At 43.3% G+C, this 124,518-nt stretch overlaps 1 protein-coding gene across 1 annotated transcript; it reads right to left on the reverse strand.

The window, feature by feature from the left end:
• Window positions 1-42,435: 42,435 nt before the first annotated feature.
• On the reverse strand, window positions 42,436-107,963 carry EHF (ETS homologous factor). The gene is made up of 9 exons (XM_043972440.1): window positions 107,834-107,963; window positions 73,323-73,457; window positions 65,956-66,201; window positions 60,890-60,952; window positions 58,139-58,207; window positions 57,970-58,038; window positions 47,203-47,262; window positions 43,529-43,724; window positions 42,436-42,798 (listed from the first exon to the last, which is right to left on the reverse strand). The coding sequence occupies exons 2-9, from the start codon at window positions 73,417-73,419 to the stop codon at window positions 42,699-42,701; spliced, it is 900 nt and encodes a 299-aa protein (XP_043828375.1). The 5' UTR covers window positions 73,420-73,457; window positions 107,834-107,963; the 3' UTR covers window positions 42,436-42,698.
• Window positions 107,964-124,518: the final 16,555 nt, after the last annotated feature.

Consider the following 124,518-nt stretch of genomic DNA (forward strand, 5'->3'; position numbering starts at 1 on the left):
TGTTCTTTCTTGAAAGCTTCAACAACTACTTCCTATTTCTGTCACTCAGCCAGATTCCTCCTTCCATAGCTAACCAGCCCTCTTTCTAAACATGAAAACAACTGTCAGGATGCCCCACTGATCACTCATTGGTCTCCTTATTCTGGAAGGGATAAACCAGTTAAATAAATCTGAACAATATAATAATCCCTGCATATGTGGCTGAGTGCAAATAAGGTTGGCCTCTCAGATCAGGTTTTTCAGATTCTGGTCTGGTCTCAACAACAAGTCTCTTTTCTGTCTGGGAAAGGAATGGGAATATCCACTTCAAAATTGACAAACTTCTCTTTATCTTAAACTTCTTCATTCCCCACTCCTTGCATCATCTAGTCCTCACTGAAACCTGGCTCCCTCTTAATGACTCTTTATCAGGAGACCTCATCCAGTTCTATGTGAGCTTTCACACCCACCGCTGGTGGTAAGAGAGAGTTGGAATATTCCTTTTTCTCATTGCTACTTCCAGACTCTCTCTCTGCCATCATCACTCAGTTAAGTAACCTCTTCTCCAGACCTTTGATATCTATCAACTCTAGCACATTTTCCTTCCTTCCTCAATGAGTACAGTACCTGACTCACTGTCTTTCTCTCCTCCCTCTTTCCTGAACTCTTTTTTTTTTTTTGATGGGGGCATTGAGGGTTAAGTGACTTGCCCAGGGTCACACAGCTAGTAAGTGTCAAGTGTCTGAGGCCAGATTTGAACTCAGGTCCTCCTGAATCCAGGGCTGGTGCTTTTATCCACTGCGCCACCTCGATGCCCCCTTTCCTGAACTCTTACTGCAAAACAATTCCTACCCTAAGGAGCTGACATCCTAATTTCATTCATTATGTCCAACTCCTCATGACACCATTTGGAGTTTTCTTGGCAAAGATACCAGAATGGTATCCTTCTCCAGCTCATTTTAGAGATGAAGAAACTGAGGCAAACAGGGTTAAGTGACTTGCTCAGGACCAACAGCTCGTATCTGAAGCCAGATTTGAACTTACATCATAACAGGGGAAGAAAAAACAAAGAGGAGCCAGAAATTGGGAGAGAGAGGGAAAGGAGGTCTACAGGGGGAGTAATTCAGGGTTGGAGTTTGGACAGGGTATGATCAGCAATAGAAAAAGGGGACAAAGGAATGGAGTCTGGTGAAGCCTATGAATCCTTTCTGAGAGTAATGTTTTTAAATGCATAAAATAAAATACCCAGGATTACAAAAGAAACCAATTATATTGAAATGTAGCTACAAAAATATCAGGTTTCCTGCTTCTGAGGGTTTCTCTCCCTAGCCTCTAGGCTATGCGGCTTTTCTTTTATAAGAGACATTCAAAATGAATACAAGGTATTGGTGACCAGGAGACAAGAACAGCTGGGGGAGTTAGGGGAATCAGGGAAGGCTTCATGTAAGAGTTGTCACTTGAGCTGAGCTATGAAGGAAAATACGGATTCTAAGAGGCAAAGTAGGGTAATATGTGCCTTTCAGGGATGGAAGAGAGCCCATACAAAGGCAAAGATGAGAAATGGAGTGCCTTGAATGTGGAGCACCACAAAGGTCAATTGGGCTGGACTCTAGAATGCATGAAGGCGAACAATGTATAATATTAGGCTCAGAATGTAGGTTGAAACCAAATTGTCAAGGACTTTAAATTACAGAGGATTATATTTGACACTATAGAGATCATAGGGAGCCAGTAGAGTATATTGAGCATAATAGTGACTCAACTTGTTGCATCCTCCATTAGGATTTAAGCTTCTGGAAAGGAGGAACTATTTTATTCAGTCATTCATTCATTTCTGTATTCCCAGGACTTCCTTCCTTCCTTCCTTCCTTCCTTCCTTCCTTCCTTCCTTCCTTCCTTCCTTCCTTCCTTCCTTCCTTTCTTTTTCTGGGGGACAATGAGGGTTAAGTGATCTACCCTGGGTCACACAGCCAGGAAGTGTCAAGTGTCTGAGGTCAGATTTAAACTCAGGTCCTCCTGAATTCAGGGCCGGTGCTTTATTCACTGTGTCACTTAGCTACCCCCTTCCAAGTACTTTCTACAGGGCCTTGGATATGGTCCCTACCTGTGATTTCATTGTGTAAGGAACTACTGGGAAGGAAATTTGTTACCATATATTCCTAGAGATGTTAAACCATCATTAAATTAGATAAATTAAGTGACTTGCTCAGGGTTGCACAGCCATCAGATGTCAGAAGCAGAACTTGAATCCAAGTTTTATTAGCTTTAAAGCCAATCGCTCCCACTCCCCAAAAAGTAAAACTCACCTGTGCGAATTCTCCAAAACAGAATATATGTGACAAACCATCCAGTCCCCAGATTTCAGAGCAGTAGCTCTGGGAAAAATCCCAGAGAAAAGGATTACCTGGAATCACTCAACAGGATCCACAGCCTATCATTTTCATCTTAATTTGGCATGTTTGTAGCTTGTGAAAACATTCACCCTACCATTTCCTTAGCCATCCCTGAAAATTAATTTAAAAGCAAAATAGCTGATGACACATTAGCAAATCTAATGGGGTAAAGCTGAGAGACCTCCCAGAGGTGTGAGGGCTGGGGTGCTGGAGATGGTGATGATGAGAAATGAGTCAGGGTTGGCAAAGGCAATGGCAGCTCCACCACGGCTAAAGAAGTATTCGACTCTCAGTTTTCTTCTGGTTTATCCACATTAGGGACTATCCTGGGTCAATGGTGTTTATCCTAACTGCCTTTATCCATTCCTTGGGAGACTGTACTCCTCCTCCTACTAGGCGCTACTCCACCCCCACCTCCTCCCTCATTTCTCTATCAAACAATCAACAAGTATTTGTTAAATGCCTTACTGTGTGTCAGAGAGGGCAGTGTGCCGGATCAAATCTAGCCCTCTAGACCCACACTTGCTGTGTGACCCTGGCTAGTCACGTAACCACTAGACTTCTAGGGAATTCTCTAAAGACTATAAGTTGCAGAGAAGTGTTTCCACCTCTGGAAATTCTTTATAGCAATAAAATCACAGGTCAATCTCCAGTCCTAGGCCTAGGCTGGGCACTAAATTAGGCCCTGGAGTTGCAAAGGCAAAAATGTCTCAGTCCAGATGTTGTTCTGTTGAAGGAGACAACTTGTATACACACACACACACACACACACACACACACACACACACATATACAAATACAAACACAAATACACATATATTTTAAGTCTCAACAAGTACTTATCAAGCATCTATGATGAGACAGGGACAGTGCTAATCATATGTATGTGTGATATATACCTGATAAGATTGTGTGATGTGATATAATATAATGTAATGCACTGCTGTAATAAAAATATAATACAATGATAAAATACAAAGATATAATAGGATATATGCATATTTAAAGCATACACACACACACACACATACACAAAATATGTAAGAACCAAATCTAAATTAATTTTATCCGGGGACGGCCTTAGTTGCTAGGAATCAGGAAAAGACCCCTCCGTCTCTGGTTGGTATATTGAGTACCAGCTCTTTCTTAATATCAATGTGGACAGAACATGATTAAGAAGGGAAATGTGACCCCCCCCACCCCCGCCCGCCAAAAAGGCAGATCGTACCTCCCAAAGCCAGATACAAATGATTTTGGATTCCCCACAGCAGTGGCGTCACTGCCCCTCCCTGGTCCCTTATTAGCGTAGCAGATAATTGAGAGTTGACTTAAAGCAAAAGCAATGCCACTTTTATGGACAGGCAGCTGTTTTATTGGGTGCTATTTATTTGTCTTCCCCCCTCTCTTCAGGGCTTACCCCATAGAAAACTCGTGGCCCGTCTACCTCATGGATGCATACTATGTCATGATGAGTCAGGAAATTTGGCACAAGGCATCAAGCCTGTCCAATAGAGGACATCAAAACATAGAAACTCAGACCTGGATGGGACCTGAGAGATCACTTAGTAAAAAACCTTCAGTTTAGTAGTGGTGGTGGTGGTGTTGCTCCTGCTGGTGCTAATAGTAGTAGTAGCAGCAGTAGCAGCAACAGCAGTATTTGGAAGGTCAAATACTGACAATGAAGCTTAAATACTTTGGACATAAAATAAGAAGACAGGGCTCATTGGAAAAGACCCTGATGTTGGGAAAGATTGAAGGCAAAAGGAAAAGGAGACAGCTGAGGATGAGATGGATAGATAGTGTCATGTAAGTGACAAACATGAACTTGGATAGACCTCTGAGAGATAGTCAAAAATAAAAGAAATTGGTGTTCTGTGGTCCATAGGGTCATGAAGAGTTGGACAGGACGGAATGACTGAACAACAATGAAAACAAGTAGTGGTGTTAGAAGAATAGCTAGGGAGCAAATTCTTTTTCCTTTTTTTCCTCCTTTATGGAATACCACAGTCATCACTGATTCAACAAACTGTATTTGTATTTCTGTACTTTGTTCCAATATTATATATTGGAACATATATATTCTAATATAATCTATAGGGGTGGATATAATTTGAATCTAAAACATTGACTGCACTGGTTAGACCCACTTAGGTCCAAGAATCAGAAAGGACATTATCCCTAAAGGAAGATAAAGTAAAGAAGGGAGAGAGATGTCTTACTAAAAATTTTTGGGAAAAACAGTTCAGTTTTCATTTAATTTTCTGTCCCCTAATTACTTGCTTCTAAAATATAATCAATGTAATATAAGAAAGCATTAGTGGGGGCAGCTAGGTGGCGCAGTGGATAGAGCACCGGCCCTGGAGTCAGGAGTACCTGAGTTCAAATTCGGCCTCGGACATTTAACACTTACTAGCTGTGTGACCCTGGGCAAGTCACTTAACCCCAATTGCCTCACTAAAAAAAAAAAAAAGCACATTAGTAATGTATTTTTAATAACACAATCTTCCCCCTAACATAGCCCCACTCCTTATTGAATTCAACTTTGCAAGAAGGAAAAACAAAGAAAACCATAAAAATGACATCTGCTAGTACCTGCAAACTTCTGTTCATGTACTTTCCCCCCACCCCCACACAACCTCTCTCTCTAAAGAAGGGAAGTATGTTCCATCACATTTCTATGAGACCAATATTAGTCAATAAATCTAAGTTCAACTGCTTTTGAGTGTTGTTTTCATTTACAGTCATTGTGAAGTCATCATTTAGCTTTTTCTCAAGATTCTGCTCACTTCCCTATGCATTGTTTCATACAAATGTTCCATGTTTCTCTGAATTCCTCATATATTTTTGTTTGTTTCTAACAGTATAATAGTCTTCCATTGCATCTGTTTGTATTCTCCTTGATACCACACTTTATGAAATTATTTTGTATCCACTTTGGATTTACTTATATGTGTTTATATTGTAATATGGTTTTATCTTTGTTTCCTAACACCCTTCACAGCACACAGAGGACTCTGTACCTAGGTGTATCATAATTACTTTGAATTCAGTTGAATTGGATTGGATCAGACTAGAGATGGGCAAGTCATGTAGTGATAGCATGGGCTGACCAAGGGACAGACAGAGTAAGTGATGCCCCTATTCATTAAAGGCTGATAGACCTAGAGGAGGGCCTCTAGAATGTGGGAAAGATCCTTTCTGAGATGTTAAGGGAAGGCAGTGTTGCTGCCTGAATGGTTGAAAGACTTGTGTTAAGGGGAAAGAGGGTGGGGGCCCATAACACTTGAGCGAGAATCACAGGAGAAGTGGTTGGTGGGATGTGGTCTGTAAGCTCTTTGAGGGCAAAGACCTTTTGGATTTTGTGCTTGGATCTCTTGTGCTTGGCACACAGATGTTGTTCGATCGCACTGGTGGTGCCCTCTTGAAATACCAAAGTATTTTTACCCAGCTGGGCTCTGAGAGAACAAGGAAAGGATGTGATTGGCATGTTCTGATGGGAGGGAGAGAGTTAGGGTGAAGGCTCTGTGTCTCCCTGGCCTGGAGAACAGAACTGGGCAGGATACCCAGATAGGTCCTAGACATCAAAGGGAGGTAGGTAACCTGAGGGACTGGACCCCTGGAAAGGGAGGATGCTGGGAACAGAGAGAAGGGACCAAAAGGCTGCAGTCCTTCATTACTGCCTTTCTGCTTGGCCTTAGGCAAGTTACCCACACCTCTGCGTGACTCAGGTTTTCCAAAGGTGACCATGGTGACCTAGTGCTCTGGGGCAAAAAGATGATGAATAAATAAATGACTATAAAACAGCTTGAAAACACCATGCCTCATAAAAATGCAAAACATTCTTATTAACTCATTATCAAGGCAGCTAATTACCATTGCCAAGGTCGTTGACCTGAGGGGGACAATGACCCAAGGACATAGCCTGGGATAAAGAAGGCTGGGTGACCACAAAGGAGACCACTCCTGCCCATTTGGAGATCAACTCCCCACGGGAAGTAGCTCAGACCCATTTGCTCACGTAAGTTCAGACTGAATGCAGACAATACAACAACCACTTATTAAGCACCTACTTTGTGCAACATACCACCCACCCTGAGGTAGATCACAAAGGTCTCTAATCCATCTTCTACATAGTTGCCAAAATAATTTTCCTAAGGCACAGACCTAACGACATCATCCCCTACTCAAAAGACTTCAATGGTTCCCAAGTGGAAACTACTTGGTGGGTCATTTAAGATCCTGAACCATCAGCCACTCATCTACCTTTCCATCCTTATTTCCTACTACTCCCCTTCACAATTTCTGCTTTTCCAGACAAATCGGATTCTAAACTATTCCCTAAATTTGATACTTTTTATCCTTCCTTCTTGCATTTACTCTAGTCTCACCTCCACCAAATGCTCATCTTCCTCAAGGCTCAGCTCACCTCCACCTACAGGAGCTTTCCCCACTGTTAGTTCTCTCTGCTACCTCAGTTTTCCTCCTTCTATTCTTATTTCTGATTTTTGTTGCACAGTTGCCAGCAGACTTCCTTCTAACCCCTAGTAGAATGTAAGCTGTTTAGGAGCCAAAACTGCTTGACCCTCTATAGGTATGAATTTTGGCTTAGGGGCAGTGTGGGGTAGTGGATAGAGAATTGTACCTGGAGTCTGGAAGACCTAGATTCAAATTCTTCTCTTAGACACTTAGTAGCTGTGTGACCTTGGGCTAATCACTTAACTGCCTTGTGCCTCCATTTCCCCACCTGTAAAATGAAAGGGTTAGACTAGAGGGCCTCTAAATTTTGTAAATCATCTTGGATTCTTGTCCTGCCTCTAAGCCTTTCTTCTCTCTTTTCATGTTGCTCCTTGTCTGCAGCCCAATGGTAGGGGAGGGGATTGTTATGGGGTGGTCTTCTCTACAGTATAGGGCCTAAGGAGAACAAAGGGTGTCTCTGCCCAATCCCAGGGCCAATTGTTTCAAAGTTCTGGCTCTATCAACCTCCCATATGACTTTAGGCAAGTCATAACCTTGTTGGACCTCACCAGCTCATCTGTAAATTGAAAGAGTAAGATCATATGAGTAGTTGTCAACCTTTTTGGTCTCTGTACCCCTTTACCCTCTTAAAAATTGGGAGTTCCGGGGCAGCTAGGTGGCACAGTGGATAGAGCACCGGCCCTGGAGTCAGGAGTACCTGAGTTCGAATCCAGCCTCAGACACTTAACTAGCTGTGTGACCCTGGGCAAGTCACTTAACCCTCATTGCCCTACAAAAATAAAAAATAAAAATAAATGTATGATGAGTCTTCCTGACTCAGGCCTGGCACTCTATCCATCATGACAGCTAGTTGCAACCCCCTCCCCAGATTTCTATTGCTTCTCCCTAAAAATGAAAGTGCATACTGCTCATGTTGGCATTTTTGTATTTATAAAGTAACTTACTGTATTAAAAGACTAGAAATTCATGTTCTTTAGGCACCACCAAAGTTGAATTAATCAAATATAGTCAAAGCAAAACCTTGGCAACTTTTTTAACCCTTAAAAACATGGGAGATTCACTAGAATTTCCCCCCAATCAAGATATCTTAAATTAGGTGCATGATATTGATGGAACAAACAGAGGCAAGGCACTCTCCATCAATAAAAGAGTATACCAGTTCTCCATGCTCACCAAACACTTCTCTGCATCTTGGATGAGTCATCCTGCCACTATAAATCAATCTTCTTGCTTTGGGCCCCAGGCAGCTCCAAACCTGGTCAATTACCTGGTCATCCTATGCTGTTATACCTGACTCTGGTGAACAAAGGAATCTTTGAAGACACACAGCTAGTATCAAAGACTGATTTTCTGATTATAGTCAATACATGGAGTGACTACTCTGTTTTGAGGAACAGGTGAGAGAAAAGCAGAAGCAAGGCTCTTCACATGTTCAGTGAGAGAGATCAAAGATTCAAGGTGCCACACACATGTTCAATGTGAACATCCCTTGCACCAGCAGCTATAAAAGAGTCTGTTTACTGGGTAAACCTGGAGAGTTCTTATGAAGCTCAGAAAGTCACTCTCCCTTCCCCTCCCACTTCCATATCAAAAGTACAAGTTGACTGGACTTTGTACATGATGAGGAGAGCTGGGGCAACATCTTCTTGCTCCGGACCCGTGGGACATAGTAAAAGGTAAGGCCATCTTAGAGTATTCTGGAAAATATATGTGATTCAAGGGGCAGCTAGGTGGCACAGTGGATAAAGCATTGGCCCCGGATTCAGGAGGACCTGAGTTCAAATCCGACCTCAGACACTTGACACTAGCTGTGTGACCCTGGGCAAGTCACTTAACCCTCATTGCCCCGCAAAAAAAGAAAAGAAAAGAAAAGAAAAGAAAAGAAAAGAAAAGAAAAGAAAAGAAAAGAAAAGAAAAGAAAAAGAAAATATATGTGATTCAGCTGAGTAAAAAGTGCTTGTGCCCTAAGCTTGCACACATTAATTCCCCACTCTCCATCCATACAAAAATGTGGTCCTGGGAACTAGGGCCATCCTATCACCTCCAGCTCTATCCCTGCATTCTGAGGAATGTGAATGCTAAGAGAAACCAGATGATACCCATCCACATTGAGATGCTGATGCTGAGACCTACAGGAAACAAAGGGAAAAGGAGGGGCCCTTTGACAAAAAGACAATCCTAGGGGCTGGAAGAGAAAGGGGCCTTAGTACATAGAATGTGCAAGCTATACAGAGAACATGCAGTGTTGAAGTTGGAAGGAGATTTGAAATATAGAATATTGGAAGGGACCTTAGAACATGAAAGATGCAGACTAGAAGGGACCTTTGAGATTTTCTAGTTCAAAGCTTCTTTGTTTTTGAAGGGCAATGAGGGTTAAGTGACTTGTCCAAGGTCACACGGCTAGTAAGTGTCAAGTGTCTGAGGGGCTGAATTTGAACTCAGGTTCTCTTGAATCCAGGGCCGGTGCTTTATGCACTGCACCACCTAGCTGCCCCTAGTACAAAGCTTCTTAAACTGTGGGTCTCAGCTCCTCGTGGGTCCAAAATTGGCAGTAAATATTTGATTTGTATACCTGTGAGAAAATGGGTAGTTGCCTCCTTTCAATGTGGATACAACAGTCAATCATACCCTTCCTGACCTGCTCATAGGACAAAGGTCTCCGATCCCCTCCTCCCCCTCAGGCTAAGTCACATGGTTCAAAGAGCCCTGTTTCTCTACAAGGTCCTCTGGAGTTGTTATCCATATAAGGAAAATAAGGTCCATTGCTGAGTCATGCCTATATAAGGAAGAGGGATGGGAATACTGTGTTCCGATTAGTGTGTAGATTGTAACCCTTGAGTAATCGGACCAATGATGAAAAAGGGGAGGGCCCATTTGCGCTAGGGTCTAGGGTATAAAACAGGGCCTGTGAGCCCCTTTTCTTTGCACCCATTTGGCTGCACACTAGGGTGCCTCTTCGAGAGAAGGAAATAAAAGAGTTTTTGTCACCTTGCTGCTGAGTTCCTGAGAATTATTGAGAAGAAGATGAATTTTTCCCTCACAATACCTATTTTCTATACATAAAAATTTCTCAGCCAAAAAGAGGTCATGAGTAGAAAAAGTTTAAAAAGCCCTGATCTGGTCCAATCAAGTCATTTTACAGGTGAGGAAACTGAGGATTAGAGATGTGAAATTCCTTAGTCAAGGTCACAAAGGTACTAAGTGGCAGAGCTGAGATTCCAGCCCTAGGTATCCGCTGTTCTCTCCATCACACCACACCACGCTGCCTCTCCAGAAATGTGTCTGGATTTCTGAAAGTGTTAGGGAGAAGGTAGGTGCTGTGCTTGGCAGGTTGGTACAGTACAAAAAAGTGGATCTGGAGTCCATTTAAATCCCAGCTCTCCCACTGAGTATCTGTGGGGTCTTGCCCAAGTGAGTGACTTTTGGCTTTAAGGTCTCATTTTTCTCATCTGAATGATTTCTGAAATTCCTTCCAGCTTTAAATTTAGTCATTTCCCCCCCCTTGGGGGGTACCTCAGCCTCTAGGCAAGGGGCTCAAGTCTGGTCATAACATTGGTCAGGAAGAACTGGGGAAAAATGGGTTTTGGGTATTTCAGTCCCAAGGGTAGGCCCAGTGGGGATGGTTACCTTGGGGCCCCACCCTTTGTGACCATTGGGAGACCAGAAAGAGCCCTAATTAGCAATTTGTCACCCAGGGCAATTCAAAGTAGTGGTGAGGTATGGAGAGAGGTGGAGACAGATACCCTCAGGGACACCATGAGGATGCCTTTGACATGGTCAGGCGACCACCTGGCAGATAACCATAGCCAGTTCCTTCCCAGAGGGATCTCCCTGGTATAGCTTTTTATTTTAACTAGTTATCCTTGATAACTAGGTGCTAAGCTCAGCTATTCTAACCTGCAGAAATGTGAGTGCTGACAGGGCCCCCTAATATCAGCACCTTGAGGCCATGCCCCAGTCACCCCAGCCTATTACAGCTCTGAGGTCTGGCTTGAAAGCTGCAGGCACAATAACCAAGAGCATCAGGGGAAAGGAGAAAGAAGAGAAACAATAGGAAGAAAGGGCTACTGAAAACTGGAGCTCAGAAAAACCTGGGTTACTCATACACAAGCAACCCCTTGCAACATTCCTACCAACTTGTTCTTTCCAAAGATTTATGTTCTCAGGTCCATGGATCAAGGGTTGCCTTTGATGTTCTTTTAAAACCGTTTTCAGCTAAGAGGCTTGCTGAGGGGGTGACACTCCATTTCCTCCCCCAAAATGGTGGTAGCTCCCTCTCCTGAGCCCAGACTCCCACTGTGACTCAGGCATGAACCCCGTGCTCTGTCCTGCCTCCCTCTTCTCATCCAGTCTCACCCATTCCAGAATCCCATCTCCCCAGGCCCTGCTCTCTACTAATCTGATAAAGTAATTTGGGCTAATGGCATGATAATAGTTTTTGATAACTTACAACCTCCCAGAGGACATTTGCATTTCCTATAAATCCCTTTGACTTTCAGGAGTGACTAATGGAAGAATTCCCGGACTGTGGCAGCTCAGCCTGGCAGGCATTTTTAGTCTAACAGACCTTCTTGGTCATTCCCTGAAATCAAAGATGGGCCTACCTCACTTACTCCCTTTTTCCTGGGCTAGACCTTGCCCGACTTCTTGTCAGAATCTAACATGAGGATTTAAGTCTGGAAACCCCCAAAGCATCTGCTCAACAGGGAGGAAAGGCAAGGATTAAGAGGCTGCAGGCAAGAGGGCATTCCGGGGTCCCCAGCTACTGTAGAAAATACCATGGTGGCATTATTGTATCTCAGTGTTAGGGGGGGGGGCCTCAGATTAGTCTGGGGCAGCTACAGGGCACAGTGGATAGAGCTACAGGTCTGGGAGTCAGGAAGACAGCCTCCTGAGTTCAAATCCTGCTTCAGACACTTATTGGCTATGTGACCCTGGCAAGTCACTTCACCCTGTTTGTCTTAGTTTCCTAATTTGTAAAATGAGCTGGAGAAGGAAATGGCCAACCACTGTAGTATCTTTCCTAAGAAGACCACCAACGTCAAGAAGGTTGGATACAACTGAAACGGCTCAACAACAACAGGTCCTCTCTCCTTCTAGCTATTACACAGTCATAGAGTTAACACCAGAAGGAACCTCAGAGTTCATCTAGTCCACCCTCGCAATTTACAGAAGAGGAAACTGAGACCCAAGGCTACATGGCTAGTGAGTATCCCAGATGGGATCTGAGCCCAGGACTTCTGACTTGAGGATCACTGTACTTCCCACTAAACCACCCTGCCTTTTATGTGTTTTGGTGTATTTTAAAAATTTACTTATTGGCAACTAGATGACGCAGTGGATAGAGCACCAGCCCTGGAGTCAGGAGTACCTGAGTTCAAATCCAACCTCAGACACTTAACACTTACTAGCTGTGTGACTCTGGGCAAGTCACTTAACCCCAATTACTTCACACACAAAAAAAATTACTTATTGCCATCTTTTCTTCTCCCTTCCTCCCTCCATCCCAAGTAGAATATAAGATCCTTGAGGTCATTTAGGGAGGGAGGGGGAGGTCTTCATATGCCCAGCTCCTAACATAGTGCCTGAATAGAACTGGAGCTTATGCATACTCATTGGATTAAATGGGATGGAATGCAGTGGAATCTACTTATGATGCTTCCTATGTTGAAATGGATGGGCCTGAATGTCCAGTAACTTACCAAATCCAATTGTTTGCATTGAGGTTTAAAGTTGAGTTTCCAACATTTAATTTAAATTAAAAAAAAAAAAAGAACAGAACTCGTGGTATGGAGTGTTTATAACAATAGCTCACATTTCTGTAGTGCTTTAAGATTGCGGGTGGTGAATACCTATAAGTCCTCCTGAGACTGATGGCGCTCTTCAGTTAGGGAGGGTCTGAGCTGCAGTTAGGGCAACACCAGTTGGGTGTCTATACTGGGGTATTTATTGGTGAACACGGGGCTCCAAGGTTGCTTAGGAAGAAACAAACTGGTATGGTAAAAAAAATCGAGGTCAAAGTTCCCAAGTCAATCCAAGTGGGCCCAGAGTAGGCCTCATACCGTTAGCCTGACAAGAGGGAAAAGATTGTTGTTATGGTTCAATCATCTATATCGACTCTTTGTGACCCCATTTGGGGCTTTCTTGGCAAGGATGTTGAGATGGCTTGGTTATCTCCTCTCCAGCTCATTTTAACAGATGAAAAACTGAGGCACAGCAGCTTAAGTGGACTTGCTCATGGTCATTGACCTAGTAAGTATCTGAGGCCAGATTTGAAATCAGGGGATGTCTCCCTTACTTCAGACAATTTATTTACTTGCCACCTAGCTGCCCCATGATCAGGGAGACCTAGTCTTTAAAAAAAAATGCAAACTATATACTTTTCAACAGTAGGGAGTCTAAGGTTTTCATCACCTTTTTACACTGGAAGAAACTGAAGCTCAAAGAGAGATAAAATATTTTACCTTTGGTCAAAGTCAAATACTTGCTTTGCTACTTAGTGTGAGTATGACTTTAATGCAAGTCACTTTCCCTTTTTGAGATTCAGGTTGGGGCAGCTAGGTGGCGCAGTGGATAGAGCACTGGCCCTGGAGTCAGGAGTACCTGAGTTCAAATCTAGCCTCAGACACTTAACACTTAACTAGCTGTGTGACCCTGAGCAAGTCACTTAACCCCAATTGCCTCACTTAAAAAAAAAGAAAAGAGTAGGAAGAGATCCAGGTCCTCTTCTCCAGATTAAATGATGGGAATTGAACTAGATGAGACTTCTCAGGTTCCTTCTAGCTCAAAATCACCTAAGCACAAAATCTCAAAGTTGAAATGGACCTTCAAAGTCATTTAATTCACTCCACTCCTGAAACAACATAAGCAACAAGTCTTTACTTGAAGACCTCTAGAGCAAGGAGGAACCAGGGCTTGGTCTAATACCTTCTAATGGAGCATTTCCACTGTGGGATGGTTCTAATTGTTAGAAGTCTTTCCAATGTCGTGACTCAGTTTGACTCTTTGCAACCTCTTACCTTACCCGGTTCATTGCTCCTAATTCTTTCCTCTGGGGCCAAACAGACAAGTCCTAATATTCTAATATCAGACAACAGTCCTTCAAATATTTTAACTCAGGCCATCATCGCCCCCCCTCCCCTCAGTCTTCTCTTATCCACATTAATAAATACCCCTGATTTGTTTAAACCAAATCTTCACAATGTCCTGATATGGGCCTGAAATCATTCACCAACCTGTTGCCCTCCTTGAATGCTTACATCAAGTAGAGGCCACATGTTGTGTATATCGTAGAGGGAATTGTCCAGGTGCAGGGGGTTAGTCCAGTATGGTCCCCAAGATCTTTTCAAATTTGTGATTCTGTGGATATAAGAAAGCCACAAGCAAGAATCAAATGGACAAGGTACAGATGGATTGTAATCTGCACCAGTGAAGATTACTCCCTGTGAGGAAAATGACTCCCACAATAATTTTCTGGAACTCAGTGGTGCTGTTATGTCAAAGGCTCATTTATTGTCACTCTTTTTTTTTTTTTTTAGTGAGGCAATTGGTGTTAAGTGACTTGCCTAGGGTCACACAGCTAGTAAGTGTTAAGTGTCTGAGGCTGGATTTGAACTCAGGTACTCCTGAATCCAGGGCTAGTGCTTCATCCACTGTGCTGTCTAGCTGCCCCATTTATTGTCATTCTTGAGAGAATGGGCCACCCCATGTGCAGCTGGTGGGTGATCACAAATGGAAGCTCAAAGGCCCCCTTTATCTCCTAGTCCCTAACTCGAATGGCCCCTCCCCTTTTTCATTATTGGTCTAATTACTCAAGGGTTACGATCTACTTGCAAAAACTATCTAATTAGAATGCAGTATTTCTTAGCCAATGGGGGAGGTGATACAGGGACAATTCTTCAATTCCTACCTTATATGGACACAGCTCAGGAGCAGACCTAACTGAGACCAGCTCAAGGTTTCTCTGAACCATGTGATTTTGTTTGCCAGAGGGGGAGGGGAGAAGGAGACCTTTTTCCTCAAACAGGTCCAGATGAGTGTAATTTGAATGGTGACTATTATATTCTTTTTTTTTTTAATTTTTTTTTCGGGCAATGAGGGTTAAGTGACTTGCCCAGGGTCACACAGCTAGTAAGTGTCAAGGGTACGAGGCCAGATTTGCACTCAGGTCCTCCTGAATCCAGGGCTGCGCTTTATCCACTGTGCCACCTAGGTGCCCCGACTATTATATTCTTATTGAGAGGAGACCAATCCCCATTTCCTCACACTCCCACACCCACCAGACCATAAAGTCGTTAATCATAGTCTACCGTGTACTGTAATTTTATTGCTTTGTGTATTTGTGCTTTAGATCCTCTTAGCCTGATTGAAAATAACACTAGGATTTAATAATAATCTCCATGTTTATTTCAATCAATAAGCATTTCTTAAGCACCTATGATGTGCCAGGTGTTGAAGATGCAGAGACAAAATTAAATAATTTGTGTCTTTGAGGTGCTTGCTTATAATTGATTGGAGGAGACAACCCATATATTCTTCAAGTCAGTCAGCAAATATTTTTCAGTACTTCTGATGTTCCAAGCACTATGCTGAGCACTGAGAACTCAAAGAAAGGCAAAACCGGTCTGCCCTCAAGGAGCCCCCCCCCAATCTAATAGGGGAGATGCCATGCTAATAACTATGTATATTCAAGGTGTGTGCGAAGGAGATTATGATTGTCTCAGAGGGAAAGCATAGACACATACAAATCCAATAGAAAAACAATAAATCCAAGGTAGTTTGGGACAGAGGGTACCAGCAGTTCAGAGGATTAGGAAAAGCTCCTTTAGAAGGCTAACCTTTTAGGTTCCTTGAAGAAAGAGAGGGATTCTTAGAGGCAGAGGTGAGGAAGATATGCATTCCAGGAATGGTAGGGGGAAGACTAAGGGGGGGGGGGGAAGGGGGGAGGCGTCTTACAAAAGCCCAGAAGCAAAGGTATGCTAGTAAATATTTAGCCATTGGCTTGGGGGTTCTATGAATGTGTAACATCTCGATTTAATCTTTATTATTAACACATTCTCAGTCACTTTCTTAACTGTAGTTAATGGATAAAACAATAATCAAGCCCTGATATGTAATATTTGCTACTCCCAATTTCCAAGATATAAATGGTGGTGACGATGACAATGTTGACAACAACGGTGGTGGTGGTGGTGGTGGTGGTGGTGGTGGTGCTGTTGTTATCCTGATTTTACAGTTGAGAAAACTGAGGGAAACAGAAATTAAATGGACTTGCCCAGGGTAATACAGCTAATAAGTGTCTGAAGTTGGATTTGAATTCAGGTCTTCTTGACTCCAGAGCCAGCTCTCTATCTAAATACCCACACTGAAAATTCAACAAATGGCTCTTGCAAGCTGGTTCAAGCTGACTCCAGCACACCCCTGCACAGAGGTCAGAAAAGACAGCCAGCTGGACTAGATCTCAGAATGTGGGAAGAGGGGTAATATACTATGAGTCAGGAGAAGTATGTTAGAGCTACATTGTGAAGGATTATAAATGCCCAACAGAAGGAGTGAGAGTTTATCCTCAGAGCAGTAGTGAGCCATGGGAGGAGTAAATGAGTGACCTGGTCAGACCCTTGCTTTAAAGTTTACAAAAATCTTCCTTGCGACCAGCCTTATGGAATCGGTAATGGTGATCATTATTACCCTATTTAGATGAGTAAACAGAGGCTCAGAAAGGGTAGGTAAATTGTTCTTGCTCCCATTTCTTGCTCCAAGGCCAAAAAAAATGTCTGAGTTCTCAGGGATTCAAGTCCAAAGCTCTTTCCCATAAGACCAGCCCATCCTCTCATAATAGTCCCCTTTATGGTAAACCTGTTAATGTTTACGAACTTTTTCCTTGCCCTTTGTGTTACATGATGCCAGAATTATTATCCCCATATCATAGATGCAGAAACTGAGACTCAGGGAAGTTCTCTGACTGCCGAAGTTGCATGACTTATAAACATCAAACCTGGATTTGGACTGGAAGAAACTTAAGGACAACTTGATCCATTCCCCATGCATTGGTGATAAGGAGCACATTGATTTGCAGAGAGGTTAAATAACTTCTGTAGCAGTTGCTGGCATGTTGCTTAAACTCTGCCTCAGTTTCCTCAACTGTAAAATGGGGGTAATAATAGCACCTACCTTTCAGGGTTGTTGTGAGGATCAAATGGGATCACATTTGCAAAGTGCCTAGCACAGTGCCTGGAACATAGTAAAGAGTTGCCATGTAAATGGCTTATTCACTTAGCTTCCATGGTAGATATATAAGGGATATAAATATGTTAGCTATGTATACACAAATATGTATAGGTAAGGATAGTTAGTACATAGCCAAGCCAGGACCATAACCCAAGGTCTCTGCTTTCAAACCCAGTGTCTCCCCTCAACAAGGGGCTTCATATCTTGTCTGCATCAACACATGGTGCTGCTCACCTATGGCATGCTCAGTAGCACCTGATTGAATGATTGTCTCTACCACCTTCTGGGTTAGACAGGCTCTCCAAGGGGAAGTCTATTCATAGAGTGATAGATCTAAGGGAGGAATTATCAGAGAATCATTCTGTCCAGACCCCTCATTTGAAAGTTGAGGAAAAACTGAGACCTAACTAGCAGTGACTTGCTCAAGTCACACAGTGGCAGAATTGGGATTTGAACCCAGTCTTATCAGGCAGGCCTTGGAGCTACCACTAGCTATTCCTCTTTAGTTCTGAGATAGGGAGAGGATGAATTAGAAGCCTGAAAAAGAAACAAGCTCCCCCGCACAGCACAGCGCAACTTCAGTCTCAATTTAGGAAGACTTAACAGATGTCCCCTTGGGTCCCGATGTTTCAATACACCTCGCGTTTTGGTCACCAGCTTAGATCCTTAGGGGGACAATTCAATCAGATAAATACTAATATGTTGTTTCCCTCCAGTAAAAAAGAAGCTCATTGAGGGCAGAGACTGTCTGCTTTTTGTCTTTATGTTGCCGGTGCACACTCTGTTCAAGGAAATCTAAGACAAAGCCTAAGGGTGGTAGTGTGTCATGGATTAGAGTTGGCCGGGATCTTAGAGCCCATCTTGTCCAACTGCCTCATTTTACAGAGGAGGAAACTGAGGCCTGGAACACTGGAAGACACTTGCCTTTCTCAAGGTCACACACAAAGTGAGAGGTGAGCTTGGATATGAATGCTGGCCCTTCGACTGCATCTCCAGTGCTTTCCCCTCCATTCTGGGCTACTTCCTCTACTGGCTCAGTCACTGACCAGGGATTCCCTCAGCTCTCTTGGTTTGCAGAGATGTGGACAGTCAGACCAGCCCAAAATGTGGTACTGGACAGTTTGCCTATAGCTCCCTCCATGCCTGTACTTTCTTTTCTTCTTTTTTTTTTTTTAGTGAGGCAATTGGGGTTAAGTGACTTTCCTAGGGTCACACAGCTAGTAAATGTTAAGTGTCTGAGGCCGGATTTGAACTCAGGTACTCCTGACTCCAGGCCGGTGCTCTATCACTGTGCCACCTAGCTGCCCCTCTGCCTGCACCTTTCAAACTAACCCCTACTTCTCCTCCCACCCCCATGAGCTCCTCTGTTCAGCCCCTGAAACCTCCCATCTCTCTCTGATTTCCTCCATTTGAATGTAAAACTGGAGAGCAAGGATTGTCTTACTTTTCTATTTGGATCTTCTGGGCTTAACTTCTCATCTGCCAAGCACTTAAATATTCATTTCATTCATTCATTCATTCATTCATTCATTCATTCATTCATACTTCCTTTCTTCTGTCCTCCCTCCTGGGTTATAGAACTGTGCATAACCTTTGATCCAGCAATACCACTGCTAGGTTTATATTCCAAAGACATCCCCAAAAGAGAAAAAGACCTATTTGTGCAAAAAATGTTTTTGGCAGCTCTTTTGTGCTGGCTAAGAATTGGAAAGCAAAGGAATGTCCTTCAATTGGGGATGGCTAAACAAGCTGTGGTATATGAGGCGATGGGATATTCTTGAGCTATAAAAATGAAAAGCAGGATGACTTCAGAAAGGCCTGAAAGACTTGTATGAACTGATATATAGTGAAGGGAGCAAGCAGAACCAAGCGAACATTGTGCACAAAGACAGCAATATTGTTTGATGAAGAACTGGGAACGACTTAACTATTCTCAGCAAGACGATGATCCAAGACAATCCCAAAGGACTAATGATGAAGCATACTATCCCCCTCCAAAGAAAGAACTGATATTGATTGAACACAGACTGAAGCATGCTTTTTTCCCACTTTATTTCTTTCATTTTTTTCTTTATTTGAGGTTTTTTGTACAAAATGACTAATATGAAATGTTTTGCATAATTACATACATATAACCTATATCTGATTGCTTACCTCCCTCAGGGAGAGGAGAGGGAAGGAAGGGAAGGAGAGATAGAATTTGGAGCTCAAAACTTTAAATAAAAATGTTTGTTATTAAAAAGAAATTAAAAAGATATCTCCCTGACCTGAGCCTTAGTTTCTTCAACTGTAGTAATAATAACAACATTGAGCTATTCCTTTAAGATTTACAAAGTGTGGGGCAGCTAGGTGGTGCAGTGGATAGAGCACTGGCCCTGGAGTCAGGAGTACCTGAGTTCAAATCCAGCCTCAGACACTTAACACTTACTAGCTGTGTGGCCCTGGGCAAGTCACATAACCCTAATTGCCTCACTAAAAAAAAAAAAAAAAGATTTATGAAGTGCTTTACATCTGTTATGCCATTGCGCTCTCACAACATCCCAGAGAAGTAGTTTACTATAATCAATCCCTTTTACAGGTAAGGAAACTGAGGCAGGTAGGGGTTAAGTGATGTGCCCAGAGTCACACAGCTAGTGCGTGTCCAAGACAGGGTTTGAACTCAGAGCTTTCTGATTTGAATCCTAGCACCCTATCGGATGCTATAGATCACCTCCAAATCAATGGCCCTGTGACCCAACATCTAACCTAATTAAGTTTAGAGAAGACTCATAATCAGAAGGCTGGACCACAGGTAATGAATCATCACCACCATGGTGGTGCCCTTACTAAGGCACAGAGAGGGTGCAATCTTCTGGGCAGAGAGCCTGCCCATAGCCTGGATCTTCAAGGGCTTGAAATATCCAGATAACCATCTCCAATCCCTATTTCCCACAACATGTGTAGACACAGCCTTACCCTCAGTGGTTTCCAGGATTTGGAAGTAAACTGGTTCTCTGCTCTTTCACCATGCCAACTGAATAAAGAGGAACTCTACTTTTGCCTCACTCCCCTGGGGACAAAACGATTGACAGCCTCCAATCCTTTATCTACAGAGAAGCCCTGCCCAGCTATACAATGAGATCTGAAACTGAACAGACCAGCAACTTTTCATGAAACTCTGAATCATCTCTATTGGTATGGTTAACTGAGATCCAGCAGCACCTCTTGGGAACAGAGCCTCCACAGTCCTCCACCCCATCAACTCTTCCCCACTTTCTGAGATGGTTGGCCCTGTCAACTGAGTCTGGGGACATGAACCATCAAAGAAATCATCAGCTCAAAGTTACTGAAGTTCTGTAAGAATGACATAGCCTAAAAAAAAAAAAATGACATAGCTTTGGTCTTCTACCATAACCTTCAGGAGAACAGAGAGGAAAACATTGGAGTCTTACCTTATCCGACAGTTGGAAGATTAGCAATAACGTCTTTAAGAAAGCGACTATTAGGGGCAGCTAGGTGGTACAGTAATAGAGCACGACCCTGGAGTCAGGAGGACCCGAGTTTAAAGGCCGGCCTCAGACACTTAACACTTGCTGGCTGTGTGGCCCTGGCAAGTCACTTAACCCCAATTGCCTCACCAAAAAAAAGGAAAAGAAAGAAAGAAAGAAAAGAAAGAAAGAAAGAAAGAAAGAAAGAAAGAAAGAAAGAAAGAAAGAAAGAAAGAAAGAAAGAACAGAAAGAATGAAAGGAAGGAAGGATGAAGGAAGGAAGGAAGGAAGGAAGGAAGGAAGGAAGGAAGAAGGAAGAAAGAAAGAAAGAAAGAAAGAAAGAAAGAAAGAAAGAAAGAAAGAAAGAAAGAAAGAAAGAAAGGAAGGAAGAAAGAAAGAAAGAAAGCACTATTAAACACAAAAGTGTGTATCTATATATACAGAACCATACTATACAAACTTCTATTTATTAATTCTTTCTCTGGATTGGGGTACCATCTTCTCTCATAGGTCCTTTGTGGCTGATTTGAGTATTTATGATACTCAAAATAACAAGTCATTCAAAGTTGCTCTTAGAACGATATTGCTGTTACTGTGTACAAACATCCTTGGTCTGCTCATTTCATTCTCACTATTTCATGTGTGTCTTTCCCTGTTTTTCTAAAAGCAGCCACCTCATCATTTCTTATAGTACAGTACATTCCATCACGATCAGATAGCACAATTGATTCAGCATCCCCTCAATTTCCAATTCTTTGGACCACATAGAGAGCTGCTATAAATATTTTAGAACATGTAAGTTCTTTCCCTTTCCCCCAATCACCTTGGGAAAGATACCTAATAATGGGATCGCCCTTTAGCCATAATTCCAGATTGCTCTCCAAAGTAGTTAGATCAGTTCACAGTTCCACAGTCAATTGGTGTCCCAATTTCCATATACCCTCCAATTTTTATTCTCCTATCACTTTAGCCTATCTTATAAGTGTAAGATGATATCTCAAAGATGCTTTAATTTGTAATTCTCTAATCAATAGACTTAGAGCATTTTTGCCCATCCAACTATATATAGTTTAGATTTTCTTCATCAAAAAACTGCCTGGAATGACTGTTATTTTTATAAATTTGACAAAGTTCTCTGTGTATATTTGAGTTATGAGACTTCCTCTGAGAAACTGCTTATAAACATTTTCTCCCATTTTCTATTTTCCTTCTGTTGTGGGCACAAAGTCCCCCAGAAGTTTTCTGGGGGCACATTGAAGAATCTTCTCCTTGAGAAACTAAACCAGAGGACAGATACCCCTAGAGAGATAAGCAGAACCAAATCAGACTGAGCTAGCTTCAGAATCTCCACCTTTCATTCTGATCTCCCTTACCCCAGGGGAGATAAATTTGGGTGTGGCTGCGGCCTTGTGTCCTGAAAAGAGATCTGTACCACCCCTCACCCATTTCCTCTAGTCACCACCAGTGGGAGGATGGTCCTCCCTCACTAAAGGAACTTCCACAGTCAAATGGTGACCCCCTCCCCCCATCAGTCTTCTATAAAAGTACCTACCAGTCTCCTGCTCGAGGAGATTGGTACCTCTGAGCCACGTACTTTGTGCCTATCTCCCCATGAGAAGTCCAAGGATTTTCTTTCATGTTTCCCTTCCCTTGCCCCCCTCCCTTCCCTTGCCCCTAAATAAACTACCACCTTATTCTAACTACTTTTGTGTGCAAGAGGGTATAATTCTTTAAAGAGGAATTCCTGAGAACCCCAACCCCTAACCCAAACCCATACCCCATTTCCCCATTACACTTCTAATCTTGGCTACACTGTATTTATTTGTACAAAAACTTCTAAGATATAATCAAAAATTATTCCACTTTGCAACCTCACAGTGCGCTCTCTCTCTCTCTCTCATTTTATTCATCAATTGTTGTCCAACCATAGATCTGATAGATAATGTTTCATGTTCTTCTTATTTTCTTATGTTATCTCCTTTGTATCTAGGTCATGTAGTCATTTTGACCTTATCTTACTTTCCAAACTTTCCCAGCAATTCTAACCAAAAAATGAATTCTTATCCCCAAAGCTTAAATCTTTACATTTGTCAAACACAAAGTTTCTATAATCATTTAATATGTGGTGTATTGTATATCTACTCTGTTCACTGATCTCGATTTCTTAGCCAGTACCAGATAGTTTTGATAATTACTACTTTATAGTATAATTTAAGATCTGGTCCTGAGGTAAGTGCTATTATTATCCCCATTTTACAAATGGAGAAACTAAGGCAAACAGGATAAGTGACCTGCCTCTATTTTATAGCTGCCAAGGGTGAGGTCCTGGAAGATTCAGTGGCTAATAGATTGGCACAGAAAGAGGCAACCTAACATAGTTTTATGGTAAAATTGGAAATTCCAGTTTTCAGAATTCCTTCCTTCCTTCCTTCCTTCCTTTCTTCCTTCCTCCCTCACTTCCTTTTTCCTCCCTCCTCCCTCCTTCCTTCCTCCCCTCACTGCCTCCCTCTCTCCTTCCTTCCTCCCTCCCATCCTCCTTCCCTTTCTTTTCCCTCCCTTCCTTTTCCATCCCTCCCTCCCCCCTTTCCTTCCTTCCTCCTTTTTTCTTTCCTTCCCTCCCTCCTCAGGGTTTTCTTGTAGGAGGATCAAATGTCATAATGCACTTCATAAACTTTAAATGCCATATAAATTTCAGCTATTATAGGTGATCTCTCAGGTCCTCTATAACTTTAGATCTATGATCCTCCAAGTTACTAGGGATGTGACCTTGGGGTACTCACCTGTATTCCTGAGCTCCAATTTCCTTCTCTGTAAAACAAGGGAGTCAGACTAGACCAAGGATTCCTACATTTGTTTGTGTCCTGGCCCCCTTGGGCAGTCGGTCTGATGAAGCCTTTAGCCCTTCCCAGGCTAATGCTTTAAAGGCACAAAATAAAATATACAGGATTACAAAGGAAACCAATTAAACCAAAATACAGGAATCAAAAGGTTATGTTTTGTTTTTAAGTTTACAGGCCCAGGTTAGGAACCACTGGACTAGAAGGGTCTCTAAGATTCTTTCCATGGGTAAAATCTGTGAACTTATACCAGGAAAACCACAAGGCCAAGCCTGTTATCCACACCATAACCCTCTTCCCCAGAAGAGGGGGTTGGCCTTTTCTTGGGAGAGGGTAAACTCCCTGATGATGCAGCAGGAAGTATGCTTTTGATTAGGCAATAGGCTAGAGAACTAATAGCCAACCAGTATGTACTACTTACTATACATCAGGCACTGGGCTAAGTGCTTTACCACTGTTATTTCATTTAATCCTCACAACAATCCTAGGAGGTACAAGCTATGTTTTAAAAATTTATTCATTTTGAACTTCGATACAAAAAGACAAAAAAAGAACATTTCCAGCACAGCATAAAAAGAAGATAAAACCATGAATTTCCATTTCACAGTTTACTTAAAAAAAACACACTATGTAATAAATATTACACATCGTTTTCAAAGCTACCCTGCTTTTCTGTGTTTCCTTCTGAGTTTTCTTTTGTTCTCTGCTCTGCACTTTAAATTTTTTCTCCCTCTCTCCCCATTCTACCCTAGAGAAGGCTACCATTAGACACAAATATGTTTATCTGCATGTATAAAACCATACTCTGCATACTTCTATTAGCAAATTCTTTCTCTGGATGTGGATAGCATCTTCCCTCATACGTCCTTTGTAGTTGATTTTGAGTATTTATGATACTCAAAATAATAAGTCCCAATATTGCTGTTACGTGTACAACATTCTTTTGCTTCTGCTCATTTCACTCTTCATTATTTCATGCAAGTCTTTCCATGTATTTCTTTGAGGTTCTTTTGGGGGAGGGGCTGGGCAGTGAGGGGTTAAGTGACTTGCCCACAGTCACACAGCTAGTGTCAAATGCCTGAGGTCAAATTTTAACTCAGTTCCTCCTGAACCCAGGGCCGGTGCTTTATCCACTGTGCCACCTAGCTGCCCCATTTTGGGGGGTTTTTTTTTAGATTCTTATTTTTTGTTTTGTTTTGTTTTGAGGTTCTTTTTTTCCTTTCCATGTATTTCTAAATCAACCAGCTCATGATTTCTCATAGTGCAGTAATAGTCTATCATGATTATATACTACAATTTGTTTAGCCATTCCCTAGTAGAAGGGCATCCCCAAAATTTCCAGTTCTTTGGTACCACAAAGAGAACTGCCATCAATATTTTAGAACTTGTAAGTTCTTTCCCTTTTTCCTTAATCATTTTAGGAAATAGACCTAATAGTAGGATTTCTGGATCAAAGGCTATCCACAGTTTTTATAACCCTTTAGGTATAATTTCAGATTGATCTCCAAAGTGGTTAGAACAGTTCACAGTTCTACAAACAATGAATTAGTGTCCTAATTTTTCTACATCCCCCCAACATTTATTGTTCTCTCCTATCGTTTTAGCCAATTTGATAAGTATAAGATGAGATCTCAAAGTTGTTTTAATTTGCATTTCTCTAATCAATAGAGATTAGAGCATTCCCCCCCCCCCCCCACCATATGACTATATATGGTTTTGATTTCTTCATCAAAAAAATTGCCTGTTTGGGGGCAGATCAGTGGCGCAGTGGATAAAGCACCGGCCCTGGATTCAGGAGTACCTGAGTTCAAATCCGACCTCAGACACTTGACACTTACTAGCTGTGTGACCCTGGGCAAGTCACTTAACCCCCATTGCCCGGCAAAAAAAAAAAAAATTGCCTGTTTATATCTTTTGATTTATCAATTGGGAATGACTGGTATTATAAGTTTGACAAAGTTCCTTCTATATTTGAGATATGAAACCTTTATCTGAGAAACTGTAAGATTTTTCTCCCCATTTTCTGTTTTCCTTCTAATCTTGGCTACACTGGTTTTATTTGTATAAAAACTTTAAATGTACTCTAATCAAAATTTTCCATCTCACAGTGCTCTCTATCTCTTCTTTATTCAGCAATTGTTGTATCCATAGGTCTGATAGATAATATATTTCACATTCTTCTTATTGTCTTATGTTATCTCCTTTGTATCTATTGTATTCATTTGTATCTAATATATTTATTTTGACCTTATCTTGGTAAATGGTAAAAGATATTGGTTTATGCCCAATTTCTGTCATACTGTTCCACTGATCTTGCTTTCTTAGCCAGTACCAGATAGTTTTGATAATTACTGCCTTATAGTATAATTTAAGATCTGGTCCTGAGGTAAGTGCTCTTATTATCCCCATTTTACAAATGGAAAAACTAAGGCAAACAGGAATAAGTGACCTGCCTCTATTTTATAGCTGCCAAGGTTGAGGTCCTGGAAGATTCAGTGGCTAATAGATTGGCACAGAAAGAGGCAGCTCCTGATCATGTGAGGGAAGCTTAGACATAGTTTTATGCAAAACTGGAAATTCAATTTTTCAAAATCACTTCCTTCCCTCCTTCCTTCCTTCCTTCCTTCCTTCCTTCCTTCCTTCCTTCCTTCCTTCCTTCCTTCCTTCCTTCCTTCCTTCCTTCCTTCCTTCCTTCCTTCCTTCCTTCCTTCCTTCCTTCCTTCCTTCCTCCCTCCCTCCCTCCCTCCTTCCTTCCTTCCCCCTCCCTTCCTTCCTTCTTTCCTTCCACCCATCCTACTGTGAGTTCATGAGAGTCAGGTCTGAGTTAGGCAACTCTTGAAGGAGGTTGTTTACCTTAGGAAACCAAGACCACTGAAAATAGCTGGCAGGTGAGTCACAAGGCTGAGTTTCCAAGCTTGTTGAAGGGAGGCCACGGCCAACCTTGCATTTGAACTCCAGGACTTGGAGAAGTGAAACATCTCTTTGAATCATCCAAATGGGTTATCTCAATTGCAAAACCCCCAGCTTCCTGTTTCTAAGAAATTGGGCCTGAGGAAAGGAAGACATTTCAAGAGGTTTGCTATGACCTTGGGGAGTTGGGAGGGAAGAGAAGGAGTAGACTTCCCATTCTGTAGTTCTGGAAGTCACATGGAAAGGAACTAGGCATTTGGGACACAGATTTGCATTAGTGGTGTGCCTTCCCCAAAGCTGGCCAGAACATTTCTGTCGAGTCAGGCTCCCAGACAGGGTGGACAAGGACCTAGGCTATATTTCCCAAACCCCTTCCCTTTCTCTCCTCTACCCCTCCAAAGGCCATTTCTTAATTAAGCCCTACAGAATACACAGGGCCCCTAGTCTACCACAAGCTCTGGACCTCATAGAAAAGCCAGAACAGCATTCAAAATGGCTTGAGATTTCACATCACACTGAGGTCTAAAAGGTGGGAAGGAAGGAAGGAAGGAAGGAAGGAAGGAAGGAAGGAAGGAAGGAAGGAAGGAAGGAAGGAAGGAAGGAAGGAAGGAAGGAAGGAAGGAAGGAAGGAAGGGAGGAAGGAAGGAGGGAAGGAAGGAAGGAAGGGGAGGAAACATTTATTAAGTGCTTATTGTGTACCAGACACTGAGCTAAGTGCTTTACAAATGTTATCTCATTTGATAACCACAACAACCTTGGGAGGGAGGTACTATTATTATCTCTATTTTATAGTTGAGGAAACTGAGGCAGGCAAAGATTAAGTGGTTTACCCATGGTCATACAATTAGTAAGTGCCTGAGGCTGTATTCGAGCTTAGGTCTATCTGATTCCAGGCCTAACACCGTATCCACCGTCCCACCAGCTGCCCTGATGATTTAAGTGACACCAATAGTGTAGTTACATAGATTCAGAGCACCTTAATGCTGGAAGGGACTTTAGAGATTAGTCCTCCCTTCTCCCCACCTCCCCACCTAACTCTCATCAGCTGTGGAAGCAGAGGTAAGTCCTTTCAACTGTCATCCTCAATTTCCTCATCTGAAAAGTGGGGTGATAAATATCCATATTCCTTCCTTCCTTCACAGAGTTGTAATGATTCATTCATTCATTCAGCCATTCAATGAGTATTTATCTCCTATGGGTCAACCACTTTGGATACAAAGACAAACATGAAAAAATTCCTTGCTCTTAAGGAACTAATCTTCAATTGAAGGGAAACAATGTGCACAAAGATAATTAAATATTAAGTACATTCAAAACAATGCAAAGTGAATTGGGGTGGGGTGAAGGGGAGTACTGGTGTCTGGAGAATCAGCAGGTGACACTTGAATGGAGCCTTGAAAGAAGGTAGGGAAACAAGTGATGTGGTTCCCCATTTGAGAAATGGTCAAAGGATATGAGCAAGCAGTTTTCATTTTTTAATTTAAAAAAAATTTTTTTAAAGCAGGGCAATGAGAGTTAAATGACTTGCCCAGGGTCACACAGCTAGTAAGTGTCAAGTGTATGAAGCCAGATTTGATCTCAGGTCCTCCTGAATCCAGGGCCCGTGCTTTATCCACTGCCACCTAGCTGCCCCCAAGCAATTTTCAGATGAAGAAATCAAAGCTATCTATTGCCATATGAAAAAAAATGCTCTAAATCACTAATGATTAGAAAAAAGCAAATTAAAACAACTCTGAGGTACCACCTCTCACCTATCAGATTGGTTAATATGTCAAAAGAGGAAAATGATAAACATTAGAGAAGCTGTGGAAAAAATGGAACATTAATACATTGTTGGTGGAGTTGTGAACTGATCCAACTATTCTAGAGAGCAATTTGGAACTATGCCCAAAGGGTTATGGGACTGTGCATACCCTTTGTCCCAGTAATACCATACTGAAGAGGTATCCCAAAGAGATCACAGAAAAAGGAAAAGGACCCACATATACAAAAATATTTATAACAACCCTTTTTGTGGTGGCAAAGAATTGGAAATCGAGGGAATTTCCATCAATTGGGGAATGCTGAATAAGTTGTGGTATATGAATATAATGGAATCATATTGTACTGTAAGAAATAATGAGCAGGGGGCAGCTAGGTGGCGCAGTGGGCAAAGCACTGGCCCTGGAGTCAGGAGAACCTGAGTTCAAATCTGGCCTCAGACACGTGACACTAGCTGTGTGACCCTGGGCAGGTCACTTAACCCCAATTGCCTCACAAAAAGAGAAAGAAAGAAAGAAAGAAAGAAAGAAAGAAAGAAAGAAAGAAAGAAAGAAAGAAAGAAAGAAAGAAAGAAAGAAAGAAAGAAAGAAAGAAAGAAAGAAAGAAAGAAAGAAAGAAAGAAAGAAAGAAAGAAAGAAAAGAAAAAGAAAAAGAAAAAACAATGAGCAGGCAGATTTCAGACAAACCTGGAAAGACTTAAGTGGACTGATGCTGAGTAAAGTGAGCAAAACCAGGAGAACATTGTATACAGTAACAGTAACAGTAACATTGTGTGATGATCAACTGTGATAGACTTGGCTCTTCTCGGTAGTGCATTGATCCAATTCCAAAGAACTAATGATAGAAAATGTTCTCCACATCCAGAAAAAAGAACTATGGATTCTGAATGCAGATTGAACCACACTGTTTCTACTTTTCTGTTGTCGTTTTTTCTTTTTGGGAGGTTTTTTCCCTTTTGTTCTGATTCTTCTTCTATAATACAACTTATGCAGAAATATGTTTAATGTGATTGTACATGTATAACCTATATCAGATTGCTTTCTGCCTTGGGGAGGGGGGAGAGAAGGGAGGAGAAAAATTTGGAACTAAAAATCTTATGAAAATAATGTTGAAACCTATTTTTACATGTAAATGGAAAATAATAAAATACTTTTATGATTAAAAAACCCCACAAGTGATGTGGGAGTACAAAGGTGTGGAGGTGGGAGATGGAACACCAAGTATGAGGAAGAGAGAAGAGGAAAGGAATGTATATGAAGATGGAGTCAGCTTGTGAACAACTTTGAACCAAGGAATTTGCATTTTATCATTGAGAGGACAGAGAAGCCTTGGGGATTCTAGAATAGGGGAGGGGCATGGTCAGACTTTGAGGGAAATTCATCCATTTGGCAGCAGTATGGAAGAAGAAATACAAGACAGGGAAACTGGAGTCAGGGAGACCAATTAGAAGTCTACTGTAGTAGTAGTGAGGAAGAAGACAAGCATTTACAAATTGTCTACTATGTGCTAGGTACCATAGAGAAGCACTTTAAAAATATTATCTCAGAGCAGCTAGGTGGTGCAGTGGATAAAGCACTGGCCCTGGATTCAGGAGGACCTGAGTTCAATTTGACCTCAGACACTTAATACTTACTAGCCTTGTGACCCTCAGCAAGTCACTTAACCCTCATTGCCCTGCCAAAAAAAAAACATCTCATTTGATCCTTTGATCCCTCGAGGTAGGTGCTATAATTATACCTATTTATTTATCCCCATTTCAACTTAACAATTGAAGAAACTGAGGCTGACCACCTTAAGTGACTTTCTTGGTCACACAACTTGTGTCTGAGGTTGGATTTGAAGTCTGTCTTCCTGACTCCAGCCTAGCACTCTATCCACTGCTGCATCTAGCTGTCCTTACACAGTACAAAGCATTTCATAAACTCTAATATGTTATATAAATGTCAGCAATGATAACAATTTAGTCACTGTGTCATTGGATTTAAATTTGGAAGGAACCTTAAAGGTCAATTATCTAGTCTGTTGTTGTTGTTCAGTTCTGTCCAGCTTTGGGGTTTTCTTGGCAAAGATACTGAAGAGGCTTGCCATTTCCTTCTCCAACCCATTTTACAGATGAGGAAACCGAGGCAAACAGAGTGAAGTGACTTGCCCAGGGTCACTCAGCTAGTAAGTGTCTGAGGTCAAATTTGAACTCAGGTCTTCCTGATTTAAGGTCTGGTGCTCTATCCACTGCAATATCTAGCTGCCCTAGCTGTCTGGTTTTGTGGTGTTGAACTTGAATAGAAATGGATCTCTGTGGCTGCATATTGCCTTAGAAAACCACAAACTAACATTATCTATGTTGGGTTGTGATTTTACTTATTTTGTGAAATATTTCAAAATCCTGTGTGTGTTTGACACCTTCACCCATTTTAATGTGTTTTAGCCATTTCATTCATTTTACAAATGAGGAAACTGAAGACAGGGAAGTATACTTATCTGAGTCCCAGTTCCTTCATTCTAGAGTAGAGGAAAGGAAATGCTAGAAAATTGAAGGGACTTGCCCAGGTCTACACATGGACATTGGCAGAGCTAGGACTAGAATGGAAATTCCCCTGATCCCCAGCAATGTTGCAGAAAGGATGCTGAACCTGGAGGCAGAAGAGATCCAAATTTCCATCCTGACTCTGATGCTTACTTGTGGTATGAACTTGGGCAAGTTTCTATTTCTCCATTTGTTCATCTGTAAAATGGGAATCACATGCCAGCACTACCTACCTCACTGCCCCTATTATCCTGGAAGAACATTTTGTAAACCTTAAGATATTCCAGAAATGTAAATTATTATTCCACTGGGCAACATGAATTTCTTATTGTTGAAAAAGAAATTATTCCTGTTCTTTCTCTCAAATGCATACTACCTCAGGGGATGGTTCAAGTTGTCTCTGAACTTTCTTCTCTCCTCAGTCAGTTAAGGGGTGGGGCTGAATCAAAGTAGAGCTGAAATTTTCATCAAGTTCATGACTTTTGGATGGGATCAACACATGCTACCTGTATGAATACATTGTTTATTTTTCTTTCTTCTTTCTTTTTAATATTTACAATCGGAAAGACTTTGCTTACTAAGTGACTTAACCAAATAGTAAAGGAGAGAACAGTTGTGTGTTATTTAACTTCCCTGTAAATGTCACCCGTCCTTTCCATCATTAGAGATTCCAAAGGTGACACCCCTGCTGGTAGGGGCCCCCAGCCTCGCCTTGACTCTGTCCTTCCATCCCCTGCAAATGCATGTTTTCTTTTGTTTTGTTTTGATGATAAGGCAAGGGAAAGGAGAGGAAGGAGACAAGGGATGGGGGGAAGGGCAGGAAAGAGAAGAAAAGAAAGAGAGAGAAGCAGGAATGAAAACAGAGGAAGGGAAGCAATTACTTGCTACACTTGAGGCACTGTGCTAGATTGTTGCTGTTTTTCAGTTGTTTTCCGTCCTTTTCGACTCTTTATGACCCACCCTACTGGAGTTTTTCTTGGTAGAGATAATGGAGTGCTTTGCCATTTCCTTCTCCAGCTCATTTTACGGATGAAAAAACTGAGGCAAACGGGGTGAAGTGACTTTCCCAGGGTCACACAGCTAGTAAGTGTCTGAGGCTGGATTTCTACGTGCCAGGGTACAAATAGCAAATGACAAACTGGCTCTGACCTCAGAATGCTCACATCTTACTGAGTCAGGGGGTAGATTAAAATATGCAAACAGATGTTTGTAAATGACAGTTTGAGAAGGGTCCACAACCAAGTGTACCAAGAAAGGTTTTCCAGAAGCGGCATGTGAGCTGAGCCTTGAAGGAAGGAAGAAAGGACCTGGGAGGATGTGGAGGGAGCACAGGGAATGCTGAGTTTGGGGATGAGCAATTAGGCCAGTAATCAAAAGCTGGATGGTGAAGAGCTTTGAACGCCCAACTGAGGCACTAGTTTTTGAGGTGAGAGGCGTGGGAGAGAAGGTGGTTAAGAAGAGAGAATGCCGAACATCTGGGTTTAACTTGTGCCGCAGATGCTTGCCAGATTTGTGACCCAGGGATACTCACTTAACTTCTTTGGGCCTCAGTTTTCTCATCTGTTAATTGGACTGAATGATCTCTAGGGTCCCCTCTGGCACTAAATCTATGACCTCTATGATGCTTTTCAGCTCAATATCGATGATTCTGTGCTGTTAACTCGGGCGATCAGAAGGACGGTGGTGTCCTGCACAAAAAATGGAGAGATTCTGAAGAGAGGACTTGAGGAAGATAACAAGCTCCCCTATGGGCATGGGAAGAGAATGAACAATGGATTTATTGGTCTTGTTATAGGTACTGACCTATCATCTACACCTCACACTGGCAGGAAGGGGAAGCACTACCTGCTACCATCATTTAGCCTATGATCCAGCTGATTCCCTTGATTTCTCAAGCAGCAATCTGGGATTCCCATCTAGCCTTGCACTCTAACGTCTCAATGGTGTGGGTGTCCGTTAGTAGTATTTCTTCCCAGATATCACTGGGACTAGAGCAGAGCAGACTGTTACTGAGAATCCTGGGAAGTAATATTCCATTGGACACATCACATAGCCTCCAACACAGTACCTATTCAATCGTAAGAGCCTGTGTTCTCTCTACCTCTGCAGAGTGGTGCAGTGGATAAGGAAAGCCGGGAGTCAGGAAGATGTGAATTTCACTTGTTGAGTATCTTGGCAGGAATTCCTGCTTCAATAAGAGTTATACAAGGTTCAACAGTTCTGAACTCTTCAGGGTCTCTTGGGTTTCTTCATGGATAAAATTAGAGACTTGCTTTAAATATTTCTTTAGCTTTAAAGCTCTCGGATGCTTCGGTTTACCATGAACAGTTATCAGTTCTGTAGAAACCCAGAGGATGAGGCAGAGATCAATGAGAAAGAAATGACCTCTAAATTCCCTTATGTTTCTAAATTCTTTGAACTTCTGAATAAGAACTGGAGGACTGGTGAAGGGAGGCTTGATAGAAGAGGGGCCTTTAAAAATGATCAGATTGAGATCAGTAGTGGGCTAAGAAGATGAGAATGAGTATTAAGCTTCTCCAACTCTGCCAGGCATTGTGCTAGGCACAGTACAGATTTTATCTCATTTGATCTACACAACCACCCTGAGAGGCAAGTGCTATTATCATATCCATTTAACAGTTGAAGACACTGAGGCAGAAGAGGTTAAGTGACTTGCACTAGGTCACATGGATAATAATTGTCTGAGGCTGAATTTGACCTCAGGTCTTCCTGACTCCAGGTCCAATGCCGTATCCACTGTGCAACCTAAGGCACAGAGGAAGGACTGACAATAGCAAGTTCATAGGATATGGAAGACTTCAGTCTGGAGAGAGTAGACAGTCAGGCAAGCAGTGTTGAGAGATAAAACTGGACAAGGGTGACAGGTCCAGAATATTGTTGTTTTGTCTCTTAGTCGTGCCCAACTCTTTGTGGTTCATTTGGGGTTTCCTTGGCAAAGATACTGGAGTGGTTTGCCATTTCCTTCTCCAGCTCCTTTTACAGATGAGGAAACTGAGGCAAACAGGGGTACATGATTTACCCAGGGTCACACAGCTAATAAGTCTGAGGCTGGATTGGAACTCAGGTCTTCTTAAATTCAGGCCCAGGACTCTATCCACTGCACCACCTAGCTGCCCTAGACCAGAATATGGCCCCTTGAAAGCCAGGCAGACAAGTTTAGATTGACATGGTAGGAGATGGAGAGCCCTTGAAGGTCTTTGAGTAGGGGAGTAGCATACTAAGAGCAGGTTTAAGGAAGATTAGTCTGACAATGATAACCCAAGAAAAAATTAGAAAAGGAATTGTGGAATCGCAGATTTCTGGAGCTGCAAGTGAGCTCAGGACCCTTCTGTCTTTAAACAAGAATCCTCTCTACAGTATCCCTTTACCATTGCTTATTAAGATTTTCCCTTAAGACTTCTAATGAGGAAGAGCCCACCACCTCCTGAGACCATCCATTTTACCTCAACTAGCTTATTCTTAGAAAGTTTTTCCTTTCACCAGGTCTAAATTTGCACTCTCTGTCTGTCTCTGTCTCTGTCTCTGTCTCTGAGTATGTGTGTCTGTGTTTGCAGCTTCTGTCCATAGTTCTGCTCTCTATGGTCAAATGAAGCAGTTCCCATCCCTCTTCCATTTGACAGTCAGTGGCAGGCACTTGAAGACAGCCATTGTGTCCCCTTCTCTCCCCTCCCCACCAACCTTCTCTTCTCCAGGTTAAATGTCCCATTCTTTCACCTGATCATCACTTGGCAAGGATCCAAGGCTCTTCACCATCCTGGTTGCCCTTCTCTAGACGTCCTGTGGACTATTCATGTCTCACTTTCTGACAGATGACCCTATGGTCCCAAGGGCCAAATCTCTCAGGATTTACAGTTGTTGTTTTTTCAGGGTTTGTTTGTTTGTTTGTTTTGCAGGACAATGAGGGTTAAGTGACTTGCCCAGGGTCACACAGCTAGTAAGTGTTAAGTGTCTGAGGTCAGATTTGAACTCAGGTACTCATGAATCCAGGGCCAGTGCTCTTTCTACTCTGCCACCTAGCTGTCCCCAAATTTAATTTTGATGTAAAAAATAAAACAAACAAACAAAAACTTCCTAAAATGCCTGAAGGTAAAATGGGTTGGTTGCTTTGGCCACTAAGTAGTAGGTCTTTAAGCAAAGACTGGATGGCTACTCATTGGGTATGTAGCAAAGAGGATTTTGGGTTTGGCATGATTCGGATGAGGTAGTCACTGAAACCCTTCTCTATGATTCTGTGGGTCCAGGAGAATATGGTCAAAAAAGAAATGGAGGTGGGGGCAGCTAGGTAGCATAGTGGATGAAGCATGGGCCCTGGATTCAGGAGGACCTGAGTTCAAATCCAGCCTCAGACACTTGACACTTACTAGCTGTGTGACCCTGGGCAAGTCACTTAACCCTCATTGCCCCGCAAAAAAAAAAAAAAAAAAGAAATGGAGGTAAGAAGGGTTGTTTCTTCCATTAGAAAACTTGGCTGGGAATGTAAAAAAAAAGAACTAGAACAATAGCAAGAGGGGGGTGGGGATCATGGTCAGATGATCAGTACAGAGAGAACAGAGATCAGTAGACAAGTGGTAGGGGAAGAGTAGGACTAGCTGTACTCATTCAAGGAAATTTCCTGGAAAGACATTTACAGCAGTGGCCAAGTCCATTTCCTCATCTGTCAAATGAAGGAGGTAGACTGGGTGACCTCTAATATCCCTTCTGACTCTCCATCCATGATCCCAAAAACCTAATTTCAAGGCATCCTGCTTTGTGGTAGACAATGGGGCAAAATAAAAGATTGTAGGCAGATTCATTCCCATTTGGGGGGAAATGGCCACATTTCCTCACCTCTCTGGCTCCACTGATTTCTGTCTTTGAGATCCAGAGTAAAGCGTTTGTGCACACTGAGGAAGGTTAGAAAATTGTGCTATGCTGTGTATGTCACTGACCATAGGTACCCTTGTTTTTGTTTTGTTTTGTTTTGTTTGTTTTTGCAGGGCAGTAAGGGTTAAGTGACTTGCCCAGGGTCACACAGCTAGTTAAGTGTCAAGTGTCTGAGGCTGGATTTGAATCCAAGGCCAGTGCCATAGGTACCCTTTTTAAGGCAAGGGAGTTAAGGTGAGGCCAAAGCAACCAGCCCATTTTACCTTCAGGCACACAAACAATTTGACTTCCCCAAATGAATACCCAGATGCCAAAGAGTGGAATTCTTAGTTATTTCAGATAAGCACTTTTAATGTCTTTATCTCTGCACCTTGTCCCTTCTGTGTCCAATGGGAGCTACCTGTCTACCCTACTCCTCTTTGCCCTGGCTCCAATCCCACTAGTACAACCACTCTGACCCAATCCTCCAATCAGATAGCCACAGACCTTTGAAATAGAACTAAAAGTAACCCAATTCTCCCATTTGAGAACCTCCCACCACAGATTCAGACTTGTTTGTGTTTGCAGATTCTGTCACTGTTCCAAGAAATACAGATCCATTTCCTTTGAATCCCGAAGGCCAAGGGGTGTTGATCTTTTGCTGTTCTTCTTCCAAGGTCACCTTTGATACCAACGTCTTGCTGATTTTTCTTTCACTATCAATTGTTGGGTTGTGGTTTTTTTTCCCCATTCCTCCTTTTCTTTCAACTCCTGTCTCTCTCCCTACACAACACACACACACACACACACACACACACACACACACACACACACTCACACTCACACACCAGTCAAACCAGATACTAGAGAATCAATGTTCAGGAACATTAAGGGAGACAGGTCAGTATAGTAGGGAAAGTTTTGGCTTTGGAGTCAGGACTTGGGTTTGAATCTTGTCTTTATCACTGACTACTTTGTAACCTTTGGCAATAAAAGGGAGTGGATTGTTAGGTTCTTGATGCTAAGAAAGCCATGTTTGTTGGTACCATTGAACCAGCCAGTAGATAAAGAGAACTTGAAGATGAGAGGGGAAAGGGAAAATGTGGCAGCAGTCTGCTGGGGAAGATGGAGATGGGAACAAGAGCACATGCAGAGTGTTAAAGATGGTTAAGGACTTCGGGACATGGAATATCAGGGCTGGGAAGGATCTGAAGACATGCATGGGATTGGAGAGATCACCTAAACAAGTCAAATCTGAGTGCCACACAGCTAATTAGCCCTGGAGCTGGGACCAAGACTCAGACCCTACCCTGCATAGCTTCTCAATTTATGAAAATTAGAAACAGGTTAAAGTCTTAGGGACAGAAGGGACTTTGGAGTTTATCTAGTATAATCTTCTAATTTTATAAATGGGTAAACCGAGACCCAGAGAAGTGACCCAACTCACCAAGGCCAAGTTGTAAGTTGGCAAAACCAGGACGAGAAGCTTATATGTGTATATAAACCCCAATTCTTTGGTGCATGGGTGGAAATGGGGGGGGTCCCACCTTGATTTTTGTCTTTGTATCTACCTGAGTGGAACACGGTGTCCAAGAACTGTTCAATTGAAATGCTTAATTTCTAGACCAATGGTCTCTCCATTAGACTACAAATTACATTCCAATAGACTATAAACTTGGGGTCCCAGTGCTACCGAATTTCTGTCTTCTTACCCCCAGCATCTAGCACTGGAGCTGGATCATAGTTGGTGCCTTATGAAGGTTTGCTTGTTTGACTGATTACTACTAATGATGCTACTGTCCCTTTGGCAGTGGGACTGAGGTTAGCTGACCCTGTGACTTTGACCTTAGCAACAGTTCAGCTAATCAGGCCTGGGAGCAAAGATGTGGAGGAAGGACAGTGAGAACCAGGATCCAAATACTGCCCTGGAACACTTTTTTTTCCCCCCAACTAAATATCAACTTACCAAGATGCAGTACAGAATAGTAGGGAGCTAACCTTTAAGTTAGGATGAATCTGAGTTCAAGACCTACATGGGACCCATAACAGCTACATCACCTTGGGCAAGTCAATCTCTCAGCGCCCTGAGGAAATTCTCTTGGACTGTACATTGTAAAGAAGATACCAATCTGCAGTGGTAAATGAAATTCCTCACCAGGAGCTCCCTACCCCATGAAATCTCAGTTCTCATTAAAAAAAAAAAAAAGATTTACTGCTCAGGAGAAGGAGAGGTCTCACCCAGCCCTCCCAGATAATGGATACTCAGCAGTGACAGCATCAGGCACCTGGATCCATTTCAATTCACTGAGTAAACTTCCTTCCTCCCTGTCCCTGCAAAGGTTCAAGCAAATTTCAAATTGTCTTTGCAAGAATCACACACATACACACATTTGTCAACCGCTTCCCATGTTTGTTTGTGTGTTTTTTTTAATTAAGACACTTATGGCAACTGTAAAAATGGAGACATCATACTGAGAAATACAGCTCTTTGATGATACAGATTTTTTTTAAAATTATTTTAACAGATTCCATTTAAAGAGCAAGATCCCTGATGAAACAGTGGCCATGGGGCTGTTCCCCCAACCCCTAACTGTCAACGCAGAAACCAGAGGGGAAGAAAAGCAAGGGTTGTCCAGTTTGCTAGAGAAAAACAAATCCCAGGTTCATTAAGCATGAAAAGGCTTGTACATTTCAGCAACCAAGGGGAGACCATCTGATTTAACTGCTCTAGTCCATGTCAAAAAAAAAAAGTGCTCTGGACAGCAAAGGTGAAAGATAGTTCTGTTCCAACATTGTCCATTCAACAAATATTTATTCAATGCCTACTATGTGCATAGGACAGGAAGCAGTAGATAGATTCTATGTGTGCTATGCACATAGTAAGTGCTTCAATAAATGCTTATTGATTTCAAGGATAATAGAACAACAGTATTTAGCACTTAGCATTTTACATGTCTTATACATTTGAAAGACCACATTCTTGCAAAACCAGTCTACACAACCATGCTAAAAGTTCCATTGCTAACCCTAAAAAAAATACTCAACATTAAAAAAAATACTAGAGCTTAGAAATGCTTTACATTTAAATAGCAATTTACATCATATAAACACATTCATCTCTTCATTGGTTAAAACTGGTCAAAGATTCATTGCTGCTTTGCACACCAGGTTAAGAATCACAGTTTTAAATAAGGTAGTAGAATTTGTGTCCAACATGCATCTTCCTCGTTGACAAGACGAATGTCTGGTTTCCTATAAGACCAAGTAAGAAATCAAACCTTGAAATCCCACAATGCCACACTCACAGGTCTATGGATTTTCTTTGGAGAAAAAAAATCATCCTTCTTGCCCCTGTCCCAAAGATGAAGCGATTTGGAACTTCCTGAATGACTCGTGGACCCTTCCAACTCAGCCCCTGAAGGTAATGTCTCTCAAGAGATGAGTCTGTTCACAAGAACACCATAATGCTACTTGTTTAAGCTACTCTTACAAGAAATCTGAGGCTCCCTATCTTAGAGAGAGAACCCTTTTTACATTTCCTTGGACTAAAGTACTTCCAGACTCAACCAATAATGTCTGTGAGCTGGCTAAAAGCATTCACTGCCTCAGGAAAACAAAACAAAACAAAAGGAAGTGTTTGAGAGGGCAATTCTCCCTCAGCTTCTGAGCCCTGTGCAGGGCATTGGCAGAAGTTTCAAGCAGAGGATTATGGGTGACTGAAGAAGGTAATAGGAACACAGGAATGAACCTTCCTCAGCCCCATTCAGTCCTGAGACCTCTAAGAGTGCTGGCCCTGGAGGCAGAGGTACTGGCTTCAAATCTCACCTGTGTGACCATCTGTCCTTCACCTACTTCAATGTCCTCATCTGCAAAATTAGGAGGTTGGTCCTCCAAGGTCCCTCCTACCTTTAAATCTAGGAGTCTAGGAAGATGTAAGTCAGAAGTCAACTCTCCAAGGACAGAGGGCTGATACAACCCTACCACACACCCCATCTCCCCTTTCGGCACTGTACTGAGAAGTACTTGGTTCTTATTCTCAGTAGTCAAAATGGCAGGGCTGCCTGCCTTGGGTTTTCCAAGTCTCGAACAGCCAGTTCAGATAAAATGTACAAGATCCAAATGGAGACAACTTGAGGGAGAAGCTGAAAACTGAATACCCCAACCTATTAAGATAAGGACCCAGGGCCAAGAAAGAGTGCTACCAACAAATGAGGAGCAATCTTCTTACTCAGGCATGGGCTGACGTTCTCCAACTCCACTTAACACTTAGAGAGATGCTTGTTGCTCAGGGCAATTAGCTGAGATGAAGAATGCTCACCTCAGAAAAAAGCCAGTCTCGGAAATGAGAATCAGGGACCTAGGTATTCTGACAATAGGGGATGAAAATAATCTGGAAGATGTGTGAATAAGGGTCAACGAGGATAACTGGGCAAGTTGACTCTTCCGTGGAAGATATTTCATTCAATAAGCATTTATTAAGCACCTAATATATACCAAGCCCTGTGTTAGGTCTTGGGAATACAAAGACTGAAAACAAAACAGTCCCAGCCCTCAAGGAGCTTATAGTCTATACATTTTAACACCCTCCAGGACATACAAGTTATGCCCATTTTTGACATCGGGAAGTAAAAATATTGTGATAGGTATTTTCTGTTGTCTTAGTGAAGGGACAGGCTCCCTCAGAGCTCTTTTCCTTGCTTAGAAAGCAAGATAGGCCTCAAGGAGAAGGAAGTATGTTGTAGTGCCGGGGATGGAGTCCTGGTCCTGGAGTCAGGGGAGCTGAATTCTAGTCCTGACTCAGCTAAATTCTCCACTGGACCCACAGGCAAGTCCCTACATCTCTCTCAAGCGCCAGCCATAAAATGAGGTTAATAACAGTTGCATCACTCCCAACTCACCAGGCAATTGTGAGGATCAAATAATAAACAGTAGGGAAAGACCTTTGTTAGGTCTTAAAGAGCTATTTAATGTCAGCTATTATTTTTATGGATGCCCTGGGTAGAGCCATGCTGTCTTTTGTCATTTTCTTGCCTCTTTTTTTTTCAGTCACCTAGTAATTGTCAACGGAAAAAATACAAACCACAAAGCTACAGGACTGGGGCCAGACTGTGGGTACCATCAGGCAGACAAATAAAAATTCAACCTGTCCAAGCCCCAGCTCCAAGATCAACTAACGTGCTTCTCTCACAGTCAAGACCCACTCTTCTCACCTTCAACCTATTTGCCTAGATGACTTTTTTTTTTTTTTAGTGAGGCAATTGGGGTTAAGTGACTTGCCCAGGGTCACACAACTAGTAAGTGTTAAGTGTCTGAGGCTGGATTTGAACTCAGGTCCTCCTGACTCCAGGGCCGTGCTCTATCCACTGTTCCACCTAGCTGCCCCTTCAAACCTTACTTTTTTTTTTTTGTGAAGCGACTGGGGTTAAGTGACTTGCCCAGGGTCACACAACTAGTAAGTGTTAAGTGTCTGAGGCTGGATTGGAACTCAGGTCCTCCTGACTCCAGGGCCAGTGCTCTATCCACTGCGCCCCCTAGCTGCCCCCCAACCTATTTGCAAATATTCATCAACCAGTACTCACTGAGTGCCCACTGTGTTGGGGAAATGAAAGAGAATTAAGGTCCCTTAATCTTGGTGGTAACATACCATGGTCCTCATCTTGCAGATCAGGAAAATGGGGCAGGAAAATAAGGAGAAGTCAAGGGCATGGGGCAAGTCAAAAACTAGAGTAGGAAGACTTGGGATTAGCTGGTCCTACTTCCAGCCTAGCTGTCCAGATAAAACTGGAGGTGCCCCGGTAACATGTCACAAGAATAAAAATCATCAGTTCATAAAATGAGACCTACAATGAATGTTAGAGGATCTCTACTCTAAACCCCTCATTTTATACATGAGGCATTTGAAGCCCAGACAGGGGAGTGATTGATCCAAGGTCTCTCTGACTCCAGCTCCAGCATCCTTTCCACTAAGACATATTTATTGCCAATTCTAGAAATGTTATTTCCTGATCAAAGTGTGGAATGCCAACCATCCAGGCTAGAGCAAGGATAGATGAACCCAGAACTGAGCCAAGAGAGAAAGAATCAGGAAAAAATTTAATTTTCAAAAATTACTCTCACACCCCCAACACACACGTAGCATCCCCTAAACAATTGTGACTCTCCTTTGAAATTCCACCAGTAATTCTCTGATGGCTCTTCTTGCTACATGACTCTGTTTCTTTTATGTTTTCTCTTTTCTAGGGTTCTGAGAGTTGATTCTTTTTCATTCTCCCTAAAAGACAATTTTGAGAGCCTTTCCTCTATTTTAGCTGAGCTAAGGAGCAGGAGATAACTTCTTAACCCTGCTTCCCAAGATGGGGTACAAATGAACCCACCAAATTACTCCCATGCCAGTGTTTCCTCCCATCTTGCTTATTCCATATAAAAACCAGGATAAGCACAACTAAGGATGGATCACAGTAAAAGGGTAAGAGACAGAAGAATCTCATCAATCATCCAGGAAAAAGGTAGCCTCTGCAGCAGAGATCAATTAATTAATTAATCAATCTGATTCAGAATCCCTGATTCAATAGTTCTCTTAACCTTTCTCTCCCCATTAAACTCAGTTAGCATTGCTCCAAGACCGGAGTGGAGCAGGCATCCTCTCCAGCCTCCAATCACTGATCACCCAGAGACCAAGTCCAATCTCCCAGCATCCTTAAGGCTCATCACCATTGATCCTGTAGGTTCCCAGCATATCAGAGCTATGTTATTGGAGTACAGTCAAGCTATTGTATCCAAGTCTTCCAAGGACACTTGGTGTCCTCATGAACAGAGAACATGTCACTTTATTCTAAGTTATCTTGCATTAAAGACAAACAAACAATATTTAATGCCCTCTGATTTCTTTTTTGTTTTTTTCTCTTCCTCTAGGCAGGTAGCAAAAGGTTGAGAATCATGTTATTCTTGCAACAAAAATGAACTTCACGACAAGAGACAAAAATTGATCATAACCACATTCAGCATCATATTTCACAGAAAACTGTGTACGTTTTTTCCCCATACAGGACATACTTCAAAGTAACAAAATAATTTTAACAACTGTAGTGTTCCTTCTTCCCGTTAGACGTAGATTGTTTCTTCCCTTATGGTACATAAATAGGAGAAAAGTAGTCTCTGAAATATTTACGTCCAGAGGTTCTTGCTTGTTGTTGTTGGTGGTGGTGGTGGTAGTGGGGTGTGTGTGTGTGTGTGTGTGTGTTTTGATTTGTCTTCAACAGCCCTAATTTTCATTTTCTCTCCATCCTCGGGCATTCTTCCCAAATTTATATACTAGTCTCCGTCCATCCACACGTTCCAGGATTTCTCGTTTGTAATAGTATCTGAAAGGAGAAAAATATGCAAGGAGGTTGGTTAGGTCTGAGTTGGTGGAAGACTTGAGTCTGGGAGGCAGAGCTGTAAGTAGGGTGGAGCAGTTGGCACTCTGCCACAAAGCACCGAAATTAGAGGGAGCTGAAACCACTTTCAGACCTTCAGCAACATGCAAATCACTGAATTTAGCACCTTGGTTAGGGGTGAGTGATTCTCCCCACTTCCCTCCAACCACTGTATGGAAGCCAGGAGACAAGTTTCCCAAGTGATTAGTCTGTCTGTCTGTCTGTCTGTCTCTCCCCCTTCTCCCCAACACATACACAAAAAGGGTAGCTCTTGGCCCCTTCCCCAGCTGAGGGTGTCCTTGAAGCCACTTGCCCCAGGAGCCAACATTATAGAATCACCCATTTAGGGCTAGAAGGGAGCTTACAAGTCATCCGGCCCAACTCCCTCATTTAACAGAGGAAGAAACTGAAGCACAGGGAAGGAGGGGGACTTTCCAGAGGTCAAACTGGTCCTAATGCCCCACCAGGGTCGGTAGGCGCTGTAAGTGGTCATTCAGCTTTTATGGCATTCTAGAATGATTCTGGAACTATTTAGGTCATTCAGCTTTTATGGCATTCTAGAATGATTCTGGGACTATTTAGGTCATTCAGCTCTTATGGCATTCTAGAATGATTCTGGGACTATTTAGGACATTCAGCTCTTATGGCATTCTAGAATGATTCTGGAACTGTTTACCTCATAGCTCGGCTGAGTTTTTCGTAGGTCATGCTGCTATTGTTCTTCTTCTTCCCCCAGAGCTGAGCCACTGCCTCTGATTTCAAGAACCTGAAGATGCCCTCAGACCGGTCTTCCCACTTTATTAACCCTGGGTTCTTATCTGGGTTCAAGAGAATATCTCGGATAAACTCCCACAAGTGAGTCCCTCGAGGGTCTAACCAAGAAAACAGAGAAAATCAATTACCAGGGAGTGAGAGGAGGTTAACATGACTTCTAAACACTTTAGTGGCTACTCCTGGAGAATGTAAGTGCTTTGGGGGCAGGGAGTGTTACTTTCCTGTTGCTGCTGTTTTGTTTTGACAGAGTCTGGCATATAGTAAGTGAATTGAATTGGACTGAATCGGCGAATTGGACTATCGATTCTTGCCAGTCTAACACCTTCCTTTGGGTCTCCCCCTCCTTCAGTTCCTTTTTAGGTGTTCTCTTCTCTTATTAGAATCTAGGTTCCTTGAAGGCAGGGAGTCGTCTTTCTTTATGCTTGCATTTGTACTCCTAATGCTTAGCGCAGTGCCTGGCATCCAATAAGTGTTTAATAACTGCTTGTTGGTCGATTTTTATTCTAATAAGGGTTAAACTTGATGACTTCTGAGGTGCCTTTTGGTTCTAAAATTCTATTCCCCTCAACACATGGGATATGTGCTTCAATTCAATTCGACAAGCAACTATTAAGCACCTACTATGTACATGACACAATGCTGGAAACCTTTCAGTGTGTGTTAGTTGAGGACTGAAGGCTGGACTAGAGCTCTTCCCCAGTAAATTCATCAAGTCATTTCTACATTTCAGTTTATATTTCTATTGATACTTCCCTCAACTGCTGGTCCCCAGCTCCATGTCTATGATCTCATACATCTGTCAAAACAGAAGACAATCTGTGGAGAAACTGCTATATCTTGGATCTTGAAAACAAGTATTTCTTTCCTACAGGTACAAGTATCTTCAGGAAAGGGGGATGGGGGTGGAGAGAAGGCCATGAACAGAGAGAGACAGAGAAAGACAGAGAGAAATAGACAGAGGAGAAAGGGAAATAAAGGAAAGAAGGAAGGAGGGAGGGAGAGAAGGAGTGAGGAAGGAAGGAAGAAGGGAGGGAAGAAAAGAAGGAAGAAAGGAGAGAGAGAAGTGAAGAAGGAAGGAAGAAAAGAAGGAAGAAAGAAAGAAAGGAGTGAGGGAGGGGAGGAAGGAAGGAAGGAAGGAAAGAAGGAAGGAAGAGAAATACCATTTATCCCCAAATCCCTCTTCATACCCTCCTCTTAGAATTTCCAAAAAAGAACTCCAACTCCATTAAAATGTAAACTCCTTTAGGGAAGGGACTGTTTTGACATTTCTTTGCATCCCCAATACTTAGCACCATGCTTTAGCATGGTGCTTAATAAATGTTTGTTGATTGACAGTAAACTCTTAATAAATGATTGTTTACTGGCTAACTCTGAGTGCCCAGAAAATCTCACTTGGTGGACAACTTCCTCTAAAATGTTCTATGGCCAAGTGCTTGTAAAAGAGTCAGTATTGAAATGACCAGGAAGAGAAGAGCCAGTTGGCCTCAAAATGAAATGTCATCTCACAAAAGGTTGGAACCTTTCACCTTTCCCAATATGTATGTGTGTGTGTTTTTTAAATGAGAGTAGACAGGGCAGCTAGGTAGTGCAGTGGATAGAGCACAGGATCCGGAGTCAGGAGAGCCTGAGTTCAAATCCAGTTTCATACATTTACACATTTATTTAGTACTGTGTGACCCTGGACAAGTTACTTAATCCCAATTGTTGTTGGTTTGTATTTTTTTTTTTTAAATGAGGGTAGCCACAGGAAGTGACATTAGCTTACAGACAAATTTTATCCTTGGTCACTCAGAAGGTGTAGAATGTGGTCCTCTCCTGGCAATTCATCCCAGCTCCTTGGCTCCATCTCAAGAGCAATGTTATATTTCTACAGCCCTTTAGAGCAGCACAGTAGTGAGAATGCTTTTTATAAAGTCAAAGGATCTGGATTTAAATTCTCGCTCTCCTTTTTTACTATTTATGCACCCCTGGCTCATTTTTCCTTACCTGCACATTTCAGGGGTTGTGTTAGATGGCTTTCAAGGTCAATTCCTTCTGGCTCTAAAACTATGATCCCAAGTCATATCACCTCTCTGGGCCTTGGTTTCCTCCTTTGTAACAAAAGGCAGCTGGACTACATAGTCTCTTCAGACCAGCTCTAAACCTATGATCTGCGATCCATTATCCCATTTACTACTCAGAACAACCCTGGGACATCAGTCATGGAAATATCATAATCCTTATTTTACAGATGAGAAAACTGAGGCTTCAAGGTAACAAAGCAACTCCCCCAAGGTCACATAGTCAGTCAGTAAGTGGCAGAGGCACTGCTTAGTTTTCACTATTAAAAGCTGAGTTTTAAATGTGACTCTGAGCCACCTAGCTGCCCCAGCTCCTCCATTTTAGGATGTGAGTAAAGGCTAGGGGTGGGAGGGCACAGAGAAGGCCAGCTGGAGAAGTGATTGGCAGCAACGAGTCTGACATGGTGTGAAAGCAAGCCTTGGCTTGGAGATCAAAAGCCATGAGTTCAAATCTTGTCTCTGTTATTTACTATCTGTGTGATTTGGGGAGAATCACCTAAAAGCTGTGGTTGAGAATTTCAATGACCATCCCAATGCATGGGAGAGTCAACTTCTTTGGCAATTACAAAGATCCATAAGGCAAATAGCTGCCTTGGGAGGTAGAGGGCTCCTCCCTAGGCTTTCAAGGCGAGATTGGATGCCCACTTGCCAAGAATGTTGGAGAAGGGATTCTTTTGACCATGTGTTGAACTAGACAGCCCCCTGAGGTGCCTATCAGCCTCTAAAACTCTAAAACTCTGTGATGCCATTTGGGGGAGGGGAGCTCAGGCTCCTCCTCTGTAACATGTGAGGACTGGATGAGATGATCGCTTATAAGCTTCCATAATTAGCATCCCCAGTCTGTACTACTGGTCACCCCAAAAACCTGTGCCCAGCTTCTCTTGGGCAATGGAGGGCCTTTTCTGCTCAACAGTAATAATGTCTCCATCTGCCTACCTATCCATTCATCCCAACATCACTCCACCTGTTTTATTCATTCAATGAACACTTATTAGTTAGTGCCTACTGTATACAATTCTAGAGAGAGGTGAAAAGAAATTGAGCTAAGCAATCAACAAACATTGATATAGTGGTTACCATGCACTGGGCACTGTCTACAAATACAAAAGTGAAAGCCTTTGCCCTCAAGGTGTTTATATGGTACATAGCCCCTTCCGTGTACAAGGGGGCTAAACCAAACATAGGGAAGTATGGGATACAATATTCTCTGATTATGGGCATTAAAGTGGTGAGACCAAAAGGGGATGTTTACCACCCTCAGGCATCAGAACAGCTTCCTATCACGTCACTGGCATCTGAATTGGATTTAGAAGACAAGTAGGGATTCAGCAGGTGAAAGGGGAAAGCATGATAACTGGGGCAAGAAGGCCTCAGAGATGGGTGATCTGATTGGGTCTGGGCATATCATCCATAGATTCAGAGGGAGAAAGCACTAGGAAGGTCGGGCGATGCCAGCCTGTGGAAGGTCATCAGGGGAGGCCAGCCTGGGCTCGCTGGTCACAAGGGGGCCACTTACTGTGTTTTTTGGTGTGAGATTTGGTTGGATGTTCTGGCTCCTTTTTCAGATCGGGTGAATCTGCTCAGGATGAACAGAAAAGACACTCGGGTTACATACTCCACACCATTCTTTTTCATTTTAATAATACAAAAATGCAAATGTCTGTTATAAAGAGAGACACCTTTCAAACTGGGATAAATCCCTTTTTTTTTTCTTTTTGGCATGCAAAGTTATATTTTAATCAGCCTGACAAAGGAACCATTGATGGGGTTTGGGTGACTACAGAAACGTATAGATTAGTTTAACAAAGAAATGACTCACTGTGGGCCCTGTGCCTGTCACCAAGGGAGAAAAAATGACAGAGGCAAGCTTGAAATCAGGTTAAAACTGTAAAACTGAGAGGCAAAATTGGGGGCATCGTCTGTGTTGTCTGTGGGACTTTATATTATGGTGATATTTAGGGAGACTATACAAAGAATGGGTATAATAACTACCTCAATGCAAACTCCACCCCCTCCCAACCCAGTTTGGTGTAGCACTGCCTCACATAAAAAATAACCCCCAAGCCGCCCAATCCAGAAAAGTGGTGGAGAGGAATGACTGTTAAGACTTGGAGTCAGAGCAACTGGATTTAAACACTGAGCCTGCCACTGGAGAGCTGTGTGACCTTGGGCAAGTCTCTTCCACTCTCTGGGTCTCAGTTGCCTTTTTCTAAAATGAGGAGATTGGACTAGCTGGCCTCTGAGGACTCTTCTCTAAATCTATGATATTATGACACTGTAACAGACTGGACCAAGAGGACTCACTCCCTTCTACAGAATGATAGCCCAATGGTGATCATTGGCTACTTCCAGATTTCATTCTCCTGAAACCGAATCCATCCCTATTCCCATTAAGAGACTATGGGGTGTGGGGGCGGCTAGGTGGCGCAGTGGATAGAGCACTGGCCCTGGAGTCAGGAGGACCTGAGTTCAAATCCGGCCTCAGACACTTGACACTTACTAGCTGTGTGACCCTGGGCAAGTCACTTAACCCCCACTGCCTCACAAAAGAACAACAACAAATAAACCAAAAAACAAATGTTGAAAACTATCTCTACATGTAACTAGAAAATAATAAAATACTTTTATAAAAAAGAAAAGAGACGATGGGGTGTCCGAGTTCAGACACCAACTGGACTTAAGCATTCTGGGCCACCTCTCATAGATGGAGCCATCTACCTGACTGAGCTTCTCTCTACAGAAGGCCCACAATGGCCCTGTGCAAACTACCTGAGTTGGATGGGAAGAGACAAAAATTTGTCAAGATGTTATCCCAGTCGCTCCTCTTTATACACCTCTTTATCTATATTATCTTGTTTCCTCTTCACAACCACAACAACAGGTCAGTGCTCCTACAGGTATGGAAACCAAGGCTCAGGAGGCTTCTTACTCACCCAGGGTCACCCAGCAAATGAGAATCTAAGGAAAGCTGTAGAATGTGGTCCTCTCCTGGCCCCTGTTCTAGCTCTGTCTTTGGGCTGAATCCAGTCTGCTCTGAGGTGACCTTGGTTTTTTGAAGGCTGTGCCAACCCGAAGGAGCACAAATCTAAGCGGCCCCGATGCAGTGCGTCCGTCATCAGAAGGCCAGCCAAGCTAAGCTGGGAGGGTCAGCCAGCGGCCAACTAACTTTTGGGATCACAGTAACTCAAGAAGAACCATGGCCAGGGGCAGCTAAGTGGCACAGTGGATAGAGCACCGGCCCTGGAGTCAGGACTACCTGAGTTCAAATCCAGCCTCAGACACTTAACACTTACTAGCTGTGTGACCTTGGGCAAGTCACTTAACCCCAATTGCCTCACTAAAAAAAAAAAAAAGAAAGAAAAAAAAAGAACCATGGCCCAGGACACTGAGACAGTGACACGGGCCTCCTTACCAGTGTCTGCCTTTTCCCATCCTCCTTTTTTTCTTTTTCTTTTTTTTTTAGTGAGGCAATTGGGGTTAAGTGACTTGCCCAGGGTCACACAGCTAGTAAGTGTTAAGTGTCTGAGGCCGGATTTGAACTCAGTAGTCCTGACTCCAGGGCCGGTGCTCTATCCACTGCACCACCTAGCTGCCCCTTCCCATCCTCCTTAATGCTAATGTCTTCTGTTGTTGACTTCCAATTTTTCCTGTAAGTATCCTGTTTGCATGTGGTTGCCTCCCTCATTTGACTGTAAGCTCCCTGAGGGTAGGGACTGTGTTTTTTCAAAAATTTATTTGTTTGTTTGTTTGTTTTGTAAGGCAATGAGGGTTAAGTGACTTGCCCAGGGTCACACAGCTAGTAAGTATCAAGTGTCTGAGGCCAGATTTGAACTCAGGGCCTCCTGAATCCAAGGCCAGTGCTTTATCCACTGTGCCACCTAGCTGCCCCCAGGGACTGTCTTTTGCTTCATTTGGGTTTTGACCTTTTTTTGTATCTCCATCACTTAACACAGTGCCTAGCAGACGGTAAGGGCTTAATAAATGTATGTAGGTTTGACTTGATGTGTCCATTCTATGATTTGGGTGACTACAGGAATTGTAGCCAGATAGAAACCTTTTGAAATATAAGGAAAAGTCATAGATCAACATATTTAGAGCTGGAAGGGAAATCAGAGATCATTTATCTAGTCTAATCCTATCATTTTACAGGTAAGTGCTTGATAACTGAAAGAAATTAATTTAAAATGGGTAATATGTGAATGTCTTCTTTGATGATCTATATTTGTTACAAGGACTACCTTTTCTTTTCCAAGGGGAGATAAAACAAATACTTGATAAATGAAAGAAGTGGTTTAATGCAGTTTGTTAGAGCCCGGGGTCTGGAGTCAGGAAGATCTGAGTTCAAATCCAGCCATCCAGCCTCAGATACTTACTAGCTGTGTGACCCTATGCAAGTCACTTAACCCCTATTTGTCTCAGTTCCTCATCTATAAAATGGAAGCACGTTGGAAAAGGAAATAGCAAACCACTCCAGTATCTTTGCCAAGAAAACCAAAAAAAAAAAAAAAAAAGAGAGAGAGAGAGTAGGACAACACTGAACAACAACAAAATGGGGATAATAATAGCACCTACCTCCCAGGGTTGTTGTAAGAATGAAAAGAGATAATATATGTAAAGTAGGGTTCCAATCAATATCCTCTGATTGCAAAGTCTGAGGAACCAACCAAATGAAGTCTACACAACTGCCCCACCCCTCTACCCCCCATGATCAGTTGGTTTCTCTGGAAGATGGGAAGGCTAATTCCCAGGAAAACCAAAGAGCCCTCCATCCCCCTCTCCACTGGGCAGGAGGGAGCAGGGCGAAGGAGATTGCAACATCCCCCACAGCAGGATGTGACAATGTCGTAACTGCCTTGGCACTGCCCCACTGACACAGAGTGATACATCATGGTGACAGGTCAATGCTGCTCCCTAGACAAAGAGATGTGGTTACCCAGAGAGCAGTGTGTGGTAACAGGAGCCTTCTAAGGGCACCCAGGAGGGGTACTTGGAAGGCCTTTCGGAGTCAGGGCTGGGCTCAGAGAAAACACTCCTCCCCTCAATGGCCCACACATTCCATGATTTCTGGGTAAAGGCCGCACTTTGGGGGTTAGCCAAAGTCAGGAAGAAATGGGTTCACATCCAGCTTATGTCTGAAGCTTACCAGCTACATGATCCCAGGGGAGCCCCATTGAGCTCTTTAAAACTCAGTTCCTGAGGGGCAGCTAGGTGGCACAGTGAGCACCGGCCCTGGATTCAGGAGGACCTGAGTTCAAATCCAGCCTCAGACACTTGACACTTACTAGCTGTGTGGCCCTGGGCAAGTCACTTAACCCCAATTGCCTCACCAAAAACAAAAAAACAAAAAACAAAAAAAAACCACCTCAGTTCCCTCATCCAGAAAATGGGGGAAATGGTATCTATAGTATCTGTCTGCAGTTATGAGGACACAGATGAGAATGTACATATAAATCACTTTTTAAACCATCAAGCACCATATATAAATGTAATTTATTGTTAAAGTGATGGTATAGACCATGAAGGCAAAGCTCCTCCTGGCTACATTAGCCCTTCTTTCTTAGGGCTTAAGTTTCGTAGGACCCAGGTTCAAATCAGTTTCTTTCATTGTAAAAAGAGAGGACTGACAAAAAGATCAAAGAAAGAGGAAAAGGATCCCTATGTACAAAAATTTAACAGCTCTTTTTGTGATATCAGACAACTATAAATGAGGGGGAGGGGGTGATGTCCACCAGTTGGAGAATGTCCAAACAAATTATGGTATATAAATGGGATAGAACACTATTATGCGTAAGAAATGATGAGAGAGACCATTTCAAAGAAAACTGGGGTGGGGGGCAGCTAGGTGGTGCACCGGCCCTGGATTCAGGAGGACCCGAGTTCAAAATCTGGCCTCAGACACTTGACACTTACTAGCTGTGTGACCTTGGGCAAGTCACTTAACCCTCATTGCCCAACCAAAAAAAAAAAAAAGAAAAAGAAATCTGGGAAGATGTGTATGAACTGATGCAGATGACCTGAGTAGAACCAGGAGAATAATGTATACATTGATAATAACACCATAAAGACAAACAATTTTGAAAGATAAGAACTCTGATCTCCACAATGACCAACCCTAATTCTGATGTGTCAGTGATGAAGCATGCTACCCTCTCCTGACAGAGGTGACAGACTAAGGGTACAAGAGAAGACACCCTTTTTTTTTTTTTGACATGGCCCCTGCACAAATGTTTTGCTTGACCATACCCATTTGTTACAAGGCTTTAATTTTTCTTCCCCCTTCTGACAATTTTGTCTTAGTGTAGAAGAAAATAGATTTTTGTTGGTCAAAAATAATATTTTTAAAAATAAAATAAACTGAGGGAGTTGAATTAGATGGACTCCCGGGTCCTTCCCAGCTCTAGATGTATGATCCCATGAACCCTGTATCTCCGATTTTGTTCCCCTAAAACAAGGCTCATCCACTGTTAGAGGCCCAGCAGTCCTGCCCGCTGGTTTTACAATGCAAGTGTTAGAACATGACTTCAACCCCACTGCCTTGCTCATAGCAGAGATTAGGGGTATTTGCATATGATTCAGCTGTGAGCAATTTCTTTACGGGATATACAAATTTCAGTGTTATAAGAGGCTACAACGCCCTAGCTTTAGGCCCAACAAGTCAGTGGATAAACACATCAAGCCAGAGTTGGCATGACAGGGTTCCAGGACTATCAAGATCATCAAGAATACTGGCAAGGTTCTTATGAAAATGGGCAGATGTCAGAGAAATCAAAACAAACTCAACTTCCCCCACCTCTACTTATCACAGAGGGCATCAGTTTAAGCCAGGCCCCGCCTTAGCTTTGCCGGTTAATCGTCCTCAAACACAAAGATTCTCAATCAAACGACTTTAGATGAAGCCTTGAGATTTAATGATGGAACCCACCAGTATTAGCAGATTGGTGTCATGGCTCTGGTCCAGTCTAGCTGTGGATAGAGGCTGCTTCCATCTGAGCCCCCATCGGTCAACTGGGGAAGTGTAGTGGGGTAAGTGAGGCAACTTGACATAATGGATAGAAGAACACTGCCTTTGGAGTCAAGTCCTACCTGCCTCACTTATTAGCTCTTAACAAAGCTCGGCAAGTCACTATTCCAAATTAGATAATATTCATAAAGTGCTTAGCAGAGTGCCTGGCACATAGTAGGTGCTTAACAAATGCTTGTTCCTTTCCCCTTTCCCTAAATCTAGGATCCTAGGAAGTCCTAGACATACTCATAGAATTACATATTTAGAGGCAGCTAGGTGGCGCAGTGGATAGAGTGCCGGCCCTGGATTCAGGAGGACCTGAGTTCAAATCCGGCCTCAGACACAACACTTACTAGCTGTGTGACCCTGGGCAAATCACTTAACCCCAATTGCCTCACCAAAAAAACCACAACCCCACAACAAAAACAAACAAACAAACAAAAAAAGAATTACATATTTAGGGCTAGAAGGGACCTATCTCAGCGCTCATCTGAGCTCATCCCCTCTAATCTTATTTATCCTGCATATCAGATTGCACACAGCACCTGCATGTGGTCTTGCTCATTGTATCATGAGCTTCTTGAAGGCAGGAACTATCTTTTTGCTTTCTTTGTATTCCCAGAGCTTAGTAAAGCAATTGGCACATTAGTCATTGTTTGTTGACTGACTGATCTTTAGTTGTACTGGACAGATCTAGTCTGGAATTTTGATCAAGCCTCTTCCCTTCCCAGACACCTCCACTAATACCACTTGACAATAGCTAGCATTTATACAGTACTTTATTTTTGTTTTGTTTTGTTTTTAGTGAGGCAATTGGGGTTAAGTGACTTGCCCAGGGTCACACAGCTAGTAAGCGCTAAGTATCTGAAGCCAGATTTGAACTCAGGGACTCCTGATGTCAGGGCCGGTGCTCTATCCACTGCGCCACCTAGCTGCCCCTATACAGTACTTTAAGATTTGTAAAGATAATATTTAAAGATGACATCTCATTTGATCTTCACAACAACCCTGGGAGGAAGGTGCTATTATTATCCCCGCTTTATAGATGAGGAAACTGAGGAAGGCAGAAGTTAAGTAACTTGTCCAGGGTCACACCACTCTGAACTCAGATGTCTGATGTCAGGTCTTCTTGACTCCAGGTCCAGAGCTCTAAACACTGCACCACCCAGCTGTATAAAATTAGACTCCTTCTCCTCACCGGGGAAGCCTTTTCCTTCATTCTCTAAAGCAGACAGGGGACCAAAATTTCCTGTCCCCATTTTCTAGCCTGGATTAAAACACAGGTTTATCCAAGGCAAGTTCCCTGAGCCCAGAGTATTGGGACTGTGTTCTCAGCCCTGACCAAACCTAGTCATCTCTAAGATTGGGTTGTTGATTGATTCAAATTCATTCTGCCATGAAGGAAATAGCTTTAGGTAAGAGTCCAGGGATTTCTGGAAAGGAACCTGTTTGCCTCAGTTTCCTTCTCTATAAAATGAAGGAAAGAATAGCACCTACCTCCAAAGATTCCTGTGAGGATACAGGAGATAATAATTGTACCTGAGGCCTGGTGCTCAGCTGGGAGGCCACATTTTCATCAGTGTCAAAGCTGGGAAGGACCTCAGAGACCATCTCGTTGAACCCCCTCTTTTTATAGATAAGGAAAGTTAAAGGGGAAGCGAATGACTCCAAGTGACCCAGCCTATGGGTGACAGAACCAGGAGTAGTACCAAGGGGGGCGGGGATTGCTTCCTTTTTATCTCTGTAACCCCAGGGCCTAGAACAGTGTCTTCACAATTGCATGTTGACTGGTTGATAGCCATTTGGCTTTATAGCAGGGGTGATGGTGGTGGGGTATGTGTGTTACCTTCCAGGAAATGCAGGCTCCCCTAACCCCCTGCCACACAGAGTGAGAACTGGGGCACAGCCAAGTCTTCTGATTTCCCATATCCCTGTCTTTCCACCCCAATATCTCCCACCACTGCTGTGACCTTGGGAAACTTTTGTCTAAAGAGATTGCCAAGGAGAAGTCCTGGCAGAGGATGCATGAGAGTGATACATGTTAACCTGGGACCAGTGCATTTTTTTCAGTCTATTACTACCTCTGGGTCACATCAGATCTTATATTAAAATACACACTCCTCAGCCTGGCATTCAGTGCCCTCCACAGTCTAATCCCAACCTCCCCCTCTAGCCTGATGTGATCAGTCCTCTTCCTATGGTCAAACCGGACAATTAGCTGTTACGAAATACTTCATCCCTAGTCTTCCAACCTTTGCGTTAGTGAACCTCATGCCTGAAAGGCTCTCCCTCCTAACCCCTCCTGCTAGAATTTCTGGCTTCCCTTAATAATAATAAATAATAGTAATAATTATAACAACAACAAATTACATTATAAGCACTAAAGCTTACAAGGTACTTGTCCTATATCATCTCAACCAATCCTCACAACAAACTTGTCCTCCCCCCCCCCCCCATTTTACAGATAAGGAAACTGAGTGAAATTGACCGACTTGCCCAGGATCAAAAATTAGTAAACATCTGAAGCAAGATCTGAACCCAGCTCTTCCCATGCCTCCCAAGGCTCAGTTTCTACAGGAAAGGAGGCGTTTTCTGGTTCCCGATATTGCTAGCCCCATCCCCTGTTAAGGTTAGCTTCCATCTATGCTGCATGCCTCTTTTTTTAGTGTCCCCAGTTAGAATGTAAGCCCTTTGAGGGCAAGGAATGTTTTTTTTCTTTGTATCTTCAAAGGACCTGGTATAGTAAGTGCTTAATAAATGCTTATTGAAAAGAAAACTGAATTAAAGAAATGCTTATTGATCTATCAACTGATTTTCTACATCAATGCCCTTGGCTAAATTGTATTCTTTCCTCTTCTCGACTTTTCAGAATCCTCCTCTCTCTCCTTCCTCTAGCCAGCCCTCCCAGACTTCCCTCGCTGAAGAATTCTTTCCACAAATATTTCTGATTACTTCGCTGGCCCCCCATCACTGCCCACCTTGGACCCTACTTATCTGTGTGTGTCCTATCCCTGCCAACACTCCCTCCCCACAAAAGTTCCTCTAAGTAACTTGCAAGCAAGGACTAGTTCATGTTCATCTCTGTACTCTTAGCACCGCTAGGGTGTTGCACAAAGTGGGCCCTTAGTAAACTTCGCTGAATAGTAATCAAATACCCCAGGTCAGATACATAATTCATAGATTCACAGAAGGGGTGGTTGATTTGGGAATGAAACCTTCCTTTCCATTCCTTAGCCTGAGCAAATTCTGTCTCTGAGAGCAAACAGACCGAAATTAAGCACAAGGATTAAGGGACTAAGATCAGGCCATCTGTTTATCTGTAGACAAAGACCCATAATGACGTGTGGCAGTGCTGGATGGCATCCCAAGGAGGGTAGGGAGAACGGGCAGGCACCCTGAGCCCATGCCATGAAGATCAGCCAGGAGGAATTGGGCGTGGTGAGTTGACAGAAGATAGGACAGAGGGGGAACACCAGTGAAGTGGAAATGAGAACAGTCTTCAGTGTTTAGAGGGCTGACATCTATCCAGAAGAGGGGCTAGCCTGATCTTCCTTGGCCCCAGAGGGGCATTGAATGGCAGATTCAGGAAAAATGAGTGGTTTCTAGCAGTATAATGGGCTGCCTTGAGAAGTAGCAGGTTCCCTATGACTGAGGGGCTGGAAAAAGAAAGGCTCATACGGTCATAGATTTTAGATAAGAAAGCATTGAGTCCAACTGACATATTTTACAGATGGGGAAATTGAGGCACAGAGGAGGAGATTGTTTGGTTTTTTGTTTAGTAACTTGCCTAGGATCATATAACTAGGAAGTGTCTGAAATGGGATTTCTATTCAATTGTGGGTTACACTAGAGAACCTTTACAATCCCTTGAATTCAGAGATTCTATGATTCTGTGGCAGGTTCTACAAGTCAATGCACATTCACGTGGAGGTAAGTCAAGACCCCCTCTCCACACTACCAAGCATTTTTTCATTTGGTACCCACATGGCTGAAAGAGGTCCAGAGACTTATGGGCAGCAGCATATGGGCTGGCTAGGTGGTGCAGTGGATAGAGTGCCAGGCCAGGTGTAAGGAAGACCTGAATTAAAATCTAGCTTTAGGGGCAGCTAGGTGGCGCAGCGGATAGAGCACCAGTCCTGGATTCAGGAGGACCTGAGTTCAAATCTGACCTCAGACACTTGACACTTACTAGCTGTATGACCCTGGGCAAGTCACTTAACCCCAATTGCCTCACCAAAAAAAAAAAAATCTAGCTTTAGACACTTACTAGCTATGTGACCCTGGACAAGTCACTTAAAAAAAAAACCTGTTTGCCTCAGTTTCCTTCTCTATAAAATGAAGGAAAGAATAGCACCTACCTCTGAGGATTCCTGTGTGGATACGTGAGATAATAATTGTACAGCTCTTAGTGCAGTGCAAGCACTACATAATCGTAAGCCATTAATATCAGCAACACGCCGTGCCCGGCATTAATGCATTCTAAGCACCTTTGAGAATGACTAATAAGGCATCAGTGCTGGCTCTAAAAGAAAGCAGAGTTGGCAGCCACCCCCCATTGGGGTGGTTCCAAGAGTTTATACAAAACTCTTATGCCCCTCACCTCCAGTACAAATACCTTGCTTATAACTGAAATTCCATAACTTGAGATTCAATCCTTTGGCTTAAGGTATTCACACACTCAAAGAATGTTAAGCCTGAAGGGGCCTTTTGAAGCAACCTAGTCCAATCCCCTCATTTTATGGGGGATGGGGGAGGGGAACTGAGATCCCACAGTTAAGTTATAAAACTGGAACTAGAGTCCAAGGTCTGGGACTCCAAGTCCCAGTCTTCATTCTAGTGTGGTGGGAGTCTTCCCCACACTTTGTCTCCTCCTGAAATGCAGACGCAAAGCTTTCATGTTCAATGTTGCCCTAATTTATACTTTAGTGGGAATGTTCTTATGAAATTTACCTATAATTTATACATTAGTGGGAATGTTCTTATGAAATTCTTTGCTGAAAGCAGGTTTTACTCAGGACAGATATGGGGAGGCAGAGGAGGGCATGATGGCAACAGGGACCAGAGAATATAGGGAGAAGGACAAAGAAAGGAGAGGGCAATTCAAAAGACTAACAAATCCATTTGAAATTCACTTGCTCCGGATATTGGAGATCTCCATGGAAATAGCTGCCCTTCCCCAAGGCACCTGGGAGCCATTCTATAAGGAAAGCTCATCGAAGTGAGACCTGACATAAGAAGCAAAGGGAAATCAGAGTATTCGACCCCAAGTGATTGTCTTACCAATCGGGAGGTGGCTGGTGGTTGTCATAGAGATCTGAGCTCGGCAGAAAGTTTTGCTGTCCATCATTTCTAAATCAAAGAAAGACAAGGGAAGTTTAGGAGCTGCCCCCCTTCCAAACTGGCATCGTGGGTGCTTTGAAAATGGCTTGAATGGTGGGGTGGTAGTTACCTACTGTGCTACCATAGTTTGTGTCATATAAATAATTATCTTCTTTCCAAGTGGTCATGAGAGAAGGGTCTGAAAGGAAAAAGAGAAGAAAAGGGGTGAAATTCAAAGGAAGGAAGAAGAAAACTTTTGTGACATCACCAGCTTGGTGACTTTCAAGATCATCATGATCTTCCCTGGCCACCAATCCTCTCTGTGTTTTGTCCCCATCAACATAAGCTCCTGTCTGTCTTTTTGTATTTGTATCCCTGGCACTTAACACAGTGCTTAAAACATAAGGATTATCTCTTGATTATAAAAACTGGCCTCTACCCACACAGACTGGCACCATCTCTGAAATATCGTCTTAGAGAGTTGCCAAGAAGTTGGACAGTTGAGTCACCCAGCCCATGTGTCAAAAACAGGACTCGAACCCAGGGCTTCCTGGCTCCAGTTCCAGGTTTCTATGCACTACGCCATGGTGCCTTTCACACCATAATTACTAAGGGTTTTTTGTTCATTTCACTGATTCATCCAAGTCCCTCCTGACCACATCCCCAGTGTACCACACTTGATCTTCTTCTGGGCATAAACAACTATGCTTATATTTTCATATAAGGGTGGGAGGGTAAGTCTTTCCAGACAAATTTGTATAATTAATGAGTAATGGCCTTTATATGTGATACATTTTCTTCTAATTGTTTTGGGCTCATCCTGAGTTCAGTTTGTTCATTAGCCCAAGTCCACTGATCCCCAGCCCTGGTCTGCTGACACCTCCAGTTTCCAGTTAGCCCCAGGGGTATTGGGTTTGTTGGCAGGTTTTTTTCCCCCAAAAATGAAACTAATGTTAATCCCTTTTAATTAAAAAAAAATGAATCCACCTATGCCATGCAGCCTTTTTAAGGAGGAGAAGAGTTGGCAAAAGCAAATAAAAATGCTGATGGGGAGGGGCAAGTGTCTCAGTCTTTGTTTGTTTGTTTTTGCCGGGCAGTGGGGGTTAAGTGGCTTGCCCAAGGTCACACAGCTAGTAAGTGTCAAGTGTCTGAGGCCAGATTTGAACTCAGGAACTCCTGAATCCAGGGCCGGTGCTTTATCCACTGTGCCACCTAGCTGCCCCCCACGTGTCTCAGTCTTTGAGGAGCAGATTCTGTGCTTGGGGAATACCTCTTCTGGGCCCTTAATGTCTCTTTACATTTCTGAATCAAAGATAAACTTCCCATCACCCACCCAAAGTGAAGTCTAACTCTCAGAGGATACCCCAACACCTGGCTGGGCTCCAAAGAGAAACTGGTCCCCTCCCAATTGTTTGAGCTACACTGATGCCAGCAACTAATTAGGACATTATCCCAATGTGTCTATTTTCCTGGCTTTGGAAATATGAAAAGACCCCTTCCTCTGAGCACCCCACTTAAAGAGTTTTTGTCCCCAAATGGAAAGCCTACACCTGGCAAAGGAGTTAGCCTGGTGGGAAGAGGCCTGAGTTTCGACTCAGAAGACCTGGATTTGAATCCCACCTGTATCCCTGACTGTCCATGTGACCTTGATCTGTCATGTCCCACCCCTCTAAGCCTCAGTTTCCCCATCTGTCGAATGAGGGGGTTGGACTGAAAGGGCTTAAGGTACCTTCCCATTCTAAGTCTATGATCCTCTGAGATCTTCATTTTGTTTTTACTGCATAAATCATCTGAAATCTGACTCACTGCCTAAGTCCTCCTGTTTACGACATAGGGATTTAGCTGGTATCTTAACTAATAGCTACATGTTGGGGCACCCCAAGCTCTAGCTCTCTGGGCTACACCCTCTCCTTGTTTGGTCACCCCAGACATCTGTTTTTTAGCAGCAAAGCCGACCCAGGAGGTTTGGGGGGAGGTTACCCCCTCTCGGGACCTTCTCTTCCCCACTCCAAGGGTGGACCAGCTGTTCCACCCCTTACCTCAACTCTCCGGAGCTGGTGCTGCAAGAAAGTTGGGGTGCTTGGGAAGGAAGAATGAGACTCCTTTGGGGCTTTCCCTGAAACCCCACCCCTGGGTCTTTGAGAAGAGGTGCCTGTGGGGTCACTGAAGGGAGGGGTTTAAACTTCCACAGAGGCCATTGCTCAACCCGCCTCTGAGGTGGGCTCAGAGACTAGAGGCAGAGGCCCAGCCTTGGGTGTGGAAGAACAATGGAGGCCTAGCCATAGGGATGCCCAGCAAAGCCTAATTCATGTGCTTACCTGATATTGGTTTTGCCTTTAATAATTGGAGAGTAACTATGTGGTCAAGGAATAAATACATGCACTGGGACAGTTTCTATTGTACTTGATTCACAAAACATCCAACGGCCAAATTCTGGCCTTGGGTCCCTGGGACACCCCCCACCCAATTCATCCTAGTAGCAGATTCTTCTTCCCTCTCCCCTGGTCCCCAGATAACCCAGGATACCCGAGATGGAACCCCAGCTCTGCTGATTGCTACCTGTGTGATCTTGGGTAAATCACTGAACCTCTCCGCGTACCTCAGTTTCTTCATCTGTAAAATGGATAATCCAGTATCTTTGCCGAAAAAAGCGCAAATAGGGTCACAGAGTGTCAGACATGACTGAAACGACTCAACAACAACAACACCTATAATGCCTGTCTCTCATGAGGTTCAAGTGAGGTAATTCATGGAAAGGAAAGTACTTTGCCAACCTTGAACCACAATATAAACGTCAGCTATTTTTTAAAAAAAGTCCTTTCTCTCTAACTTATCCCTCTCCACAGGGATCTCTGCACCAGGAAAGCCAGTTACTGCTCACCTGCTTGCTCTGTCTTCACGATGACATTGTGGGTGGACTGGAACGGATCGCTGCTACACTGGCCTGCGGAGGATGGTTCAGAAGAGTTAAAATGTGATGTGAGACCAAGGAGAGAAGCCAAGCTCAAGATTCTAACCAGGGGCTTGTTCATGGGGACACCTGGACAGGCTCAGGGCCAGGCTTTGGGAGTACTGACCGCAGATGCCTGAGCCCTTCTTGTGTTTGCCTCCACGGCCCCCACTAACACGGGCAACTGAAGCCCTCTGAGAGTTCTCTTTCCTCGTGAAAGCACATCCTGTACTCTCCCATTAGAATGGGCACTCTCTGAGGGTAGCACAGGATAGTGGAGAGAGCACTGAGTTTAGTGAGAGGAGCCAAGTTGGACCCCCAGCTCCGCTAAGTGCTACGTGTGTGACCTGGGAAAATAATTTAACCTCTCTGGGTCTCAGCTCCTCCTCCTAAAAATGAGGGAGTTAGACTCACTTAGCTATCTTGACCTCATTTTCCTTATCTATAAAATAGAGAAGTTGGGGCAGCTAGGTAGCATAGTGGATAAAGCACCGGCCTTGGATTCAGGAGGAACTGAGTTCAAATCCAACCTCAGACACTTGACACTTACTAGCTGTGTAACCCTGGGCAAGTCACTTAACCCTCATTGCCCTGCCCCCCCCCCAATAGAGAAGTTGGACTAGATGTCCTCCCAGGTCCCTTTTAGCTCCAATCTGGGGGTTTATTGGTCCTATATTGTATATCCCCAGACTCGGGGAAGGGGAAGGGAAGGGACAGTCAGCAGAGGAATGAGCAGAATGGTCAATCTCACATTCAGATGGTGGTTTTTGTCCTGTCTTCTAGCACACAGTTCTCCCATATTCTGAGAGATCTGTGATCTCAGCCATGGGAGTATATTACCTCCAATGAAAGAGGTCATCACCCATCCTTGCCTGTCCCTCCATCCTGGACAGCTCTTGTCCATCCTTTATGGAGTCCACCCAATATGCCGATATCCAGAGAATACCAATGCAGTGTTTAATAAATGCTTGTCAAATGAAAAAGCACAGTATCTAGCACATGGGAAGTAATAAATGCTTCCTTCCTTTCTTGCTCCCACTCTCCCTTCCTTTATCCCTCCCTCTTTCCTACTTTTCTTCCTTCCTTCCTCTCTCCCTTCTTCCCTCTCTTTTTTCCTTCCTTCCTTCCTTCCTTCCTTCCTTCCTTCCTTCCTATTGAATTACATTACCTTGTGGATTAATCTAGAACAGTTGGGTTTGGGTAGCCTGGATTTCCCAAACTCCCTGGTGTTGGGTTAGGGTTAGAGTTGGAGGTACCAAGAAATCCTTGGTGCTTGATCAATTAACAGCCAACTCTTCAGAAGATGGTGATTCTTCATTTATAGAAGGATGAAATGGGTATTAATAATAATGATGATGCCAATAGCCAACATCTACATAGCACTTTAAGGTTTGTAAACACATACTACTTCATTTAGCCTTAAAACCACAAGGTAAGGAAGGTATTATAGGTATTATTCTCTTTTTTTTTTAGTGAGGCAATTAGGGTTAAGTGACTTGCCCAGGGTCACACAGCTAGTAAGTGTTAAGTGTCTGAGGCCAGATTTGAACTCAGGTACTCCTGACTCCAGAGCCGGTGCTCTATCCACTCCGCCACCTAGCTGCCCCCATGTTATAGGTATTATTAATGCCCAATTTATATATGGGAAAACTGAGGCTCAGAGAGGTCAAGTGACTTGCCCAGGATCAGGTCTTCCTGAGCCCAGATCCAATACACTCTGCACCATAGTAAGTTGCTAATATTGCAATGAGAAAAACTGGGATTAGTGAAAAAGAACTAACTGAAGGAGGAGGTGGATGTTCCTCTTTTCTCTGAATTCATTCAAATTAGTTTTGTGTGTAGACACAGCCTTTGAGTTGTATCTGGATGAACCAAGTGATCGTCATCTTGCTCTGAACTTTTGAAGCAAGGTCTGATATGTTGTCTTAGAGCAAGATGAGGTAGAAGGAGCAAAGCATTTGGAGTCAGGAGGTGGATTCAAATCCAAATTTTGCTACTCATTCGCCGTGTGACCTTGGGTAGGTCACTTAACCTCTTTGGGACTCAGTTATCTTTTCTATAAATGAGGAAGTTGCACCAGGTGACTCCTGAACTCCCTCCCAGCTTGAGGACACTGAAACTTGGAAACCTGTTTTCTAATCCTGTATGTGTTTGTTTTGTTTCCCCAGGTATACAGCTAGTCCCTCGGGGGATGGGGCAGGCACAATAGAAGCTTGTGCCTGCTGCCTCTTCTGTCTCCTGCCACAGGGTGCCAACACAGGGCTAGGCACACAGTGGTGACTTAATAAGCAATTGTCTAATACATTTAGATTTGGCCTAAAGGATGAAATGCAAAACCCAATGAGAAACATATCCATCATAAGTGATCTTTGTCAGCTCAAAGGCAGCAGCCACACTGATAAATTGGTCAAGGATAGGCAGATGGCAGAGGGCAGGGGAATGGGTATATATTTGAAATCCCAGGACCTGAGTTCAAATCCCAGCTCTCCTGCTGTCTGTGTGACCTAGGGCTAGTTCTTGAATATAGCTGGGCCTCATTTTCCTCCTTTCTAAAATGACAGGGTTGAACTTGATGATTTTTAAGGTCCCTACCAGCCTTTAAATCTATGACACAATGACAACCCCCCCTCCCCCCCCCGGGGTTCAGTCAGGCCAAGCCTTGAGAAAAGTGGATTTTAATTGGGGGGCGGGGAAGGGAAGGAAGGCTTTTTATTTCATCTGCTCTCCCTGAGTCCTCAGGTTTATTTTTAGTGTCTTGTTTGGTTTGGTTCTAGTAATAAATAAATAAATAAATGAAATGAGCAACTGGCGTGAGCTGGGTGCAAAGGAACAAGGGAATGAGTGACGTGACGGACAGGTGAGCTCATCCAAAATGGCGAGGAGGAACGCTCCTGAACTGACACCAACGTTCTCTCAAGTTCTTTCTCAGTGCTGACGGCAGCTGTCAGGAGTCTGCATGTGGTTCCTTTCTGGGGAGTCCCTGCTTCCACATGCCCACTTTAGCAGCCCATACAAAGGCTCCATTAACAAGTTCCTCTGGAGCTAGGTCTTTGCCCATATGCTTGGGGAACGTGTTAACTTGGGAGTCCTTGGTTTTTTAATGCTGGATGACTTTGCACCCGGTGTGTCCCAGTGTAATTCCTTCTGGCTTTGAATGACACATCAATAAATATAGCCCAGTAAAATGTAAGCACTTTGAGGGTGGGGCTGGTTCTTCATTTTTGTTTGTTGGTCTTCATTCTTGTGCCCCCTAACAAAAACTTCTTGCAGGCAGACACCCATACTTGCTGAATGGAAATAATAAGACCCCTGCTTTTTGGAGGGGGGCAGGTAAAGGTATGGAATGGGACAGATAATGTCAGATTTCCCCCCAATATGTTCGTTCATTTTGCTGAACTTTTTTTTCCTCTTATTGTTTAAGTGATGACCTTCTGGGAGGGGAAGGATACATTGGAAAATAAAGGGGATATAAAAATAAAAGGGATCAATAAAAACTTTTAAAGGGGAAAGGGGGAAGGAAGTCTTAGGATTATACATTTCAGACTGGCAGAGAACTTGGCGGTCATCTCGCCTGACCCCTTCATGTCACAGATAAGAAAACAAAGGTCCAGGCTAAGTGACTTGTTCAGACAGGTAGCAAATGAAAGAAAGCCTGGGATTGGAATCTAGGTCCTGTGATTTCAAATTCGGTACTCTTCATTGTTCCACCGACTCCTTTTAAGACAGTCAAGACGATTTTTGATCAGTGCTTGGAAATCAAGATATTTGGCTATCTCTATTCTATATGGAACCTCTCATTTAGGTATTAATATTTTATAGTACCTTAGAGAGCTAAGAGATCATAAGCTGGCAGAAGGCAAGGTACCTAAGGTAGGAACTCCTAGCCTGCCCCGCCCCCTCTCTCAATCTGTTTTTCTGTCTGTCTCTCTCTTTGTCTTTCTGTCCATCTGTCTCTCTGCCTGCCCCTCCCTCCCTCCCTCCTCTCTCTCTGCTTGCCATTGTCCTATCCATCGCAGGCACTTAGTAAATACTTAGTGGAGTGAATTGCTAGCAAGGCTTGGTCAATGCCTGTTGGACTGGATTGAGAGACAGCTTGATATAGTAGGAGAACTGGGTTCAGAGCCAGCTCTCCTGGGTTACAACCTGACTCTGCCATTTAATACCTGTGGGATCTCAGGCAAGTCACTTCACCTTTCTGTGACTCAGTTGTTTCATCTGTAAAATGAGTAGAGATGACATGACCTCCAGAATTTCCTTCCAGCTTTCTATTTATGACTCTATTAATCGGAATGATCAGGATGTTTACCTATGAAAGCATAAATGTACACAGCTCCTAGAGAGAGGGGCTTCAGAGTGTGAATTTTGAGGGTGAACTAGGAATAGAATAAATAACTATGAATAGAATAAATCTCAGTCATGCTCAATTTTAACCTGACTTTGAATGAGCTGGTGATGGGTTTTCACTGTATGAGTTCATTTTAGGGGCTTCCCAAAGGAAAAATGTGACTGGGTGGCTGGCTAGCTTGCTAACTTACTATTCCCATGAAAATTTAGCAGGGGGATGAGAAAGGAGGTGGATCTTCTGAACTCTAAAGGATGAGGAACTCATGAGAGATTAGGAAAGTGATCATCTCTAGTCTTACACATTGCCTCCCATTCTGCCCCATGCCATTTCTTTTCCTAGAAAAACTGAAGTATAACCTATATCAGATTACTTGCTGTCTTGGGAAGGGGGGGAGGGAGGGAAAAAAAAATTTGAAACTAGAAAAACAAATGTTGAAAACTATCTCTACATGTAACTGGAAAATAATAAAATATTTTTATAATAGAAAAAAAAAAGAAAGAAAAACAGAAGTAAAAGCAATCCCAGGTCTCTTTGCCAAAGAATCTTTCTTCCTAGGGAGCCTGGGCACCCCTCCCAATGTGTCTAGCAGAGAAAATCCTGCCCATGGAGTATGGGAATTGGGGGGGCGGGGGGAGGGGAGGAGTGTATTCACCGTTCCACTTGAGATGTTGCAGGTTGCTATAAAGGATCTGGCCGGCTGTCCCCGCTGCTCGGGTAAATTCTTGCAAGCTCATGCTGCACAAATGTTCCCCATTGATGTCAAATTCCTGGAAGGGGATGCAGTTGGCATCAAGCTGATTGGTATCCAGGAGGTGCTGGAGCCACTCCCATACCTGGTACTTGGTCCAGTACTGGGGATGGATCTCATGCCACTGGCCTCCGAAAAACCCACTGGAAACTGAAAAAAAAAAAGAGGAGATCCAATGAATGACCCAGGAATATATTAAAGAATGATGAATATGGGACCTTTTTTGCAGTGGGTCAGTAGATTAATGGAGAATACACCCCAAATCAGTGGTTTGGGGGTAGTGGCGGCATGGGCAATATGTAGGGGAGGAAGGAGGAGGTGGTCTGGCATTTATTCTTCGGCAGACATAAATAATAACAATCATTTTTATTATTATTATTTATATGGCTTATTAAAGTTTACAAAGAGGGCAGCTATATGGCGCAGTGGATAAAGTACCAGCCCTGGATTCAGGAGCACCTGAGTTCAAATCCAGCCTCAGACACTTGACACTTACTAGCTGTGTGACCCTGGGCAAGTCACTTAACCCTCATTGCCCTGCCAAAAAAAAAATTTTATATATTTATATATATGTATATATGTATATATATATGTTTACAAAGTATTTTGTATAGAATGAAACATACAGTTTTTAGACATGGCCAATGTTAGCATTAGTTTTGATTGACTCTGCATATTTGTTTAAAAGGTTTCATTTTTCTTTTTTTTTTCTTTTTTAGAAGGAGTTTGAGAAGGAGAGTAAAGAATATTAATGGGGGGGGGGATAATTACATAACATGTTCTGCATAAGCATTCTCATTTGCTCCTCCCAGAAAGTCTATGATGTAGATCTACATCCCCATTTTACAGATGAGGAAACTGAGGCTTGGAAAGATTAATGGATTTGTCTACAATCACACAGCCAGTAAGTATCAGGGGCCGGAATTGGAACCTGGGCCTTCCTGATGCTCAGTTCAGTCCCCCATCTGCAAGTCAGAGACATTTGGACTTTCTAAGAAAGCCTCTGTCAAACTCATCAACTCTCTGTGCCTCCATTTCCTTCCAGTAAAATGCGTTTAATAATGTTTTCCCACCTCTGTCACTCCCTGGTAAGTTTATGAGGGAGGACAAGAGACATGACACCTTGTAAGTGTTCAGAACTCCTTAGAAGAAAGCCAAGTAGAAAGCATCATTATATTTTCAGCAGCTAATTAATCAGAGACCCAGTAATTAGCACACAGGTACACACACACAGAGGCACAGGCACACATGCGCACACACACACATACACCCCATACCCCATCTTCCACCTAAGCCTTGTTGGAATTCCAATGTAAACTCCTTGAGGGCAGGGTCAGGTTCGTTTTTGTCTTTCTCTCCCCAGAGCTTAGCATAGAGCTTGGCATATAGTAAGCTCTTACTATAGGCTCACTGTTTGATCAGAATGTGCCCAAGAGGGGTATCCTGTCCTCTGAGTAAGACTTTCTTGCTTTTCCCCAAAACAGCTCTTGGCCCTCCCTCCCACTTGTTTTGGTGGGAACAACATGGCCAGTGGCTGAAGAAGAGGCACTGGGGTGAATTTTTTTTTATAGCTGCCATTTACCTGGAGTGCACACATTACCACCTAATCTTCTTGCTGTGCCTAAGTGTGTAGCAGTCAGAGCTTCTGCAATGTAAGGCTGGTAGCAGTTGTATCCCATTTTCTGAGCCTCAGTTTCCACATCTGTAAAACGAGGAGGTTGGTCTCTGAGGTCCCTTTGGGATCCCATGATCTACTTGGATCACTGACTTAAATACTTTGGGCACCTGTAATTTAGTCACAGCATGAGGATTCTCTTTCCCAGTACAGATTGCAACCCCTCTGTGACTTTAATAATAGCTTTTGAGGGATTCCGGGGCTGAAACATTCACCACCCCCCAGGATCCAGTGCTCACTGGTCCAAGGACACAGACATCCAGCCTACATTCTAAGACTTCCTGACTGTTCTCCAGTCTCCAACCTCCATCCACTGTCCAAACAGTTGCCAAACTAACATCCTAAAGAACAGACCTGATCAGGTTATTCCCTCACCCAAGAAACTTCAATAACTCCCTGTTGTCTCCAAGACAAAATACAGACTTCTCTATTTGACATTTTAGCCCCTTCAATCCAGTTCCCTCCTACCCACCCATCCAGACTGGTTCTCCCTCCAAACATCCTATGTTCTGGCCAGATTGTTCTCATGTGCTCTTCCTCATACATGACAGTTGATGGATCCCATCACTTACTCTCCTTGTCTCTGCCTCTTTGGAAACCCAAGCTCTCTTCAAAACTCAGCTCAAGTAACACCTCTTCTAGGAAGCATTTCCTTTCCCCCCAAGCTGCTGGACCACACCCTCTCCCCAAATTATCTTCTTTACTATGCATGTCCATGTGCCTATAGGAGGATGCATGTTCACAAATACACATACATGCAGATGTAAAGGGAGAGATAGGGTCTGAGATAGGAATTTGTTGTTGTTCAATCCTCTGACTCTCCTTGACCTTATAAGCCAGGTTAGAAAATTCAGCACTTCTTATGACAAGGAACAATCAATGGAAGACCCATCTGTACCCCCAAAAAATAAAGAGGAGGGAACTTAGTTGACCAACCCAAACAATGGGAAAGAAAAGGACATTAGCGGGGGCAGCTAGGTGACGCAGTGGATAGAGCAGCGGCCATGGATTCAGGAGGACCTGAGTTCAAATCCGGCCTCAGACATTTGACACTTACTAGCTGTGTGACCCTGGGAAAATCACTTAACCCCAACTGCCTCACCAAAAAAAAAAAAGAAGGACATTGGGAGGTTATATCCAGAGGATCAAGTCACGGGTTTTGTTTTTTTTCTACCAGTCCCAAACCAGAAGACACGGTTCATGGTATCATGGGGAAGACATTGAAACTTAGGGGTCCCATCCGGATTTTCTGCCTGTGATTCTGAAGTACAGGGGCCCAGGCCATGTTAATTCCAGCAGTATCTATGACACGATTCTGTAGGCCCCAAAGCAATGGCCAACAAGAGCTTCTTTAGAGTTCCATGTTTATTTCTCTCTATGCTCCAGGACTCAGCCCAGTGCTTGGGACAGAACAAAGACTAAATAAATGTTGTTGGTTGACTAACTCTGATATCATTGCTTTGATCTCAGTCAGCCACCTTGGGAGGATAGATATCAGACTGATTTAGGGAATAAAAGAGGCAGGAAACCAAAGATGGGCCCAATGAAGGGTGTTGCGCTCAATCCCCAGCCCCCTGTTCCTTCCCAAAGTGAAATCAACTCCAAATATCTTACCCAGCTTTGGAAATTCAATTCAACAGACATGAGTCACGGAATGTGCTAGGTATTGGAGGTACACAAAGACAAAAATCAAAACAGCCTTTGCCCTCAAGGGGTTTATACTCTGTTAATGGAAAACAGCATGCTTAATTAAGTTGGTGCAAATTTCATGAAAGGGGAGGGAGGCAATTGGGCACACACCTGATCTGTACTATGCTAGGAGCCAGAGATGCCAAGGAGCAGAGATCAGGAGGGGAACATTCCAGGCATTGGGGATAGCCTGTGCATAGGCAGGAAAGGTAATGTAAATGGGAAACCCCTGGCAGGCCAGTTTGGGAAGAGAAACAGTCCTGAATGAAAACCCAAAGGGGATGGTTTCGTGGCACCCCACAATGAAGTGGGAAAAACTCCACTCAAATGCTCAGCTATTGAGAAGACTCCAGAAATGTCCCAGCACCCAGATAATGGACTCAATTTCAAAGATTTGAGTTTCACCCAGGTGTCTGGGGTCATGTAAACATGGCTTCTGGGAATGAGTTCACCTCCAAAAATCAGTGTTCCATTTTAGCTTTTATTTTAAAATTTATCATGGCATAATATTTGTCTTTTTTTGTATTTTGTATTTTTGTACAGTGTAGTAGAGAGAGCAATGGACTTGACATCAGGAAGGTCTGGGTTCAAATCCTACATGAGACAAGCTACTGGGGAATGCCAGGTAAAACCACTTAACTTTAACTTCTCTGTTTCCCCATCTGGAAGATGAAGGAGTTGGACTCAGTAGTTCCTAAAGTCCCTTCCACCTTTAAATCTATGACACACTCATTGGTATAATACTAGTCAAATCTAATGTCTGAAGCAGCTTTCTGAGGCTATAGGTTGCAGAGAAGTTCCTGGACTGTATTGATTGAGGAAGTCTACCCACTTGGGAATTCCACATACTCATGAAACAGAAAGTCTAATTCCTAGCCTTAGAGGCAGCAGTAGGCTGAACACAGGAAATTCAAATCCAGCCTTAGATTCTCATTAGTTGAGAGACCCTGGGAAAGTCACTTAACCTCTGTCTGCCTCAGTTTCCTCAGCTCTAACATGGGGATAATTGCGGCACCTACTTTGTAGGGTTGTCATTGAGGAGCAAATGAAATTATAATACATGGAAAATGCTTAGAACATAGTAGATGCTATGTAAATGTTAGTTATTAATGTTTTTAAGTTGACTTGACACAGTCAGGCAATTTCTTTGGATTCCCCAAAGAAAGTCCCAGCCACTGATTATTGCGGAGAACCAGAGAACCGTACGTGTTCACTGATTCCTTGGTGTGCAGAGTATCTGCTCAGAGACTATGATTGGAGACCTGGACACTATCCAATCCGGCTGGGGCAGGAAAGCAATACTGAGTCACTGATCCCCTCCCTCTCACCATCACTCAGAGCCAAGAACCCCTGCTTTCCTTGGGGCCTTCAGACTCAGAGAAATAGCAAACACTTTCAGGGAAATGTAAATTCTTTGAGGGGAGGGCCTGTAGCTCTGAAGCCTAGACCAGCACCTGACATATCTAAAGCTCTTAATAAATGTCTCCTGAGCCCAAGAAGCCAGAGACCACCTTCTATCTCTCTTGCTCATACCTGGTCATTGGCATGGTGTGCCTTCTCTGTTAGACTACACAATCCTTGAGAGCAGAGGGGGTTGTAAGCATAGTGCCTGGTACAGAGCTAGTGTAAGTAAATGCTTACTGACTCAACTGAATTGGACTGAATTGCATGGAGTTCATCACACAGGGGTCCATCTTTGAATGGAGAGGAAATTAGAGACACTTGCCAGCAACTGGTCCCTTAGCTTTTTTTCTCTTTCATATTTGTTCCTCTTATTGTAATTGTAAAATTTGGATCCAGAAGGGGCTTTATATATAATTGAGTTCAACTCTCTAATGTCATAGATGAAGCTGGGGAAAACCCCACTGCTTTCCAGTCTGGGGATGCCAAGAGAATTGTATGGTTTGATTCACATTCTCCTCTGTAGCAGCCCTAGGGGAATTCTGAAAGTGTGTCGATAGCTCACTCCCTCCCCTCCCCAAAATGGTCACAAGTGAGTTTGAAAGGGGACAAAGTCATTGTTTTTCCCCCAGAACTTCTGGCATCTGGAATGGTGACTGGAAAGTAGAGGCCCAGCTCTCTCCTTTCTCAGCCTATGAGGTGGTCATCTTCCTGGAAGAAGGAAAGACAAGCCTCTGTCTGAAATATGAGGAACACTTTGGTAAGACCACAATTATGAGCCTCAAGTTTGTAACCTAGTGCTCCGTAAGCCCCTAATTGGTAAATATTAGGACATACTTAGGACTTAAGACAATTTGAACCCAAGTTCAGTGTCAAATTTATTCAAGCCAGAGGGCCTCATGTAATAGAAAGAACACTGGTTTGAGGGTTAAGAGGAATAGCCGATTTGGTGGTGATGGGGGGAGAGTCAATTCAGCTGGAAGAGGGGGATGCAGTTATGGCAAGAGGGTTATACAGCTCTTGACCCTCCCCAGTAAGGGGGATTGGTTTGGAAAGACACTCCATGGCCTTGGGACCCTGGAAATGGAGGAACAGGGAAGGTGGGTTGCAACATACACAATCAGAAAACTGTAAGTTTAGAGATGGGATATCAGTAGCTTATGAGCATTGTGGTTATTGTGGAGAAGACGTGCCCCCAGACCCAGGAAGAAAGTGCCAATCCCCACCTTCCAGATATTTGTTATAGTAGCATGAAAATTCAGAGAGCTGAGTTCAACATCTGCTTCTGCCGCATATTGCATGTATGACCTTTGACAAGTCATTTAACTTCTCTAGGCCTCAGTTTACTCAAAGGTAAAATAAGACCTTCTAAATCTAGCCTCTTATCCTGTGAGTTATATCCCTACTATTTACTATCTGTTATGACATTGGACATTTCATTTAATCTCTCTGAGACTCTTTTTCTTAATCTATAAAAATGGGGTTGAAGTAGATGATTTATATGGCCCCTCTCATTCTACGCTCTCTGATTTTTGAAAAAGGAAAGAAAGAAAAAAAGAAACCAGTAGGGTGGAGAAAGAAGTTAGGGAGTCAAATTTCCAATAAATGTTCCTAAATCTCTCCTAACTAGCTTCCTCTCCTCATCTCCTACAAAGTGACAGATATGGCCTAAATAAATATCTACTACTCTACTTGACTTTCTCTTAATTTAGAAAAGGAACAAATACATTTTTGTTTGTTTGTTTGTTTTTGGTTTTTGTTGGGGCAATGAAGGTTAAGTGACTTGCCCAGGGTCACACAGCTAGTAAGTGTCAAGTGTCTGAGGCCGGCTTTGAACTCAGGTCCTCCTGAATCCAGGGCCGGTGCTTTATCCACTGCGCCACCTAGCTGCCCCCCCCCAGTATGATTTTTAAGCTACTAAAGTTTTAATAACTTAAAGCTGTACTCAGACTTTTGGGATGGCCGTGTATGTTATTCTTTTTGTGTGTGTGTGAGGCAATTGGGGTTAAGTGACTTGCCTAGGGTCACACAGCTAGTAAGTGTTAAGTGTCTGAGACCAGATTTGAACTCAGGTCCTCCTGAATCCAGGGCCGGTGCTTTTTCCACTGCTCCACCTAGCTGCCCTGAGCAGATAGATTCTTAAATAGAACTGTCCTTGAGCCCCATCATCCTGTCCCGGCTTCCATGAGAAAGAAGAAAGCTTCACATGTGAACTTCTCCTCCAGGTACCACCTGGCCCAACAACTTCTCTCTCAACTGGTCCCCACTCCGGCAGCATCCCCCAGGACAGGAAGAAGCGAATTGGAGAAAAGTGTCAGATGGAATCAATTGGGGGAAGGCCAACCAACATCCCCAAAGTTCTGCCTTCCCACCCGGACCTAAAAGTCAATGTTTTTTTTTTTTTTTTCCGGGACATTGTCACCTAAGGTGAAGAGAATGGACTCACTTGAAGTGTGGGGGAAATAGTACCATGTACTTAACCCACCCAGAGCCAAGGGTCTCCTACCATTGCACGTGGGGTAACTGTCTGTCCAGGCCGGCTGTTGGTGGAGAAGATGGTTGCTGGAATTGAGATTCATCACACCACTTCCTTCCAAAATCATGATCTGCAAAGGGATCCAACAGTCCGCTCAGTTAATGCCTTCTTGACAAATGCCATTTGGAAAGCGCCGGCAGTCAAATGTCAAGGAGAAGAAGAGAGAGAGGGGGAGAGAAAGAGAGAGAAAAAAAAAAAGTCAGTTCTTCAACACCAGCCCCAGAAACATGTTGCCGCAGCCCTTGTCGGTAAAGGCAGAACTCTCCCGCAATTAAAATTTCCATGTCCAATATTCGTCTGTATGAGACAAGTTTTTACAACCACCCATTCATAAATGAATAATCTCCAATCAGGAATGAGGCAGAATGAAGGGCTGGCCAGCCTCCAAGTTTACAAAAGTGAAAACACCAAAGGGTGGTGGTTTTTTTTTTTCTTAAAGCTAAATTCCAATCAATTAAACCTTGTCGTCAAAGAGATGGGCATTCCCAGTGGGATTCTCACATAGTCGTCTCAGGGCATCTCCCCTCCCACCCCATACCCAGCTCTCCCACTGAATTACAGAAGGATCGGTCACAGGCCTGGCCCACGGAGTAAGGGCTTTGGCTGGACTCCCCAGCCACTGGGCCGGCTTCTACCTGGGGCATTTGGGAGCTTGTATGACCCTGCCTTTGCTTTTTTAGAAGCTCTGCCCATCTACCCCAATGACAACTGGCCCTTCCTTCCTTTCTGATGTAGTAAGAGATGAAGAGAAAATGGTCTTGGGAACTCAAGAGCATGGTGTAAAGGGAAGAGCACTGGCTTTGGAATCCAAGGTTTTGTTGTTGAATCATTTTGGTTACGTTCAACTCTTCATGACCCTATTGGGGTTTTCCTGGCAGAGAGGCTCCAGTGGTTTGCCACTTCCTTTTTCAGCTCATTTTACAGATAAGGAAACTGAGGCAAAGACGGGGAAGGAACTTGTCCAGGGTCACATAGCTAGTAAGGGTCTGAGGCTGGATTCGAACTCAGGAAAATGAGTCTTTCTCACTCCAAACTGGGCACTCTATCCACTGGGCCATCTAGCTGTCCCTTAAAATCTGAGCATGCTGGCATTGCCAGCCAGGACTGGGTAAGTCACCTTATCTCTCGAGGGTCTCCACATCCTGCTCAGCAATAAGAAGGCATTCGACTGACCTCTAGGGTCTCCTTCAACTGATAGTCTGTGTGGTTTAGCCCTTTGTAAAATAAGGGGGACTAGGCAGCCCCTGAGGTCCCTTTCAGTTCAAAAATGATTTTGATACCCAGCAGTATGGAGGAAGATGGAGTGGGGGGCCTATGGCAATGCCCAGACCCTCAGGGAAGTCTAATTGGATAGAACCTGGCCCAGGAGTCAGGAAATCCGGGTTCTAATCCCAGGTTTAGGTCATCATGTGCTCTCTGGGACTCAGTTTCCTCATTTGTAAAAAAAAAAAACAAGGGGGGGGGCTAAAATCCATCTGGGGCCCCTTCCTGCTCCAAATCTGATCTTAGCTATGTGACTTTGGGCAAACCCCTTCCTCTCTGTGGGGCCCCTTTTCATGATCCCAAAGCTCTTTTTCACCTTTAAGATGTCTTTATTATCTGAGAAGAAAGTTACTCAGTCTGAACTGTCCTACCTTCTCAACAGGTGGAGGGTCGAGTGGGGCAGGAAGAGGTGCTGAAGGCGGACTCTCCTCCCCTTGGTGTTCTATTTACCCAAGGCCTGGGCTCCAAAGAGAGCCCATGTTGGCCCTACCACCGACATACTTTAGAAAGTTACTGTTTAACGTCGAAAGGTCTGAAGATTATGGCCTAACCGGTTTGCACACAAGGCTTTCACAGGCAGCTTTCCACTTCGTGAAAGACCGGGGTTGGAGGGAGGGGAAGGTTGGGCGGTGGCGGAGAGGGGGAAGTAATTGGGGGGGGGGGGGTTGTCAGACGAGGACCAGGCTGGGGGGGGTTCCTTTAAATTCCTCCTTCCTGTTTGACCAGCTGGAGTTGTTTAAAGTGGGGGGTTCCACAGAGCACGGAAGGAGGCAGGCAGGTAAAGTAAAGGCAAGAGGGGTGAGCTGGCCATCTCTTGAGCAGGAGGGTGGGAAAAGGAGAGATAAGGCTGCATTTCCCAGGTCGCGGAGCTCAGTGGCTTCCTGACCAGACTCCTAAATACCTCCTGGCCCCAGGCATTCAACCACAGAAGGTCCCGGGCTCAGACTTAGATTTGGAACTGAAAGGTCCCTTAAGGCACCTAGACAGGCCCCATCATCTGGGAGAGAAGGAGAAAGAGCTCCCGTCACGTCACCATCAATCAATTTCTCTTTGGCGCCTGCCCGGCCATCAGACCGGTCTGGATTCCTTCGGATTCCGTCCCCTTGTCTAGCACAGGCTTCCAAAGGGGCTCGACCCCAGAGCGTGGGTGTGATCCAGGGGAGCAGGGCAGCAAGATGGATTAAATCCCGCCCTCCCTGCCACAGCTAATCACGGGGTTTGTCTCCCCCAGAACCACACCTACCATCACATCACAACCCAGTACTTCCCGGCTCCTTTTTCTACAGCTCGGCAAGTTCCCAGTCTTGTCCCTTTTGAGTCGGCCATCAACCCACCTGGGCCTTTGTAGAACTTAATCCCAACTTCAGAAACTGCACAGGTACCGATGGGAAAATCTCCTTTCACCCAACCAGGGCGGGGGAAAAAACCTGATTGACGTACTGAATCCAAAAAGTCTGAGACCAGTGTGCCTAGACTGTATGCCATTCCCATCTTTTTCACAAAAACAACATATTACGGGGCAGCTAGGTGGTGCAGTCAATAGAACCCCAGCCCTGGAGTCAGGAGGACCCGAGTTCAAATCCAACCTCAGACATTTGACACTAGCTGTGTGATCCTGGGGAAGTCACTTAAGGCCAGTTGCCTCACAAACAAAACAAAAGAAAACAAAACAAGTTACTTTATCAATCACTTTGCTGAAACCATTCAATGAAGCAACAAGCATGCAGGATATGCCAGAGAGAAAAAAGAAATGGAAATGTCCCTCTCCCTCATTATAGAGTCAGGATCCTGGGGGGGTAGGGGGTGGCTTCATTCAGAAAGCACTGGGGTTGGAGTCAAGAAGATCTGAGTTCAAACCCAGCCTCAGATACTTACTAGCTACATGACCCTGGCCAAGTCATTTAACCTCTGTCTGCTTCAGTTTTCCTCACCTGTAAAATGGAGATCATAACAGTGCCTAGCTGCCAGGGTTGTCATGAGGGTGATATTAGCACAGTGCCTGGCACATTTGTTCCCTTCCTCGAGAGCAAAGACTTCCTTTTTTTGGATTTTCTTTGTCAAGCCAGGGTTTGGCATAGATGCTCATGGGAGGCACTCAGTAAAGACTTGTTGAATGACTGACTGGCCTGCAGAAGCTCCCACTTTATCAAGGGAGATAACATGCACAGGGTTAAGTAAGGACAAGCGAGAAAGAGGAGAAATCTCAGGTCAGGGCCAATTATATCTCTAGTTCTAACTTAATCTACCAGGAGGGTCATGGGGTTTAAGGAAAAGGAGAAACTAGGCTGCTTCAAGTAGATTAAGGCTGGGACCCAGACTGGAATAAAGGGGTGCATTGTGGGGGGCAGGGGGAGTCATCATTAAGATATCCATTGCAACTCCCCAACTCTGCTCTCCAACCCCCACCCCCAGTCCTAATTCCTAACAGCTCTGTTTCACTGATTTTAGTGGCAGCAGCAGCATTATATAATTGGAGCCCCAGTCCCAGAGCCTGGGGAGGTCTGGGGGCTCTGATGATTAGGTCACATCAACTTTGGAAAAGCAGCAGCAGGAGCCTTCTCTGAATGTGGAGCCTCAGTTTACTCATCTGTAAAATGGGAAGGGTAGAACGGATGGCCTCCGGGGGACCTCCCAGCTCTAAATCTAGATTCCTCAGCTCCATTCCAGATTTCAGTCCCAAAAAGGGATTGGCATCAAGCACCTGTCCATGTTAGTTACCATTCGGTCTCAGATGCCCCACCTTCGCAGCCCGGGAACTGGGCTATGGAGCAACAGGCATCATTAACGCTCAACCACGGTGTCCCCCTTTTAAGAGAAAGCTGTTAGGGTGGTGAGCTGCCCATTTAAAGGGTATATAAAATGGTTCCTACTTGTAAAAGGGTTTATATGACAACCTCTGCTGAGTCAGAGTTCATCTGAGCCCACATAAGCACTTGATTGTAGGACTTCAGGGATCTGTTGAGTAACCAGCTCACCCACACCTAGAGAGCTGACACGGGGCCTCAAGGAGGGAGATGGGATGATTAGAGGATCTTTTTCATTTCCCAGTGCTAGAGAGTCTCACAGGCAGAAAGCTCTGGGTTCAAGTTTCACCCTGCCTCTGGTGGCACATTTGGATAGACCATTGGACCTGGGAAAACCCGAGTTCAAATCCAGCCTTACATACTAGCTGTGTGACCCTGGGCAAGTCATTTAAACCACTGTGGGCCTCAATTTCCTCAGCCGTAAAATGGGGATAACTAATAGCACCTACCTTCTAGGATTGTTGTGAGGATAAAATGAGATATTGGTAAGAAGCGCTTAGCACACAGTAGGTACTATATAAATATTTATTTATCCTTCCCTTCCCCCATGTGAGAAATCAAGGAACTTTTAGGCAACTAAAACTCTGATAATCTGCAAAGAAAGTGGCAAACTACTTTGGTCATGGTGGCTTCCTTACTTGCAAATTCCCTAGAGCAGTGAAATCAGAGCTCCTAGTCCTGGTCCCTATCTTTTTTTTTTGGTGAGGCAATTGGGGTTAAGTGACTTGCCCAGGATCACACAAGCTAGTAAGCGTCAAGTGTCTGAGGCCAGATTTGAACTCAGGTCCTCCTGAATCCAGAGACCACTTCCTCTTGGAGCTGTTTGGCATACATGGCTCACTGCTCTGGGGAGATCATTCTGGTCAATGTAATTCCTCCTCCAAAGCCAGAGATATAGGGGCCATCCAGCCAACCTCCATCTTACTGAAGAGGAAACTGAGGCTTAGAGAGGTCAAGTCACTTGGCCCAGGTCCCTGAGGTAATAAGTGTTGGAGTCAGAATCGAAACCTACATCTTCTTCCTATGGATTCAATACTCTTCCCATTATACCCTGCCGACTCTCTCTGTTATCAGCTTGATCAAGAAAATTAATATTTCTCAAAACTTTAAATTAAAATGTTTATTATCTTAATGTTTTAAAGAAGGAGAAATAAAATTAAGATTCATCTCATTTTTTAGTACTGCTATTCCCAGAGTCTAATATGGTGCCTTGCCCATCAGACATTTAATAAATGCCTGTCCTCCTCCTCTTCCAGCATTATCATCATCACCACGACAACCACCACCATTATAATCATCATCACCAAAAGCGAAGATTTGAGCCCTTTGCCTTCAAAGTTCCTATCCTTTTCACTTGCCCCACACCATCCATCAATGGGCTACTGCTTGCATAGAGCAGAGGTGAATCCTGAGTCATGCCAACTTTCATTCTTTCAAGAATGGTTCAGTTTTTCTTTCTTTCTTTCTTTTTTTTTTGTGAGGCAATTGGGTTTAAGTGACTTGCCCAGGGTCACACAACTAGTAAGTATCAAGTGTCTGAGGCTAGATTTGAACTCAGGTCCTCCTGAATCCAGGGCCGGTGCTCTATCCACTGCGCCACCTAGCTGCCCCAGTGGTTCAGTTTCTTAATTCTCCAACAGCTTCCCTTCCTTTCCTATACTGACCACCCTTCCTTACTATTCAGTTGATGTCTGATCCAGGAATGCAAAATTAAGTCATTCATGTTGAGCCATGAAAAAAAAATCCTAATTAGGCTAATAGGAAAGCTTCTGCTGTTAAAACAATTCATTGGATCCACTTCAAAGGTGAGAGGGAAAGCAATGGGGGTGGGGGTTCTGTTACATGTGCCATGGCTACCCTCATGGAGCAGGAAAGACAGGCGGTGACTGGGTCTGACTCGGTGCCCTCCTTGATTGTTCAGGTTGCATAATCCTGAGAGATTTGTTCATGCAAAGGGAAGACAGTTTGTTAGACTGACAGTTCTGGAGACAGAAGTCTGCCCCTTAAGTTGACAAGCAGGAACTCCTTGGCGTCCATCGCTGGCAGACAGTTACCGACTCAGCTCTCCCTCCTGACTGTCAAGTTCTCAACTCAGTCATTTTCACTGGGATGCTTACTTGGGGAATTCAAACCATCTCTCTGTGGCAGCTTCCTCACCTACAAAGCAGGGGCCAGGCCTTGGAAAAATGAATCTAGCTGTGATCAAGACAAAGTACCCCTGGGGCATCATCACACAACGAAATCATGGCAGTGATGGGCGAGCCCCCAAAGAACACATCAGGTCACCATGTTCAGTACAGTTGCCAGTTTCAGACACTTCTTCCCACTCACCCTCATCTCCACCTGAAACTTTTCTCCATCTACCCCCACCTGGTCCACTAGCAGATGCTTCATTACCCTCCAAGGGGATCCAACCCTGACCATCACCACATGCATGGCTCTATTTTTAACTTTTATGGGGGAGAGGGAATTCAGGTCACAGGGTACAATTATGAGTACATACTTGGGATCAGCATTTTGGGAGTAAATGGCAGGATAGAAAATGAATAGTATTCAAAGGAAATTGACCCCCAGGTAACTAACAAAACAATAATGATTCCAAAGAATATATAATCCCTCAGACACTTGAGGCTTACTAGCTGTGTGACCCTGGGCAAGTCACTTAACCCTCATTGCCCTGCAAAAAAGCAAAAAGCAAAAAACAAACAAACAAAAAAACAAAGAATCGAGTACTACCTTTTTCCTCTCAGTAGACAGGTAGGGGATTACTGGGGCAGAATGCTGTATACATTGTTAGGGAAAGTCACTATGAACTCTTGCTCTATTACAAGGAAAGGTTCAATTTGGCAGGGGTAGTGTGCATTTCTAGAAAAGATTGTAAGGTAAAAAACAAGACTCATCGGTAAAACAAGAACGACATCAACTTAACCGAAACAACTCAACAACAATAAACTCATCTGTAAAATGGGGATGCAGTGAAGAAGGAAATGGCAAACCATTCCAGTATCTTTGCCAAGAAAAACCCATAACTCCAAAACCAGTGTTGAGGCAACATTGCATGGCATAGTAGATAGAGACTTGAAACTAGAGTAAGGAAGATGAGTTCAGTTCAGAAACTTACTAGCTGTCTTCCTCAGTTTCCCCATCTGTGAAATGGAGATGATAATAGCACCTACCTCCCAGCATTGTTGTTGTGAGGATAAAATGAGAGAATATTTGTGAAAAAAAAACCCCAAAACTCTTAACAAACCTTAAAACACTATATAAATGCTAGCTATTATTATTGTCACCACACCACACTGCCCATTAAGCATGGCCAATATGAGTGGACTGTAGAATTCATGGAGAGTAGTGATGAGTAAGAAGACCATAAACAAAGGAAGCTTTAAATATCAAAGTACGTATCTGATTCCAGAAGAATTGTGAACACCAGGAGTTTATTGAGTAGGGGGTGAGGTGACAAGATCAGACCCATACTGTCTTAATTGGTAGATGTAGTGATTCCTATTCTTGGCCCCTCTGGGTTCATTCCTACCCCGCAAGAAGTGGCTCTGAAGATAACCCCATTCCAACTGAGTATACAGCCAATAGAATTTCATCCCACAGAATTAATGTCAAATTCTTCAGACCAGGGTGCTTGTCCAGTCGCTTGTGGCTCACTCCTGTGACATCAACCACTCCCTGCTCCAGTGGCCACCCTCTCTCATTAATCCACAGCTTCAAGTCACTTTAAGTCTGCCTCAGTTTCCTCATCTATAAAATGAGGCTGATAATAATAGCAAAGGGTTCTTGTGAGGATCAAATGAGATATTGATAAAGAGCTTAGCCCAGTGCAAGGCACAGAGTAGGCACTTCATAAATGTTTGTTCTTTTCCCTTCCCCTTCCCCCATTCTTGTGCAAGCAGTCAGTGAGAGACTGGGCTAGTACATATTCTGCCTGGCCCAGGAGTTGGCTCTCCCTGAGCACTGGCCAACACAATGATTGGGGAGAGAATGGGAAGAAAACAGGGGAAAGGTATGGATCAAGGTGTCAATGCAGAAGGAAAGGAACCCCAAAGGTCATCTGATACAACTCTTCTATTTTACAGATGAGAAAACTGAGGCACAGAGAGAGGACATGACTTTCCCATGGACATTAAGGTAGGGGCAGAGTCAGGATTGAAAGCCAGCTCTGACTCCAAATCTAGCAGTCTTTTCCCCTGGCTTCCTAGCTGATGAAGACCTGAACTCCCTAGAAGGGGGCTGGACTCACTGGCCTCTGAGGCCCCTTCCAGTTCTGGGTCCTTGATGCTATGATTCTCTGTCCCATGGATAACTCACAGGGCAAGCAGTGTGAAGACTCAATCAATCGTTGGGTTTTTTTTTTAATTGAGAGGTAGGTTGGACACAGATGGTGGCCTCCCCAAACCCAAAGGGTGGAGCCGAAAGAAACAGGAGGCCCTGGCATGACTGAGGGGGCGAAGCTGGGACCAACCTCTGCCCAGAGAACTGGGAGGGTGTGTCAAGTCTCAGGGCGGGGGCCACCTCGAGCCCGCCTTATTGTCTGGCCTTGCTCAGTGTAGAAGAGAGGCAGCTGAAGTCATAGAGGCAGAAACTGAACTGTGACTTTCTGATTAACATTGCAGAGAGAACCAACCTTCCAGCTGAGACAAGCAGAGCACAGCTCGAACCAGCTGCTCCATTACCCCAACTCAGCCATCCAAGTGGGATGGGGGAGACATAGGGAGCTAGCGGGGGAGGTCCTCCACCAAGAGGTCCCCTCACACCCAAGAAGTCGGAACACTTTTAATTCATTCAGTCAATTAACCAGCTACTAAGTGCAGAGTCCATGGCCCAGTGCTAGGGAGATAAAAAGATAAGTAAATCTGGTGGAGGAAACTCACTACCTTGAGGTCTTCAAGATAGACTTAGAAAAAGAAAGGACGTCTAGTCCAACCTCCTCACCACTTTACAGATAAGGAAACTGAGGCCTTGGAGGGGTTTGTTTTTTTATTGAATTTTTCGAGGGAGGGATAAATATTTATAAACTTGGGATGACCTTAGGTTCTTTTACTGACTTTGTGAGAACAAGTACCCAAGGCGCTGTGGGGGGAAAAGAGTAAGATGGAGTAGCCCATTTCTTGAATACTCCATCATGATGGGCAGCCATTCCAACCCTGGGGTGGAAGAGAGGGGGGCAATAGTTCAAACCATAGGCTGATCATCTTTACCCCATTCCCACCATCATGTAATTAAAATGAAAGAATGGCAGAGTTGGAAAGGCTTAGAAGGCATCTAATCCAACCAGTCCTCAAACAGGACTATGCAGTAAGCCTACCACAACCCTGATGCATGAGCCATCATTCAACCACCACATGAAGAACTCCAGGAAATGGGAACCCACCACCCACCAATAAAGCCCCTTCCACTTGCTCAAAGCTATCATGGCCAGGAGTTTTCCTGATATCCAGCCTCTTGATATCTTTCTTTGTCAATGTCACGACTCCTTACAATTGGGGGTACCACTCTACAGTATTATCAACCATTGTTACACTCATCTTATTTGGCCAAATCTCCACAGACAAGGGCGTGGGGGGGTGTCTTAATTTTTTTCTGTGTCAGGAATGTGATCTCATTAGCAGTACCCTTCTCAGAATAATGTCTTTCACTGCATCAAATAAAATATAGATGATTACAAAGGAAATGGAATATATTGAAACACAGTCATCAAAATATTTTTAATAAGCTCACAGTTTTCTCTGTCCTTATGTTTGTTAATGTGATGATTAAAAGTATGAGAGACATATTTTAAAAATAAATAAAACCAGCTCACGGATCCCAGGCTAAATTCCTTCTAAAGAAGTTCTCCATCCCTAGAAAACTTTCCTGTCTCTTCAAAACTTCTTAGGGATATTTTATTTCATATAATTCCTATCTTAATGGGGATCCAGGGAAGAGAAATCAAGGTTGAATGAGGTTCTATGAGTTACTACTGGTCATGGAATAAAATAGACAGAGCCAGTGTCGAATTCTCAGGTCTTGGCTTTCTAGCCTTCAACCTTTGGGTCAAGTAACAGAGGCCAGAAATCACTGGGGTTTTTTATCTCAATTTTACAGTTGAAGAAACTGAGGCAAAGAGGTTATATGACTTGCCCAGGGTCATACAGCTATGAAGTGTCTGAGGCTGAATTGGGATTTGAACTCAGGTCTTGTTGACACCAGACCTCATGCTCTATCCATTGCCTAGCTGCAAATCTATAAAATATAGACACTGGGCTTGATTGCTTCCAAATTCACTTTTTGTTCTAAATCTGTGATCCTAATAAGGTTTTCTTAATTACAATGATGGCAAAGGCCTGTGTTCAATTCCCACTTCAAATAATTACCAACTGCATGATCCTGGACAAAACATTCCCTCTGTGACTCTCATCAGTAAAATGAGGAACGCACAACTCACAGGGTTGTTTTAAGTCTCAAATGAGATAATGTGTGTCGGTGAGTCAATAAACATTTACACGTACCTAGTACATGCCAGGCAGTACTACGTGTGCAGTGCTAAGGATACAAAAAGAGGCAAAAGGGGCGGCTAGGTGGCACAGTAGATAGAGCACCGGCCCTGGAGTCAGGAGTACCTGAGTTCAAATCCGGCCTCAGACACTTAACACTTACTAGCTGTGTGACCCTGGGCAAGTCACTTAACCCCAATTGCCTCACTAAAAAAAAAAAAGAGGCAAAAGACAGCCCCTGTCTTCAAGGAGTTTACCATCTAATAGGGAGAAAACATGCAAATGCACCGAAGGCTTCTAGTATAGTCCTGATCTTAGGACTCTGAGGAAAGTAGGGGAATAGGTCAACACAGTGGAGAAGAGAGCATTACTGGCCTGGAAAATAGCCAGAGGAAATTCCCAGAACTCAGGTGGAGTATCCTGTTCATGAAGTGGCAAAGGAGGCCAGTGTCACTGGGTCAAAGAGGACATGTCGGAGAATCATAGGTAAGAAGACTTGAAGAAGAGGAGGAGGAGGAGGGAATTTACAAAATGTTCAGAGCTCAGACATCCAGTGTCTATCCTTAACTAATCAGCAAAAATAGCTAATAAGCAAGTGCCAGTAGGTAACTTTTAATTAACCCTTTGTAATAAAAGTGATAAGTATATCTATGTTTTAAAATAAAGATGCTAAATACAATAGTCTTCCTGTTTTAATGTGACCCTAAGTTTAAGGGATTTAATTCCCAAGCATCATTCACCCCCAAGTAAAAATGTAGAACACATACACCTTGGCCTATTGAACACATTACTAACCATATTCCCATTTTCACCAATGAGCCCAAGCCTGGGGATTACATGTCACACATAATTCCATACCATCAGAGCTAGGGTAGTGACAAATATTCCCTATTCTCAGAGCTATTGATTATTCTAGATGTTTCAAGAATTTTCATGGCTGTTTGGGCTCTCTTCAGAGGCCAGATCTAGAACATTTTTGCGGATTTCCTTTACTGTTTGTGAGCAATTTGTAAATATACACATTTTTTTGATCCTTATCGGCCTTGGTGCCTGACACAGACAAGGAGGCAGATACTGCAAGGGGTGAGGCACCAAACCAAAGCTGATCAAAAGACAAGCTCACCCTGTGTGACCCTTGGAGACACTGCCAACAACCTAGCCCGGAGTCTTTGAGATAAAGCTAATGAGATTTTTAAGAGAACAAGTTGGACTCTCTCTCTTCCCCCATGGTGAACTGGAATTTAAGACATGAGGCTGCATTCTTGTTTTGGCGGGGGCAAGAGAAACAGAAGGGGAAAAAGAGAATAAGGGATTCACAGAGTTAGATCTACCCTTACTGACTAACAAAAAAAAAAAAAACAACAGAGAGGATATCAGAATTCTGATGTCCAGCAAGACAATCGTGAGACTCTTCCTTCCCAGGAAGAAAAAGAGGAAATCATCAGGTGGGAACAGCTATCCCACAGCAGGTGCCCAGGAAGGAAATCAATAGCTGGGTAACAGCTGTCCAACCAGGAATCACGTTTTCTCTCCCCACTTAGGATCCCGTCTTTCTCTGCCTTCCTAGGCTAACACTCCTCCCCATTCTTGGAGCAGACAATCATCCACCTGGCTTTGGTCCACCTGAGTCAGGCTTTAAAGCCCTCCCAGGCTCCTTTCATCTTTGCCCTGCTGACATAGATAGGGAGACCCCCTGCCCTGTGTCCCAACTTCCCCACCACTGATTGCTTTCATTGATTATGCCCTCAAACAGCTTCCCATGGGACATAGACAAGGACTGTGGTCCCTGCCCTCCTAGAAAGGAGTTCCCTTCTTGCCCTCCTTTACCTGCCTTTGTTCACACTCTGCAATCTCTCCAGAGAGGCAGCCCCATCAGGAAGGATGTCCATGGGTCCAATAAAAACAACAAGAATAATAGATGACATTTGTATATCATTTTAAGGTTTGAAAGAACATCTCATTTGAGCCTCAATCTCCTTCTAAGTTTGGCAGGCTTAGAAACTGAGGAGCTGAACATTATTTGGGAGGGCGGAGAAAGTGGTAGCTACCTAGAAAAGAGGGAGTTTCAAGCCACTGGCCTTGGGATGCCTACCTAACTCAAGCCACTAGCCCAGATATAGGCACATTCCTTTCTTCAGACCTTGTGGTTTAGTGGAGAGAGTATAGGATTTGGAATTAAAGGACCTAGGTTCAAATCTTGACTTTGTCCTTTATTCATTATGTTCAGTTCAGGTTTTCAGTCCTGTTTGACTTCCTGACCCTATTTGGGCTTTTCTTGGCAAAGATCCTGGAGTGGTTTGCCATTTCCTTTTCCAGCTCGTTTCACAGATGAGGACACTGAGGCAAACATGTTTAAGTGACTTGCCCAGGGTCACACAACTAGTATCTGAGGCCAGATTTGAACTCAGGGAGATGAGCCTTCTTACTCCAGGCTGAACACTCTATCCACTGTGCTACCCAGCTGTCTGTCTGCCCTATCTCACCATGGACAAATCACTTATAGGTTTCCTCACCCAGGAAATGATGATGTTGGACTAGACATAGCATTCTCAGTCTTTTTTGTGTCATAGACAAACTTCTTTGGCATTCTGGGGAAGCATTTGGACCCCCCAGGCTTGAGATAATATTGGACACCAAGTAGGGTGAAATCAAGTTATCAAAGTATTTTTACAAATAAGTTCACAGACACTAGGTTAAAAGCCCCTAGAATACAGATGATCTCTAAGATCTCTTCTGGGTCTAAATGGTCATTTAGCCCCTGCATTTAAGGACCATTCTAGTTCCTTATCCCTTGAGTAAAAGAAACTTACGTAGGGCAGGGACAGTTTTCATTTTGCCCTTTTTCCCCTGGCTCCTAACATACAGTGCCTTGTGCCGATTGATGTAGGTTGAGATGTATTGGGGGGTGAGGGGTGAATTGAAGGGGAGTTTGGCAGGGGGGGATAGAGTCATCCATCTTTGGTCACTACTTTAGACTCTTAGACTATAAGACCTGAGTGTTAGGTAAAGCAGCCAGGAATTTTGCACACACCTCCGACATTAGGCCATTACAAAAGAAGTGGACCTTGGAGGAAATTGTGTATCACGGTATCAGTGATGTAGAAAGTCAAAGAACTTTGGGAAGCTGAGAGCTGAGTTATGTATGTGAATGAGGCATCTCAAGTGCAAATCTATCAGCGTAGCCTAGTATGGAATCCAAAGGTTCACTAGACACATTTTATAGACTTGGTCTATTACCGTAAACGTGTGTTTCAGAAGGTAGACAGACTAATTGGCTGTCAAGGATAGGAAAAGGCAGACAGAATACCCAGCCATGATAGAAGATTTTTGGCATAGAGTGGCTGAAGAGTTTGGATTCTTGGTCTGATGTGGTTATCTTCTACCTCTGTCTTTTAAATCATCACCAGCCCTTCCTGGATCTCAGGTATTAAAGTCAAGGGAGGGTCCCCTTAGTTTTCCAAAACATTTAAACTCTCCACCAAGAGAAACACTTACTTGCCTAGTATCCCAAAGCCTTCCAATTGGCTTCTAAACAATTGTTACTCCTTTCTAAATGTGCTCTAGTCCATTCAATGAATCCAATCAAGTGTAGAAGAGGAGCAAGAAAAAAAAGCCACTAAGTGAAAAGATCAGTGGCAAAGAGAGCCAAGGCAATCTGCTCTGGGATCCGGAAACAACCAACCAGCCAAACAAACAAAATGGGAAGGATTCTATTTAAAAAAAAAGTCTTAAGAACAAGACTTCATCTCTCTTTTTGCACAATTCTCTCTCCTCCTCACCCCCATCCAGACTCATGCCCCTGTCTTTGCCCTTGCTGGAGAAGACTCGGGGGGGGGGGGGGGGGAAACAAAACCAAACAAGACCTTCCTAAGCTCTTAGGTTGGCAGATAGGATTAGGGTCCAGATTTCTCCAAAGCAGCTTGGGCCAGGAAAGCGTTCCACTCAGGGCGGAATAAAGCAGTTGGCTGTCTGGGCTGGTGGCTGTCTCTCCCCAAGACAATGAGGTGTTTATATATCAGAGGGTTAGGAGCAGGTTGTTAAGGTAGAAAACCCACCGTAAATAGAGCTGTTAATTCAGTTGTTGGCATAAGCTCCTGTTATCTTCTGAATACCTCCCAGAGGGTATAAGCCCTACCTTTTCATTTGAGTTGGCAGCCCAGGTATTTTTTTGCACCTGTTGCTCTGCTCCGATAACAACGCAGTTAAGCATTGATTTGTTGGAAAATAAACAGAAAAAGCAAAGAAAGGCATCTGCCCGAACAGCCTGAGCTGGTTTGACTGAATGGCTGTGCCAATTTGTTTTTCTTATAAAACCAGAAAAAAAAAACCCCTCTACACACACACACACACACACACACACATGCACAAAGACAACTGTGTATTTTCAGTCTAAATGCTCCTTTGGCATATAATAAGGTGCTGAAGGTACTCAAGGACCCTTTCCCAAAGGGCAATCTATCTATCAGTCTGTTCAAAGAAGGCACAGCAAGAGGTGTCTTGAGTTCCGTTGGGTGGAAACTGACCAACACCACATTGGAGGGTGAAAATGAATGTTTTACCTTCCTGCTTGTCATAAAAACAAGAATCAAAAACACACATTAACCGGGCAACCAAGAAGCCTATCTTTTGCACCAACCAATGTGGTTACTTCCAAGCTAGAGCTCAAGAAATCAATATGGTCTAGGGACATGGGTGTGGTCTACCGTATAGCCAGGATTTGAGTCAGAGAGGACTCCAGTTCAAATCCAGACTCTTGAGGCAGGTTTTTTTCAGCTCCCTAGATCTCAGTTTCCTTTTCTGTCAAATGAGGCAGTTGGATGAAATGTCCTCTAGGCTCTTTCTCAGTCCTCAATCTCTGATTCCATGATCCTTAAGCAGACAGATGAGGCCCTGTGTCATAGAGCTTTCTCTCAATTCAGATCACCTCCCTGTCAACTTCTCACTCACTGGCGAGATTTAAGGTCCCTGCCCCTTTCACCCAGGCTATAGCTTCCCCAGCACAAAGTGAGGGATGCCTACCTCTAAGGCTGGTCATGCAGGTTTATTCATGTCCTGCCAAGTGATCTGAGGTCTCGGGTGCAGAAGGACTGGGGAAGGGCAAGGTGTGATTTCTGCCTTAATCCAAAGCCCAACCTTGTTGTCCACATGTCCTCATTTCTCATTTGTCAATATCATGTGACGGCATGAGACCTGGTCCAGAGGGGTCAGTCACAAAGGGCTGGAGAAACCACTCACACTTAAGTGCTGACAGCACTAATTAAGGGGAAGCCTCACCATCCAACCCTCAACACCTCCCTGGCCATCACGGGAAACTTCTTCATGATTTAGGAAAGGAGAAGACTCGGGAAGTGTTCTAGGCTCCCCACAAAGAGCTCCCTCTTCACCTTGCTTCTTCCTCACCCTTGGGCCCTCACAGCCCCTGGGCCATGGAACTAGACTAGAAGCCTTTGCAGTGGGCCAAGAAAACCGCAGCCTTGCCCATCAAGGAGCATTAAGGACAGGATGTTCTGACAAGGGAGGGACATGGCTGGCTGAGCATTCCCAAGCATTCTTGTTTTGAGAAGGACAGGGAGGGTAGCTCATCGGAACCAAACCGGGCAGCCAGAGAAGGCAAGAGGTTTAACAACACCCTCAGTTGACTGAAAAATAAATAAGAGCTGCCATGTTGGAATGTGCAGCAGGGTGGAGGGAAGAGACGGGTGGGGAGGATGGGGAGGGAGGGGTTGGGATCCCAGGCACTGTCTCCATTACAAGCAAAGTGGGTTTTCTCGGAAGATCTTTGCTTACTAGAGGGCACTGAATGCCTCTGGGGCAATTTGGGCACTGGCCCAATGATCCTGAAGGTAGCCCTCACCCTTCCACCTTACAAGTGAGACAAAGATGGAGCAGTGACCAACAGCCCTCCCTAGAAACTAAGGCTTGGGAGTACAGCCAGCCCATTTTACATGGCCCTAACTGAAGATCCAACCTCACAGAAAGCTCTTCTCGGGGGTCTGTTTTTGTTTGTTCTTGTTAACATCTCGGGTTTGATTTACGGTCTCTCCCACGGGAGGAAGAAGAAAAAAAAAATTCCAAGAACTTCACTTCTAAAATAAAATGACAGCCGTCAGCTCCCTCTCTCTTAGCAAGGAGCCTGGAATATAAATGATTGTTGACTGACTCTCTTTGGCTAAAGTAATACTAAGAGTGCTAGATTTGAGTTCAGCTCTGGAGTCTACTATCTGTGTAACCACAGACAAGATCCTTCTTCCCTCTGAACCTCAGTTTTCAGATCTATAAATTGGGGAGGATTAGTCAATCAAGGGACAAGAGGAAGAGAAGGAAGGCATCAAGCATTTATTGAGCTCCTATCATGTGCCAGGCACTGTACTAAGTACTTTTCAAATATTATCAAAAAGACCGCCTCCCTGAGTCTTAGTTTCCAGCTAAGTAATAAGGTCAATCAATCAAGGAACAAGAACCTTAACTTCCCTAAGACTCAATTCCTAGATTCATAAAATGGAGATAACCAATCCTAAAGCATGTTAAGTACCTACTATGTGCCAGGCATTCTCTTAGGTGCTGGAGATACACAGAGAAAAAAACATCCACCCTCAATAGGTTTGCATTGAATTGGGGGTCACCACATATAATGAAAAACAACATGTTGTAGTAGTGGACAGAAAACTACCCTTCAGAAATAACTGTACACAAATGTATACAAAAGGGGCAGCTAGGTGGCGCAGTGGCTAAAGCGCCGGCCCTGGATTCCAGAGGACCTGAGTTCAAATCCAGCCTCAGACACTTGACACAAGCTTTGTGACCCTGGGCAAGTCATTTAACCCCCATGGGGGGTGGGGAGACAAAAGACTTTGCAAATTTCAAAGCAGTTTAAGAAATGCACAGCAGCAGCATTACCATCAACATCAGTATCATCCCTTCTCTGGGCAATAGATAGAGCAGCCCCCAATTTTTTCTGTAGGCGTGCAGGTAGATCCCAGCATCTCTTAAGAGTTTCCTGAATGTCCAACCTGAAAATTGGGCTGCCACTCCCCCAAACCATTTTTACATTCAATGAGCACAGGAAGCACCCCCAAAAAACCCCCATGCCCTAAGATGAAAGTCTCCAAAACCATCCATCAAAACCCCAGGCAGACTTCCTGTTTAAAGCCAAGAATTGACTCAGTGAACTGGCCGGGCTGGCCTAGTTGACACCTCAGCCTTATTAACTATAATAACAGGAACAACAAAGTGAATAACAAAACTGTTTTTAAAAAATATTAAAGAGAAAATGGAAGGGAAATTAGGGCTATATTTGAAGAACACCTCATGTTTGAGCCCTAATATACTGCCTTTATGACAGGCCTGTTTATTCAAACAGAACACAAATTAGAGAAAAATGATAGAGTCATTCTCTAACAGCAGATAATTCCATTATTAAGACCATTAAAGTCCAGAAAGAGTTTTTTTCCTCCTTATTCATATCACAACCATCTTTGGACTATTTTTTTAAATGGATAAATATAATAACTACAAGTATTTTAAAACTCAGTTCTTGGGGCTTATGAGACTACAGGGGAAAGACACAGATTATGTCAGGGTTCTTTCATAAACCATAACTCACTCCTTAGCAAACAAAACAAACCATCTCATTATATGGAAAGGTGGCCTAGCTTGGTGAATAGAGCGTTGGACTTGGAGTCAGGAAGCCCTAGACTCAACTCCCATTTTAGAAAATTAGTAGCTGGGCTAGTGACCCTGGGGGCAGTTAGGTGGTACAGTGGATAGAGTCCTGTGACTGAAATCAGGAAAATCTGGGTTCAAATCCGGCCTCGGACACTTACTAGTTGTGTGACCCTGGGCAAGTCACTTCACCCTGCTTACCTCAGTTTCCTCATGTGTAAAATGAACTGGAGAAGGAAATGGCAACCCACTCTAGTATCTTTGCCAAGAAAATGCTAAATGGTGTGATAAAGAGTCAGACACAGGGGGCAGCTAGGTGGTGCAGTGGATGGAGCACCGGCCCTGGAGTCAGAAGTACCTGAGTTCAAGTCTGGCCTTGGACACTTGGCACTTGCTAGCTGTGTGACCCTGGGCAAGTCACTTAACCCCAATTGCCTCACTAAAAAAAAAATTATTAAAAAAAAAAAAAAAGAGTCAGACACAGGGGCAGCTAGGTGGCGCAGTGGATAGAGCACCGGCCCTGGAGTCAGGAGTACCTGAGTTCAAATCCGACCTCAGACACTTAACACTTGCTAGCTGTGTGACTCTGGGCAAGTCACTTAACCCCAATTGCCTCACTAAAAAAAAAAAAAAAAGTCAGACATGCCTGAAATGACTGAACAACAACTAGTGACCCTAGGTAAGTCATTGATCTTATCTGCTTTATTAGATCATAGGATCATAGAGTTAAAATTCGGAGAAATTTTACAGGTGAATTAGTCTGGCCCCCTTGATTTACAGAGGAGGAAATTGAGGCACAGAGATGTAAAATGACTTGCCCAAAGTCACAGAGATAGCAAGTGACAGAGATGCTCAGTTAACCTCTCATTCTCAGTGTCCTCATCTGGAGGGAATGGCACATACTAATTCTTCAAACACTTGAAGAAGTGAAGATTCCTTTGTAAGTCTTAAAGTGAAGGGATTATAATAACCAGCATGGGGATAGGTCCTTATCATCTGTCTCAGTACCAAGAGGTATAGGATGCTACAGAATCTCTGTGCATTTGTCCTCTTTTCCTTTCAAAGCCAACACATTTTAGTCTCTCGAGAGCACTATCCCCCAGAAAGAATAAAAGTGGCTGCAATCAGCCGGGTGGGTAAAAACTACTTTTTGAGACCTATATTGCTAGAAATGTTATGACTCCTTGTGACCAAGAGAATTCCAGAATCTTAGATTTGGATAACCTTTAAAAAAAAGCGTTCCTCCAACATATTCAGTCATGGGTAAGGCATTTATCTCAGTTAATAATGTCCTAGATCTGCAGATGGAAAGGACCTTAGAGGCCACATAGTCCAGTTGACCTTCTTTTACAGATCAGGAAACTGAGGCTCAAATTATTTTAAGTGATTTAGGATCACGGATCTAGAGCTGGAAGGGCCTATAGAGATGGTCTGGTCAAACTCTGTCATTTTACAGATGAGGAAAATGAGGCTTACCTAAGTGACTTACCTAAGGTCATAGAGGCAGTAAGCCCCTGAAGCAAGATTTGAACCCGGCTACACTGTACCTTGCAGACTTCCTGTTTTGAATCTCCTATATAACAGATACTGAGTGATCTTTGCCCTGCTCACCTTACAAGGTTATTGTGAGGAATGCACTTTGTAAACCTTCAAACCTATGGAAATGTGTAGTTCGTTACATTGCTGGGCACCAATTTCTCTTTGGCTGACGGAGCCTCCCCACCCCCTCCCAACCTCCATTCCCCTAAAGGCAGTAGAGAGAAGGCTAGGCTTTCTTTAGTTCCCTGGGCCATAACATTTCAGCAGGCATTTGGGCATTTTCCCAAGGGTCTAGCAGAGAGGTTGGGTTTTTCCTTCATGCTATACTTTTACCATACCCCTCCCCAGACACAACCAAGCAGAAAGTCTTAGTTTCCATAAGTAGGAAGTCAATCCCCACCCCCCCCAAGTCCCACCCCCAGGCATTTTCAGTTCAATGCTTTGACATCATCTAAATTTTCCAACTTGATGGGACCTATGTTGATACTTGTTCCAAGATGCCAATAACTCTTTATTCCAAGGACCTATGACTTCATTGCCGTCACTTTGAAAAGCAGTACCAGCTTACAAACAAAAATACCTGGCATTGCAATCCTAAAGTTAATCCTATTGGAAGGAAAATGGACTTTTAATGTATGTGGAGGAGGTGGAGGGAGGAAAGGGAATAAGTATTTATATAGCACTGACTATGTTCCAGGCACTGAGCTAAGCACTCTTACAAATATTATTTCATCTTGGGATAGAGGACTTTCAAGTATTTCTGATGAAAAGACCAAAGCTGAGTAGGAACTTTTAAAGGCAAACACAAGAATCAAGAGAAACATAGAAAGGTAAATTTATTTAAGCAATTTGAAGAGGCTCATATGATGATGCAGTGCTAACATTCTAATGGGGAAAAAAAAACCCATTAATGTGTGTCCTTTAAGAATTTTAATGTGTTAAAAGGGTATTGAGGAAGTTACATAAGAAAAACAGAAGAACTGGGGTTGGTCTGAATGGGTTCTGAAGGTTTTAAGAGAAGAAAGATGGGAAGATAAAAGGAATGGATGAGAGTAGAAAGGAAGAAGGAGGTAGAATCTCATGATTTGGGTTCTTGAGAAGAATATATAAACATAAAGGAAGGGATAAGGGGACCAGACACCTCTTAACTGAAATATGTAAAGAAGGTTTGAACACATGCACACACAAAATTTGATGTAGAAATACTCAATAGGGAAACAAATTGGGAATTGGAGGATAAAGGAGAAAGATCCTACAGGGAAGGAATAGTCACAAGAAAAAAAGTTTTTAATCTTGGACAGAGGGAATAGAACAAAAAGGGAAAAGAAAAAGACTAGAATCTATGTAGAGTACCTAGCAGTTGGGGAAGTGGCTTAACAAATTGTGGCAGAGGAACATAACAGAATATTATTATCATGTAGTAGGGAATGAAAAAAGGGGGGGGGCGGCAAGGTGGCGCAGTTGGGGTGGCTAGGTGGCACAGTGGATAAAGCACCGGCCCTGGATTCAAGAGTACCTGAGTTCAAATCTGGTCTCAGACACTTGACACTTACTAGCTGTGTGACCCTGGGCAAGTCACTTAACCCCCATTGCCCCACAAGAAAATAAATAAATAAAATAAATTTTTTAAAAAAGGGGGGGGAGGCAGCTAGGTGGCGCAGTGGATAGAGCATTGGCCTTGAAGTCAGGAGGACCTGAGTTCAAATCCTGCCTCAGACACTTAACACTTACTAGTTGTGTGACCCTGGGCAAGTCACTTAACCCCAATTGCCCCACCAAAATAATAATAATAATAATAATAATTAGAAAAAAGGGACTATTCCAAAGAACCTCCTCCTCAAAGAATCATGTCTCCAAGAGACCTTTGAAAAGCATGCAATCCACTTCCCAACAGAGGGGATGAACTCAATGTGCAGTAAGATGTATATGTATGTGTGTATATACATGCATATATGTATATATGTTTATATATATAAATGTTGCAATCAGGGTGAAGTGACTTGCCCAGGGCCATACAGCTAGTATGTGTCTGAAGCTGAATTCGAACTCAGGTCCTCCTGATTCCAAGGTCTGTGCCCTATTCACTTTTACACCTATCTGCCCTGCCCTGTTTATATATTTTCAGACTTGTCCTGCTGGATGGATTGATTTTGTTTGACCATGTTGATTTGTTACAAAGTCATGGTGTTCTTTCATTCTCTTAACTTTTAATCCAGGATGGGGGAAATGGGGGTAAGTAGGATTACCTAGTAAAGAGGACCATTGCGACAATTTTTTGATACACAGAAGGAAGATACAGAGAAGCAGGACAGATAGAAAAGTAATGTGGAATTTATTATACATACATATATATAAAATATATTTATTGTTATATCCTGTTTTAAAAGTCACACGAAATGAAGATTCCCGATTGTGAGATCCTCTTTAGATTCTACTGTATATATGGAAATGTTCAGATGTCTGTTACGTTCAGAATTGTAAAAACCTGGATCACCTTCAACCAATCAATCAGCATTTATTTAGTGACTACTGTATACTGGTCAAAAGACAACAAGGCATCATCAGAGACAATAGCTAACATTTATAAAGTGTTTACTATGTGCCAGGCACTGCGCTAAGCACTTTACAATTATTATTTCATTTGATCCTCCTAATAATCATGGGAAGTAGGAACTGTTATTAACCCCATTTTACAGATGGGAAATTAAAGCAAATAGCAGTTGTGACTTTCCCAGAGTCACATAGCTACTAAATTTCTGAAGCTGGATTTGAACTCAGGTCTTCCTGACACTCTATCCACAAAGCCACATAACTGACCCTAGATAGGAGGTAGAGTTCTGTTACTTCACTAGTGGATAGAAACCTCCTGAACCAGTTAGAAACTCTCCCCAATGCAACATCATGAACCATAATAAAAATTATACATTTCTAAGATGCTATTTTAAGGTTCCGTAAATCGATTTCTTTACAATCCCTGGACCAAGTACATTATTATTCTCACCATTTAACAGATGACTAAAATGAGGTTTATGGCTCAAAAGCCAAGATTAGCATCTGGGTCCTTTGGACTCCAGATCCAAGAATGCCCCAAACTCAGTCAAGTCTTGTCGACAGTCAGTGCCTACGATGTTCCAGCTAAAAGCTGGGAATATAAAGGTGAAAAACAGTCTCTGCCCCCCAAGGAGATTCCTTCTAATAAGGATGACAACATGCAGACAACTCTGCTCAAACAGTATACAAACAGAATAAAATTAAGATAACAAGAGAGGGAAGGTGTTAGCATTAGAGGAACTGGGACTTTGAGAAACCAAGGAGGCAGAGATGAGGGTGGAGAGTTCCAAGCATGGGGGACCAGTGAAAAACCCATAAAAATGGCTGGATGCAGGAAACACTGTTGCACATGTGGGAAGAACAGCAAAGAGACCAGTGGCCACAGAAGGCAGATCCCAGGGGAGGGAGTGTGGTGTAAGAATACTGAAGGATAAGAAGGGGCTGGGTTAAAAACCAAGCAGAAGATAATCAGAGTTGATTCTAAAAGCAATAGAGAGCCAATGAAGTTGACTGAGGTGGTGGGGTGAGGGCAATCAGGAAAGGGTGCCGAGTCAGACCTACACTTAGGAAAGACCCTGCACTTTAACAGCTCAGTGGAAGATGGACTGGAGCAAGAAAAGACTGGAGGCAGGGAGACCAACCCACAGCCCAACCCAATAATAGCATTTAACAGGAATAAGCACATAATAGAAGCTTGTTTACTTATCTTGATTTAAGTGATACCTGAATATTGAAAGACGTCAAAGAATAATGGATAGAGGACCCACCAGAAAGATTAGGGTTCATTGACAGGAATCCATACATATTTACAGTGATACATACATATTGAGTGATGGTCCTTTGTAAAGAATATCCTAGACTAATAATAATAACAATAACCCCCATTTAACAGATTAGGAACCTGAGGCTAAAAAAAAAAAAAAGGTTTTGTGATTTATACAAGGTCACACAGTTCCTAAGTATGGAGGCAGGATTCAAACTCTGGTCTTTCTGCCTACAAGTCCATTACTCTACCCACTTTGTTACTTAGGTCCCACAGGCCCACTCCCAGTGATTGTTGTTATTATCATCATCCCTTGTGCTGGGTTCTTACAATGGCCCAATGAACTGAAACCACTTTTAAGTAAACTTTTATGCTTGATAGTAACTCCAGGCTACCCCACAACAGAAAAAATTCTTGCTTCTCCTATTGTCAACAACAAATAGCCCAGAAAGGAGAAGAGAAGAACAGAGGGATGGCTTACTTTCAGCATCCAGTCTATTGGTTTTTCCAAATAGCATGACCGGCACCCCAAATCCCAAGGCAGCTCCTTGAGTTGTCCACAGAGACAATGGGATCTCCAGAACCTTCTGGTCTCTTTTCTGATGCTGGAACTCCTCTCTCCTCTTCCCAGAGCCAATGGCCCTTTTCCCAAGCACTGAGAGGAAGATAGGCTGGTCTATTAGGTGAGTACCAAACAAAGCTTCACCTCATTATGGCATTACTATAGGGGTGTGACTCACTCACATAGGGTGTGGACAAACCTATTCTAGCTACACAAAGAAAATGGAGCTCAAGGCCTAGGGAAGACCCCTTATAATGCAATTCAACCAATTCAATTCAACAAAAGCTTATTAAGCACCTACTGATAACAAAATATTAAGCACCTACAGATAACAAAATCTAATGGAAGAGACCACAGAACAAAACAGAATCTCTCACACTTTGGGTCCCTCGCTTAGGTCTGCCAATAAACATTTATTAAATTTTTACTATGAGAATCTAGGGATTCAAAGAGAGGTAAACATGGATTTCTGCTCAAGGACCGTTCTGATGGTAGAGACAACATGCAAACTATGTACATCCATGATATATACACCACCCTACAATTTATGGTGACTGCTTCTCTGTGGAATTATTCAGAGAGCAATTCACTCAACACTGTACAGAAAGAACCCATGTATTCACTCCCTGGGCCTCTAAGGCACCTTCTTAAGTAGCCTTCAAAGCCCAAGTCAAGGGCCAGTTCCCACAAAGCATCTTTCTTGATCCCCCACATTGTCAATGCCTCCTCTCCTGAAATTATATCATATTATTTAATTAGATCCAACCAATCAGCAGGCACCTAGTAAGCTCTCAATAAATGCTTGTTGAATTACATTCTAAATAGTATACGTACCAGAGGGAATAGTAAGAGTGCTGGGCTGGGAGCCAAGAAACTGGGTTCAAATTCCATCTCTGATACCTATTGGCTGGGTGACCACTTAATTTCGGGGAGCCTCAGGGAGCTCTCTCTGAGTCTCTAAATTATTGACCAGCAATAACAACAAGAACTGTGGTGGGTTTCAAACCTCCTGATTAAATCGCAGGTCCTTGACTATAGAGCTAAACTTGGCCAAAGACTGACTTTTATTCTTGTTTTCCTGGGCACTAACATGGACTTGCTCAGAGCAAGTGCTGAATAAATGCTCACTGGTTGGTTAATTGGATCCAGCCTAAGATCCAAAAGGGCCATGGAGAGGTTCTCATTGGGTCAGAGGAACCTCCAGTGAGCCCGTAATCATTTATCCGGGCTTAATACATGCCTGGCACAAAGGGGAAGGGGAAAGGGGAAGGAACAAGCATTTATTACGTACCTACTATGTGTCAAGCACAGTGCTAAAAGGAAGGGGGAAACAAACATTTATTAAGCACCTACTATGTGCCAGGACCAGTGCTAAGAGGAAGGGAAAGCAGACCAATTAATTAAGCACCTACTATGTGCCAGGCACAGGGCTAGGGGGGGAGGAAAGAAACAAGCATCTATTAAGCACCTACTATGTGCCCAGCAGTGCTAAGGTTACACTAGGGATACAAAGAAAGGCAAAAACACATACACCTGTTCTCTTGCCTCAGGAGCTCACATTCTTTTGAGGGAGATAACATGTAAGTAATTATGTACAAACAAGATATATACAGTGCTTGCCTGCCATGACTTCCTTCAAATCTCTTCTGTAAGAAACCTTTCCCAGGCCTCTTTAGTACCTCCCCTCTAACACTATCTCCAATATATTCTGTATATATCTTGTTGTTCAGTTATTTCAGTCACGTCCAACTCTCCCTAACCCCATTCGGGGTTTTCTTGACAAAGATCCTGGAATGGTTTTTGCCATTTCTTTCTCCAGATTATTTTACAGATGAGGAAACTGAGTCAAACAAGGTGAAATGACTTGTCCAGGGTCACAAAGCTATTAAGTGTCTGAAGCAGGATTTGATCTCAGGTCTTCCTGTCTCCAGGTGTGGAACTCTCTCCCCTGTGCCACCTAGCTGCCAACATATATCTTATGTGTACCATTTTCTTATGTCATCTATATCATTAGACTGTGAGCACCTCAAAAGCAAGGACAAAGTTTTTGCCTTTCTTTGTATCCCCAACATTTAGTCTATTGCCTGGCATACAGGAGGGGCCTAATAAATGTTAGCTGACTGCAAATGGAACACATAACCATACCAGGAATTTTGCAAGAAACCCCAGAGTGGCCACAAAAGAATTCTTGCCAAGTCAGAAGGCGAGACTGAGAACTTGGAACAGCCCACATTGTCTCCTGGTATCCATGCAATGCCAAGAAAGCTAGAACTAGGGGAACTCTACTGGATGGGGACAAGTAGCACAGAATGAGAAAGAATGGATGGGTTGGAATTGTGGGTTGGAGTATTTGTCTTCATTGGGAGTATTGTTCTTTGGGCGACATTTTAGCTGGAGAGCCAACTGAGCAAGGTAGTAAGGGTGGTGAAGGACTTTGAGGTCATGACACATGAGCCCCTGGTTGAAGCAGTTGGCGATGGTTAGGCTGAAGAAGAGCAGAATTGTGGAGGACAGAATAACTGTCTTCAAGTACATAAAAAGTTGTTAAAGGGAAGAGGGAGAAGATTTCTGTTTGGCCCCAGATGGCAAAAAAAGAAACAGGAGGAAATTGCAAAGAGACAAATTTAGACTTGATGTCAGGGAAAACTTCTCACCAATCAGAAGGATCCCAAAGCAGACCGGGCTCCCTCAGAAGGAAGTCATGCATTCACAATCTCTCTCTCTCTGTCTCTGTCTCTCTGTAACACACACACACACACACACACACACACACACACACACACACACACACACACACACACACACTCTCTCTCTCTCTCTCTCTCTCTCTGTTTATGTAAACAGGGCACAGCTACTCCCAAGGTTCAAGAAGAATCTCAAATCCATTTCAAAAATATTTTTAGACCCGGATTTGCATGAAGACTATAGGGCAACCTTCAGTCAGGGAGTTTCCTTCAGAGATCCTGCATAGTCATTCCAAACCTATCTATCAACAAGCATTCATTAAGCATTTAATACTGCTTAGTTTGGGTAGCTAGGTTACCCAGTGGTTAGAGTGTTGGGCCTGGAGTCAGGAAGACTCATCTTCCTGAGTTCAAATTTAGCCTCACACATACTAGCTGTGTGACCCTGGGCAAGTCACTTTACCCTGCTTGCCTCAGTTTCCCCATCTATAAAATAAGTGAGAGAAGGAAATGGCAAACCACTCCAGGAACTTTGCCAAGAAAACCCCAAATAGGGTTATGAAGAGTGGGACACAACTAAATGACTGAACAATTTCTTAGTTAGGTCACTAGGCGGTAAATCAGTTATAGCATTGGACATAGAGTCAAGAAGACCTGGGTTCAAATTTGGTCTCAGGTGCAAACTTACTAAGTGACCCTGAGAAAGTAATCTTTGCCTCTACCCACTTCAATTTCTTCATCTATAAAATGGGTATACTGATAGCATTACATAAATGTGAGCTATAATTATTATTAGTTTGCTGCTGTTGCTGTTTAGCTGTGTCCAACTCTCCATGACCCCATTTGGGGTTTTCTTGGCAAAGACACTGGAGTAGTTTGCTAATTTCCTTTTCCAGCTCCTTTTTCAGATGAGGAAACTGAGGCAAGTAGGGTTAAGTGACTTACCCAGGGTCACACAGCTAGTAAATGTTTGAGGCAGGATTAGAACTCAGGTCTTCCTTACTCCAGGCCTGGCACTCTACCTACTAAGTCACCTAGCTTCTGGGTTCAAATCCCACCTGAAATGATTACCATCAATGTGAGCAGGCTTAGCCTCCTCAGTTTCTTTATCTATGAAATGGGGATAACAACAGCACCAATTTTCCAGTGTGGTTGTGAGGATTGAATGAAATAATGTATATAACGCATGAAATAATATACACAAAGAGCTTTGCAAGCTTTAAAGCATTATATCAATTCTGGGTATTGTTGGTGTATGCCAGGCATCCGGCTAGATGAGTCAAAGGCTCAAGTGAAATGGTTCTTGCCCTGGGGGGCTGCGGCTGAGAGAGGAATTCCAGGTCTATGCTGGGCACCTGCAAAGTCATGAATGTGGCGAATGAGGCCTGGCAGCTGAGGAAGGAGAGCAGAAGAGATCAGCATGGGATCCCGAGGTAAGGGTACCTTCAAGTGACCTCGGAAGGGATTGGAACGCGTGGAGCCCATGCAAAAGCAATGAGGCGGGGAATGAAGGGTCACTGTTCTTGGTTGGCAGGCATTTGGCTGGTGGGCACAGGAGGTATCTGGCACATATTTTTTTATCTCTTGGAACCCACTGCCTTTGCTGGAGATGAGCAAATATTTCCTGGGCACCCCCTTCACATTTAGCTAATGACCTCAGCTAAGGTATCAAGGGACAGGAAAGTCAAGAAATGCCACTTCTTATATCTCTCCAAAACTTGCAGGCTGTAAGCCACTGGCTTGGCCTGGCTGGCAGTGAGGTCCAATGCCTGGTTTGGGGGAAGGAGGGGAGGAGAGAGGGGGTCCTCTCAAAACCTTATCTCTTGAATTCAAATACGAGAAAATGGGAGTCTGGGCTCTGGAGAGGGAAAAAGACCAAATAAAGAAAAACCCCGTGAGTCCAGGCAGCCAACACAAGAGCCTCAGTCCCTATGAAACCACCACCAAAAATAGAATTGTGGTTAGGTGCTAGTGAAATCCATTTTCAAAGGAGCTATTTTACAGGCTGTCTCATTTAAAATGAGGCCAATTAAAAAGCTGGGGGGGGCCTCTTTAAATGGGCCACCCTATACGTTCCTGATGACAGGGTCACCCTGTGCCAGTGGGCATCTGAGGTATCATTCTGAGACTTCTGGCAGAGGACTGGCTCGCTTGCACACCCCCTCTCCTGTCTGCCTGGCCTTCCTCCGCTCTCTTTGGGAAGCTAAACTCTCTGACCCATCTAACAAGATGGTGTCAACTTTGTGAAGATCTGGGTAAACCAGATGTTTGGCCTCATGAAGCCAAAGGTATGACTGAACTTGGGAGTACAGGGGGAAGGAGGTTGAAAATTAAGGCTTGACCTCAGTAGGGGAAGCATCAATTAAGCTCTTACTGTATGCCAGGGACTGTGCTGAGGCTGTAAAAATACAAAAACAAGAAACTGTAACTTTGGGCAAAACTTTCTAACAATTGGAGCTGGTTTTCCACTTTTTTTTTTTTACTCATTGACTTGAGAGTTATGATACAAATAATGGGGAGGGACTGATTATAAAGGAAATGACAAAAGATCCCAAATGCCTCCCCCTAAAGCTAGGAGATAATACATCTACTCCAGTCCTCTCTTCCATTTCATCCTCAGATAAGCATACAGAAAGTAGCATTGGGTTGGTAAAGGGAGTAAGGAGGGAGGTTGGAAGGGAACACGGGAGCTCCCTGGCCTAACCTGGACCTGAACAAAAATAACGCAGGACCCCAGGGTCTAACCTAATCCAATGAGAGGCCAGCCAGTCCTCTCTGGGACCATTCTCCAGGTTGTTAGTTTGTTTAATTTCTGACAACATCAAACCTAAATGAGCTCTTCTCAATTCTCACTCACTCCTCTGCCTGCTGATATTTCTATCTGCATTCTTCTTTGTATTGGCAAAGCAAGGGGCTACTTTAATGTATCTCCACTAGGAAGCCAAAAGGTTTTTGTTCAGTTATTGATTTAATCATCTATTTGTGTATATTATAGAGTTTCACAGATGGATTTAAAAAAATTTTCTTTTTAATACATTTTGCTTTTGCAACACATTCATTTCTGAAAGTATCCCTTCCTTCTCCCCTAACCAGAGAGTAAGCTGTCCTTGTAACCAAGAATTTAAAAAAAAAAAAGACAATTCAGCAACACCACTAAACCAATCCAGTGTCCAAGAGATCATGCAAGTATGGATTTTCCTAACATCATACTCTTTTCTGAATATACCCTCTCCCCCATACTCCTCCTAGCCATCCCTACTCCTCAGCCCCTGGGAGCCTTCCAAAAGTAACAGAGTTATTAAGTAAAACAAAATAACACAGTTACTAGATCTGACAACTTATACAACACTCCACACCCATAGGTTCCCACCTGGAAGGGGGGTGGTATGGGGGAGAAGGTCATCTCTTCCTGGGACCAAAATTGGTTTTCATAACTACATAGATTAAAACCCTTAGATTCACCCACCTCCCCTGGCCCCACGAAATGCCAATGAAAAAAGTCAGTGAAGACTATTGGTCTAATTGCATCGGGTATTTTAGAGGCATCTCCCACCCTAACCTCAGTCTACGGTGACCTCAAGTGAAACCTGAAAGGTCAGCCACTGACCTGCACCACAAGGTCTGGTCCACCACCGACCTGCCACTCCCCACCCCAACACAATCATGGAATCAGCTGCATTGGGACTGTAGAGATGATGCACACCAGCCCACAACTCCAGCAGAATCATCACTTGGCTCAGGGGTGTAGTGGGGGAGTCTCCAGACAGTGAGGTGCCCAATCAAAGTGACAGAGGATGGAAGTTTCAACGAAACTTCTTTTAGAAATCTCAGTGGGCAGGGCACTGGCCTTGGAATCAAGAAAACCTGCCCTAGCAATCCTGCTACCAACAAAGATTAGCTGTGTGATCCTGGGCAACTCAAACTCTCAGCCTCAATCTCATCATCTGTGAAATGGGGATAAAACAGCCCTTTCTTCTCAAGGTGGGATAGTAACATTGTATACATAGTAACCTACATAATAGCATAGCAAAGTGCTTTGCAAAGCTTAAAGCGCTATGTAAGTATGAGCCATTATTGTTACTCATTCATTATTTTTACTTATCCTAAACACAAAGCAATATGACTTTAATACATATTATACTAGACAAGCCCCTTACAGAGCCAGCTGACTGTTCCCCTCCCCCTACTCCCTGCCACGCCACCATTCATGTCCTTGGGATGCCACAATCAGACATCATGGGCTACAAAGAATCTTAGTTCCATAACCGCCCCCCCCCCATTTTACAGATAAGACAACTGAGTCTCAGAGAAGTAACAGGATTTGAATTTACATTCCCAGGACCCCAAATCCAACACTTTGCATGGTCAATTCCTTCTCTTTCCCTCTTTCCCCACCATGAGAAGCACTTCATATTTGTATGAAAAATGATTTTTTTTTAAGCCAAGAAGGAAAACTTTCCATTGGTTTGTTTGCCCAAACCACAGAGCCCCATAATGGTAAAGTCTGGAAGAGAAGCGAAGTCTGCAATGAGCCATCTTGTAGCCAGTGGATCCACAGAGAGATCCTAAGCTGGCTACCTACAACTTGCTGTGTGACCTTGAGCCAATAACTTAACCTTTCTGGGCCCCAGCTTTTTCATCTATAAAACTTGAGGGTTGGACTAAGGTCCCTTCTAGCTCTATGATCCCATGAACTTGGGGGATTACTTTAATCTCCCCATATCTTTATTTTGTTCTCTGTAGGGCACAGTATAAATACCTGTCCCAACCCCTCCACTGACTTACAAAGCAGTTTTGAAGATGAATTAGATAAAGTCTGGAAATTAATGGGAGCTCCTTGCAATGTACTATATAAATACAAGATTGAGTGATTACGATTGCTTCAGCCAAATGGCAAGTCATAAGATAACTTACAGAACACCCTGTCCCACAAAGATATTCACAGTTCTTTTACTCTCCTAAATCACTGAATCTCAGAAGGAAATTTAGAAGCTATCTAATCCAACCTGGACCCCAGTAGAAATCTCTCCGTCATTCTCAACAAGTAGTCATTGGGCCTTTTCTCAAAGATCTCTGATCAAGGGGAACTCACTTCTCTCAGAAGCAGCTCATTCCACTTTGATATTACTTTACCTCTTAGACTCTTTATTCTTGTGTGGCTGGAGTTGGGATATATGTATATGTTTGCCTTCCTGCTGCCCTGGCCCATTGTTCCCAGATTTGGCATCTGGAGCCATCAAATATCACTCCATAACAGCTGTTTGCTCCTCTGCGCAGTACAGTGAGTTAATGGCTCATGTTTTATGAACCCCTGGGGGAGTTTGGGGGGACCATTGTTATTTCCCCATTAGCCCAGTAGTCCTATGGATGCCATTCTAGTCCAGCTCATCTTTGAAGCCCCCCCTGAACTCCTCACTTGTTAATCTATCAATAAACATTTATTAAGTGCCTACTGTGTGTCAGGTAATGTGCTTTCCTACTTCAAATTACTTTATATTTACTGATCTGTGAACATTATTACATCCCTTGCCACCCCTAGTCAGTAGAATATAACCTCCTTAAGGTTGAATGTTTTGACCAGCACAATATTTTGTATACAGCAGGTGCTTAATAAATATTTCTTAGACTCAATGCAATTGAATTGTGTTTCCTTGAGATTTTATAACTTTTCATAATGATATTTCCCAGAATCTTAAAGCCCTTTGTAACCAGGAAAATTCTTTCTAATAGTTAACCTAAAGCTTTTCCGCTGTAAGTCAAATCCTCCCCTCAATTGCTCAAACCATGCTTTCCTCAGTCATGTCACCTCTCACCCAACACAGCCCCTCAAGGGCCTCACAATAACCTTTCATGGGCTTGAAGGCTATTCTATTTCTCACTCCCCACCATTCACGCACTTAAAAATAAGCCTCTCTCCTCCATCCTAATGGGGTCGAGTTCCTGCATTCTATTGTTTCTCTCAAAAAGTTCTAATGCAAATCTCTCTTGACCATTGTAGGATCATAGATTCAAAGTGAGAAGAGACCTAATGGGTCACCTAGTCTAACCCCCACATTTTACAGTTGAGGAAACTGAGGCCCAGGGACTTTAAGCGACTTGCTAAAAGTCACACAGGTAGTAAGTGGACAAACCCAGGTCCTCTGACTCCAGATGGGGGGGCGGGGGAGGAGGGGGATTCTTTCTATAGCACCAGCACTGTTAGAGACAGCAACTACATGAATTATGATTGGACTAAAGGAAGATTCATATGACCCCTGCACCACCTTAAAACATACACACGAACTCACCGCTCCAAAGAAGTCATTATGTATAGTATCTGTCACTTCGTAGTATCTGTCACTTCGTAAGTAATAAATAAAAAAACTTACAGGCTGACTAACCAAAGCTCCAGTGGTCTAAACCTTTTGAAGATGTTGCCTCGAGCCTTCTTACTACAAGTGACCAGCTCTAATCTCCCTCCTGTCCTGTGGTTGTCTGTCCCCCTGCCACCCTCCCTCAGAGGCTGAAAACTTGACCATATATTGCCCACACCTGGGATCCAGAACCAAGGGTCGGGCTCCTCAGGGAGGCTTCAGGAGCTAGTCAGTCAGTCACTTCTACTTGCCCGCCATGCTGTCCCTTCATAAAGTAAACAAAAGTCGAGCCAGTCCAACCTCCTGCAATATGTCAGGATTCTTTGTCCTTATCAGCTCTCCTCTCACCCCTACCAACAGAAATGTTTCTTATGCCGCCTCTCTTTCCCCAGTCTACCTGTTTCTCCTGGCTGTCCAACCCCATCTCCAGCATAAGGTAAAAAAGGAAGTTTGGATCACTTCATTGCTCTCCCCTTTCCCCCCCACCAATTTCCAGGTAATTACTACCATCAAGGCACAACAAGGCTCTGTGGGCTGCTGTTTCCCCTACAGAATGCTCCCAAGTCAGGAAAGACTTCTCTTGGAAGACGTCTCTAGGGAACAGAACCATAGGCTAAGAGCAGGGCAGCTGATTAGCAAGCCAGTAGCTAGCTCTACCTGTTTCCTAACCTAGGGAGATGGCTGGATCAGAAGGTCAAGGGCAGAAACTTTGGGAGTTCACAGTGACTCCCTTGGGTGCCCAGGAGCACCAGACACACAGCAGACATACATTTATATTCAACAACCAAATCCACTCCTCTGAAACTCAAGCAGGGATTCTTAACCTCTTCTGTGTTCTCAACTCCTTTGCAAGTCCAGTAAAGTCTATGAACCCCTTCTCAGAAACATGGCTTTAAATGAATATAATAAAACACAAAAGAAACCAATTATATTGAACTGAAGTTATTTAAAAATGTATTTTTAAAGTTCATGAGCCTCAGGTTAAGAACCCCTGTTCTAGTAAGAAATCACATTTAGTGAGAACCAGGGAGGCAGCCAACCCAAGGTAAGCTAGGTTTCATTTTCTGTCCTAACCGACATCAGGGAGGGAGTGAATGACCAAAGATCTCAGTTTCTCAGCTGTCTGGCTCCAGGCAGGCTGTCCCGGCTAGAATAGCTAGAATATATGGGCTTCTCTTCTCACTCAGGTATTAACAATTCAACATTCAGAGAGAGAGAGAATACACACACACACACACACACACACACACACACACACACACACACACACGCACGCACACGCACACGCACACACGCAAAAAACAACCCAACTTACCTCATTTAACTAAAGATTCTGTTGGGAAATCCAAGAGCAGGGTCTACTGAGGAATCTGGGCAGAGGGAAACGAGACAGACTAGGTCCTAGAGGTGATGGCCAATCTTAGTGGGGTGTTAGGTTCTATCACTTCCCAACCCTCATAAGAGTGAAGATAAATGCATAGGACATTAATTTTAAATCATTTTGTAGGATGTTAAGCAATAGGCCACCAACCGGGAATTCCCTAAGTCACTTCCCCCTTGTCTGATTGGCTGCGAGGGCCTTAATACAGTAAAATAAAGGATTGCAAACATGGGCTCATTTGCATGTGGAGCTCACACTTTAGTATTCAACCAAAACAGGTCTGACTAGGTTATGACTGTCTCGGGGAAAAGAGAAGCAACCTGTTAATGGATGAAGAATTGATCGGGCAGTTACTGTTCTTTCCAGCTTGGAGGCTCACTGGAAGGATCAAAATCCCAGAGCCTCCAGATAGCCCAACCTGGACCTGGGCAGGAACTTCCTACAAGATTTTTTTTTTTTTTTGGCTTGAAGAAATGGGAGGAAATGGATCAACTAATCCAAAGCTTCTTAAACTGGGAGTTATGACCCCTTATGGGGTCACATCACTTAATGTGGAGGTCAAGAAAAATTTGGCAACAGTAAAAAGTTAAGAAGCTTTGTTATATACCTGTAATGGGGGAGAGGGTCCCGTGGAAAAATTACTCTGGCAAAAAGGGGTTGAGAGTGGAAAGTTTAAGAAGCCCTGAGCTAACCCACCCTCCTCAAAAGATCACACAGTAAGTTTCTTAAGGGGACCAGAATGCTCATATATTTGGAACAGGTGTTCTTAATTGTTCTCAGTTTATACAATTAAAAACTTTATTCTGAGAAGGTGTCACCAGACTACCAGAGGGATCCGTGATACCCCCAAAAAACAAATAATTAAGAACCTCTAATTTAAAGCTAAACAGGGCTCAAGAAATGAGCCCTCATTTTACACATGAGGAAACAGAGAGAAAAGGTAAGTGACTTACCCAAAGTCATACAGACAATACATGTCTTCCAGTCTTCCGTGACTCCAAATCCACCATCCTAACCTGCTCCATTTAGGGTCAGCCCATCCCATTTTCTGCTCATTAGGTAGCTTTCCCTTCCATTTACCTCACAGCAACTTCCCCCATTGGATCTCATTCACTCGTCGCCCCTGTGCCTTCCCAATGCCCAAAATGACATTATGTTCAACCTCCCCAGTTCTCTATTCTTCAATCTAAACACCTCCATTTCCTTGACACAATCCTAATTTGTTGTGATCTCTCGCCATCCAAGTCACCTTCTTCATATGCTATAGCTGTCTGTCTTCTTCCAATGTAGTGGCCAGAACTGGACAGTATAGCTCAGAGGTCATCAAACTCAGGCAGAGTACAGGGGTTATCACCTCCCTTGATCTGTATGCCATGTTTCTCAATGCAGCCTAAGATCACATTACTCTTATTTGACTATGGTCACACTACTCATGCATATGGATTGACCTTGCAGTCTACTAAGACCCTCAGATCTTTCTTTTTCACATCACCTGTAGTCTCAGGTGATTTAGGCTAGATGCAATGAAAAAATTCCTAAAGAGCTGACCTCCCCTGTCTTCCACCTGTGGAAGAAAACAACCACCAGAATCTTCCCTCTTCTCTCAAAAAAAGGAGGCGGGGGTGGGGGAAATCAGGTAAATAATCTATAAGGTAGACTATTATAAATACACAAATTAAAAATAATGGACATGAGGCAGATAGGTGGCACAGTGGATAGAGCACCGGTCCTGGAGTCAGGAGTACCTGAGTTCAAATCTGGCCTCAGACACTTAACACGTACTAGCTGTGTGACCCTGGGCAAGTCACTTAACCTCAATTGCTTCACTAAAAATAAATAAATAAATAAATAACGGACATATGAAGAGAGAGACATCTGCATCCAGAGAAAGAACTGATAAATAGAAGGGTATTTAGAATAATTTACGCACACACACACACACACACACACACACACCTATTTGTGTCTAATGGTAGCTATCTCTAAAGCTGGAGGAGGGAAGAAAAAGAAATTTACACGATAACTTGTATAGTTCGAGGGAATAACAAGTTTGTTGTGCAATCATCTTTTTTTTTAAATTATATCGTGTTATGGAAATGCTTGAATTGAAAATAAAATATTTAATTGAGAAAAACTCAATCTTGGAATAAAAATATTAGTTAATGAGATATCTTTTGCTTGTTTTTGTGAGGCAATGAGGGTTAAGTGACTCGCCCAGGGTCACACAGCTAGTAAGTGTCAAGTGTCTGAGGTTGGATTTGAACTCAGGTCCTCCTGAATCCACGGCCAGTGTTTTATCCACTACTCCACCTAGCTGCCTGCCAGTTAATGAGATATTGTGTGTTTGTGATGACTATCCCCCATACCTGGAATGCATGCTCTCTGCTCTCTTCCACTCACAGAATCCTTTTTCTTCAAGGCTCAGCTCAAACACCTCCTTCTACAGGAAGCCTTTTCTGACTTGAACTCTTGCCTCAGCGATTTGCACCCTCCCTTCCAAAGGACTTTGGACTTAATTACTTTCCATATGTATGGATTTATTCTGTACATTTTGACCTCTATACTTGTTATCGCCAGAATTCGAATTTCCATTCTTTGTATTTGCATCCCAAGCACCTATTATCCTGCTGGGCCACTTTATTGAGTAAGGAAGTTTCTCTTCTGACCTTCCATCTCTTCCCCCACAAAGGCTATGTAAATTGCTATAGTAGTTAAGTGTTCTGATGGGATCCTTTTTCCAGAACTGGAAAGGGTCTCATCTTACAGATGGCGAAACTGTGGCCCAGAGAGATTAAGTAGACAGACGTGTCCTAGGTCACACATGCAGTATCAGAGCCAGGATTCAAACTTGGGCCCCCGACTCTATTTCCATTGCTATTCCCACTTGACCATTCTATCATCAAATTGCTTTTCTCATTACCTTGAGCACAAACCCTCCTTGGCATTCTTTTTTTTTTTTTTTGGTGAGGCAATTGGGGTTAAGTGACTTGCCCAGGGTCACACAGCTACTAAGTGTCAAGTGTCTGAGGCCAGATTTGAACTCAGGTCCTCCTGACTCCAGGGCTCCATCCACTGCGCCACCTAGCTGCCCCTCTTGGTATTCTTAATTAAAAAGCCAAGCCCTGGTTGGGTCCCGTGAAAGTCAGTTCCTTTTAGACCTAGAATCACTCCCTTCGGGTTGGAGAGTTACACAGTGGGTGGGGGAGAGGGGAATATGGGAGGGAATCACCCATTCCCATTAGTTAATAAGCAACAGTCAACTCTCAACTATGCAGAAGCTGATTATCCAGTTTGTGTATTATCCAAGCCTCTGGCTTCCTCCTTCAATCTGCCTGACTCTATTACTATTTATTTACACCTTCCCTCAGGGGATATCCCAGAGATAGAAAACAGCCTTCTTTCTTTCCAAGAGGAATCTCTGTTTTTGATAGTGATACTTCTAGAATATCTGGTCAGGAAAGGAGATGGCCGAGTAAGGTCTAGAGAAAATATGGGCTTCAGTTCTCCATGGCATTCTTCTGTATTTCTCCACAAAACTCCTAGAGATGAGGTCTTGTATTGCTCTTTGTATTTGGGTAGCCACTACTCTGAAGCTCTTATCCCAACCCTCATTTGACCCTTTGGGTCCTCAGAGCTCCTAAATCCCCTCAGAGTTCTAGGATTTGGAGGGTTATTTTTCTAGTGCTACAGGTCATGAGCCCCCACCAGGGTATTCTCCTTCTGATTATCAATTGAGAATCAATTTAAATAGCCATAGCCAAGTAGTTTTTAGGAAAAGGTATTTAAGAAGGTACCCCAATAAGGACAGTTGGTACAAAGCATCACCTCCAAAGTTTGTGACATATCCTCCCACAAGTATTTACAGAGTGCAAGGGGAAGTGGACTCAGGCACAAATAGCACATATGGTAAAGGAGTAACTTATTGCTACTGGTTGCTGAAAGAACTTCCCTACCCCTTTTGCCCCCTTCCTCATGTCTCCATGGAATGCTCAAGGAGTTCCCCTTAGGCATAGTGAACTTCTGGGAATTTTGAAGGGCTAGTGTCACAAGGGAATAGGTGGGGGTCCTTAGGTATTCCTCAGAAAAGAATTACACTCTCAAATACAGTTAAATTAGAATTAAAATGGTCTTTTATTTGGCACTAGAGAAAGTGACTGAATGGGGAAGTCTAAGACTTCACCCTCCGGGAGAAGGTGATTTAGGAACATCCTCCTCCCAGAACAGAAGGAAGGTAAAAGCTTTTATAGAGGATAGATGGGGTATCCACCTGAAAATGGATAGTTCCTTTGGGGGTGGAGTGGGGAAAGCTTGAATGCTTGTCCTGAGAGTCAGGGGGATTTTTTTTGAAATGACAGTCCTGACTTCTCTCTGTCTCCAAGCTCTGGTCAGGTAGTAGCTGCACCTAACTGACGTTCCTGCTATAGAATTTTATCTCCCCTTACTTCTTAGGTGTGTCTGTCCTGTTATCTAGTTGGTCAATCTAAGCTTTAACAGTCCCTTGATTCCTTGATTGTCTGTCCTGTTATCTGGTCATCTTTCCATTTTGCTTCTTACTGGAGAAACTTCTTCTGAATGATCCTTAAGCCCCATATCAGTTAGGAATCAGCATCCAATCTGTCCTTGACTCATAATGAAGAAGTGGCCAACAACTCTTCTAGGGATGCTGCTAGGTTGCCCATGGAAAAAATGGGAAATAACTACTTCAGTTCATCCAACAGCATATTGTACGAAATTGAGTATTTGACTATCTGGACATCTCTTACCACTTACTTAAATCGGGTGAGGTGATGATTAATTTAATCAGTCCCAATTTTTTATTTGTTTCTCTAGAGCCTAGCACACAGCAGGCACTTAATAAATGCTTGCTGATTGGTTCCTCATTACCAAGGATTGGTGGAGAATTAACTTTACCTGTTTCATTAGTCTCCATGTCTCTAGTCTTTCCCATCTACAATCTATCCTGTACACAGCTACAAAAATAATCTTCCTAGGGCACAAACCTCACCATGTTACTTCCTCAGAAACTTTCAATGGCTCCCTATTGCCCCTGGATTAAAATACAAACAATTAAGGTTAACCAGAACCTGCCCCAACCTGCCTTTCCAGCCCCATTTTAACTTGACTTCCCTTCATGTAGTTTATATTCTAGGCAAATTGGATAACTAGCTATTACCCACAGCTGTTCCTGCCTCCATATATTTGCACAGGCTACCCCTGATGCCTGGAAAGCACTGCCTGCTCAGTCCCCCTTCTTTTTTTTTATTCTTTTTTTTTTTTTTTGCAGGGCAATGGGGGTTAAGTGACTTGCCCAGGGTCACACAGCTAGTAAGTGTCAAGTGTCTGAGGCCGGATTTGAACTCAGGTCCTCCTGAATCCAGGGCCGGTGCTTTATCCACTGTGCCACCTAGCTGCCCCCTAGCCCCCTTCTTTAAACCCTTATTGGACTAGAAGGCTCAGCTCTGGTAAGCTTCCACTTCCATGAAGCTTTCCCTGATCCCCAAGATGGATAAGCAGGACATAATGAGAAAAGCCCTAGATTTGGAATGAAAAGACCCAGCTTCAAAGGCTGACACTGCTATTTCCAATCTGTGTGACCTTAGCAGAGTCATTCCCACCTCTTTGAGGTCTCAGCTTCCTCTTCTGTAAAATGAGGGGATTGTCCTGAGCTGAAAAATTTCTCACCTGCCTCTAAATTTCAGACAGCATTTTATCCATCCTTTCCTCTCATCACTTCCTATCTACCTCTTGCAATGTTTAACCAGGTACCTGTTGGAAATCTTTCAGGGGAAGAGGCAGCTAGGTGGTACAGTGGCTAGAACCCAGTCCCTGGAGTCAGGAATTGAGTTCAACTCCAACCTCAGACACTAGTTGTGTGACCCTGGGCAAGTCACCTAATCCCCATTGCTTAAAAAAAAGGAAAGAAAGAAAGAAAGAAAGAAAGAGAGAGAGAGAGAGAGAGAGAGAGAGAGAGAGAGAGAGAGAGAGAGAAAGAGAGAGAGAGAGAAAGAGAGAAAGAAAGAGAGAAAGAGAGAAAGAAAGAAAGAGAGAAAGAAAGAGAGAGAGAAAGAAAGAAAGAGAGAGAGAGAGAGAGAGAGAGAGAGAGAAAGAAAGAAAGAAAGAAAGAAGGAAGGAAGGAAGGAAGGAAGGAAGGAAGGAAGGAAGGAAGGAAGGAAGGAAGGAAGGAAGGAAGGAAAGAAGGAAGGAAGGAAGGAAGGAAGGAAGGAAGGAAGGAAGGAAAGAAAGAAAGAAAGAAAGAAAGAAAGAAAGAAAGAAAGAAAGAAAGAAAGAAAGAAAGAAAGAAAGAAAGAAAGAAAGAAAGAAAGAAAGAAAGAAAGAAAGAAAGAAAGAAAGAAAGAAAGAAAGAAAGAAAAAGAAACCTTTCTGCGTGCCATATTCTGGGAAAACAGAAACTATCATTGTTTTCCCCCTTCATTGCTTTTTTTCTAGTCCTAGAACAATGCCCTCCCACTTTGTGGGTGGAGAGAGGGAACCTGTTGATTTCATTGGCACAGAGAACCCCAATGAGGAAATTCCCACCACCCATTGAGATTTAGCTGGGTGTCTTAAGAGAACTGCTGGGGAAACCCAGAAATTGAGCGATTTGCTCAGGGGTCACTCAGCCTACAACGATGACAACACTTCCAAAGAGAGACCTGAACCTCATTCTTCCTGACACCAGGCTTGTTCTCTTTCTCTGCACATAATAGGTGCTTAATAAATATTGATACCCACAAATCTACCCCTCTACCCAGGGACCTGCTCAAGCCAGCTCCAATCAGCTTAGAGCACGGTTTGATTTATTGTTTCGGTTATTGTCTAGACTCAAGGAATAGATGGAGAAAATGTTAATAATACCAATTAAACTGAAAAGTATGCCTCCCTTTGTTAAACATTTACCAGTGCCCCCCTCCCCCAACCCCAAGCCATAGAGGTGTGTTGAAGAAGGCAAGCCCCATGCAGAGAAACCTCAGCTCTTCCTTGATTCTGTGTCTAGGTGAAGTTCAGACACGAATTGTTTTTCCTTTTTCCTGGACCGGTGAATTGTCTTTCTCCTCTCTCTGGGAGGGAGCATCCGGTCTTCCTAAAAATAAATCGTTGAGGGGGCAGTTAGGTGGTGAAGTGGATAAAATACCGGCCCTTGATTCAAGAGGACCTGAGTTCAAATTCAGCCTCAGACATTTGACAATTACTAGCTATGTGACCCTGGGCAAGTCACTTAATTCTCATTGCCCCTTAAAAAAATAATAATAATAAATTAAAATAAAGAGTTGAGACATTTGAAACCATGACGTTAATGTGAGGCCAGGTCAGCAGGGCCTGGATTGATCAGGCCATAAGCATTTATTGGGTACCTACTGTATGCCCTGTCTGTCCCACTTGAATGGCACACATTTTACCTCCCCAGTGCCAGAAAATCTTCTCTTCATTTACTTCAACATAATGACACTTGATGCCCTTGGCCTTAGCCAAGCAGATTAAATTTAATTCTATTCAACAAACATTTATGAAAGGCCTATTGAGTGCTGAACCTGGAGTCAACTTCCTGATTTCTTTCTTTCTTTCTCTTTTTTTGAGGCAATGGGGGTTAAGTGACTTGCCCAGGGTCACACAGCTAGTAAGTGTCAAGTTTCTGAGGCCAGATTTGAACGCAGGTCTTCCTGAATCCAGGACTGGTGCTCTATCCACTGCACCACCACCTAGCTGCCCCACACTGCGCCACCTGGCTGCCCCCATCTTCCTGATTTCAAAATCTATCCTCAGACCCTTACTAGCTGTGTGACCCTAGGCAAGTCACTTCACCCTGTTTACTTCAGTCTCCTCATCTATAAAATGAGCTGGATGGAAAAGGAAATGGCAAACCACTCCAAGTATCTCTGCCAAGAAAACCCCAAATGGAGTCATGAAGAGTCAGACACAACTAAAAGTGACAACAAAAATTAAATCCAGGCCTGTCTAGGAATCCAAAAAGAGCTGGGTTCAAGTTTAGACTCTGGCACATCTTAGCTGGGCGACCCCTGGGCTAAATCCTATAATCTCTCAGTGCCCCTAGGCAGATCTGTAAATTGTAGAATAAGTGAAAATGCTCATTCATAGAGAAAGCTTCTCACAGGAGTTCTCCCACTTAAACCACAGGTTCCCCATCCAATGACTACCTCTTCTTCCATTTGAAGGTAAGTTCCTTAGGGTAGGGACTGGTAACAAACAGTAATTAAATGCTCTGTCATCTATCTACATACACACACATTTGGGCCACATTTTGGATCAACAAGGCAAGTCAACAAACATTTATTAAACCAGTCACCTAGCTAAACACTGGGAATACCAAGAAAGAAATATAAGCCCTGCCCTCCTGAAGCTTACATTCTAATGGGGAGAGACAACATATAAAAGGAAGCTGTAGAGAGAAGGGCAGAGAGGGTGAGATGGATCTAGAAAGCCCGGAGAGGCAGGCGGGAAAGCATCCTTTATATCTGAGGATACAAAAGCAAACACCACAAAACAAAAGAAGACACGCCCCCAGATCCAAGCTGTAACCTGGTAGAGAACATTCCCAATTCCCTCTGGGGCAGGAACAACACTTTCTCTTTAATTTAAACCTCCCCCTGAGGCACTAGGGGAGGGCAGCATCTCCTTCCTGCCTCTCCCAGGAGGAGAACGCCAGGCCTTCTGCAAAGAACATCTCCTTCCATGTTCTCAGGATCCTTTAGGGACAGGGTGATGGGTAAAGGTTGATTACTCCCATTTCACAGATGGGGCAACAAAAGAGCAGAGAAACATAACATCTTGTCCAGGTCATTGAGCCAGCTCAGGTGACACTGAGAATAGAGGCCAGGTAAATGATTGACTCAGACATTGGGAAGGAGGGAGGGAGGGAGAGGTGGAGGGAAGGGGGAGGAGCAAAGGAAAGGGGCGGCATCCCGGACATTCTGCCCCTTCTTAGATCATCCTCAGGGCTATGCCAAGCTCAAGTTCTAGTGGCTGGCCTGGGAGACGCACTACATCTCAAGACTAAAAAAAAAAAACCCACCCTAGCCGCCTTATTCCCACATCCCTGCCCAAACAAAGCAATCATTGGAGCCAAGTATCAGGCCCTAAGGGGGTGCAGAGTCTTTATACAGGGGCATGCTGTGGTTTCAAGAAAGGTCCATGGGGGGTACTTTGCAAGAAGGAAGGTGATAACTGACTTTACCTAGCCTATTTCATCCAGAAGCCTTTTGCATGTATCTGTAGGAACACAGGCGTGTGTGTATGCTGTCATCTTTCCCCATGGTAGAGTTGTAGCCATGCCTAGGGAAGATCACTACAACCATGTAGCATCCACCCGAGCACCACCACCCCAGGTGTTGGGGTGGGGTGGGGGAGGTCAGACAGGAACAAGAACCCAAGATCTTGTTTAACTAGGGGGATTAAAGAGGGAAGAATATGATTATTAAAGTCAGGCAAGGACACCTAGTTAATAAGCATCATCCTGCCCAAAAAATCCCACCCACCCTGGTCACAAGACCATTAAAAACCACAAGGGTCAAGGCTGTTCAGCTGTGGGACTGCTTCTTCAGCCAAGGAGAAGGTGTTAACTTTACATGCTCCCTAGGGGCTAGCAGAGGATGGCCTGGAGAGAGTCAGAAAAGGAAGGTCTTAAGCTCACTGACTTGGTGACAGGTCTGGGTGGAGCCACCAACAGCTGATCCTGGTGTCTCTGGCCTGTTGAGGTTGGCAAAGAGCTTTACGCATCCGATCTCCTTGGCACAGTAACCCTGCAGGGTAAGACCTATCTAGGATGAATCAGCAGACATTTATTAAATGTCTACTGGATGCAAGGCACTGTACTAAGCATTTAGGATACCAGTTAAAAGAATAAAATGAGGGGGCAGCTAGGTGGCGCAGTGGATAAAGCACCCGCCCTGGATTCAGGAGTGCCTGAGTTCAAATCCAGCCTCAGACACTTGACACTTACTAGCTGTGTGACCCTGGGCAAGTCACATAACCCCCATTGCCCTGCAAAAAAAAAAAAAAAAAGAATAAAATGATCTGGACTCAGGGGTAGCTTATATATATATATATATTTGGGGGGGGGATAAGGCAATTGGGGTTAAGTGACTTGCCCAAGGTCACACAGCTAGTTGTGTCAAGTGTCTGAAACCTGATTTGAACTCAGGTCCTCTTGAATCCAGGGCCAGTGCTCTATCCACTGCGCCACCTAGCTATCCCGGTAGCTTATATTTTAATGAGGGAAACAAGTAAATGTGAAAAATAAGTTGAATAAATAGCTTGTTGAGTCATTTCAGTCATATCCCCAACTCTTCATGACCCCATTTGGGATTTTCTTGGCAGATATACTAGACTGGTTTGCCATTTCCTTCTCCAGCTCAGTTTACTGAGGTAAACAGGGTTAAGTGACTTACCCAGGGTCACACAGCTAGGAAGTTTCTGTGGCCAGATTTGAACTCAGGAAGATGAGTCATCCTGATTCCAGGTTTGGTGCTCTATCCGCTGTGCCACCTAGCGGCAGCAGAATGAATATAAACACATACAAAGTAGTTAAATAAAAGGGATGTACAGGTCAAGGGTTGGGAGAATCAGGAAGGGCTTCATGCAGAAGATGGTATCAGAGCTGCATCTTAAAGTAGACTCTATGAGATGGAAGAATGGAATGCATTCCCAGCGTGGAGTCAGGAGACGAATGAAGGCCAGTAAGGTTGCCCCCATGAGTTCGAGAAGGGAAATAATGAACAAGGCTAGAAAGATAGATCATGTAGGGGGCAGCTAGGTGGTAGAGTGGATAAAGCTCCAGCCCTGGATTCAGGAGGACCTGAGTTCAGATCCGGCCTCAGACACTTGACACTAGCTGTGTGACCCTGGGCAAGTCACTTAACCCTCATTGCCTCACCAAGAAAAAAAAAGATAGATCATGTAGAGCCTTCAAGGCCGGCAAAGGAGCTTGTCCTTTTCTATCCTAGAGGCAAGAGGAAATCCTGGGAGTTAGCTGAGGATAAGAATCAAATGGCCAGAGCTGCACTTAAGGAACATGACTGACAGCAGCAGAGACATTGGAGTAGTAGAGAGAGACTGGAGACAGTGCAGTGATTCAAGTGAGAGGGATCTCAAATAAGGCAGCAGCTGTGTTGGGAAGGAATCAGGTGAGAAAGACGTTTATGAAAGTAGAAATGGCAAATTATTAGATGTATGTGTGAAAGAGAACGAGGAGTTCAGGATAACGCTGAGATTACAGGTCTGAGAAACTGAAAAAATGAGGTGCCTTTGACAGAAACAGGTACGTATGAAAGACAAGGAATGCATAGGGGAGGTTTCTATGACTCATTAGGTTATATCATATTACATTATAACATATCATATGGTACTATATTATATTGTTGTCATGATCACACCATATTATATCATATCCTATATCTCACATCACATCATATATCCCATCCCATCATGTCATATCATCATATTATAATCCTATCACACCACCATCATCATATATCATATCATATTATTATATTCTATTGCATTACAGGCATACCTCATTTTATTGCACTTTCCTTTATTGTATTTTCTTTACTAATTGAACACTTATGGCAACCTTGTGTTGAACAAGTCTTTTGGCTCCGTATCGCCAACATCATGTGCCCACATCATGTCCCTGTGTCACATTTTAGTGATTCTCATAAAATTTCAAAATTTTCCATGATTATGGTGATCTGTGATCAGTAATCTTTAATGTAACAGTTTTAATTGCTTTGGGGCACCTTGAACCATGCCTATATAAGACTGGGAACTTCATAAATGTTGTGTATGTTCCGATTGTTCTACCCACCAGCCTTTCCCAGTCTCTCTATGCTCAGGCCTCCCCATTCCCTGAAACACAACAATATTGAAATTAGGCCAGTTAATAACCCTACAATGGCCTCTAAGTGTTCAAGTAAAATGAAGAGTCAATGGATTAGGCAAACTTCATTTTCTTATTTTAAGAAATTGTCACAGACACCCCAGGCTTCACCAACAACCACCTTGATTGGTCAACAGACATTAACATTGAGGCAAGATCCTCCACCAGTAAAAAGATTATGACTCATGGAAGTTTAGATGGTGGTAAGCATTTTTTTCTTTTAGCAATAAGGTATTTTAAGATATGCGCATTTAAAAAAAGATACCATTGCAAGCTTAATAGGCTACAATATATTTTATATATATATATTATATATATATATAATATATATATATTTTTTTTTGTGAGGCAATTGGGGTTAAGTGACTTACCCAGGGTCACACAACTAGTAAGTGTCAAGTATCTGAAGCCAGATTTGAACTCAGGTCCTCCTGACTCCAGGGCCAGTACTCTATCCACTGCTCCACCTAGCTGCCCCTACAATATAGTATAAACGTAACTTTGATATGCACTGGGAAATTTAAAAAATAATGTGATTCACTTTATTGAGATATTAGATTTATCATGGTGATCTAGAACAGAACATACATTATCTCCAAGCAATGCCTGCATATTCTATTCTAATGCATTATATTAATTATGGCCTCCATATTCTCTATTTTCTAGTGAGTTCAGTTTCAGACATATTGAGTTTAAGTTCTATGATATCCTATTAATGAAGCTATAGGGAGAAACTTGGACTGTATATATTGATTTGAGAGTCATCTGCCTTGAGATGTTCATTGAACCCATGGGAACTGATGGGGTTACTAAGAGTGAAAGACTATAGCATGAGAAGAGAAGAGGGCGCAGGACAAAATTTGGGGAAAGACCCACAGGTACGAAGGATGATGAACCAGCAAAGGAGATTTGGGAATGATCAGGCAGGCAGAACCATCTCCACTTTACAGATGAAGAAAGGAGACTCTTATAAGATATGGAATGACTTACCTACAGTCACCCACCTAGTAAATGTCAAGAGCCAAATTTGAGCAGTGTCTTCCCCCTACATATCCATCCTCCTACCCACAACGGCACGTCCTACCTTTCAGACCTCTCCCCAGAACATCTGTGCTTAGGTTCATTTCATTCATTCAATCCATCAATCAGCAGCCACTTAAGAAGTGCCAAGTACAGCAATCATAACTACCAACGCCTCCTCTCCGGTGATAGGGAAGCCACGAATTAGATTCTCCCACCTCAGTTCCCAACAAGCAATGGCATGTAAGACAAGACGAGGAGCAGAAAGATCTGCAGAAGAACTCTCTAGCAGAGGGGGCATCACAGAGTCTATTTTTACAACATCTTAAAGACTGACCTTTCACTGGAAGAGACTCTACCAGTACAGGTCAGCCACTGCCTCCAGAACTTAGGGTTTTAGAGAAGTGCCTAAAGAATGGTGAGGTGAGGGGCAGCTAGGTGGCACAGTGGATAGAGCACTGGCCCTGGAGTCAGGAGGATCTGAGTTCAAAACTGGCCTTAGACCCTTGACAAGTTTACTAGCTGTGTGACCCTGGGCAAGTCACTTAACCCTAATTGCCTCACCAAAAAAAAAAAAAAAGAATGGTGAGGTGAGGTGATCTGCCCAAGGTCCTTCAGCCAGTTTGTGTCAGAGGAAGGATTTCAACCCGGGAATTCCACATTGTAAGGGCAGCTGTCTGTCTACTATGGCAAGGATTCCTAAGCTGGGCTCCATGCACCCATTAGGTCTACGGATGGATTCCAGGAGGTCTGTGAACTTGGGTGGGAAAAAGTTATATTGTCATTTCAATATGATTGGTTTCCCTTGTCATTCTCTATATTTTATGCATTTAAAAATATTATTCTGAGAAGGGATCCATAGGCTTCCCAAACTGTTAAAGGGATCAATGGCCAATTTTATATATATATATATATATATATATATATATATATATATATATATATATATATATATATACACACATAAACACATATATGTTAAGAACTCCTGCACTATGCTATATTACCTTTCATCTCACCTCAGATACTAGCTGTGTGACCTGGGCAAGTCACTTAACTCCAATTGTCTTAAACATCCAGGGCTTCAGTCATCCTGTTGTATATCTTTCCACTGGACCCAGATGGCTCTGGAGGAGAGAGTGAGGTTGGTGACCTTGTGCAGCCCTTCCTCACTTAAATCCACTTCACTGCAAGTCATGACATCACCCCGATGCCATAGACTTCTTTGAGAATGAAGGACAGGGGGCAGCTAGGTGGTGCAGTGGATAAAGTACCAGTCCTGGATTAAGGAGGACCTGAGTTCAAATCCGGCCTCAGACACTTAACACTTACTAGCTGTGTGACCCTGGGCAAGTCACTTAACCCCAATTGCCTCACTAAAAAAAAAAAAAGAGAATAAAGGACAAATAAATAAATAACAGACATATATAAGTATATGTATGTGTGTATGTGTTCATATGTGTGTGTATGCATGTGTATGTTTATATGTATGTGCATGTGTATGTGTATGTATACACACATTTCAAAGAAGCATTTTTTAAAGACTGGAAAAGATCAAAAATGGCATTTTTACTACAAAAGAACACAAATCCAGAAGGCATAGCAACCACCTCTCTCCTTTCTCATCTCTAAAATCTTTGAGAATGGACTGTGCATATCCCAATGGTATTCTTTCTGAGAGACAGAGGGAGAGAGACAGAGAAAGACAGAGACAGAGATACAGGCAGACTTTTATAAATATTTAGGAATTTTTAGGAATAGATAATAGGTGTGTGCTTGTAAATGCTTAACAACTGGTTCTGCAGGACATATTCATTCATTTAATCTGTATTATTACAATTTTTCTATTGCATTCTTTTTTCTTTCTTTTTTTTTTTTTGCGGGGCAATTGGGGTTAAGTGACTTGCCCAAGGTCACACAGCTAGTACGCGTTAAATGTCTGAGAGTGGATTTGAACTCAGGTCTTCCTGAATCCAGAGCTGGTGCTCTATCCACTGCGCCACCTAGCTGCACCTTTTCCATTGCATTCTTAAGTCTAGGCTATCAACAAAGCAATAAATGAAGCGAAGCCCTGATTTGCAGTGTTTCCTGATTTCCAAGTGTTCACACTGAAGATTTATCAAGCCCAGCCCACTGGAGCTGGTTCTGGCATACTCCAAGGTACAGAGCACACAAGGTCCCAATATATTTTTGCTTGTTATTTTTTTTCTTAAGGGAAAAAAATACCATTTGGTGCCCCTGCCTCCTTTCTTTGCAGAGGGGAGAGACAATGGGTACAGATCATTGCACATACTGTCAGACATGATAGATATGTTAGTCAGGTTTCCCCAAATTCCATCTCTTCTTCTCTTTAAAAAATAAATGTTTTGGGGCAGTTGGTGGCACACCAACCCTGGATTCAGGAGGACCTGAGTTCAAATTCAACCTCAGCCACTTGACACGTACTAGCTGTGTGACCCTGGGCAAGTCACTTAACCCTCAATGCCCCATCAAAAAAAAAAAAGTTTTGTTATGACTCACTGGGCAGGAGAAAGAGGAGGGATTGATTTGGAAATGAGGGCAATATATACAAAATATATATATATATATATATAAAATATATATACAAAAAATATATATATATATATATACACAAAGAGAGACTGGACCTGTTATTTCTTTGGTCTAGGGAACTCCCTGAATAAGGAAACTGTACAATTCAGGCCTGAAACTTCCATACAACTTATCATGTTAGAAAGGCCTAGAGGGGCAGCTAGGTGGTGCAGTGGATAGAGCACTGGCCCTGGATTCAGGAGTACCTGAGTTCAAATCTGGCCTCAGAAACTTAACACTTACTATCTATGTGACCCTGGGTAAGTCACTTAACCCCAATTGCCTCACCCAAAATAAATAAATTATTAATTAATTTAAAAAATAAATGAAAGTAGCCTAGAGCCCCCAAAGGTAAAGTTATTTGCCCAGGGTCCTATGACCAGTGGGCATCTGAGAGAGGACTTAAACTCAGGTCTTTCTGGCTGTAAAGTCAGTTTTCTATCCACTAAACCGCTCTGGCTCTCAAAAAATGAAAACAAATGATATTTTAAAAATTAATAAAACATTTATAAAAGCATTTGACAAATAAAACCCATCTTTAAAGACTCCTCTCCAACAAGGTATCGCATATATAATCTATATGTGTTTGTATGTATTGTATGTATCCTATATCACGTGTATCATCTCTCTCATAGCATCTCATATGTATAGAATATAGCTCATATCTCATGTCTCCGTGTATATATGTGTATTGCTTGTGTATGTGTGTATGTATGTGTGTGTGTGTGTGTATATATATATATATATATGTATGTATGTATCACATTTGTCTATGATGAATGCGACCACAGAGATAACTTTGTTCGTGATACACTGAGGATCAACCTTAAGCAAGGCATAAAATAGACACCTGCAGACCTAAGACGTACATCATTAGTGTCCCTGTTGTCACCTTCCCAGCATAGCCTTCATGACACCAAGGAGTGGCTTAGATACAAATGTCTATTTTATGCCTCGTTTGATGTTGGTCCCCAGAAGATCACCGAACAAAGTTATCTACGTGGCCACGTTGACAGTGAAGAGGATGCCGGGGTCATCCAGATAAAGGATTATGATGTTCTGATTGTAACAAGTCCTAGAACACCATGGTGACCTTCTGAATGATATCCATACT

Source organism: Dromiciops gliroides, chromosome 6 (assembly GCF_019393635.1).
Source record: "Dromiciops gliroides isolate mDroGli1 chromosome 6, mDroGli1.pri, whole genome shotgun sequence".
Lineage (NCBI taxonomy): Eukaryota > Metazoa > Chordata > Mammalia > Microbiotheria > Microbiotheriidae > Dromiciops > Dromiciops gliroides.

Coding starts and splice junctions, on each gene's coding strand:
- EHF (XM_043972440.1), bottom strand. CDS start 73,419: ATGATTTTGGAAGGAAGTGGTGTGATGAATCTCAATTCCAGCAACCAT. Junction 43,725..47,202: donor ATCTCACACCAAAAAACACA/GTAAGTGGCCCC, acceptor TTTCTTGGTTAG/ACCCTCGAGGGACTCACTTG. Junction 42,799..43,528: donor AAACTCAGCCGAGCTATGAG/GTAAACAGTTCC, acceptor TTCTCCTTTCAG/ATACTATTACAAACGAGAAA.